At 48.8% G+C, this 131,420-nt stretch overlaps 20 protein-coding genes across 39 annotated transcripts; 11 read left to right on the top strand and 9 right to left on the bottom strand.

The window, feature by feature from the left end:
- Positions 1–22,556: 22,556 nt before the first annotated feature.
- Positions 22,557–25,984, top strand: LOC117651882 (sodium/hydrogen exchanger 9B2-like). The gene is made up of 10 exons (XM_034396422.1): positions 22,557–22,710; positions 22,821–22,914; positions 23,008–23,313; positions 23,509–23,691; positions 23,810–23,985; positions 24,058–24,164; positions 24,428–24,592; positions 24,678–24,821; positions 24,917–25,021; positions 25,230–25,984. Exons 1-10 carry the CDS (start codon positions 22,677–22,679, stop codon positions 25,533–25,535), a joined length of 1,620 nt encoding a protein of 539 aa, XP_034252313.1. The 5' UTR covers positions 22,557–22,676; the 3' UTR covers positions 25,536–25,984.
- On the bottom strand, positions 25,675–53,450 carry LOC117651884 (mediator of RNA polymerase II transcription subunit 13). The gene is made up of 27 exons (XM_034396424.1): positions 53,246–53,450; positions 44,614–44,950; positions 40,242–40,326; positions 39,932–40,161; positions 39,673–39,843; positions 39,475–39,582; positions 39,153–39,360; positions 38,007–38,117; positions 36,842–37,221; positions 36,655–36,796; positions 36,204–36,387; positions 35,612–35,698; positions 34,659–34,787; positions 33,634–33,885; positions 33,368–33,540; positions 32,794–33,271; positions 32,424–32,714; positions 31,980–32,352; positions 31,662–31,885; positions 31,416–31,580; positions 30,940–31,344; positions 30,668–30,850; positions 30,202–30,562; positions 29,838–30,115; positions 29,490–29,747; positions 29,144–29,406; positions 25,675–29,068 (listed from the first exon to the last, which is right to left on the bottom strand). Exons 1-27 carry the CDS (start codon positions 53,312–53,314, stop codon positions 28,936–28,938), a joined length of 6,078 nt encoding a protein of 2,025 aa, XP_034252315.1. The 5' UTR covers positions 53,315–53,450; the 3' UTR covers positions 25,675–28,935.
- LOC117651883 (39S ribosomal protein L50, mitochondrial) lies at positions 53,446–55,152 on the top strand. The gene is given in 6 exon segments (XM_034396423.1): positions 53,446–53,599; positions 53,998–54,086; positions 54,178–54,380; positions 54,549–54,668; positions 54,845–54,907; positions 54,910–55,152. Coding segments are annotated over 6 exon segments (639 nt in total). The 5' UTR covers positions 53,446–53,524; the 3' UTR covers positions 54,999–55,152.
- A 348-nt stretch (positions 55,153–55,500) lies between these two features.
- LOC117651881 (NFX1-type zinc finger-containing protein 1-like) lies at positions 55,501–59,219 on the top strand. Its single transcript, XM_034396421.1, has 8 exons — positions 55,501–55,746; positions 55,840–56,014; positions 56,248–57,606; positions 57,692–57,775; positions 57,859–58,130; positions 58,252–58,395; positions 58,476–58,647; positions 58,730–59,219. The coding sequence occupies exons 3-8, from the start codon at positions 56,280–56,282 to the stop codon at positions 58,918–58,920; spliced, it is 2,190 nt and encodes a 729-aa protein (XP_034252312.1). The 5' UTR covers positions 55,501–55,746; positions 55,840–56,014; positions 56,248–56,279; the 3' UTR covers positions 58,921–59,219.
- On the bottom strand, positions 58,882–69,660 carry LOC117651880 (protein KIAA0100). 2 transcript variants are annotated; one of them, XM_034396419.1, is made up of 32 exons: positions 69,526–69,660; positions 69,111–69,237; positions 68,814–69,020; positions 68,431–68,718; positions 67,999–68,347; positions 67,786–67,904; positions 67,474–67,653; positions 67,160–67,364; positions 66,795–67,071; positions 66,561–66,712; positions 66,336–66,472; positions 66,092–66,251; positions 65,867–66,010; positions 65,602–65,788; positions 65,320–65,488; positions 65,110–65,232; positions 64,238–65,021; positions 63,956–64,149; positions 63,750–63,877; positions 63,450–63,670; positions 63,210–63,352; positions 62,893–63,099; positions 62,681–62,809; positions 62,353–62,554; positions 62,037–62,246; positions 61,065–61,941; positions 60,824–60,971; positions 60,647–60,740; positions 60,329–60,558; positions 60,029–60,241; positions 59,848–59,949; positions 58,882–59,754 (listed from the first exon to the last, which is right to left on the bottom strand). In XM_034396419.1, exons 1-32 carry the CDS (start codon positions 69,582–69,584, stop codon positions 59,704–59,706), a joined length of 6,816 nt encoding a protein of 2,271 aa, XP_034252310.1. In that variant the 5' UTR covers positions 69,585–69,660; the 3' UTR covers positions 58,882–59,703. The 2 variants fall into 2 exon arrangements, with proteins under 2 accessions (XP_034252310.1, XP_034252311.1); XM_034396420.1 differs by lacking the exon at positions 67,474–67,653.
- Positions 69,661–69,771: 111 nt separating this feature from the next.
- LOC117651570 (dol-P-Glc:Glc(2)Man(9)GlcNAc(2)-PP-Dol alpha-1,2-glucosyltransferase) lies at positions 69,772–71,988 on the top strand. Its single transcript, XM_034395700.1, has 5 exons — positions 69,772–70,167; positions 70,249–70,440; positions 70,534–70,702; positions 70,792–70,940; positions 71,025–71,988. The coding sequence occupies exons 1-5, from the start codon at positions 69,856–69,858 to the stop codon at positions 71,760–71,762; spliced, it is 1,560 nt and encodes a 519-aa protein (XP_034251591.1). The 5' UTR covers positions 69,772–69,855; the 3' UTR covers positions 71,763–71,988.
- LOC117651569 (serine/threonine-protein kinase fused) lies at positions 71,853–75,397 on the bottom strand. Its single transcript, XM_034395699.1, has 11 exons — positions 75,111–75,397; positions 74,894–75,007; positions 74,659–74,804; positions 74,394–74,573; positions 74,044–74,297; positions 73,866–73,962; positions 73,077–73,776; positions 72,872–73,000; positions 72,544–72,784; positions 72,281–72,468; positions 71,853–72,168 (listed from the first exon to the last, which is right to left on the bottom strand). The coding sequence occupies exons 1-11, from the start codon at positions 75,219–75,221 to the stop codon at positions 72,097–72,099; spliced, it is 2,232 nt and encodes a 743-aa protein (XP_034251590.1). The 5' UTR covers positions 75,222–75,397; the 3' UTR covers positions 71,853–72,096.
- A 96-nt stretch (positions 75,398–75,493) lies between these two features.
- Positions 75,494–83,797, top strand: LOC117651568 (lethal(3)malignant brain tumor-like protein 3). 10 transcript variants are annotated; one of them, XM_034395692.1, is made up of 18 exons: positions 75,920–76,057; positions 76,457–76,562; positions 77,625–77,832; positions 77,915–78,530; positions 78,642–79,055; positions 79,124–79,494; positions 79,574–80,098; positions 80,183–80,351; positions 80,426–80,697; positions 80,793–80,960; positions 81,049–81,250; positions 81,343–81,563; positions 81,661–81,889; positions 81,978–82,289; positions 82,375–82,576; positions 82,654–82,737; positions 82,885–83,176; positions 83,280–83,797. In XM_034395692.1, the coding sequence occupies exons 3-18, from the start codon at positions 77,626–77,628 to the stop codon at positions 83,403–83,405; spliced, it is 4,410 nt and encodes a 1,469-aa protein (XP_034251583.1). In that variant the 5' UTR covers positions 75,920–76,057; positions 76,457–76,562; position 77,625; the 3' UTR covers positions 83,406–83,797. The 10 variants fall into 10 exon arrangements, with proteins under 10 accessions (XP_034251584.1, XP_034251583.1, XP_034251585.1 ...); XM_034395694.1 differs by having other exon boundaries at positions 76,457–76,660; XM_034395693.1 differs by lacking the exons at positions 75,920–76,057; positions 76,457–76,562 and adding an exon at positions 75,494–75,641.
- A 2,345-nt stretch (positions 83,798–86,142) lies between these two features.
- LOC117651768 (DNA ligase 1) lies at positions 86,143–91,110 on the top strand. Of its 4 annotated transcripts, none has more exons than XM_034396097.1 (17): positions 86,143–86,281; positions 86,511–86,576; positions 86,836–86,949; positions 87,042–87,178; positions 87,261–87,875; positions 87,951–88,143; positions 88,236–88,408; positions 88,491–88,714; positions 88,791–88,919; positions 89,007–89,146; positions 89,231–89,432; positions 89,522–89,734; positions 89,812–90,028; positions 90,118–90,353; positions 90,427–90,624; positions 90,717–90,809; positions 90,892–91,110. In XM_034396097.1, the coding sequence occupies exons 1-17, from the start codon at positions 86,262–86,264 to the stop codon at positions 90,970–90,972; spliced, it is 3,051 nt and encodes a 1,016-aa protein (XP_034251988.1). In that variant the 5' UTR covers positions 86,143–86,261; the 3' UTR covers positions 90,973–91,110. The 4 variants fall into 4 exon arrangements, with proteins under 4 accessions (XP_034251988.1, XP_034251987.1, XP_034251985.1 ...); XM_034396096.1 differs by having other exon boundaries at positions 87,039–87,178; XM_034396094.1 differs by having other exon boundaries at positions 86,833–86,949.
- Positions 91,111–91,169: 59 nt separating this feature from the next.
- On the bottom strand, positions 91,170–95,301 carry LOC117651769. Its single transcript, XM_034396098.1, is given in 10 exon segments — positions 91,170–91,859; positions 91,932–92,066; positions 92,108–92,246; positions 92,315–92,652; positions 92,729–93,196; positions 93,270–93,569; positions 93,671–94,169; positions 94,243–94,667; positions 94,753–94,901; positions 95,161–95,301. Coding segments are annotated over 9 exon segments (3,045 nt in total). The 5' UTR covers positions 94,828–94,901; positions 95,161–95,301; the 3' UTR covers positions 91,170–91,193.
- On the bottom strand, positions 94,997–96,169 carry LOC117651777 (frataxin homolog, mitochondrial). The gene is made up of 3 exons (XM_034396114.1): positions 95,877–96,169; positions 95,659–95,779; positions 94,997–95,579 (listed from the first exon to the last, which is right to left on the bottom strand). Exons 1-3 carry the CDS (start codon positions 96,053–96,055, stop codon positions 95,334–95,336), a joined length of 546 nt encoding a protein of 181 aa, XP_034252005.1. The 5' UTR covers positions 96,056–96,169; the 3' UTR covers positions 94,997–95,333.
- Positions 96,170–96,342: 173 nt separating this feature from the next.
- Positions 96,343–99,881, top strand: LOC117651775 (endoplasmic reticulum-Golgi intermediate compartment protein 3). 2 transcript variants are annotated; one of them, XM_034396111.1, is made up of 11 exons: positions 96,343–96,503; positions 96,748–96,906; positions 97,014–97,130; positions 97,216–97,268; positions 97,340–97,401; positions 97,515–97,680; positions 97,763–97,820; positions 97,896–98,024; positions 99,234–99,340; positions 99,417–99,511; positions 99,596–99,881. In XM_034396111.1, exons 1-11 carry the CDS (start codon positions 96,407–96,409, stop codon positions 99,729–99,731), a joined length of 1,179 nt encoding a protein of 392 aa, XP_034252002.1. In that variant the 5' UTR covers positions 96,343–96,406; the 3' UTR covers positions 99,732–99,881. The 2 variants fall into 2 exon arrangements, with proteins under 2 accessions (XP_034252002.1, XP_034252003.1); XM_034396112.1 differs by lacking the exon at positions 96,343–96,503 and adding an exon at positions 96,541–96,619.
- On the bottom strand, positions 97,851–98,996 carry LOC117651779 (reactive oxygen species modulator 1). 2 transcript variants are annotated; one of them, XM_034396118.1, is made up of 3 exons: positions 98,750–98,968; positions 98,378–98,527; positions 97,851–98,262 (listed from the first exon to the last, which is right to left on the bottom strand). In XM_034396118.1, the coding sequence occupies exons 2-3, from the start codon at positions 98,509–98,511 to the stop codon at positions 98,154–98,156; spliced, it is 243 nt and encodes an 80-aa protein (XP_034252009.1). In that variant the 5' UTR covers positions 98,512–98,527; positions 98,750–98,968; the 3' UTR covers positions 97,851–98,153. The 2 variants fall into 2 exon arrangements, with proteins under 2 accessions (XP_034252009.1, XP_034252008.1); XM_034396117.1 differs by having other exon boundaries at positions 97,853–98,262; positions 98,849–98,996.
- On the bottom strand, positions 99,757–101,931 carry LOC117651774 (transcription termination factor 3, mitochondrial). The gene is made up of 6 exons (XM_034396108.1): positions 101,342–101,931; positions 100,923–101,268; positions 100,634–100,816; positions 100,423–100,555; positions 100,263–100,350; positions 99,757–100,188 (listed from the first exon to the last, which is right to left on the bottom strand). Exons 1-6 carry the CDS (start codon positions 101,757–101,759, stop codon positions 99,911–99,913), a joined length of 1,446 nt encoding a protein of 481 aa, XP_034251999.1. The 5' UTR covers positions 101,760–101,931; the 3' UTR covers positions 99,757–99,910.
- Positions 101,932–102,122: 191 nt separating this feature from the next.
- LOC117651771 (protein phosphatase 1H) lies at positions 102,123–106,949 on the top strand. Its single transcript, XM_034396100.1, has 8 exons — positions 102,123–102,499; positions 102,653–102,842; positions 102,936–103,112; positions 103,214–103,411; positions 103,487–103,669; positions 103,738–103,845; positions 103,925–104,088; positions 104,204–106,949. The coding sequence occupies exons 1-8, from the start codon at positions 102,264–102,266 to the stop codon at positions 104,769–104,771; spliced, it is 1,824 nt and encodes a 607-aa protein (XP_034251991.1). The 5' UTR covers positions 102,123–102,263; the 3' UTR covers positions 104,772–106,949.
- Positions 106,950–107,481: 532 nt separating this feature from the next.
- Positions 107,482–110,658, top strand: LOC117651770 (transcription initiation factor TFIID subunit 5). The gene is made up of 11 exons (XM_034396099.1): positions 107,482–107,541; positions 107,773–107,961; positions 108,042–108,244; positions 108,342–108,538; positions 108,617–108,812; positions 108,893–109,012; positions 109,121–109,266; positions 109,359–109,496; positions 109,565–109,758; positions 109,854–109,967; positions 110,049–110,658. Exons 1-11 carry the CDS (start codon positions 107,482–107,484, stop codon positions 110,442–110,444), a joined length of 1,953 nt encoding a protein of 650 aa, XP_034251990.1. The 3' UTR covers positions 110,445–110,658.
- On the bottom strand, positions 110,640–111,680 carry LOC117651778 (protein C10). Its single transcript, XM_034396116.1, has 3 exons — positions 111,504–111,680; positions 111,101–111,277; positions 110,640–111,006 (listed from the first exon to the last, which is right to left on the bottom strand). Exons 1-3 carry the CDS (start codon positions 111,541–111,543, stop codon positions 110,879–110,881), a joined length of 345 nt encoding a protein of 114 aa, XP_034252007.1. The 5' UTR covers positions 111,544–111,680; the 3' UTR covers positions 110,640–110,878.
- Positions 111,681–111,734: 54 nt separating this feature from the next.
- LOC117651776 (E3 ubiquitin-protein ligase RNF170-like) lies at positions 111,735–113,801 on the top strand. The gene is made up of 6 exons (XM_034396113.1): positions 111,735–112,055; positions 112,201–112,298; positions 112,387–112,479; positions 112,568–112,641; positions 112,718–112,837; positions 112,935–113,801. The coding sequence occupies exons 1-6, from the start codon at positions 111,934–111,936 to the stop codon at positions 113,226–113,228; spliced, it is 801 nt and encodes a 266-aa protein (XP_034252004.1). The 5' UTR covers positions 111,735–111,933; the 3' UTR covers positions 113,229–113,801.
- Positions 113,800–116,980, bottom strand: LOC117651772 (guanine nucleotide exchange C9orf72-like). Its single transcript, XM_034396101.1, has 7 exons — positions 116,786–116,980; positions 115,326–116,374; positions 114,985–115,233; positions 114,766–114,870; positions 114,521–114,687; positions 114,260–114,421; positions 113,800–114,175 (listed from the first exon to the last, which is right to left on the bottom strand). The coding sequence occupies exons 2-7, from the start codon at positions 116,172–116,174 to the stop codon at positions 114,007–114,009; spliced, it is 1,701 nt and encodes a 566-aa protein (XP_034251992.1). The 5' UTR covers positions 116,175–116,374; positions 116,786–116,980; the 3' UTR covers positions 113,800–114,006.
- Positions 116,981–117,250: 270 nt separating this feature from the next.
- LOC117651773 (solute carrier family 41 member 1-like) lies at positions 117,251–121,503 on the top strand. Of its 5 annotated transcripts, none has more exons than XM_034396102.1 (11): positions 117,251–117,476; positions 118,084–118,113; positions 118,663–118,849; positions 118,923–119,090; positions 119,182–119,361; positions 119,440–119,584; positions 119,665–119,811; positions 119,906–120,053; positions 120,146–120,354; positions 120,437–120,585; positions 120,663–121,503. In XM_034396102.1, exons 3-11 carry the CDS (start codon positions 118,679–118,681, stop codon positions 120,846–120,848), a joined length of 1,503 nt encoding a protein of 500 aa, XP_034251993.1. In that variant the 5' UTR covers positions 117,251–117,476; positions 118,084–118,113; positions 118,663–118,678; the 3' UTR covers positions 120,849–121,503. The 5 variants fall into 5 exon arrangements, with proteins under 5 accessions (XP_034251993.1, XP_034251994.1, XP_034251997.1 ...); XM_034396105.1 differs by having other exon boundaries at positions 117,269–117,408; XM_034396103.1 differs by lacking the exon at positions 118,084–118,113.
- The last annotated feature ends 9,917 nt before the right edge of the window (positions 121,504–131,420 follow it).

Genomic DNA, 131,420 nt, shown 5'->3' with positions numbered 1-131,420 from the left:
GACGAAGCCAGGCAGGCAGGCAGGCAGCCAGCCAGGCAGCCTCGGCCCGCCCTTAATTAGCGGGGAATTAGCGCGGAATCCTGTCGGATCAAGCAGCACCAGCGAGGCGCTCCAACCACTACAACCCGGCGGGGCGGGGCGCGGTGGGGCGGGGCGGGGCGCGGCGGGGCAGACAGAGCTGGTGGTGTAGCAGGCTTCTAGTTAATGAGGGTAACTCGAGGACAATGAACGGGCGAAAGAGAGAGAGAGGGGGCGGGGCGAGGCGAGGCTCCCGGGCCATCTTCAGTGATTGAACCCTGTCAAAAGTGATTGCAACGTGCGACAAGCTGAATCCTCGTCGCCTCCACCGTAAGCCCTGGCCGAGCCCTGGCCGAGGGGACGGGCGGCTGGAGTGGGGAAGCTCGGGGAAAGACCAGGGAAATGAATACAAGCCGGCTGGACCGTGAAAGGACGGGGCTGGAGAGCGAATTGCTGCTCCAGCGTTTATTGGTGCAGCCATCTTCCAGCTGTTTTCGACTTGGACCACATTGCTCTTGCCCTCTGGGACGACGACCTGTGGGTGTCAAAAAAGAAATCCGCTTCGGCGGGTTGGCCTCGGCACTGGAGCGATGGCGTATTTGATCCATCAATCCAGACCATCCGGTGTGTGGTTGCGGGTGGTGCCTCCTTGATTCGTCGGGGAGGCGATGATAAGTCCTTTGAAGCTGGCCTAAAACGCTGTATGTTCGGTACGGGAGCGCCGGACAGTGGGGGTACCATGGGGTACACAACCAACCCTACGAAAACAAGAAGCTCCCACCAAACCTCTTCTCTGTCTGAGTCTCTCTCTGTCTCTCTGTCGTCTCACTCTACGTCCCGCCCCTCAAAGAGCTTCGTACTGGGTGCTCTCACCCTACTGCCTGAGCTTTGGGGTCCTACTGGGTCCCCCGGCGAACGCTTGGGTCGCTGACGGGATTAACCCCAGGTACCTGATAGCACCGGTTCCCATCCCGAACACCGAAGTAAAGCAGGAGGCCTCCCCATTAAGACTGGGGAGGGGGTGTAGAGTTCAAATTTTTTCTTTTCCCTTTCAAATTTTTCGGTTAGTACTCGTTTGGTTTCCTTATACGGGGTAGTATGCGGAATCTGTGAATGGTCGCACTTCGGATGGTCGCACTTCGGACCCACACTTGCCGACACTTGCAGGCATCCAGGCATAATCATCTGGAGTATAACAGAGTCCACGGGAACATGGACGCGCAAACCAACCGCCTCGACGGCGAAGGTAATCCACTGAATGAACCAGCACGGCCGGTCCGCGGTAAGTACATTTGCTTTGGGACCGACAACAGATTCGCAACCCTTCTGTCCCCACCCTCCTCGCATTGGCGGCGTCGGCGGCCTCGCGCGGCCTTCCAGTGGGCCCGTCCACCACCAGACTGATTCCGAGAGTCGTTCTGCCTCTCTCGCACTCGTACAGCGTCCCCTTTTGGTGCGAGGGGGACAGAGCGACGAGGACGACTCTCGGTCTGCAGCGCAGGCTAGCGCAGGCTCCAATCCAGCTCATGGTCCGCTCGTTCGCTATGCCGGGTAAGCTGATTTGCGACAAGGAAAAGGGGCAGATTGTCCGGCACGCCGTGAGGCCGTGACCGCTGGCAGGACCAGGCCGGGGCCAGGCCGGGGCCAGGCCGGGGCCGCCACTGGAAGGGCTCTTTACCGCCTTCCCGGTCCAGCCTGATGCGCTGTAAATAATGCAGGCAGAGCTGTCAGCACCTGGCCAGAGGGACGGCCTTGGGCAAGGCCTTGGGGCCGCCACACATGCCGCACCACGCAAATTCAACAGGGCGCTCTCGCTTCACGCGTAGCGTTCGGAGGAGACAAGGGGGATCCTGTAGGCGATGCATAACCCATGGCCAGCTTGGCCACTAGCTTGGCCAGCTTTTAACGAGTCATGAAAGGGCCTGGCCAGTGTGCTGACCGGGGAGGCGCCAGCGAGGAGACGGCCCCGGAAAAGAATCTCTCTACGGCCTCTCTGTGTGTAGACCGACTTTCGAAATCATCCAACTACTGCTGTTGCAAATTTTTTATTTCTCCAAATTTAACCACTTGTGTATTCTTGTTTCCTTTTTCCGCGAACCGAACTGCCGCCAGAGGGCGGGGACAGGGGGCGGAGCCGCACCTCGGCGACGTCCTCGAGGGCTTCGTCCTCGTCGTCAAGAATTCACCAACGTCCTTATTTATACAGGTCTCTTGTCTCCGGCACGCGACGCCGGGACGCCGCGACGCACCGCCAAGCACGACATGCGTGGCTCGGACGGACGGACGGACAGACAGACACACAGACAGACACACAGACACACAGATAGATTGGCCCGGCAGTGGCGATGGAGATTACGCGGATTCTTGTTCCTTGTAATTGATTGGGAATGGGAAACTCAACTCCGGTTCGGGGGCTCGGGGCAGAGGCAGGGGTCGGACGACGGCCGGCCGCTCGGACGAGGGCTGCATGAGGAATCGCACACGCACACACACACTCACACACACTCGCAGGGTCCTCAAGCTATCCGCCACATCCGCGCTAACCACAGGCAGATAAACCGTCCGATTGGCGCTGCGGGCGTGGCGGTGGCGGCGTGGCCCGGATGAGCGCGGCACGTGAGCTGCGTGTCTGCGAGGCCCGCCACACTGGAAGCCCCTGGCGGCGGGGAACACTTTTGGCCGCCAAAATAACGTTCCCCGTCAAGTGGCCGAGGGGCGGGGGCCCGCGGGCTGAAGGAGTCGCCCCGTCGTGGTTCCGTCTCTGTCGCACTCGCGGGGCGTACGGCACGCCGTGCACGGGGTGCGAGAGAGACAGGGACAGGCCTTCTGGAATCGGTCTCTGGCACGGCGGGCCGCGGTTCGCGGCGGTTCGCCTCCAACCTGCACATGCTCAACAAGGGCTTTTGGCAGGCTGGGCCGGGGCGGGCTGGGCTTGGCACGGCTCCTCACGACGTGGAGCGCAGCGTGCCGCGCACGTTCGGGAAGGTGGCACCGAGAGTCTCGCTGGGATTCACAGAGTGGCAGGGAGAGCCGAGACCGCCGAGTGGAAGTCGATAATCCAGCGGCTGGCAGCGAAAGAAGCTCGAGAGAACGCGCAAAAATAAGACACCAACACCACGTGACTTGTTGCTTCTTCAGGAATATGCTCACCGTGAATTTTTTTTTGACGGTGCATTCAACAACGTCAAACGTGGCGTGTACGCGAACACACCGCGAGATGTAAAACTCGCCTTCCCCGGCCATAACCCCTCCGAGTCGCCACGCTCCGCCCCGCCGGGCTTCCCTGCGGCCTTGCGGGGGCTTGGCGGGCGGGCGGGCGTGGCGGGGCTTCCCCGCGTTAGGCCCGAATGACACGACATGCATGTTTGATGACCAGCCCCTCAATGCGTTGCCATGCTCGACGCGATTCAAACTTGCCGCCGCAAGACAAGGGGAAGGGGTTCTCCAAGTGCCCCGCACTGGGCACGGTATGGAGAAGAGACTCCAACAGTGGCCAACAGTTTCCCACGCCTCCGTTTTCAAGTGGACGCACTGGAGTTAAACATTGATTCGGACGTGCGGAGCTGACGACAAAAACTTGAAAGAAAAACAGACTCGAGCGCGCGAAATTAAAAGCCACTCCTATGGCGGCCGCTTGAGACAACCTCGACGTGCGCGCCGTGATGGATCGCAGCGTTTCGCTTTCCTTTTATTATTCACTTCCTTTTAAAAATCACTCCGGGAGAGTGTTCCACACACACACACACAGGTGCGATAATCCCGTCGGCCTGTCAGTCCTTCCGGTCGTTCCGCTGCAATCACGGGGGAGATGATGTTTCCGGAGAGGCCGCGGCCGACGTGGCCGTGGCAATGCGGACGCGTGGAGTGAATTCGACAATATCTCTCCCCAGCCTCGAAAGCGTTCGACTTTGGTGTGGTGGACTGGCGTCTGGATCGGCGTGGACCTCATGGAGTGGCACTGCGGACAGACACTCGCAGGCTCAGTTTGACTGTCTGTCTGTCTCTGCGTACTTTGCGCGGCAAGCACATTTTGAAGCGTAAAGGGGGAGGGGAGGGGGAGAGCCCCGAGGGGGATTACAAGCACAATGCTACCCCTGTGCTGTTGTCTCCCCAAACGCCATATAAACATGGAAACAAAAACAAACACGCATCACGGGGCAAAAAAAAAAGAAAAGTATTTTTTTAAAATCTGAGCAGTTTTTATTTTTGTTCTTCCAGCCCTCTCCAGCGGCCACTGCTCGTGAAAAATAAAATAAATGATAAACTGACCATTGGACACTTCCGCTGTCCGCAGGGCACCGACCAACCCACCGAGCACCATCTACCTCCGCTCAAAAAAACGCAAAAAAAAAAAAAACTGAAGTAAACCGGCAATTATGATAAAATTTCCATTTGTTGAACCCTGCACAGCCAGTCCATCAGTAAGTATCCCTTTCCTCGAAAGAGGGGCCAGAGTGTAATAAGTGAAGGCATCATGTCTCTGGCTTGAGACCCACCCCTCCTCGATATGACTTGTACAGTCACAGTAGTCCTTCCCTTTCGTTAGTGTCAGCACCGGCGTTGTTTCAAACATTAATTAAAAACGCAAATAACGTTACGGCGGTCAGAGACCGCGAAAATAAAGACCCGAGAAATCCATAAAGCAATACACACGCGCACACACACACACACGGCGGAATGGAGCGAAGTCATTGTCCGAACGTCGAACAAAAGCTCTTCAATTATCGTCAGAATAATTGTGGCGAGATTCCGGCCGCGGTCAGCGCGAATACAATACACCGCAGGGGCCGAGGAATGCACGAAAGGCCAGCCAGGGCGCGCCAGGGCAAGCCGGGCCGAGGCCAAGCTAGGCCAGGTGTTGCCTGACCGCCTGCCTGCCTGCCTGCCGGGGTCCGTCAACGGTCCAGAACACGGATAAGGTATTTGCGCAGGGTTCGGCCAGGCCACCCCATTTCACGCATTCTTCCACAGCAGAATGTTCGCCCCGGCACGCGAGGGTCCAAAAACGGAACGCAGTTTATGACGGACTGACATGTGAGTGGGAATGTAAACAGATCGCACAGCCAGTCTACCTGGGGGCACTCTGTGGGGCTTGCACCGATACACCGTTACAACGCGAGTGCTACCGGCAGTGTGGCCGTCGAGGCAGTGGGGTAGCACAGGCAGTGCCTCATCCTCACTGCGGTCAGGCTCATCAGCTTCACCCTGCCCGCGGCCGAACCTGGGTCCTCGCCAGTCCAGTGCGCGGAGGGAATTTACATTGACATTTCGGCGCGTGGTGACAACACGTTGGAGACTACACACACACACACCCTCAGCACACACACAGACACTCACACACACACATCCATAGAGAGGGTCAGAGGGCGCAGCTCAGGCGCTTCGTTCATTAACATAGGGGACGAAGGAAAAGGGCAATGGATGTTTGTGGCTTTCGCGGCAGGGAGAGGGGCAAGCAAGGGCGGTGAAGAAGGGAGACAAAGCAGGGGAAAATGGAAAGTTGAAGAATACTGTGTCAAAATATACTTTGAGGCATTCAAAGAGTTGTTGGGGTCGAAAATGCTGTAGGGAACCAGTGCGAAATTTAAACTTAAAAGGCGTCCCTTTTCGGCACCCTGGCCGAAATGGCCGAGACGACGGTCGAGCCTTGTCGGCATGCCCACTGTAATGGATTGAGTGGATCATCGATCAGCGGAGCTGCGAGAGGCGACAGAAGGGCGGGACCACCGCCTGGCTGCCTGCCTGGCTGCCTGCCTGGCGGGGCAGGACGTCGCTTAATTAGAATGGAATTAGGAACGTTAGACTCGACTTTGACTACGAGAAGGGGTATGTCCTTGTGTCAGTGTCGGGGCGGGCGGGCATGCGGGCCCAGAGTGGTCTGTTTGGCTCCTGGGAATATTGGCCACTTCTCTTCATTCGAATCCCCAGCCCACCCCTTGCGGACCGGGCCACCAGCAGCAGCGACCAGCCCAGGGGCGGGCGGCCCAGGCGGCCCCAGCGGCCCACCTGCTTCAAGCAGCTCCAGGTGCTCCGGGTTGCCACTTTGATGTGGACAAGCACACACATCAGGGAGGCCGATATGTTGGCCGCGCCGTGGCGCCGTGGCCTTCACCAAGGGGCACCAGGGCCCCGCCAGGGGCACTAAGTAGGCACAAGCCTCGGCCCAAGCCCTTCTGCCAAGGGCCGTCGAGCCGAGGGCGCCGAGGGCCCGGAAAGGGGCCCTTAGCAAGTCTTTCCATACATGCCACGACTAAACGCACGTTCGGGCTACCTTCGGCGGGCCTGCCTCCAGCCAGGCGGGCAGCCGGGCAGGCCGCAGGTGGCGTGGGCTACTCGGCCGCGACTGTGCGTCGTCGGGCCGTGCGTGGTCATGCCTGGTCACGCGGCGGGGCCCAAGGCCGAGAGGCCAAGGTGGAGCACGCCGCCGACGAAGCCAGGCAGGCAGGCAGGCAGCCAGCCAGGCAGCCTCGGCCCGCCCTTAATTAGCGGGGAATTAGCGCGGAATCCTGTCGGATCAAGCAGCACCAGCGAGGCGCTCCAACCACTACAACCCGGCGGGGCGGGGCGCGGTGGGGCGGGGCGGGGCGCGGCGGGGCAGACAGAGCTGGTGGTGTAGCAGGCTTCTAGTTAATGAGGGTAACTCGAGGACAATGAACGGGCGAAAGAGAGAGAGAGGGGGCGGGGCGAGGCGAGGCTCCCGGGCCATCTTCAGTGATTGAACCCTGTCAAAAGTGATTGCAACGTGCGACAAGCTGAATCCTCGTCGCCTCCACCGTAAGCCCTGGCCGAGCCCTGGCCGAGGGGACGGGCGGCTGGAGTGGGGAAGCTCGGGGAAAGACCAGGGAAATGAATACAAGCCGGCTGGACCGTGAAAGGACGGGGCTGGAGAGCGAATTGCTGCTCCAGCGTTTATTGGTGCAGCCATCTTCCAGCTGTTTTCGACTTGGACCACATTGCTCTTGCCCTCTGGGACGACGACCTAGGACGACCCAGTGCCTCCATGGGGCGTTTTTGCCAGCCCCTGTTTGCGCACCTGCGGGTCAGGGGTGTCAGGTAACACGGCCAGAGTGTGGCGACCGGCCGGCAGGGTGCAGCACTGCCCAGACTTGCCTATGAGAAAGTAAGGCGAATTTGATGAGAAATTCGACTCGGAGGGAAGTGACGTGTCAAGGGTGTGGCCGTGTAACAAGTGAGTGAGCAGCAGAACGAGTAAAGCGCAATACTGAGATGGGTGAGTGCACACACATGGGAATACTATTTCGATCAATTAGGCAACAGCGCTTGGGTACTGGATAGGTCACGCTGATAGCGCGACAAATGAATACCCTGGATTCATTCCAGTTAGTTTCCTTCAGTGCCCTTGTTGGCACTAAGGCGACGACCTCAGCCACCTTCCTGAACCAGGATAGACAACCTCGAGAGTCTTTACAAGATAACACCGTTGTCCTGCCGGCCACATCTCCCCTTGTCCGAGGGTCCCAGGGGTGGTGGTGGACGCGGTGCGGGGCGGGGTGTCCTAGCCTTCCTGGGTGTTTATGTACATGTGCCGGACATCCGAACAGCGGGGCGGCGGGGAGGCGGGGAGGCGGGGGCCTCTGGGATGGTCCAGCCGGTCCAGCCGGCCTGCTGGCTGCATCATTGATGTATTCAATTACCCGGATGATACTCGGCCTGCAGGGGCTCCTCTTAAAAACAGCCGTAAAGTTGCCCCTCCCCTGCTGCAGCAGTGCTGCGCCGCCGCGCCCGCCTGCGCCCCTGTGTCGTCTGCAGAGGGAGGTCAGTCACACTCACACTGCAGGTGCACCCACCAATCGGCTCGGGTTGTGACTTATTTACCTCGGCGATACAGCCAACACGCACGGCATGCTTGCCACGCAACCAGCCAACCGATTCGCGAGATCTGCCTGATGCACTCCAAGGACCGCGCGGTCTACTACGGTGGAGGCACAGCGGACACACCTTGAGGGCAAGGGGGCTGGGGCCTTGGGGGGTTGGTGTGGTCCTCTTTCAATCAACCCTTTGGTTTACACCCAGGCCGTTCGTCCTATAGCGGTCCATCGAAAGGACCTCTCTACTCTCTCTACTCTCTCTCTCTCTCTCTCTCTCTCTCTCTCTCTCTCTCTCTCTCTCTCTCTCTCTCTCTCTCTCTCTCTCGCTCACCGTGCCCCCAAATTTGAGCCGGCCAGCCTTTTTTGCCGAATGAATCGGAAGGCAAGCCGCCGACCGCGCGAGTGCCCCTTTGCCCCTACACCGTAAAGGAATTGAATGAAAGCGGCTCGTCAATTTTTCACGTTCAATCAAGAAACGAATCGCTTTGCGGGATGAGGTCGTGAGGTCGAGACGAGGCCCCGGCGTGGGTTTGCCTCCCCCTTCCACCCCACCTTGCTGCTACCCCTCGCCGGGCCGGGTATTGAAGCACGATGCGGGACGGCTACGCGTTCGTCGGGCTTTGCAGGCTTTGGTGAGAGTGCGTGTTTTCGAACGGTGGGAATCCTTCCTAGGATTCGTTGTACCGCTGTGACTGTGTCGTCATCCCGTGTCACATGCTTTGAGCGGCCCGTGTGGCGCGTCTCCGTGGGCCTCCTTTGCCCCTGCCGCCTGCCGCTTGCTGCGCGCGCCGGCTGCTCCCCGCGCCCCTCCGAGGAGAGCGTGCCTGTTGTTACTGCTGCCACCGCGCTATAGATAATGAATTAATTAACTTAACTAGTTAATTAACTCGGCATGACTGCGCGTGCGAAAGCAGCGTGGCGGGGGAGCGGGCGTGCGTGGGCGCGCGCGTGTGTGTGTGTGTGTGTGTGTGTGTGTGTGTGTGTGTGTGTGTGTGTGTGTGTGTGTGTGTGTGATATCAACCCTCCGCCGCCACGGCCCGCCACGCCTCACCGGGCCATACGTTATTCCCTTTGCCAGGGTGCCTTGGGCCCTGCGCTGCCCTGCCCTGCCTGCCTTTTCTAAACACCGCGACGACTAGCCCGGCCCGCCCGCGTCGCCAATTCGACTGGCAACCCCTTCCTCCCCCCCCCCCCCCTCCCCCTCCCCTCCGTGAGTGCCACGCTCCGCTTAGCGGCACCGCAAGCACGCGCAGTGGCACACCGCGTGGGGGATTCGCGCTGTTAGGCCCTATTACTGCAAACCTTTTTTCTCGCTCCCCGGTTTGGTTTGGGTTTGGGTTTGGGGAAAGCCTCACACGCTGACTCGTGCTTGCCTCGGTCATGTTTTAGAAGACGGGTGGAGGGAAATAACCGCAGGTCGGATTTTTCGGGACTTGACGGAGCCCCGCCACGAGCACGTCACGAAGCGCTTCGCGAAGGCGAGCACGCCCCGCTCCTTGTGCCCCACCAGCAGACTGGGCGTCGTCGCTCTGTCCCTCTCGCACTCACGGGGCGTTCCGTACAGGTGCGAGAGGGACACAGCGACGAAAACGACTCTCAGTCTGCACAGCAGCCCCCCCGTACCGCGGCGCCCCGCGCCCTCAGCAATGATTGGAGTGCTTCGCGTCACGTTGCGTTGCGTTGCCGCGTGGCGTGGCGCTGGGTCCGGGGCAAGTTTGATGTTTCATCAAACCCGCTGTACGCCAGACTGCGGTACGTCGGACCCCAGTCGGGCCACGGCCACGGCCACGGCCGGGCATGCCATAGCTCACGCAAGTCCCGATAAGCTGTCCTCGCGCTATCTCCGTCGCTCCCATCGGAGCGCGCCGCCCCGGGCCGCCCCCGCCCGGTGTGGGACGGAGACGGCGGCGAAGCAGGCCGTGATAGGCGACCCTGGCAGGCCGTGCCGTGCCCTGCCACACACTGATGCCAACTCCAGCACTTCCCGGCCGCGTGGGGCTAATCAAAGTTGTTCTTCGCGCCATTAACGTTGCATGACATTGGTCCACGGGGCGGTATCAATGAACCACTACCCTCCGACCCGGCAGCCCCGGCAGCCCAGCCGTCTGCTGCAGGGAGCCCGCCTAGAGGCCGCGCGGGCTCAAAACGCGTCCAGAATTTTGGCCGCCCCCACCGATCTTCTGGCCCACTGTGCGTCGGGGAGCTCATGGAAAGCGCCCTGGTCCTGACGGTCCTGACGGGCTCAAGGCGCCGCTCAATGTTGCATGTCGACCGACACTGCACCGGGCGTGTGGGCTGCACACACACACACACACGCACGCACGCCGGAGGAAAGTTTATTCGACCGTCAAGACAAGAAGGGGCCCGGCACGCAGCATCCAGCAAGCCACGCGGCGCCACGCGGCCCCACGCCACGTCAGGCACGAAAGAAGAGTTTTACGTCTGCTAAACAATTGAACGGCATGGGGGAGCCTGTCAGAGCGAAAACAAAACGAGACTGGAAAAAAAAAACTGGCGGCGTGGGCCACAACCCCCATACCACCGTGACCGACCACCCGACTGTGTAACTTCGTCGGTTTCCCGCGGAACCGCGGTCACAACCACTGGGTTCAATTAGACTGGTCACCATTATTCACTGCCAGTGACCACTCTTTTTCGAGTGTTGGGATGAACAGGTGCTTCCACATCTCCACAGCCAGGTTCCTCGCCGTTTTTTCGACATGAATGAGCCGCACTTCTCTGGGACGGGCGGGTCCCTTAACGCCCCTCGCATTGGCCGGCCATCCGATAAGGACGAGGAGGTCTGCCGCACCGTATCGGGGACATCGGGACTTGGGCGACACGGGATCAGGATCGGGGCCGCCAGCAGCACACCGCTCTGTCTCCCTCGCACTCGTGCGGCGTCCCGTGTGGGTGCGAGAGAGACAGAGTGACCGCAGGATGAGGTGGTAATGGGCGACTCTGGGGCGCCGCCAAGGCGCTGCCAAGGAAGGCAGTGGCTGAGCCAGCAGTGGCGCAGCCAATAGTCGCGCCAACGTGTCCACGAGAGGAGGGATGACAATCACCCGTCCGCGAGGACAAGTAGGCCGGGATTTCGAACCTCGGAGGCAAAAAAAAATGGCTGACGTTAACACTGTCTTCCGAACATTCAGCCATTGTCCTCCTTCGCAACGAAAAAATCACGAACTATATTCGTTGAAAGTGTCTCTTGGAGAGCCCCAGGAAAGTGGCATTGGTTTCCAAACGACTCCCTTGAAAGCCAAGGCGTCCCTGTGTACGTTTTCCGCAGGGTTGCCCCGAAAACAACGTTTCGCCGGGCTGACGAGCAACGCGTTCTCATCCGCGCAAGTACTTCGCGGAGCCAGTCAAGTCGTCAAGTCCAGGCGAGCCTGGCGGGCCCAGAGACCTGAACGCAGCCCCTGCAAAGGTCCTGCCTGGTCCTGCCTGGTCCAGCAGTGGCGCGGCGAGCGCGGTGGCCGGAATACCTCCGGCAACACGGTCAGATCTACGATTTACTTGCGTCCGTCATCGCCAGGCACTGGAATGCCGAGCTGTTGCGAGTGCGCGGGGCGGGGCGGGGCGGGGCGGGGCGGGGCGGGGCGGGGCGGGCGGGCGGGGCGGGGCGGGCGAGATGCGAGTGGAACTGTAGGGGGCTTAAGAGAGGAATGCCCCAGGCGCTGTGGGGTCGGGTCTCGCGCGCCGGAGTTTCTATGACCGGCGTCCCTGGCGTCCGTCCCTCCCCCTCCCCCTCCCCCTCCCCCTCCCCCTCCCCTCCCCCTCCAGGCCTTCCGCCTCAACGCCAGCCTACAAGAGCGAAATAGCCTCTCTTCGGCTAAACGGTAGGTGCGTACTGCGTTCCGAGATATTGTTGGACAAGTTGGGGCCACGACGGCCAGAGGCCTCGCCAGAGGCTCGACTAGGCTGACAATGGGAGCGGGACGGGCCCGGGGCGGCGAGGCATACTGAGGCATACGTGGCAGGGCCTGCCTGTCTGTTTCATTCACGCATTCAGTTCGATTCGGCTCACCCCACGCCGTGGCATTGCCGCCCGACCGCCCCACGGGACCGCAGGGAGGGCGCTTTGGACTGGGAACCAACCGGAATCAACTCAAACACGCTTCGATATTCACTCCGCTGGTGGTCAAGGTGCATCCTTTTCGTTCTGCCCATCGAGGAAGCATTGAGTTGTCTTGAGCTGCAAGCCAACCAAGACGCCCGAGGCAAAGCAAAAGTGGAGCGTTTTGAGAAACTTGCAGAGTTCATTAATTTAGGAGGCTGAACGCACTAGGAACTGAAGCTTCAGGACGCGTGAGTCCCTCAATCGCCTCCAAACGGCCGCCTCCACTTTACCGACTCGTCCCCGTCCTGCGCCTCCCCCTATCGTCCGGTTGATCCGAGTTGATCCCGACCTCGGCTTCTCCTCGCGAGAGGTGGCGAGTCGACTGACCCCAACTGACCCACGCCGATGCCGCCCGCGTTCCGCCCACACCTCACCGGGGGGGGGGGGGGGGGGGGGGCCGCGTCCGGAAAGTCAGGCGGAAGGCTGACTGCTCTGCTCATCGAATAACGAGGCCTCCCGTTATTTCGCGTCTTCTTAATTAATAGTGTGGGCCGCGCCCAACTTTAAATTGGATCTCGTTAGCTGGCGCGATAGTTTGCCGGTGGAGTGTGAGGAGTGAGCGCCCGGTCTCTCCACCCTGTAGTGCACAGTGTAGTGCACCGCGTGGCCGCCAGCAGCGCCGCTTGCACAAAAGTGCACAATGGACCGAAACTCTAGACGCGTTTTGAGCTCCAGAGTCGCTAAATGGGACTCGAACCGGACGTGTGACCCCACCAATGGATTGCTCTCCGAACGAGGAATCCATCGGTGGGGTCACACGCTCGGTTCGAGTCCTGTTTAGCGACTCTGGAGCTCAAAACGCGTCTAGAGTTTCGGTCCACCTGCGTCGGTCTTCTGTCCTGTCCGCTGTCCGAGCCAGTGGTAAACCCGATGCCGTTAAAACGTCGCCTTCGCCCGAAGAGTTTTCCGCGCGATGTCGCTGCATTTTTCCGCGTCTCAAGTGCACACCACGCCGCGAGTCGTTATACCGGCATGAATACACAACTCGCGCCTCGAACGGCCCGCCCCGCCCCGCCCCGCCCCGCCCCGCCCCGTCACTCCCTCTCCAGTCCTTGCTCCCCATCTGAAACCGCGCGCCGACAGACAACGAAACCAGTTAGGAATGCACAAGGGCAGGCCCTGCGCAGGACTGGGGCGGGGCGGGGACGGCTACGGGTCGCCGAGGTGCCCAAGGGATGACATACTTCGCTGCAGTGAACGATGCGCCCCGAGCGGGGCTACTCACCAAACGCATTGGCGGACATGTTTTAAAACGAAGAGCGATTTTGTTGCTTTGATGCCGAGAGTCGTTTTGGCCGCGCTGTCACTGTCGCACCTATACGGGCCGCTCCATGAGAGCGAGAGAGACAGAGCGACGAGGACGACGCTCGGAGTGAGCCTGGCGGTGAGCGACGCAGACGGTGGCGCGGGGTGGCGCGGAGCGCGGGGCGCGGAGCCAGGTACACGACGCACAAAGCTAGGTCGCCACGCGAAACCCTTGAGATCCGATCCTTCTGGTCGGACGAGACTGACTGTTCCACAATAGCGTGATTAGAACGGGGCACAATGAGAAGCCAGGACTCGAGCCAGGAGGGACCGGGCCGGGTTGCCTAAACACAGGGGAAGCGAGGCTGCCAACTTGTTAGGCGCCAAGTCAAGTCGGAATTTCAGAAAACGTGGAAGAAGGGGAAACACTTGCGCTAAAATATTACCGAATAATTATCACCACCTTTTCGTCGCAGCCGCTCGTAAGAAAAAAATAAATCTCCCTACTGATGAAGGGTGATTCCGCGCCAAACACACGGTGACAGTAACTTCCCCGACGGGCCGCGGGCGGTCGGCGCGGCGCAGTTGGGCGCAGTCCGGGCACCGATAAACGACCCCCTCCCCTCCCCTCCCCTCCCCTCCCCCCTCGATGCCCGCGGTGGGCCCTGCACCAAAGCGGATTGTTTGAGGCAGTGTACACCTTACAACTGCAAACTAATTAGTTCCTCGAGTCCTTGCGTGGGACTTCGCGTAGCGCGGCGGGGCGGGGCGCGGCGTGGCGTGGCTCTAATTAGGTGCCGCGTGCATAAAGGGTCAAGTATTCATGTTAATCAAAGACAAAGAAGGAATTTCCGGGCATTGCCTGACTCGGCGGCTCGGCTCGCCACGGCCAGTCCGGAGCGGTGATTCGCAGGCGGCGCGCGGCCACATCTCCGGACGCGTTTTGAGCTCCGGAGTCGCTAAATGGGACTCGAACCGAACGTGTGACCCCACCAATGGATCGCTCTCCGAACGAGGAGTCCATTGGTGGGGTCACACGCTCGGTTCGAGTCCTGTTGAGCGACTCCGGAGGTCAAAACGCGTCTAGAGTTGTGGCCACTGTGCGGCGCGGCTGCGAGCCCTTAATGGTAATGGTAATGCGGGTAGCGCCTGCGAGGCGGGCCGGCCCGTTGAACACCAGTGTGCTGCGGTACAGCGTGGCTCGCCGCTGCAGGCGCTAGCTTGGCGACCAGGCAGGCAGGCAGGCGCTCCGGGCGGCACGGCACGGCACGGCACGGCACTGCGCTGTGCTGCGCGCTGCCGTGCTGGTTGGTGCAGACGACACGTTTTCCGGCGCCGAGCCGAAAGTCTGCCGAGTCCCAAGTGGCTCCGTTTGTGAGGTGTTTTCCATCCCGACTCTACGGCGCTCCTCTCGCGAGGCCGCACAGGGCGTCGCTCTGTCTCTCTCGCACCCTTGCGGCCTGTGGCACGCCCGATGGGAGCGAGAGAGACAGAGTCCCAGTCGGGTGGGGGCCCCACAGTGGGCCCCACCGTGGGGCTCTGCGCGAGTCAGTCGATGCATGGAGTGTTCCTCGCTTCCAAAGAGTAATCTGAAGTAAAGCCCGCTTAGCATTGTGTGAGGCAGCCCGGCGGCCCGGCGGCACGGCGAGGCTAGTTTGAGTTCACTAGGGGATTACAGCACCGACGGGCAAACCGGGAATATCCCCTTAGTGGCCCCGCCCGCCCCGCCCCGCCCCGCCCCGCCCCGCCCCGCCCCGCCCCGCCCCGCCCCGCCCCGCCTTTGGTTGTGTGCCTGCGGGGCCGGCGGGGCCTGCGGCTGTGCGGAGGAACTGGAACCGTCGTCGCTGAGGCGCGCCGTGGCGGCACACTGCATGGACGGACGGACAATCGGCTGACTGTTAGCCGGGGGCTGCCCGGGGCCGGCGAGCCGTACTGGTGCACTGTATAGCGCTCGACCGCGAGACCACGACGGGTTCCGGCTCCACTGTCTCGCCTGGAGAAGGAGGGCGTAAGCCTTGGCGCAAGCCCGCGAGCCCCGCGAGGCGAGAAAAAAATAACGAGCCTCCGGTGTTTGAACCCGGGGCCGACGGGCGGCGCGAATCATCTCGGCTGAAATGCTGCTCATCAAAACGGTTCTCGCTCACGCCGCTCTCGCCCCCGTCCGTCTTGGCCTCGGCGGCGGCAACTCAACCCTTGCTTTCACCCACTCCCCGAGGCTGCCTGCCTGCTTGCCCCCACCCTAATCTCACCCATCCAGCAAGTATTTCTAATTAGCAGCATCGGTCTGGCGAGGCCACCCGATCGCAATACCTCTCATATCTGTAATTTAATTAAACAGAACAGTGGACGGCAGCACGGCCGGCCCGCCCCGCCCCGGTGAATTGTTAATGTGACATGGCTTGTGAAGAAACGGGGAGGTGGACGGGCGGGGCGGGCCGCGGACAAGTAGACGTTTTTCGATAACGGCTGCACGTGGGGTAGCGTGGCCGAGGGCGCTGACGCGTCGATTCGTATGTCGAAGGTCGAAGGTTCGAATCCCAGACAGTAGTCGGTCTATTTTGTCCGATTTTGTTTACATTACTGATACTTAATAGCGAGTTGCATCCTCTCCTCCCCATCAGCACGCAGTGGGCCAGAAGACCGGTAGAAGCGGCCAAAATCCCGGACGCGTTTTGAGCTTCGGAGTCGCTAAATAGGACTCGAACCGAGCGTGTGACCCCACCAATGGATTCCTAGTGCGGAGAGCAATCCATTGGTGGGGTCACACGTTCGATTCGAGTCCTGTTTAGCGACTCTGGAGCTCAAAACGCGTCTAGAATTTTGGCCGCCCGCACCGGTCTTCTGGCCCACTGTGCGGAGCAAGGGCAAGACCCGCAAGACAGTGTCAATATGCTGGCCGCACATTATTACCCGCGCCTTTCTGGCCAGCCGAATGGCAATGGCGCGGCTTTTGAATAAAATATCAGCTTGGCCGTGTCACGTCGATATTACGCCACGCCACGCCACGCCGCGCCGAGATGGCTTATCTAACGGGCCGAGCGCCCATCGCCCATCAAACTTCCCCGGACACGCGTTACACCGCTCAAGCACGGCAATCGGCAAAACAAAACAACACAAAAAAGGGCCGCACAAAATCCGCTGACAGTTGTTACGTTCCATTGGCCGCCATTTGCCCAGCCGTGCCGATCTGCCGATGAAATGGCGCGCGTTGCAGAGCGACAAAGGCCACCCCACTCGAAAACAAAAATCGGCAAAACGAAAAAAGGGCCGAACAAAACGGCTCACGTGAAGAGGGGGGGGGGCTCGCCCTTGGCCAGGCTTCGCTTTGAGTGCCTCTCTCCCGGAGTGCCACACATGCTGGCCAGAAGAATCCACATTTGATGCTGACCGTCAAAATCATTGAATCATTGCCAGTCAGCAATCGTTTACCTGAGGGGGTTGACCGGGGTGGGTCAGTTGACCTACCTCTCAGTTCATCATCACCACCATGGAGCTACCCATGCTTCTACTCTAGAAATACTTAATAAGTCGGTCAGGCAAGAGAAGGCAAATTTTATTTTCGCGTTGCCCTCCGCGCTGTTTGACGTCCAGTAATAAGGACCCGGACTGCAGATCTCGTGGGAACCGACCATTCGGCGTCCAATTATAAACCCCGAACGTCCCTAACGTCCCTAAACGTCCCTAACCCGCTCAGCACGCCACGCGCACGCCACGCCACTGTGAACTGCCCGGCCGGCCGCGACACGCAGCCACGCACAACGCACGGCAATGGGTCCCCAGAGGAGTGAGTCATTTATGTTTATCAAATATTTACCGGCCGGTCGTTTGACGCATGGCGCGGTGCCCACGGCAGCCCTGGCAGTGCCATGGCAGTGCCATGACACCATTAGGCCGCGCCCCATGTCGCCTAACTGATGAACGCAGGCATGAGGGGACCTTTTGTTGTGTTTTTATTTTCATCGTCATCATCGTTTTCATCCTCTTCGTCGAATTTTTCGTCAGCTTTCATCGTTTTCATCTTTTTTATGTGTTTGAGACTCTGCGGCCGGCGTAGTCCACTGTGACTGGTAGGCACTCGAGGCCGAGTCCGAGCCGGCGATGCCCCGCAGGTGGTGCCCCCAGTGCCCCAGCTTCCCTCGAGTCGGGTCCGCGCTCCGCGTCACCGGGGCCGGAATGATGCACACGCATGTCGCTCGAGCATGACGCCCTCCTCGGCGTCCTCGGCGTCCTCGGGGTCCTCGAAGGGCCTCCGCGGGGCACGGGGGCGGGGCGTGAGGGCGTCTTGGTCCCGGACGCGGGGGCGGCGGGGGCTGGTGCGGGGGCCGGCGCGGGGGTGGGGGCCGGGTGGGTGGGGCGCCGGGCTTGCGCTGGCTTGCGCCCGGGCGGCGATTGGCTGCGGCTCGCCCCGCCCAGAGGGACGGCCAATGAGCGGCCGGCAAGCCTCGGCAGCCTCGGCAGCCTCGTCTCCGCTTCTTTTATTGCCGCGATTAGCCGCCACGGCAAACCGCCACATGAGGAGCTGCCTCTGCCCGCACCGCGGAGCACCGCGGAGCCTACACCGTCAGCGGGCCCACCCCGCTACCGGTCAAGACCGCCCGCAGCCACGTGGGCGCGCTCCACTCGACGAATGGAATGCACAGTGGTCCAGAGGACCGGCCAAAATCCCGGACGCGTTTTGAGCTCCAGAGTCGCTAAATGGGACTGGAATCTCACGTGTGACCCCACCAATGGATTGCTCTCCGAACGAGGAATCCATTGGTGGGGTCACACGCTCGGTTCGAGTTCTATTTAGCGACTTCCTGACCGAAATTTGGGCCAAATTGGTCATGATTATGACCGTTTGATTGGCAGTGCAGCCACCAGCCACACGTCTGAGGCCGGGCCCGCCGGCCGGGCCCCTCCGAGACGCGCCGCTCCAAACCGCTTCCGGTTCCGGTTCGGCTGGACCGGAAGTGGCCGGCACGGTCCGGAAGGTGCCGGAAGGCGTGGCACCGCACCGTAAAGCGATCAGACCCAGAGGACGTGCAAGTCTGCCATGTGTGTGTACATGTGTGTGTGTGTGTGCCGCCCACGCCATCCGCAGGACCGCTTAGTGCTCTGCTAAGCGTTGCGGTCGTGTCACATTGTCACAAAGTCGCCCATAATAGTATTAAAACAATTTTTGAAAAATTTTAAGTTTTCCTAGGGTTCCTGCACTGACCCCGTCAGCTCTTTGGTTGGCCTGCTAGACGCCCCCCCCCCCTCCACCGCAAATCGCAGTGCTGTCTATCTCTTCCAGCCGGCTTGCTCCACGCCCCTTTCAATCTGGCCCGCCTGCCCAGCATTCCAAACGGTGCCCGCGCCGTCGCTCCGTCTCTCTCGCACTCGTGGGGCGCGCCGCATAAGTGCGAGAGAGACAGAGCGACGCGAACGACTCTCGGAATCAGTCCGCAGCCGTCCTCGGCGATGACACTTCCCCTCCCCTTCCGTGTACAGTGTACTGGATCCGCGGCTCCGAGGCCGCGAGGGGAGCGGGTCGAGTCGCCCTGCCCTCGCCAGCCAGCGGCCGAAAAAGCCGTAAAAAACGAAAATCAAACGGCGGCTACTGGGATTCGAACCCGCACCTCACTTTGGGGCAGGTGCGGCGCGCGAGGCGGTGCGTCCGGCGGGCCAGGGAGAAGGCTGGCGACGCGGTGGGTCATTTGTCCCGCCGCGATAACATCACTGATCCCACACCAGATCAAGCACCACCTAATCCCGGTGGCTCGCGCGCCGTCCGCGGCGGGGCTTGGCGGGGCCTCCACCTTCGGGGCCGTCAAGGCCTTCGAGGCCGTCAAGGCCGTCGGGGGGATCCGCAAAGCCCCGGGCCGCGGGCCTCGGACACTGAGTGGCCGAGGACGTCCCAGAGAGCGAGGCCGTGCAGGCCGTCTGTGATACCGCGATGCCGATAAGGAGAACGCGTCCTCGGCGTTCATTTATATTCCACATGCTGATGCCGCATCGACCCCCTCCCTACCCCCTCCCGGACCGCCATCAAATCGCCATCAAAGTCGAACCGAATCAAGCGCGCCACGCGACACCCGCCGTCCGCTATCCGATTGGGTCGCGAGCTCCGAAAAAAAATAATCGGAGGGAAAGGTCCTGCAGGCAGAGAAAAGTTACGGTGTGCACACGCAGATGGCGCTGTAGTCCAACTTGGCGCGTTTCGAGTGGATGCGACGACGGGGCGCCTGGCGGGCAGGCAGTCCCGCACGCAGCGCTGCTCGACGGGACGGCCTACCCGGCACGGCGCTCTCAGAGCCCGGCGGCCAGCGGTGAGGGCTACCCTGAGAAAGGGGGCCGAAAAAAAACCAGAGTCGCAGGAGAGTGAGTGAGATGGGATGCGGGGCGCAGGCGGAGAGTGAGGCGAGGCGAGGCTGCCTTGCCACGGCCTTGCCACGGCCTTGCCATGCCGGACACGCGTGGCCGTGGCGGCCCGGGCTGCCGGGACCCAGGCAGGCCCAGGAAAGCGAGCCGAGCGTTAAACAGACCCACATTCGCTCTGGCCAAACCCGCCTCTGGCCCAACCCGTCTCTGGCTGCCTCCGGCCCCGCAGGAGTCCAGCCAGTCCAGCAGGGCCGCCAGAGAGGACCGCGCCGGGCGGACCGGGACGGGGTGAGAGGTGAAGGGCAGAGCGGCGTGGTTAAATAGCGGGAAGCGGCCCTCACAAAAATTTTAAAAAAATCACAGGGAAAATGTCCGAGCTGTCGTTTTTCGGGGTGACCCACTGTAAAATTTTGTGTACAATGATTGTGTGAATGTGCAAGAATGTGCAAGATTTCTGGTGTTTTTGCCACACGTGTTGCCTACTGACAGGCGTTTTTGCCACCCAAATGTGGAATGTGGTCAAATGTTGTATGATGAATGTGGGAAGCTGTTCCCCCACTCGGTCCGGCTTTCCCGCGAGATGCGTGAGCGGAAGGGGGTGGGAATCGAAGCCTCGAAGCCCCCCGGCCGCGGCCAGCCACGACCCCTGACAGTAATGCGGTCTCCGATCGACTCTGCGGGGCGACTCTGCGAGGCGCCGCTAAGTTTTTCCGTCGTCTTCAAATTGGCCCCATCAGTCGCGGGCTAACGCGGCATCAACGTCACGCCGAAAACGCCCCCCCCCCTCCCCTCCCTCCCTCCTCCCCCTCCGCCGCAGCCCCGCCCCGACATCGCCAAAGCTGCAGCAATCTTCCCCTCGGCGCGGTCTCTGTCTCTCTCTTTTTTTTTTTTTTTTGCCCTTCCAGCCACAGGGCTGCCCCTCTTCCCCCAATCTGCTTGTCATTCTAAACGTCGCGCTGAAACGATGTACTAATCTACGGCTGGGATCCCGGATTTCCGATTCTACTGGTGACCGCTAAGAGGGCGTGCCCTTTCCCCTCCCCTTTCCCCTTTCCCTTTGCAACCGTCGGCACACAGTCCAACCGTGGCTTTCAATTTCCTTTGTTTAACAGCAGCCTGGAACTGACCAAAACACGAACCGGCAACTTTCGATTTGGAACACCAAAAAAAAAGTGAAATGGCCGATACTAGACAACGAGCGGCGCTGTATTCCACTCGAAATAAAAATTAAAAAGCGATCCCGTCGAGGACCCCGTCAGTTAGACACTCACGCTCAAGTCAGTGCGGTCGTGGACGTGGAGTATCGACGGGTCAATGTTACCGTTGATTAGTGCACACAGCAGGAGCCTCCCGCGCGGGAACTCGTCCCGGCGATACTCCTCGCTTGAGTAGCTCGCCGAATCGCGGAGTATCGACGATGTCTCCCTTCTCCTGCACTGATAACACGGACGCGTGGATGACCACCCACGCACTGCCACGCACGCGGCACGCTCCGCCCTTATCGCATTTTGCTTTTTTCTTCTTTTTTCCCTTTTTCTTCTTTTTTTTTATCGGAGCCGCTTTAATGCGCGCGGCCAATCCCGGACTTGGAACGCCCCGCCCCGCCCCGCCCCGCCCCGCCCCGCCCTAACGGTGTCGTCGAGGCGAGGCCCGGGGAAGCCAAAGCCGTGACCGATTCTGCTGACCACAGGACACGCCCACTAGTATGCCGCTCTGGCCAGCTCGCCAATGTTTTTTTTTTTTTTTTTTTTTTTTTTTTAAACAATGGCAAATTGTAACCACGGTCCAGACAACGCGGCCCAATTGACAGGCTCGGCCTAGAGCGAGTCGGAGTGTGTCTGAACAATTGGATTGGGCAACACGAGGCCACACTGTTAATTTTCTTTTGTTTTCATTTTATTTTTTTATTTTTTTTCATTTTTTTTTTCGCAGTGCCCCTTCCGACGCCAACCGGGTCCAGCCAGTTACAGATAGGCCGGGTGGAACCGCGGATTAAAGTAACCTGCGGAGACGTCGTAACAATGCCGCGGGACAATGTGGGCACGCTATCTGCGGTGACAAATTCTAATCTCACTCTCGAGCGCTCTCTGTCGCACTCGCGCGCGGGCACGCGCGCATGCACATCGGGATGGACTGTCCTTGCACGTTCAATCAGTAACGTGTTGTCACAGTGCTTTGAGCACCATTGAGGCGATGACACAGACACACCAACAGATTTCCCAGCTCGAGTAAAGAACATGGACCCCCGGACTCGAATTTTTTTTTTCAATCGAGCTTATTTTTGCGGGTGTAGCGCCTAGTATACTGTAGGGAGCGACAGGCGGCATCCAGCTTGACGCTCCGCTCGCCCCGCGCTTCGCTCCGTCTCTGTCGCACTCGCTGATTAGACTGCGAGCGACGCGACGCGACGCGAGACGTGCAGACAATCGGGCGGCCTGCCCGCCTGCCGAAGACTGCCGAAGACGAAGACGGACGAAGTCGGAAGACGACGCGACATCGGCGTAATTAGAGCCAGGCGCAGCTGGTTGACACTGGCAGTGCCGTCTTTGGCTGTCTCTCTCTCCCCGCGGCTAGTCATCGCCGAACAGTGCCGAACAGCGACGCCGACGCCAGCGGTCCAGTCACAGAGGAACCGACGTCGCGTCCACGCATCCACCCGTTCGCCCTCCGCTTAGTGAATCCGCCGCGAACCGCCGTCGAGTCGAACAAGGCCGTCGCCGTCGCAGTTCGCCAGCACGCTCCAAGAGCACGAGACGACCGCCATCGCCGAGGGCCACGTCGACGTCGCCAACCCAGCCAGATCCACCCCGGTCCTGATCCAGGACCGACAACCCATCCCGCTCTGAAGTCTCTTATGGAGTTGAGGTTGACCCGGAGACCTAGCGCGTCCCCCCGCCATGACCGGCGACGCTACCCCCGCCGCCCCCGCCCCCGAGAGGGCCCCCGGGGGGGCAGGGCCGGCCCTGCGCCTCCCGTTCGGCCTCCTCGGAAGGGGGCGCAGGGGCAGCCCCCTGGGAGCGGGCGTGGCGGGCAGGGCGGGCCCTCCGGGGAGAGGGTCCTCGGGGAACGCCCCAGCCTCCGGCACGGCCTCCGGCACGGCCTCCTACACGGCCTCCAGCATGCCCAGCGTCCGGTTTGAGTACACTCCCCCAGGTGAGCCACATGGAGAACGGCTTACACAGGGCGCTCCAAACCACTGCCGCCACTGCCGGTACTGGGGAGAAAACGGGACCGAAAATGCAAGCGTTTTGAGCGTGTTCCAGACGCAGAGCGTGCCAACCCATCGCGGTGGCGATGTCCCTCCTGGCTGAGGTGCCCTCGCTGCCCCTGCTTCGCCCGACTGCTCGGCGTCCTGCAGTGAGCATCGCGAAGCATCGCGAAAACAGCTTTGTCCTGTCTACCGGTGTTTGACAGAGGACCACGCACTCCAACGACATTGTCGGCCCGCAGGGACTGCGCGGACGGCTTCGGGGCCTGGCCGTCGGGGAGGTGGGTGTCCTCCGTGCTGTGCCCCGCCGTGCTGCTGCTGCAGCTGTGGGCGCTGGCCTACTGCTTCCTGGGCGCGCAGGCCAACGTCGACGGCCAGCTCTTCCACCTGGTGGGCATGTTCGTGTGCGCCAAGCTGGCCGGCTGGATGGTGCGCCGCCTCGCGGACATCCCCGCCCTGGTCGGCATGCTCATCATCGGCGTGGCCGTCAAGAACACCGGGGCCCTGGAGCTCGACGTCGAGTACCTGGACCTGATCGCCAACCTGCGGTGAGCAGCCGCGGGGGTTGTTCACGATGGCCAGGTGCTCGTAGTTTGCCCGACCTGCTTCTTTTGTCCGACCTGGCCAAAATGCACCTGCCCGTGAGGCGGCTGAAAATTTTGAGTGACCTTGTTTTGTTGTACGACCTCCGTTTTGGGCGATCCGTTTTTAAGAAAATTTGAGCGAGCCTCGTCCCGTTCCAGCAAGGTGGCCCTGGCCATCATCATGCTGCAGGCGGGGCTGGGGCTGGACCCCGCCGCCCTGCGCTCCCTGTCGCTGCTCGTGATGGGCCTGGCCCTGGTGCCCGCCATCGTGGAGGTGGGCGCCATCGTCGTCCTCAGCTACCTGCTGCTGGACTTGCCCTGGCTGTGGGGGCTGCTGCTGGGGTGAGTGAGTTCGGGCACCGCAAGCTCCTAACCCCCAACTTGGCTGACGTGGGTTCGATACCCGGCGCCGGATCTGCCGGAACGCCGATGCATCATTTTGTGTTAATTTATTTAACAGGCTGGTGCTGGCCGCGGTGGCGCCCTCCGTCGTCATGCCCTGCTTCGTGCAGCTCCGCGCGCAGAGGCTGGGCGTGGACAAGGGCATCGACACCCTGGTCATCGCGGCGGCCTCCTTCGATGACGTCATAGCGATATCTCTGTACGGCCTGGTGCATGGCCTTATTTTCAGTGAAGGTGGGAATTGGATTTAAATTTCGAAGTTGACTCGGCGTTTTCGCTTCTGTCTCACTAAACGTGCGTGCCTAGGTTCGTCCGTCGAGGAGATCGTGCAGCACCCCCTCGGCTTGGTGTTCGGCATCCTGTACGGCGTGGTGCTCGGGAAGGCTCTTCAGCTGGTGCCCATGCGGGACGCGGTAAGGCCAGCGCAGCCAGGGACCACGCCGGCAACTCTCCAAAACTCTAGACGCGTTTTGAGCTCCAGAGTCGCTGAACAGGTCTCGGACCGAGCGTGTGACCGTGACCCCACTGATGACTTCCTGGTTCGGAGAGCAATCCGTGGGGTCACACGTTCGGTTCGAGTCCCATTTAGCGACCCTGGCGCTCAAAACCCGTCCTGGATTTTGACCGCCTGCACCGGTCTTCTGGCCCACTGTGCACACCTCTCGTCCGCCCGCAGAAGCACTTGCCGCTGTGGCGGTTCGTGCTGGTGCTGTGCGGCGGGCTGGTGGTCATGTTCGGCAGCGACGCCCTGGGCTTCCACGAGGCGGGCTCGGTGGGCTGCATCACCACGGCCCTGATCGCGGCGGCGGGCTGGCGCACCAGGGAGTGCCCCCTGGCTGTGGTGAGTGTACACTGTACAGGCCGATGTTGCCGACGGATTGCCTACTTCGCCTCCCTCACACCCCGCCCCGCTTTCCCGTCCGCAGCGCCAGGTGGAGCAGATGTTCGAGATGCTGTGGTTCGTGTTCGAGCCGATCATGTTCAGCTTGATCGGGGCGGACATCAACACCACGGTGCTGGACGGCGGCATGGTGGGGCTCGCGGTCGGCTGCATCCTCATATCCTTACTGGTACTGTATTCTCGGCCCCGTTTCCAACCCGCTGTGACTTTCGTTTCGGCCCCAGTGCAGTGTGTGCATTGCGTGCATGATCTGTCTGTCGCCAGTTCCGCACCATTTCCACGTGGGTGCTGCTGCTCGCCGGGAAGAGGTTCAACTGGAAGGAGCGACTGTTCGTGGCCATGGCGTGGCTTCCCAAAGCGGACGTTCAGGTGCGTTTGCTCTCTGGTTGAGTCTGTCTGCGTCTTTTGCCCCATGTACTTCGTGATGCCGTACTTCCCCTGTATACCCGGAAATGCTGCTCTTGAGCCCTACCCTCGCCTTCCCACCCAAGGCCACCCAAGGCCATCCAAGGCCACCCAAGGTCTCCGCGTGGCTCCCCGAGCTTATGGTTCAAGGTCGGTGTGACACGGTTTGCAGGCCGCCCTGGGGCCGCTGGCCCTGGACACCGCCCGGCACATGGCGGAGGCGCGGGCGGCGGGGGCGGCGGGCAGCAGCGACGGCCTGGAGGACGTGGACCGCGCCAACACCGTGCTCCTCGTGGCCGTCCTGTCCATCCTCCTGACGGCGCCCGCCGGCTCGGCCATCATAGCCACCCTGAGCCGCCGCCTCCTCACCCCCGCCCCCGCCCCGGACAGCGCCACTGGCGGCGACGTCGACCCGGAGCGAGGGGGCGGCTTCATCCGCGAGACACCGGCATCGAATGGGCCGAGTGACCGCTTCTGAGATCGTGTGTTTTGTGTTACGTTCTTCCCACCCCGCACCCCTTGCCAATCTGGGGTGGTTTCTGGATCACTCACTGTTGCTCAATGTGATTTTTTTTTTCTCAAAAAGGGGCTAGGGCAAAAAATAACTCGTCTGGCAATTGAATACTTAACATTTTTATTTTGTTCTTGAGGATTGTAAAAATATTTACATTCATCATAATTAAGTGGTGAGAAATGCATTATAAAGACTTGGCAAAGGAAAACAGACCATCACCCTGAGGCCAAGTTCCTCCCAAACGGCTGACAGAATGAAGAAATAACAGCCACCAAGCTTACAGTAACATGACTTTTCTTCAGAAACTACATTGATAGTAATATTTAGTTAAGTCACTGTCAGTGTTAAAAGAAACATAAAAAAAAATAAAAAAAATCTTTAAACTGTAATAAAGTATTGACTCCAAAACCTCACTAGAATGTATTGTAAGAACCAGTACAGGTCTTTCATTTACAAAATTGTACAGACTGTACACAAGATAGGGATAAAATGTAACAGCGCACACATCAATCTTTGTACACACTCAGTCCAACTGTACACAGCTTTGCAGTTTGTACTATTTTCATTTATTACATTCTGCATTATATAATAATCTATAGCTCTATGTAAATATGTATACTGTTTTAAATTATAATAGGCGCTATATACACATGTCATAATTACAAGAATCCCAATCCCTAAAATTGTTAAAAATAAAAAACAACAAAAATGATTTAATCAGTGTCTAACATATTTTAAAAGATACAGTATGTACGTCTACACTGGTAGAATGGTACTAGAGAGTAAGTTAGGAGTGGACATGGGTCGGTTGGTTCATTAAACAATTAAAAACAATGATAGGTACACCAATTCATAAGTTAAAACACATTGTCTCATTAATACCATCTTCACATATGTGCTTACACACACACTTACAAACACACACACACACAGACAAAAATGTCTTCCTTCAATGGTCACTTTAAAGTGCAACCCAACGATTCTGAAACCAAACCTCAGACATCTCAAACCAAACAAGAAAAAAAAAGGGAAGACAGCAATTAAATTAAAACAAAAGAGAAAAAGGATCTAGGTCAACAGATTCAAATAATAGCTAGATTCAAACAAATTAAAACTGATGGTCATTTTCAAAAAATTGGCTTTTCATGAGATGATAAGAGGTTTGGGTTGGAGCATTTGATTACAATTCAACTTGCACATTGAGCTGGAAACTTTTCACACACTCACATTCCATAATATTAATAAAAGTAATAATAAATAAACACAACTTTTAAAATCACATTTGGTAAAGTGGTATGACTGAAAGCATAAGCAAATGGAGGCTACCCAGAAAGTCAACTCCTATCCTGTATCCAGCACCATTTACCAAAATTTGTCACACCTAGAAAAATAAATTCCACTTATCCTAAGCTGTGAACAGGAGCTCACAACCATAGTTCATTGCTACAACCCGTCACACATTGGAGGTCATGTGAGGGAGCATAGACCATCGATCATCCCAGTAGGGATAACCATCCAATGTGCTGGGAAACAGGATACTAGTTCATTATCCACACAGTTTCGACTTAAAGCAGTACAGTGGAGATCCAACACCCTCTACCTCAAATACTGTATCACAAATTGGATCAATCTGAATACTGCATTGTACACTTACTGGAAGTTCATTCAAGTAGTTAGAAGATTACATGATTTTACCATTAACTTTGACATTAGGCAGCAAGTTCGTATGTTTGAAATGAATGCCTGAGCTAGTGGTTTTGATCAGCTCAACAGCTCAAGACTATCTGCAAGGAAGACATCTCCACAGCACCACAGCAAAGCAAAGTGCCAAAATTAGGCACTAGTCCCACCCCTTTAACCCGAATACAAATTGACCTTCAATAATTTTGATAAATGCTGCCTATATCAGTTTACGCAGAAGTCACAAGAGTGCTCCAAATAAATTAAACTTAACATGCTCCAACAGAGATAAATTTAATTGTTTAAGTATTGAAAATTTCATAACAAGGCAAATGGTCTTACACAACATGGATAGATAGATTTCAGTCATTTCTACAATTTAAGCAGCTGCCAAACACATAATTGTACTCAACTATTACGATTCTCTAGGCTGAACACAGTGATAAGATAATATCTCCATTTGTAGAAATATGAAATAAACATTGTATAAGAAGACGATACCTCACTTCAAGAGTGTGTGTGGAAAAATTGAACTATATTTTGTTTGATAACAAATGCCATCATCTAGGCTCAATCAATAACATTTCCTAATAAAACTGAGATGGTTCACACTTTAGTACGGCAAAACCTCAGTACAAGAATGTTCACCTAAAATTTGTCACCTGAGGAAAGCACACAGCAGATTTAACATGAAAAAATATTTTGCTTTAGAAATGTCAAAAGCAAAAAATACAAAGCTCCACTCATTCCAAACTAAGTACTTGTGTGTCAAAAACAGCCTACTAAATTTTAAAATGTTACTATGTTAAAATTTAGGCTGTGCATAACCTGGAAGGTTGTTTGTTAATCCTCTCTAATATGTCTACAATTATTAATTTAATAGTAAAAAGAGAAAGAAAGAGAAGAGGAGAAGGCAGCTCAAAATAAAATTTCACACCTGCATATACTGGCAGGGGTTAAGTTCATGAGACCATCAACAAAATAAAAGTTAAATAGCACGTTTGCATACAAATAATGAGAAATTAGCTACAAATCTAAAATTCATTCACTCAAGCTTTAAATAAGCGAAGATAAGACAAAAGGCACAGTGACTTGAAAGATCCTGCGGATTCACAACATTGCCCTCAAAAAATGGGTAAAACCACAAACTACTAAAAACCATTGTAAACTTGTAAAAGATTTTCATCATCATTAAAAGTTCTAAAAAAACGGGACTTGTCCAAGCTGATGATATACATACTACTAGCATACATACATTCAATTAAACATACATAACTGAAATATACACAATAGATAGATATAGATATATTTGTATGTATATATACCTAAATATATAAATAATTACATAATTTATGGTTTCAATTTACTAAAGGAATAACACTACCACATTTCATTGATCAATTGGTAGCACGATTTTTTTCTGATCAACTATCAGAAAAGAAGCATACTGGCACCTGGATACGACACTCCAATATTTAAAAACATGAAACAAACTAGAACTCACAAATCTTTAGGATTGGACATCTAATGCTGATTCAGCCACTCCTTAACTTCTCTAGACATAGACTTAATACCATATGTATTAACACATTACAGAAACAGATATTGGGCCTTATCCACATTTTCAAATCACAGCTAAAATTTGGTGAGGGATTATAATTGATTGCTAATCACTTAGTTTGGGTCAAACAAGTGATGATGTCATATGATAAAGTTGCATTAACACCTGCATGTGAACTGGGAGGCATGACAAACGGTCATGGGAGTTGGAGTCCAAACCAAGCCACGAAAGAGAATTGTAGCCCTCCAAGACATATCTACAAAGGAAAGAAACATTGTAAATAATGTGAAAATAATTTAAGGAATAACCAACAGTGGAAACCAAGGCATACCTCAGGACATCTGTTGTGTACTGGGAGTCCAAGGGATGCAGACTGACTTGGGTCTGCTGGTTGCTTAACAAATCATCTGAACCATGTTGGCTTGAATTCAGGTGAAGCGCATTCTTCAAGAAGCAGGGGCAGACATTCTCTAGATGTGGGCAGGACGCCCAGAACCATGATGGCATTGGTCCAGTCGGGGCAGTTGAAACCAAGTAGCCCAAGGCCAAAGGCTGCTGAAGAACATTACCAACCTCCTCTTGGGGCTCCCCTCCCTGTAAACCAAGCACCAAAACTAATGTAATCACATGTTTCAAAAAAAAACTTGTCATAAAAAGCAAGATGCCTCTACACCTACCCTGGCTGGGGTGTGGCATGGGTATGGACTTCCAGATGCATCAGGTGTTGGACTGCTGGGGTTCATTCCACTTGGAGAGTCTCTGCGAGGTGAATTGCCAGGGCTATGCACACCTGCTCCGTTGTCCTGCCAATTGAATATGTCAAAGCCACCCAGATCGTCAATGCCCTCTGGCATATCGTCTTCTCCAATGAAGAGCACATCACCCAACTCTCCTGGACCATTGATGTGTTGCTCTTGAAATGCTGTCTGTGATGACTGAAACATGGAAGAAAATTCAGTAAGTACAAAACAAAAAAAAATTAAGTAAGCCATAAGCATACTTAAAATTCAAGCCACTTGAAGTACCTGTGTTGTTGCTGATGTGGGAAAGACCAAAATGTGTGTGCAAGTGACATCCTGAGGAGTTGATAGTTGGCAGTTGACAGAGGTTTGGCTAAACCGTTCATCCGGAGTAAATTGGTCAGGCATAAGTCTCAGAGCTGAGTCAGGCTCTAAGGAAACCAAACATGCACTAAGGATGCCTGGTAAACTACCAGCCTGCATTAAATTACACTGGCCACAAATTTCTTTGAGATGTTTAGAAGCCTTCACTAGAGCCTTACGGCTAAGCAGGCCACTCCAACCTGCACAAATAAAAAAAAAAATTATTGGAAACTGAGAAGCTAACAAGCAGCTGTCACATAAAGACAGGATAGCTGAAGACCATCACCTTTCAGTTCACCATGACCAATGCGTCCAATTCGACCAACAACAAGACGCCATGGCTTCACACTTTGAGACATCACTCCTAATGTGAAGTCCATCAGCTTCTGCAATCCCATACGTCTCGCAGATGCCTTTTTCCGTCGGGAGCGGTTGGGGATGTGGATATTTATAACTGCTGTGTCCAGTATGGCTCCACGCTCGTCCGTCGCAGAAGCCAACAACCAGCGCTGATCCTCTGACAGGCAATAGCTGAGGTAGAGGACACAGCATTCCTCTGATGCCTCAACAGGATCTGACTTCTCTTTCACTGGTGCTAATACGAAAGGAGGCGAATACAGCCGGTATGGTGCACGGTTCTTCTCCTGCTGACAAGTTAAACGGTAAATCTCACATTCATCCATCACACACGACATCACTATAACATTAACCATTCACATATTTTTATTGCCTACATGGGTGAGATAACTTACGTCATTGTTCTTCAGGAAGAGGTCTCCAGTGGCGGCAGGCCCAAATCCAGTGAGGGCCTTCACGTTCGAAGTGTGTTGCATTACACGGCGACACTGAGAATACACCGAGAGAGCAACACTGCGCATGTAGTCACTCTTTGCACAAGACTTGCTTTGCTCAACTATACTCTCCAGAGAAACAACCTGAAAGAACAACAATTGTTATTATAATTATTGCACTGTAAATTTAAGTTATCTTTGATTGGAAAGAGCAACTGGCTTTATTACAATACCTGAACGGCCATATTGTTGCGAAGGTTTTCAGGCAGAGCTTGGACCACAGAGGAGAAGCACTTGAGAAGTCCAATACATGCCAACCGTTCGACTTCGGAACTTTCCGAGCCAACTGAGAAGGGCTCCACCAGGTAAATGACCACAGCTGGGGGTTCTCTCTCTTCATCGTCAATGTGGTTTGTGTCTTGTGAGCTGCCAATACCCGCCAGCGGGTCTCGACTATTATCCCCATCATGGTCACTTTTTGGTGTATTAGGACCCTTGTCCTCTCCACTTGGAGGAGGCATGGGAGGAGGAATAGGTCTTTCAACAGGTTTAATTTGTGGTCCGTCTGAAGGAGATTCTAATAGTGTTTTATCAAACGCCATTGTCCTCAGAAGAGGAACTAAATGATGTTGACAAACCTAAAAAGAGACTTGTTAATTAAAATCAAAACCCAATGAGCTTTAATAGCAGAAAAGGCACAAGAACTCACTTGAGCATAAAGCCGCAACATGTTTGAAGTTGGTGAATCTCCAAGCATAGAAAACCAATCATCAATTTTTTCCTTGGCTAATTTCATTGCAGCTCCACTTCCCACACGTAGTATTCCATCTCTCAAAATTTTGGAAATTGGACAGTGTCTACCTAGTCTACATACCTGAAAACGATTGAAAATACATTTGAAAAGAGCTCATACTGGTGAAAAATCTTAAAACAATCTTAAATTTAGAGAACTTACTTCATAAACAGTACTTAGTTCCTTAAAAAAGACTTTCGCTCTGTTAATGACAAAATCATTGTCAGGAGCAACAACAATGTAAGCCACATCACGAGCATAGGAATAGGGCTCCAGAAGGAGTTTCTCCCAATAGTGCAATGCGTAGGGAGATAACGATAACCAGTCCTTCTCGTAGCCCACCATCATAGACGGTACAGGTTGAGGCTCACACCTATCCTCAGTGCCTGAAGAAAAGAAGTGTGATATTAGCACCTCTACAAACACACACACAGCAACAAACTCTGAATGAACGATTGAAAAACAGCTGAGAGAACATACCCCTTCCTGCTAGTCTGTGGAACTGCCTCCAAGTGAGGGGTCCCGACACAGTGTAAGGGGCCTCCCACAGCCTGGTGGTGCACTTCTTCTGCACTGCCTCTTGAAGCTGCGGCTGCAGGGACTTCATCACCCGCACGATGTCTTGACTGCAGTCTGGTCCGGACGCGCGAAGGAAGGGCCACCGGTGCATGCAGGGCACGCGTGCGGCGGACACCATCAGGCCTTGCTCCATGGCCACCCAGCTAGCCTCATTGCTGTCTCCTAATTCCAGTGCATCCACCGTCAGGAGTGAAGTGGCAGAAGCACATTTCTGAGCTGCTTTAGTGAGAGCACTTGCAGGGCTTCGCACAATGACGCCGCACTGTTCTTTCATCTGCAGGGAAAATTTCTTTTAGCATTCATTCATTGAATAAAATGAGGAAATTGTAAAGAAATGACCCTTACCAAGCTGAGTACATCAATAGGTCTAACTGTGTCATTCATATCATTGGATAATCCAGAAATCAGTGTCATAATATCAAGAGCTTGAATTCCATTCCGCACATTGGGTTCATCTGCTAGACCAGTAATTTCAAATTCGTCTTCATAAAAAAGACCAGATCTGTGAGACAGCTTTCGGTTGACAACAGCAGAAAATCCACAGGTGCATCTGGTGGAATCCTCTTCATTCAAGGGATGAGGTCCGTACGGGGCAAGATATATTCCAGCATCAGCACCCCGAATAGTACCTACCACCTGCAAATGCACATCAAGTGTCAGAAAACAATGTAACATGAATACATCAGGCCAACCTTGCAACACTCAAAACATTTACCTTGGGGTCAACGTTACACACACACAGAGTGCAACTGTCAAAGTTGTGATCGCGGAAAATATTTAGTGCTGTGTCACTGAGGAGTATGTTCATTAAAAGTGAATTCACTTCAGTATTGCAGACTGCTTTAGGGTGGTACGATGAGACGGAAGTCATTGAAGCAGCTGGACTGTAGGGCGGTGGAGGCCCCACAGGGGCTGGTGGAGCTGGAGGTGGACACACTGGAGTGGCTCGGTGAGACTGGAGCACACTTGGGGACTGGGGGAAGTGAGTTGCAGGGGAAATGGGAGACTGGCCAGGCCTGTGCGGCATTGGGGACATTCCCGGACGATGAGGAGTCATGGGGTTTTGCGGAGTGAGAGGAGTCGTTGGACCTTGTTGAATCGGAGTGGGAGGCTGGGAGGGACGATGAGAATGAGGCACTGGGGGATGATGAGGGTGAGTTTGCTGGTTATTTGCAGAGGATATTTGGTGATGACTGGAACGCAAATAAAAACAAACAAACATAAATATTCTGTACAATATTTAGACTATTGACTCTAGCAGTTTTTCCAAAAGCAGTTTCATGACTCACCTGGCTGCTGCTTTTTCCTGGACTGGTGGATACAACCAGGAAGGTTTGTAAGAACAATTTCCTGGCAGCTGTAAAGCTGGCAAGTGTTGACTTGGAAGGTCTCTTAGTGGAGCATATTTGGAAGAGCCGACGAACTTGTACAATGTTGGTGGTCGGAACACAAAGGACCAGTCCTGAGATGAAAGAGAAGCCAAGATTGTAATAACACAGATAATCTGCAATTAAGGATTGCTATACAATTTAATATTTGGGAGAATGAGGCTTACATCAATAACCTCCTCTTGTGGACTTCCCATGTTAGGGTAAATTTCTTGCTTAAAGCGAGTCAGAGGCAACTCTGAATATCCACACTGATCAATGTCAGTTTGACCACCACAGGGGGAGGCAGCAGGATTATGTTCCAATGATGGAGGAGTAGGGAACATTTGAGAAAGTTCTTCAGGCCGCAAGATACGTGTGCCACGCATGTTGCATGAGTTGTCTTCATGCTTGGAACCTGGTGGTGTATGCACCGGCATCTGGACAGGAAAAATATAGCATGTTAAACCCACAATACATATAAGCAGAGCTGAGAAATAAAAATATTCAAGTTATGAAATGAACAAGCTTTGGTAAACATCTATCAAATTATTTTAAAAATATTAATTCTGATAAGAAATATACTTGCAGACCTCAAATATCTCTCTTTAATTGATTATCTATAGTTAAAACTGGCTTATAAGTAGTTTCTCCCGCCCGCAGACTTCCTGTAAACTTGGCTTCCATTGCTTCCTATTAGTTGAAAGGAAAAGCTATGCAATTACCAACAAGCCCCTCTAATAAAAACCCACAAAAAGGCATCGCCAAATACTTTTAAACACACACAGCAAATGAACTAGATTAAAGAATTACAGTACATAAACTCCCATGTGAAACAACTAATACTAACTGCAATTGCCAGGAAGAGACACCATAAAAACCTGAGGCATGCTAGAGCTTTCGGATTAACAACTGTTGATCCTTATAACATTGGCTACAAACTTACCCACATCAGAGTATTAACTAAAGATTATATCAAGGAAAGAGTAAGAAAGAATCTGAAGGTGAAAAATTGTGTGGTAGGTGTTAGCAGCTCCTGTTAAGCCTGATATCCCTCAATGACTGGAAGGTCTGACTTCAACATTGTGTTACACTAATTTGCTTTCAGAGTTAATTGACATGAGGTGCATTAAAGTGGACATTTTTTCCAAAGCTTCACCACTTTATATCAAACATTGTTTAGACAATAAACATCTCTGCAAAAGATGCTTACCGTTTCATCACTTGATGCATCGGAGTTGTCAAAAATCTGCTCGAGGTCACGATAGGAGGCTTGGAGGCCTTCACTGGTGAAAAGGCTACCAGATAAACTTTTCCCCGCATTGTCCGGTCGGTCCTCCTCCTGAGAGCACAATACATACATTTTCCCACTATGACTAAGACCATTTCAGACAGGTAAATATTTTCCAATAAGAGATGGGGACGAAACAACAGCTAACACAACACTATACAAGCAGTTCCTGACATTTTCTCTTTCTAGAATATAATTAAAAGCATTAATCACAAATTGCACTTTACCAGTATAAAAGAATTACTCCAGGATAAATGTACAAACATGCAGGTGTATAGGATAGGAAAGGTGAACAAAGCTGTAGCATGATAAGAAATATTGCCACTAGTAATGCACTGAACCATATAGAGAAAATGCTTTTTACCGGACATAATAATAGAAAATTTCCTTATAACGGGCTAGGAATACATATATATATACAATTGAAAATTTTTAAATTGCTTCTCAATGAATAAGATATTGTTGGGAAAAAAAAGTAGGTCTGGCCATGCTTGCAGAAAGTTGTCATGTCAACTATTGCACATACTATACAGATAACAAGTGACCAAAGCTTTAAGTTCCAAATACAACCAATTGAAAATGACTGTTGCATATACGGCCTTCCCTCGAATTTCCCTCTGAGAAACCCAACACCGAAAATGTAAAAACCTGGTTAAGTGTTAGACACAGTTATTGACAAAGAATTGTTAAGATAAAATACATCCAGGGGTTACTTTTTCCAAGAAATAGTCAGAATGTACTGAAATGGTTTTAAACACCAGGAGGGTTTTGATGGAACATTGACCAGAAATATATCACATGATTTTGAGTCATGTTCTGTGTTTAAGTCCGAGTACACAGACTTTGGTGCGAGCGAGAAAGTAACCAAAACGCACCTTCTCGCCATTATTTTGGCGTTTGAAGCCTTCCTTGGCTCCAGATGTATTGTGTTCCTCGTCAAACTCGTATGGGTCACTTTCACACTGCAACAGTCGTAAGATGTATGTGGGCCATTAAAGTATGTTTGGACCCCTACTTTAACCTTGATACGGCGTTTGTGAGGTAGTTGGTTGTTGTGGTAACATTGCATGCAAACACAGACATAATAAAGCAGCAACTTTTCAACAATCAACTAAACTACAATCAGTCAGCCAACAAAATACAAGCAAATTACACACAAAAGAGTAAAGAAGGGAACAGTTCTAATGATACTGGTGAAATGAAAACAAATATGTTAAGATAAAATCTTGGCATGCAGAGTTCAAATAATTCATAGGTTCATTGATAAATGAACACACTTTTGACTAAGATAGTAATATTGGTTGAATAATTTGTTTCAAAACGCGTTTACATCCGTATAATGAAAAGACAACACCATAAGAAGGAAGGGGAATAAATAAATATCGAAACCAGAGAGGCAAGTATTCCTCATAAAACAAATCTAAAACTACTCGAAAGGAAACTTCATGTGAGGCACAATCCACTTACCATTGGTTCCTGTTTAACATCAGCCTTGACAAACGCAGGGGCCGCTGGGGATCCTGGAAGGCCATTTACAGGAGGGGAGGCAGCTGGAGTTTGGACCGGTGGGTAAATATCTGCTGAGTTTGACGATTTGGGGGGCTTCTGTTCAATGTCAGATGGCTTAAACTTCTTCACTGGATAGTTTAACCTGCAAAACACACGTTCCATGAAAATTTGGCAATGAAGAAAAAGACAAGACAAAAAAAGGCAGGTGTGCTTGATTTACACCTAGTTTGACTGTCCCATTTCAACTTATTTGTAGTTGCCCAATAAACTTGCAGGCAACTTAGAGGTTTGACAGACCTCGGGAAATGAAAGTAATGTTGCGAGGAAAAGATTGCAATATCAAACGACTCCTTGAATCACACCTTTGAGCCTCGCCTGGTCAACTCAACGCAAGCAGACTGTCACTCACCACACGTCTAGTTGGGAGTAGTCGTACAGCTGGTCCGAGAGTCCCTCGTCGTCGTGCATCAGGTGCTCGTGCTCCTTGGCCACGAGCACGGGCCTCTTGAGCGTCATGGGCTGGTGCTCGGCCGGGGGCTGCGACGGCGCGGCTCCACCCCCGCCGCCGCCCCCGCCTCCGCTCCCGCCGCCGCCACTGCCGCCCGTGGTGGGCGGCGCGCTGGGCGGGCCGCCAGTCATGCCGGGGTTCTCGACGCTGGACACGGAGGCAGCCTGGTACGGCGAGTACACCTGGTTGGACACGGACGACACCGACTTGGGGCCGTGCGAGTCGACGGGGGTGTGCGCCGGGGTGCCGGGGCCGGGCGCGGGCGGCGGCGTGGCGGGGATGGAGTGCTGCGGGGCCGGCGTGCTGGACGACGGCTGCGGCGACAGTGTGGGCATGGTGGGCTCGGCGGGGGGCACGGACGCCGGCTGCACCGAGTTGGGGTTGGGCAGCGGGCTGGGCGCCGCGGACTGCGGGGACCTCTCCGGCATGGGCGTCGTGTGCCCGGCTTGACCACCGCACGGCATCCGGCTGCAAAAACGGCAGAGCAGAGAGTCGGTCAGAGGGGCTGCCATTGTCGGCGGGCCCGGGGGCGGCCCAGGGGCTACCCCGGGGCTCAGGCCGGCTGTTACGTCAACATCAAGCGACAGCAATTTTTCCCTTCCGTGTCCTTCCAGGCATCCAGAGTCACCACACCACTACATTAAGGCTTTGGAACGAAGCACAAGTCGTCTTGACCATGGGCACAATAGGCTGTTACCTCCCAGAAAGAGTGCAGACAAGCATAGTTAGTAGTGGGCACATTTACAACACCAAGCATGATGTTAATACCCTTGACGCACTCTCAAAAGTTATTTCACTATTACTTCATTTTTAAGTTTAAGGTATAACACAGAAGGTAAACTTATAGACAATAAAAATAATATGTCACATAATATGAGCATGATTTATCAAGTTCCTTATTCAGAACATATCCAAGTACGCATCACAAACACAAAACATTAAATCATGCAGATGTGTGCAAAATGCCTTACAGCAAAAAGAATCCCGTGCATAGACAAAAGAAAATTGATGAAATACGAATTTAATTCATTCAACAACCCTCATTCCTTTTTCATCAGAAATTCCCTCCAGCCAAAAACTTCCTCTCAATAAAAAAAAATTGCCACATTTTCTTTTGCACAGGACCTGGCTTACGCTAAGGGCTGTGCTCAACGAAACCTGCCATTCCAGTATTGTTAGTGGTTCATGCAAGGTATGCGGAGTGGGGCGGAGTGGGGCTGAGTGGGGCGGATTGCAGATTGTGCGGTACAAACCTGGCAGGCTTGGCAGGCTTGGCAGGCTGATTGTGCCGCGGGGGCGCCCGTTGATGGAACGGAATCAGAGCCCTGGGGCCGGGGCCCCCTTTGCCCTCAACTTGTCTACACCTGCAAGGCGGCAAACCACTACTATCAAGCTGCCGCCAGTTTTGCCTACATTCAACTCGTGATCACCACCTGTTCAGTAGCCATCCACAACAAACGTGCCCCTCCACAATTTTATTTTAAAGATTAAGAGCAGTTATTTCTTTTAATGATCCAAGTAGGAGCATTCCAGTAGAAGAAAACGAAAGACAATGAGGACGGAGCTTCTTTGTGGATGGCATTTTGTCATGTTGTTGAACAGAAGAGCTCACTCCCTGACTACTCAAATCAGTCGCTGTGCCATTTTTCAAACTCAACCAAACACATAAACATAATTTGTTTTCAGAAATTTTCCGAAACACATGTAATGAGAACCATGTAATGAGAAGAATGTGCATTTTTGTAAAAACAAATCCACAAAGTGCAATAACACACATACACACAAAGAAAAAAATATGAAAAATAAAAATGTGCACAAAATAGAGTGAAAACAAATACTAGCTGGAAGGTTTCAAAATTAATTTGCTGCTCCCTGATAAAGTGCAGCATAATTGTAGTAGACAACAATGTTTGGTTAAATTTGAAATAAGAATTGATTGCACAGTAAGGAAACATAAACAACACATAGGAGCAGCAACAATAAAACATTGACAATAGAGACTCAAAAGATTATCAGATTTGAATGAAAATTTGAAACGGGAGAGAAACAATCTAAATTTATCCGAAGTATTAGCAAAAGTCTAGTTATGCTATTTCATGCTGAACTCGTTCAAAACAAAGCTGAAGACTGCCTTTAAAAATGCGTTTACAAAGCATGTATTTTTATGCAACAGCAAGCTCAAGGGAGTATCTGACGAATCTTGTTGCATGCTTCTGCATTTTAAAGAGCACTTAATTTTGGAATAAATATAAGTGAATCATGCATACAAAGAATCTACCTTTGTAATTACTCAAGACCAAAAGCCACTGTCAATAAAAATCTTTTCAGTGTGTACGAGATCCTTAATGTTAATGAAGAACACAAAAGGATGTCAAATAGCAAACAGATAAGATACATACTTGGAGCAGGAGCAAAGTAATTTTCTTGTTGGGTCGACAAAGTCCCAATGGCCTGGAGGTGCATCAGATGGGTCGGAAGGTGGCGATAACATACTCTCTTGCCAAGTTATTTCTGCAAGATTCATAGGAGATGGAGGCTCTTGCTTGATCCATGAACTAGCAGATGACTGTTGCCGCAAACAGGGTGACTCTACTGGTGGAATGGGATCTATAAGAGGAACAGGTCACATAAACATTAATAAGAGAGCCTCATAAATATAACAACAGTTTCAAAATAAGGTGACTGATAGTAAAGCTGTGATAAGTAGATGCGAGGACATACTTGGTTCATCTGCAGGCAGACCAGCTGCCTTTTGTGCTGCATTGCCGGGAGTTTCATCCATATCAGTCACCAGTACATAACATGAAGGATATCTCATCTTAACTCCACCTAGACAAAAATAAATAACAATGACATGTTAGAGAAGAGGATTAAATGATTAGTTGGAGCAAGTATGCAAGTTGTTCCATTAGTACTTACCCACTATTACTTCAACAGCCTGTGGTGCGGTAGAGTCATCACAATTACTATTTCTGCTATCTATAGGGTAAAATTGTTTCCAGTCTTCTAGCAGGCGGGATGTTCTCTGATCAACGGATTTGTATGACTGACCAGTCAGAGAGCCCGCCAGACCAAATGGAGCTAAAATTACTGTGAAAAGAAAGGAAAAACATGAAAATCCCCAGTAAATAGATCATAATTGCGAAATTCATCACAAACATAAGTCTATCCAACAAACCTGGAACACCGGCCTGGGAAGATTGGGCTTGCTGGAGGACTTGAGATGAGAGAGTGCGAACAGGAGGGTGTTGCCGAACATCGACACTTGCACACACTGTACTCTCCCCATGAACGAAGAATGAGAATAGGAAGGAAAGATGAGGGCTTTTTCCTTGTACTTCTTCTGTTCCTTCGTAAGGAAGAACAAACCAACGCCCTAAGCGGATAAGATCCCGAGAGAGAAGACATCTGGAAAGTAAATAAACATTAAAGCAACTCATTTAACTTCAAAGTTTTAACAACCACACCGGTAGTAGATTGCTATTTACCTTTCAATTAAGTTATGGAGGGCTTTAAAAAGTAATGATCTGCATTCGTAGGAAAGACCACTTTCCCATGACCCCTGCTCACTCTCTGCAAGAAAAAACATAACAACATTATTAATTAACTGTGGGAAATTTGTTCAAGTAGAGAGCTGCATGGCTCCATCAAGAGTAAAGACGAATCAGAATTTTTAAGTAACGCAGGCGAGAGTTCTTTTTTTTCCGTAACAGAGGAGAGTGCTCCTTGTGGCAGTAGAACCCAAGTCACCCTCTCCACCTGTTGACCCGAGCCATTTACTACTACAGTAGTTTGCCACCCAAGACGGCCGCCAAATCCCGCACAGCGTTTCGCCGCCGTCTCTCACGCACCCAGGCGGAGCGTCCCAGGAGTGCGAGAGAGACGGATCACTCGGCCGCTCAGCGCCCGGCCGCCGCGAGATACCGTCCCGGACGCACGCCCGGCCGCCGGGTTGCCCGCCACACGGCGCCGAGCCGGCCGCGTCGACAACTCTCCTCCCTTGTCCAATCCCGTCCGACCCGACCAAATCGGATCCCCTTCGAAGTGCATCGCCAGAGCTTTAGGCAGGCATAGCATAGCCTGCGGCCGCATCGTGGGGTCCTCGCCTTGGAGCAGCTCGAGTCAAGAGGGTGACATGTGCGGAGGGGGAGGGGAGGGTCGTGCGCGTCACACACAATCGATTCGCGCAAAGGCAGAGTGTGGTGCGGCGCGGCCCTTGCGCCCCCTCGCCTCGCAAAAAAACACACGCGGGGCGGGGCGGGGCGGAGGGGCGTGCCGATAGAGGGCGCTGCCGAGTCACGTGGCCGCGGGGGCCGCGGGGGCGCGCGGAGCGGCGGGGTGGCCTGCGGCCTGCGGTCTGTGGCCTGCGGGGCCGTGCTAGCCGTGACTATTTCAGCGTCGATCGCATCGCCTCCAAGGCGGCGAGACTGTTCGGCGAGACGGACAAGAGAGCGCGCCCCTTCGACGCTTCGCCCCGCCGACGGTACCGGGGCACCCCCGCTGTCGGCGGGGCGGGGGCCGCACGTGGATGTGCAGCGGACCCCTTCCACCCCTCCCCCGGGCAGCCAAGCGGATGTGGAGCCCCACTCGACAAACGGCGTAGAAGCGCCGAGCCAAACCAACTGGCCAACGTGTTGCCAGCGGAACGCAGAACGCAGCCGGCCCCGCGCGGCCCCGCGCCGTGGGCCCTTGCGATGGGTCGATATGCTTGCCATGGGCTCTACGGCGAGGAACGCGAGGACCACTGGGCACGGCTAGCGCCCCCGCTAGCGCCCCGCTAGCGCCCCCGCTCCTCCCGCCGCCCTGCACCGGACAGGACAGAGGGAGGCTGAGACCTTGGGGGCGCCGAGGAGGGCGCCGAAGAGGGCGCCCCGCCCCCCGCCCCTACGCGACCGGGACCCGCGAAGGCTTGCTCACTTCATCAGCAGCCACGCCGAGGAGCCGCCTGCCCCGAGATCGCCGTCCCTCTCGCCCCAAAAGGTGCAACAGAGACAGAGCGACCAACACCAGCCTTCGCAGACAAACGTCGCACGCCCCCACCCCACGCCCCTCTCACCGCGACTTATAGGCAACCTGTGGTGGGCGGTGTGATTCCCTGATTGCCGCCGGCCCCACTCGCCGGCCGGGGCCCAGCCGAGCGTGAGCGCAGTGCGCAGTGCAGGCACCGCCACTCCGGGCTGCAACTGCACCGCACGCCCATTTGGGTTGCCTTCGCCGCCTTGGCCAGCGCGGCAGAGAGCGCGGCAGAGAGCGCGGCGCACCGGCGGGCCGCGGGACGAGGGGTCCGCGCCGTTCCACTGCCCTAGATATCCTCCGGCCGGCCCCCCCCCCCCTTTCCTCTTTCCTCTTTCCACCTTTCCCCTCGCGGCAACGACCGCCTACCCGGTTACCCCCGGGCTAGGCCAGCAGGAAGGGGCTGGCCGGCGGACGGGGACGCTAGCGAGCGGGCGCGACGCACAGAACCCAAAGGGCGCGCATCCCGCCAGTCCGGTCGCGCTGGTCGCCGGGCAGAAGGTAGAGGCGTAACGATCGGCGCCTTGCTCGCCTTGCGCACTTTGCGCGGTGCGGTGCGCCAGGGCGGCAGGGCGGCCAGGGCCACGCGCCGCTTCGGCCGCTCCTCACGGGGTTGGTTTGTTCGGTCTCGCGGATAACGATCGAGCCGGTGCTGCCGTGCCTGCCGCCGCGCACGGGCCAGGGCGGTCGGGGTGGCCGGGGCCGCGCAGGGCCGGGCAGGGGGTAGCGGTTAGGCCCCGGAGGGCTCGGCCGGCTCGCAAGGCTCGGGGCCCTTCAGCCCTTCAGGCAGAGGGTGCCGAGCGTGCCGCGCAGGGCCGCGCAGGGCCCGGCAGGGCTGGATGGGCAAACAGGGGTATTGATTCCGCCCGCTTGACTGCGACACCCGCGCACCGCCACGCCCACGCCCACGCCCCGCCCCGCCCGTCACGGACACCAGCCCTTTCCCTCCCCCCACCGCTGCAAGGTCGCGCCAACCCGAGGGCCGAGGGGCTTGCAGGGCTCACGCGGCAGCCGCGCAGCCGAACAGAGAAGAATAAATTTATCGAGGGCGCTGCACCGTTAAGCCCAGCAACAATAAGCACCTGCTCCAGTTGAAGCCTGGCGACAAAAAATAATTCCAACAATGTCCATAGGCTTTGAATTGGATTAGACTCTTGTGTTGTTGAATGTGTGATTCTAATTCGTTGGCCCAATCGCTGATATCGTTTTCGACTCGGCTCGGCAGCACGCCGCCACGCCGGCCGGCGGCTCTGTCTGCCAGACCGCCGCCGCGCTTTGACTTTGCCGCGCTTTTGCCGCGGCCAAGGCAGGCCAAGGTGGAGGGGGGACACGCCCCCCTCCCCGCCCCCCGCGGGGCCCGCGGGGCGCATGCGCACTTGGGCCCCAGCGAGGCAGCATACGGCGTAGCGGCACGCAGCGCGGTGTAGCCGCGGCGTAGCGGCGTAGCCACGGCCCAGCAAGAGGCCCGGGCCCCGGGCGCGCGACAAGGACGGAAGACACAACACGACACGCTAGAGTCCGCGCTCCGCTCCGCGCCGACCGCCACCGCCGCGACCGCCGCGCCGTCGGCACCGTGCCGCGCGGCGTTGCCAGCTCGGCGCTGTCCTGGCGGCGTGGCGCGGCGTGGCGGCATACCGCACCGGCACCCCGTCCGCCCGCCCCGCCTCCCCCCTGGCCCGACCCCGCCCCCACACACGCCGCCGCCTAGCCAGCCGCCGCCGCCGGCCGGGGAGGTCCGCGATGTCCGTGGCGGTGCTGCTCGCGGTGCCGCGGTACCGCGGAGGCGAGGGGGGCGGGGCCGCGCCTGGGCTGCGCGCTGCGCGCCGCGCGGCCAAGGATAACAACGGGACAGACGCCTCTCCGTGGAGCCGCTAGAGTGCGCTAGGCGCGTCGCCGCCCGTCCAGGGAGTCCACGGCCCAGCCCTCGCGGCCCGCTCAAGCAAAGCCGGGCCGGGCCGCGCTCCTCCAGTCGCGAATAATGATTGGCGGTGCAGTCAAGTGCATCGCGGGCCGGCTAGGCCGGATGAGCGCGGCTAAGCGCGGCGGCGGGGTCAACAACTCCAAACTTCGATCATTTTGATCGAGTTTCAATCCTCGGGCGAGCGTACACCGAATATTCAGAGTAGTTGACCGCGCCGCGGTGTGCAGCACCCGATGATGCTGGGCGACGAGTCGAGCGGCGGCGCATCAAAGCAAAGTCGGCCTGCCTGGCCGGCGGGACGGAGGACGGAGGGGGCCCAGCCGGCTGGCTGTAGAGGCCCGCACGCACGTACGTATGCGGACGTGAACGTCCCGCCGCCGCTCAAGTCTGGCCGATGACCAGACCAGCCGGCAGGCGCAGCCCGGAGCGCGGCATCGCCATGGGCAGCCATGGGCACCGCGCGGCGCGGAGGCGCGGGTAGGGGTGAACGTACGGAGCAGGGCGAGCAGGGCGAGCAGGGCGGCCCGGCTCGGCACGGCCCTCCCGACCGACCGGAGGAGAGGCAAGGAGAGCGTGGCGTCGACGGCTCGGCGTCGGCCCGTTAGAGGGGCTCAGTGCCCTAGGCCCTAGGGACTCCGCGCTCTCCTCGGCGGGTTGCAGTCCCTGTCACGGCCGTGGGGCCTTCGGCCAAGCCTTCGGCAGGGGCGCGAGAGAGACGCCGTCGCTTGCTCTCTCCCTTGGCCCAATGTGCGGCGTCCTGGCGGCGTCGCGGACACGACCCCCGCTTCCCGAGGCCGACGCCGCCGACACCGCGGAGCACGTTCGGCCAGGTCGTCGCCCCCATGGCCGCGGTGCCGCGGTCAGTCGCCGGCCGGGCCCGCAAGACCGTCGAGGGCCACTTCGTGACTCGGCTAGACTGGACTCACCTGTGGAGAGCAGCTCGGGGGAGACGAGGCTGGTGAGGTCGGGCTCCTCGCCGTACCAGAAGATCCACAGCTCCTTGGCGGCGTGCAGGGCGAGGGGCGGGTGCACCACGACCTGGGGCGCCACGGGCGGCGGCGGCGCCCCGAGCGGCGCGTCCAGCAGCGCCGAGTCGTCCGGGGGCGGCGGCCGGCGGCCCACGCGCCGCCACACGCACAGGATGTCGGCGTGCAGGCATCGCGAGAAGCTCAGCAACACGGGGTCCAGCACCACCTCCCCGGCGGGGGCGGCGGGGCCCTCGGGCCACACCAACTTACGCCATTTTATGCCGCATAGGTCCGTCTGCAACAAGCAGGGCAACAATCAACAAATGGAACAAGACCGCCTCCGAGCAGAAGCGCTTCCCGCTCACTTTCACCGTGACGCACATCCCATCACCGCCCTCACTGGCGCACAACGGCAAGCTCGATCAATTGCGGCGCGAGCGAGCTAATCTTCCCCGATCTTTTATTATCTCTAGAGTGAGTGGAGCTCGCCATGTGCGCTCCAGCTATATTTCGCCCCGGCCCTATCCCAGGGTATCGCGGTACAGTAGCCTCGTCCTCCACGGCCCTAGGGTCCCCGCTTGTCGCTCGGCCCTTCAGGCCCTTGGGGCCCTTGGGGCCGATCGGTGCTATTTCGGGCCCTGCTTCGAGGCACGCCACGGCGTGCGGCCGATGCGGCGCTCGGTGCGGCGCTCGGTGCGCGCAACGCCGCAGCACCACTCACTCCATTTCCGGGATTCTCCGAGGGCACGGGGGCCTACACTGTGACACTACACGCGTAAGGCCCGCGAGGCCACCCCTCCACCGGAAAGACGAAAAAGGAAAACAACGAGGAAGGCAGGCCTGGCGTGGCCTGGCAGGCCGACTGCACTGCAATGTGGCCGTGACAGCACGTGCGTAGTGCAGGTGTGCATCCTTACAAGGAGGAGGGGGGGACGCGTGCCGCGCGCCACACCAAACCGCAAAACGTACAAGCACCGCAAAAAAGGAAAGAGACGCCGAAGGACAACCAAGTGCACCCTTTCCCAATAAGTACCATCGCCTCATTCATTCACTGTCATCCATTCATTCGTTCATTCATTTATTCATTCATCCATTCGCTGGGCCAGCTACGTAGTTCTCTGGGATTACGACGAGCGGCGTACCCCACACTGTAAGGCGAAGACAGATTCGAGACTCGCGTCTCCGCCTGGGGCTTTGCGATGTCAACAAAGCGAGGATGGCGCCTCGCTCGGGGCGCGTGCTTGTGCAGTGCTGTGTGCCCAACCCCGCGGTTAGCGCGCCACCACGCCTGTTACGGTGTGCCGGTGCCGGTGCACCGGTGGACCAATTTAGCCAAATGAGGCACACCGCCACCTCCCCGGCGGCACGGCGGCGGCGTCTAGGTCCTCGCACAACATTGGCGCTGGCAGCGTTGCCGCGCCGGCGGTCCCCGCGGTCCCGTGCGCGTGACGTCACTGATAAGCGTCATCGCGGCGAAGCGTGCAGCGTCCTCACGTGGAGGCTCGCGGGGAGGGAAGGGCAGTCTCTCTCTGTCGCACTCATGGCGCGCCCCGTGCGGGTGCGAGAGAGACAGAGCAGCCGCCAACATCGCCAGCATCCGGACGGCCGGCCGGCCCCTCGGCGGCGCAGTTTCGCCTCCACTGTGCAACCGGAGCCATTTCGCAGCCGCGGCCGCTTCAGCTCGGCGGCTTGCAGGCCTTGCGGGCGGCTCGGCAGGCTGGGCTCGCCACGGCCCGGCCGATGCGATACGGCTAGGCGCTGCCGCTGCGCTGCGCCGCGGTGCCGCCGTCACAACACCCCAACCCTACCGCGGCGCGGCACGGCGCGGCACGGCCCATTCATGGAGCCGCGCAACAGGTGCCCAGGCTTCCCCCTCCACGCCCACCGCGCGGCACCGCGGCCCGCCGCCGCCGCTACCCGCCGCCCCCGCGATCCAGAACATTCCGGTCCCGGTCCGCGGCGAGGGGTGGGCGGGGTGGGCCTCCAGAGCCTGGCAGCCTGGCCTGGTGGGCCACCCGGGTGGCTGCGGCCCTCGGCGGGGAGGACAGGAGGGCCAGGTCGCCGGGTGGGTGGTGGCGGTGGGGCGCGGTGGGGCGGCCCCGCACCGTGAGGCGCCGCCTGCACCCCGTTCGACGCAGCGTCACCCATTCATCCAAATTTGACAAAAAGCGTCGCGCCATTCATTTCGACGTGCCCAAGTCCACGCGGCGCCGCCGTGCCGCTACCCCGCGCCCAAACGCGCCGCGGCCTGGCTGCGGCTGGCTGGGGCCCCAAGGTTGTAAACACACGGCGGGTGCCACTCGCCCAGTATTTTCGTTCCGCAAGAGACACGGGCCGCGCTGCCGCCGCGGCGTGCTGTGAGCGCTGTGAGCTACGCGAGCTGCGAGAGAGGGGAGAGGAGGTGGCTCGCATGGCTCTATGAGGCCCCCGCCAATCTCTCCTCTACTGTACCCATTTCGCAAGTCCCCGCTTTTCTCCTATCCCCGCGGCCCGCCGTGCCGCCACGCCGCCAGGGCCGTAGCGTACCGCTGTGGGTCGCGGCGAGGCGAGGCACGACGGGGTGAGGGCGGGGCGGGGCGGGGCGGGGTCGCGAGGCGTAGCGAGGATCGATCCCTCTCCCTCCCCGGCGAGCCATCCCGAGCGTCCTTGCAGCCCTCTCCTTATTGGCGGCGTTCAAACCACGTTGTTGCGCGGTGCCGCCGTGCCCGGGCCGTGCCCAGGCCGTGCCCAGGCCGTGCCCCACACGGCGCGGCGGTGCTGCCATCCCGGCCGGGCAAAGCGCTAAGCGCGGCGGAGCGGCGGCGCGGCCGCGGGGTGGAAAGGAAACCGGGAAGAACGGTACCAAACGCGGCGCCGTGCCGCCGCCTGCCGCCGCCTGCCGCCGCCACGGCACCGCGGCGCTGCGCACTTTGAGGCGCAGTGCTTTTCGCCGGGCCGTGCCGTGCCGCTCCGCGCCGCCGCGGCCCTCAAGGCCCTGCAGAACCGGCGGCGCGTCGATACAGCCAGCGATGGGGCGGCAAGAGTGGGCAAGAGCAACCCCTCCCCCTCTCCTCCCACCTTCACGCGACCCGCACGTGCCGGTCGGGCGCCACCACAATGTAACCACTACGCACAACATGACACGCCTCGCTAGACATCGCGCGAGGCGTACAGTTTGTAGTGCGCGGCGCACTAAAGACGTCTGTATTTGGACTGGTTGCGACGACTTTCTGCAAGGAAAACGGGCAGGGGGCGCCACTGCGAGTCTTCCAGCGGCATGGCGGCGCCGAGCACCGCCAAGGCCTTCCCACCACGCTCCGCTCCTCGCCGTGCCTGGCCGTGCCTAGAAAGCGTTGCGCGGAGACGGCCAGGCACGGCGAGGCGGCGCGCGGATCCGCCCGCCATGCCCGCCATCCCTCGCAACGCCAAGACGGACAGCCGGGTGGTGGGGGGCAAGTGCGTCAGCGGGCACACGACCCACCCTCGCGCCCCGCGCCCCGCCCTCCGCGCCGGCGGGGTGTGGGACTGGGGAATCGAACCGACCGCGCCGACCAGTGCGTCGTCGCGGAGGACCCTCCTCCGACACGGCCTGCATCATCATCACACTGGACGAAACGGTCCAACCGACCAAGCAGCGGCAAAACAACGGCCCGCCGGCGAGGTGTCGGAGACCGGCAGGATAACGCCGGACCGCCAGTTCGCAGCCGCCAACAAGGAGGCCGTCGACACCCTCGCAGCACCCTTCCAGTAGGGCCGTTGTATCGACCCCCAGCCGCCCTAGCGGCCCTAGCGGCCCTACCCCCTCCCTCCAGGCGCGGCCAGGCGCGGCCCACACCGCGGCGCCGGCCGGGAGGGAAGGGAGACGCGCCCAGCGAGGCCCTCGCCTCGCCCGCCTCGCCCGTCAACCTGATAACCAGGCGGGAGCACAGCGCCATGCCGGGAGAGGGGGCTGGCCTGCCTGGGCCCTGCGATCAATGCCGCGGCCTGCGCACGTGCCAGTGTGCCAGCCAGAGGGACTTCCCTGCGGCCCAAACCCCGTCGCCCACTCGGCCACCGGGGCCAAGCCCAAGCCTGGCCGGGCCTGGCCTCCACTTCCGCCGTCGCCGAGGGTCAACGCCCCAACCGGGGCCCAACGCCCCGAGCGAAGTGAGCGAGCCGCGAGTGCGCTGCCGGGCCATGCCGGGCCGCCACACTACGAATCGGGTGCAGGCGTACCCCGGCCCACTAGAGCCACCGGGCCACCCAAACCGGCGTCGGGGACCGTCACTAAGAACGCTTCCGGCTCACATTCCCACACCGCTCGCTCCATCGGCCGCGTGCTTTGCGACGGCCCCTGGCCGAGACTGGGCCGAGACACCGTCGAGACAATGACAACATTATCAGTGCCCGGAGGTGGCGGCCAATCACAAACGCAGGGGGCGGCGGGGGCCCCAACCTATGACAATCTCCCCGAGCGGCGCGCGCCGTGCCGCCGGTGCCGCCACTGTTGCCGGCTCGTTGCCGTGGACACCGTGGACACCGAGGGCCGCCGCCAGCCGCCAGGCACCGCCAGGTAGGGGTGTCGCCGACACTGCCGCCGTCGCGGAGGGCGGCTGCTTCGGCTGCTTGCTTCCCACGACTCGTTATCGGCGAGGTGAGGTGCGAAGCATGCGAAGCGGCCGGGGGGCGTCGACCCCGTCCCACCGGCCGGCCTCACGTCACCGCCTGCGCGCCGCCGCGCCGCCAGGTTCGGGTTGCGTCGCGCTGTCGCGCCGCGTCGTGCTGGTCGTTTCGCACTAATGACCCAGTGCACCGATAGCGCACTGCGGCGGGGCAGGCCGACGCATCCCGCCAAGGAGTGACATAACGCATTTAGGTCACTGTTAATGTGGCGGCGGAGTGACCCACTTCGGCCACTAGGCCGCGCTGCCGCGCTCCGCGCCGCCGACGGCCGACGGGGGACTCGCTACCAAAACAAACCGAACAGACAGACGGACGGATGGACCGCGAGCGGGCGGACCGACGACGGGGAGGCAGATTCGCAGTCAATGCCAGAGGCGCTGCTGCAGCCTGCAGCAGCATTCAATTAACCAAACGGACCGGCAACGTTGCGCCGCTCGCGCCGCTCTGGGTCGGCCCGGCTTGAGTGGCTTGGGGTAGGGTTGACAGTTTTCGACGACGGAAACCTAGAAAAGGGGGGGGCACACCGCGGCGCGCAGCCTCAGCCTCACAGTGCACCGACAGTGCACGCACGCCCCGTGAGGCCGCGAGGAGCAAGGTTATCGGCAGAGGCGGTGACACTGCAGCTCACCGAGCGCCTCACCCACACACACGGACTCACCTCCACACATGCACACGCGCTCCATCTCAACCTTGAATGTGATAGGCTCGCGGACGGAAATAGCGGCGGCTGCACGGCCGGGGCATCGGGCCCAGCAGCCCGCCCGGCCACGCCGAGGCAGCGCGCTGCACAGTGGGCCAGAAGGCCGGTGGAGGCGGCCAAAATTCTAGAAGTGTTTCGAGCTCCAGAGTCGCCAAACGTGACTCGACCCGTACGTGTGACCCCACCAATGGATTGCTCTCCGAACGAGGAATCCATTGGTGGGGTCACGCGTTCGGTTCGAGTCCTGTTTAGCGGCTACTTGAGCGGCCGCCTCATGGTGCTCGCGCAGCTCCCGCCGAGCGACAACCCCTTCCAATGCCTTGCGCTGGACCCGTCCGTCGCCGTGCCTTCGCCGAGAGCCCTGGACCCGGTCCAGCCGGTGCGCGCTGGCCGGCCCGGCCCGGCCAAGCCCGGCCCGACCGGATCCGATCGCGTCCTTCCTGAAGGCGACCTTGCCCCCGAACCACTCGCTCCACTCCAGCGCCTTTCCCAACGCCACCGGGACCACGGCGTCGTCGGCCTGCACGTCGGCGACGTCGGCGCGGGGACCACAGGTGGTTTGACACGTGCAAGGCGTGCACGGCGGTCCCTTCATTTCTGTCTCAATGGCGTCACCTGTTGAATGGCCGAATGGCCGCACTAATCGCTCGCCTCCACTCACTCATCCATTTTTCGTCGTCGGGGAAAGCCGGGACGGGACGGCCGGGCCGCCTCAGCCCGCTTCGGCCGTGACGGCAGCGCAGCACGCTCATTCCGAGAGTCGCCGTCGTCGCCCTGTCTCTCTCGCACTCGTGGGGCGTCCCGTACACGTGCGAGAGAGGCAGACGCAGGTCAGGCGCCATCCGGGCGAGCCCCATTTGGGGCTTCTTTTCCAGCCCGGGGCAAATTTAACGTTTGGCGTTCCCCAAGAGGCAGGGCGACGGAAGAATACGCATTCGTGACCGCTCTGCTCGTCCTGCTGGCCGTGTAGCGCGGGCGGCCTTATCAAGGGCTGCGACAGGAGAGCATCGGTCAAGCAGCTCGCTGCGGCCGCCGCGGCCCGGTTCCCGGACGAGGGGCGAGGGGGCGGGGCGGGGGGCGGGGCGCGGGGGCGGGGCGCGGGGGCGGGGCGAGGGGGCGGGCGGGGGCGCGGGGGCGGGCGTGGCTCCCAGGCAGGCAAAGGAGTCAAGGAGCCGCCGTGCCGCGGGGCCCACCCTCTCATCTAAGCACGCCGAGAGAGTAGCGAAGAGCGAAGCGGAGCACCGAGACGAGAGAGACAGAGAGACCGGGAATGCGCGAACGGAGAAGCGGCAACACGGCGGCATGGGTTCGGTCAGGGCTCGGGACAGCAGGCAGGCAGCAGGCAGGCCAGGCCGTGCCCCCGCCGCACCGCGCACCGCTGCTGCTCCACCAGCCGCCAGCACCGCGACGTCGAGCCGGCCCGGCTAGCCCGGCAAAGCCAGGCAAAGCCCGGCCCGGCCCGGGCGGCTGATGCTGCTGCTGCTGCTGCAGCGCGGCTCGGCCGCTGGGTGGCGTAGCCGCGGCCGCGTAGCCGTGGCGTAGCGTACGGCGTACGGCGTCAGCCTCAGCCACCGCCGCTGCAGCCCGCTCGACCCGTCCCGTCCCGTCCCGACCACACGGCCCTCCGCGCCGAGGTGCCGCCGTGCCGCTGCCGGAGCCCAGCCGGCTCAAGTGCAGTCTCGCCCCTCTCTCTCTCTCTCTCTCTCGCACTGCAGGCCCACAGGCAGCCCGTTAGGCCAGAGAGAGAGAGAGAGAGAGGGACAGCCACTTATTACGTCGGCGTGGCGCTATGCAAGCTGCACCCCCCGCAGCTACACCACAACCCTCCCCTGGGCCCCAAGCCGAAAATTTGACACTTGAAAAGTCAGTTTGACAGGGAGCACAACCACAGGGAGGGAAACTTTAAGTCGCAGGGGTGGAAATGGAAACTTGGGGGATGAATGGAGTGTTCACTTGCTCGGCAGATCAACAAAATGAGTCCCATGAAGCACTGCGCACACATTTAAGCATCTGTTGCTGGATGCAAACATGTTTATCTGATTAACTGTCAAACTAATGACAACAGTACCAGTCATAAATATATCTATTTTAATTTTTCAGCAAAATTGAGCTGTGCGAAGATTTTTTCTTCCTCAGTAACACAAGCCGTTTAGATTGAAGCACTTGGCGCAACTCTGCACAGTCCGGCATAGTAAATCAACAAGACCAAACACTTAAAAATCACATGGTTCAGATTAATACAAAAAATAAAACAAAGGGAGAATATTCACTTTGTAAAATGGCAACAATACTGGAATGCATAGAAAATTTTCCTCGTAGCCACAAACTATTGGATTACCTAACCTCACATTCAGGAAAGAAAATGGTAAGAAATAAAAACCATAAGTTAGGATCAATCTTTGTTTAACTCCTTAGGCTGGTACAATCAATGAGGAACAGTCACAGACTGCTAAATTAAAAAGCAAGTGAATAACAGTGAGTGTAAACAAATTCACTGCACCTTTCCAACAGCAAAACTCTTGTTTCATAGTTTTGGGACCAAAGTTTATTTGAAATGTAAAAAAGCGAAGGAAGAATTACATCCAAGAGAGACAACAACATAAAAAGATAAACAATACTGTCAAAGTGTACAGCAGTTGACAAGCAGCTCTATTATGAGGATGCTTGACATAGGCCCCTTCCAAACCAAAATATGGCCCCAAGGAGAGACCAACCGGGGAAACTTTCCGAGCCCAGGGATACTTGTAAAAGAGTGAACTGATTCTGATAACCACAGAGATTGAATAACAAGGTTAGGGTTCTCAGCAAGCAATGATCGTGGAGAGCAAGCTGGGGCGGATGACCTTTCAAGGCTCAGCCTGACACCATTTCCACTTCGAGCTTCTACGCCTGCGTTACGCCTGCCAGACATTTGTGTCTCAGACCAAAGCCTCAATAATACGAGGCTCGCCCGTTCAAACAGCGGCTATGCAGCTGACACAGGCTGCGTAGCTAAACTAGAGACTTGGGGCATCGCTCCAGAAGTCTTACGAACCGGGGTGGGCAAAGCGTGACACTTAGGCAGATGAAAGTTTCTCACGGTATAAATACAACACCAAAGAACATTTCACAACCTACGCCCTGCATGTTTCCCCCAGACCAAAGCTAGGGCAGTTTATTTTTCAGCAAAATGTAGATAAGTTGACAGAAATTTCGTGGTTAAGATTTGACTTAGATTCTTAGGCCTATAGATGATTGAAATCAACTTACCAGAGCAAAGAAATTTGTGTGGCAATCCTCCAAACTAGCTCCGTTTGTTTGATGGTTGGGATGTGTCATGGCTTCGCCATTTTCTTAAAAATGTTTTTAACCACTAACCACACAATTTAAGTAACAATATCCACACGAAACCCGCCGTATTTCGGGACCATAAAGGACGAATTTCACCTTTCAATGGCGACTGTAAAATGGCGGATACGACAACAAGCGCAGGAGGCTCCTTGGCACTGATTGGCTCTCGTTGGTCACGTGAAACAGGAGAAAAGCAAGATGGCCGCGCTCGTGAAACGAGAACCGCTGCTGCGGGAATTTTATTTAGCATTTGCAGGCGGAAATGTTGCCAAGGTTTGTTGTTCTCACATCTGAGTATGTTCTGATTTATATGCTGTACGATTGGCCGTCAGTTACCACCATTGTCTTGCCCTCCCGACTGAAAATTTGGTAGAAAATAAGCATATTGTGTAGTCACAGCCTTCTGTGAAGGCACGGTTTGTATTTTCGTGGACCTTTTAACCTCAAAATTCTTGAAATTATTGCATCAATTTGGAGAAAAGGGAGGACACCGACACCCTCAGGACTCTGCTCTGTTTTTTCTTGTTATCAAAGTTCACTTTTATGTCTCCTGTCCATATCACTTTGACTCGTAAAATGGGCTCTATCATATAAAAATTTAACTGTAAAGTTATTGGCTCTAGTTGTGATATTCTGCTACTTACCTATCCATTTTATTTCTCCTTTCTCAGTATTCAGCTCTACCTCCTAAGAAGAAACCACCACAGCCAAAGCCGGGACCACTGATTCACCACAACAAACAGAAATTGGAAACAAGGGGGTAATTGACTTCATTTGTAAACTTGCTTTTGATGTCGAAAAACTGGTTTTGTGCCTAGGAGCACTGCTGAAACCCCATTTTTTTGTTGCAGGTACTTACGTCCGTTAAAGGCATACACTCCACCAGAAAATGTTGAGGAACAACTCAATAGTATCCTTGCAACTCATGCTAAAAACCTTTCATTTGAGTCAAAAATTGAAGAGCCATTGCTTCGATTTAAGATTTTAGAAGCATGTTTTCAGTCATTCCAACATGCAGTTCCCAACTCTCAACTTCATAATATGAACAGTGTTGGTAAGTCACAAACTCTGGCCCAGACAGCGTTGTTATTTTAATTTCTGTATTCTTATATGACTCTTGCGTCGACTGAAGTTTGGTAGTTTTTTGATAGTTTGTAGCCACACACCAAGAGTTTTGCTGCTTTTAAAATGAGTTTTTCCATTAATTTTTTTTTTATTGTAGGTGATATTCTTGAATTTTATCAAACTCCAGTTGATAAGTTAACTCCCCTTGAGCACCTCAAATCTTCAAATCTTCCCCCAAATCTACACATCCAACTTGAGGCCAAGAGATTTGACCCAGGTAAGCCCAAATTTCTGCGAGCTATCAGATATACCTATTGTTCAAGCTTTGTTCATGTATTTTACCTACATGCCAGTGTATTTCTGTAGGCAAGATTAAAAATTTTGACCATTCCTCTCATAATTTGGTTAATGATATCATCGTCTAAATAATGATGTTGCAAATTTATTTTTCAGATGATAAAGATTCAGTCCATGGTGGTATAAGTGCTTTCCCTCAGAGTCCTACCTTTATTTCAAATTTAGATGCGAAAAGAAATACAAGCCAATACAAGCACAAAATTGGACCAAAGACTGGAGAGAGAAGGCCCTTGGCTACATTAGGTGGTAGAATTTTTCTTTAGTTCTTAAGCGTAGATTTCTGAAGGACCTACGTGTATGTTGTTGATAATGTTTGCGTATCATGATTCTTGTACCTTATTGAACAAGATTCTTGCATCAATAATTTGTACACTTAAAATAAATGCTGTTTGATTTACCTTCAAGTGTTTACACTTTTCTTCCCCAAATCTGAAACAATACATACAAGATGAACATAGATTGTTGCTGGTATTATCATTAAAATAAGAAACTTCGGTTAGTTTCTTCCTTGAAACCTAGCTTTCATGGTTTCAAACCAGCCGCCAAAAGAATGCTGAAATGTAATCGATACCAGTTTCACCAACATTGTTTTACAGGGATGAAAAAAAAATACTCTTGTCATTTTAGATTGTGCGCTCTGTTCAAAAGCAAGGGAGAGAAATTTGACAAACTAAGTTCTGCAGACATAATTTTTTATTATGACTGTGACCACGTTTAATTATAAACTATAAGGACCTCTGGACAGGTTGCCGAGCGTGTGTGTCGTCTGTCTTTCTGTTTATGAAGTAAACAATGTCCTGCTCTTGCACGTTTTCAAGCTGACAGTCGATTGACCCGGTTGTATGAAATGGAGTTTATATTCCATTGACAAATCAGTTCCAGTTCTTTCATTTATTCCTGTCGTTGTGATATAAATTTGGATGATGAAACTTGTGTAACAAGATAGTCAAACCTCACGGATGGATTCCTTAGTTCTGTCTCCACGTTCTTCTCAAATGGTTTGCAAATTGGTTACGTAAAAGACGTTTTAACGAAAAAGCATTGGTTTGTATCGTTCTCACAGTTCCTTACGTCTTCCTTCTCTTTTCTAGCCTAGCTTTCATCTGTTAAATTGTTCAGAATGGAGGAGATCCTTATTGGCAATGAATAGCACCATAACCCCACTTGGAAAATTTATAGGAAGTCATGCTAATTTCATGAAAATCGATCCTTGCATTCTTCTTTAAGTATCCAGCAAACCGTACCAAAAAGAAACTTTTACACGATGTAAGTACAACTGATGTGACAAGCCTTTACAATAATGAGTTCTGATAACTTGAATAAAATTTTAATTACATCATAGGATGTAAGCCCATTCACTCAACCATTGATTTAGCATTGCAATATTCCGAATTTTTGTGTGTTTATGTATACTCTATGGTGAATTTCTTACTAATGGAAAACATTGCTTTATGTCTAGGTTCCTAATTTTGTATTGTTTCACTTTTTGTCTTTTCCAGCTCATACACCACCAGCATACAACAGCCTTACCATGGATTTTCGATTGCTACCAACTGTGCAGGAAATTTTAAATTCCACGAGCCCAGATTTGTTTCCCAATATTATTAAAGGGGAGTATCCTGATGTGGATACCTATTTGGACATCCACTATACTCTTCAACGTGAAGATTTCATCCGACCCATCAGAGAAGGCCTTGCTGCTTACAGAAAGACTCCTGACAATGGAAAGAACTCCAACAGTTTAAGGATTTTCCACAATGTGCAGTTTTCTAAAATAGCCAGAATCAGTCACGAATTGGGCATTGATGTCCTGTTTAACACAGATGACTGTATTGATGAAGATTGGGAAAATTCAAAAAGATTCATGCGAGGCTCACTCTTAATATTCACCAAAGATGATTTCAAATCTGTGATTATGGGTACAGTTCTTCAGCATAATCCGGCTCAGCTCAGGAGAGGTTGTGTCACAGTGCAACTGAATGATGTTAGCCATTGTTCTTTGGAAAAAAGTGTACACAAGTACACTATGGTTGAACCAGACACTTACTTTTTGCCTTACAGTCAAGTAATGAAAGTATTACTGAGTCTTGATGAAAGGTCTTTCCCATTCCGTAGTGAAATAATCTATGCTTATAAGGGAGGCTATGAGCTGGAGTACATAGACCCGTCTACACGTTTTGAATTGCCATGGGGTGCTTTTGCACCTGCTATGGAGATTGATAGGCACCTCTCAGCTCGAGATATGTGTTTGAATGAATCACAATTTAAGGCTCTAACTGCAGCTCTCACAAACCGTTTAGTTCTCGTCCAAGGTCCTCCTGGAACTGGAAAAACTCATGTTGGAACTAAAATTGTGGAAATCCTCCTGCTTAATTCCAAAATTTGGAATAAGAATAATGAGACACCACTGCTAGTAGTATGTGCTACCAATCATACTCTGGATCAATTTTTGGAGAGGCTTCTACCATTGACAGATAGAGTAGTACGGGTTGGTGACCAATCTAAAAGCGAAAAGCTCGTTCCATACAACTTGAACACCATCCTGCGAAATGAAGAGGATCGTCAAAACCAGCCTGCTGCAATGAGAATTTCCTACAAAACAATGATGCAACAGTGGAACATTGTTGAGAAGTACCAGCAAGTCAGAGACAAAGTGGGGCCATCACTCGTTGAAAAGACCAAGTGGGAACAAGAAACACTTGCTCAAGAAAAGGATTACTATGACAGAGTTCAAGCATTCAAGGAGGTGCAACAAGAAAAAGGCCTTCAGAAGCTGCAGGAAGCGCTCATTGTTGGTATGACAACAACTTGTGCTGCTCAAATGAATTCAGTACTACAGAAACTGCGTTCGCCTATTGGTAAGTCCACTACCTGTCATGACATGTATGATTTTTTAATGTAACCTTCAGTAACGTGGTCTTTGCAATTGTCTGGTTCTTGCAGTGGTTGTGGAGGAAGCTGCTGAAGTCCTTGAAGCTCATATCATTGCTTCTCTTACACAGTATTGTAAACATCTGATTCTTATCGGTATGTCAAGTAGCATCAGCTCTTCTGTTTATTTATTTTTAATTAGGAGTTTTTCTAACTGCCTTATTGCTTTGTATTTTCAGGAGATCATCAGCAACTTCGCCCGTCGACAGCTCACCCATACCTTTCGGAAAAATGTCACCTGGAAGTGTCTTTATTTGAAAGGCTTGTGAACAATGGTGTTCCTTATCAAACTCTGAAAACGCAACATCGCATGCGTCCGGACATTGCTTGTCTGCTTACTCCAGTGTTCTACAGTGTACTTGAAAACCACCCTTGCACACTCAACCGGGAGCATATTAGAGGGATGAGAAAGAACATGTTTTTCATGTCTCACTCTTTTCATGAGAAGGAGGTAATTAGTTTTGTCCTCATCTTTGTATTGTGTGTGGTTTCAGAGCTCAAAATTATTCACAGTATTTTTAAGTTTTTCTCAATGGTTACACGCTTTAATATCTTTTTTTATCTTATCACAGCACAAGGCAACTCATGGATACTCAAACATGTTCGAAGCTACATTCATCATTGCTCTCTGTCAACACCTTCTGAAGCAAGGGTACAGGGCTTCAGATATTGTGATCCTATCCATGTACATCCAGCAAGTGAGGCTTTTGAAACAGGTATGTTTTAACAGACAGATATCTAATTTTATTGCTTAAAAATTGATAATTGTGCATATATTGACTTGTTTGATTCACAGCTGCAGTCAAAAGAAAGGGAGCTGAGTTCCTTAGCCATTACTTCGGTTGACAATTTCCAAGGACAGGAAAGTCCCATTGTTCTCCTTTCTCTTGTGCGCAACAACAAGGGCACTATTGGGTTTCTTCGTACATCAAATCGCACGTGTGTTGCACTATCAAGAGCACGAAATGGTGAGCACCCTAATATACAATCTTTCAATGTTCTTTCAAAAAATTATTTAAGTACTAATTTAATTTTAATAATATCTTCTAGGTCTATATATATTTGGAAACATTGATCTGTTGGCATCTCAGAGCCCAGTCTGGGAAAAATTGAAAGAAGTTCTCAACAAGCAGGGTGCAGTTGGACCAGGTTTGCCTGTTGTATGCTCAAATCACTTGACTTCAAACGTTGCTGATTTGCGCCATGTTGGAAACTTGTCATCATGTCCAAATTGCTCTTAGATTTTAGTTTTACTAGGTGGATATTTCCACGATTCAACAGAACTTTTCTTTCGAGAACCAACATTGTTTTAATTATGTTTGTTTTTACTTGTGTATATTGTTTCCAGTCCACAATCACACTATTAAAGGCATGAATTACTTATATGCCCAAGTGTCATATGGAGAAAATTGTTTATTTCATAGAAATTATAATGAACTGTAGCATCTCTGCATATTTGTTGTTGCATGCTTCACTTTAGTCAATGATGTAAAATTTCAAAGATTGTACGCACTAAATTAATAAATTATTCAAACATTAATTATTAAAGCAATGTTTATTCAAATACATATACCCTAATATTTAAATACTTGGGTCTTAAACGTCACTTTCTAGACTTTCCTTATGATTGTCAGAAAGTTAAAACCAACAAACCCAGAATTTTTATCACAGAATAATCATTACCTCACACATTGACACACCTCTCGCACTCAAAAACAAAAATGTAACTAAAATCATTGCAACAAATACTGATCCCATACTTGTAAAAATATTGGTAACTTCTGGAAGTCTACAGATACAAATAGAATCTTTTAAAAACAATGTGTTCAGTTTTTCCCCCTAATCAAACTATCTTCCTTTTTTTTTCAAAGAAAAGCAAAACACAAACAACATCTCATAATGATTCAAGCTTTAAAAAAGGGGGTAGATTTACCCCTGAAGTCATCTTAAACATGTACATAACAACAAAGGTACAGCAAAACATATTGCTCACAGATTTTCAAACCTCCTTCAATCACTTTGGACTACTTGGGAAATTTAAAAACACCTTTCTTTAAACTTTTGCTTTCGCCAGGCTGTAAATACCAAAAGAAAAGACGTAATTAAAAATATGTTCCCTTGCTTAAAACACATGACATTTTGACAAAGGAGTAGTTGATAATGCTTACCATGAGCTTGGCACCCAAAAGCATCCGTGCCTTGTCTTCTTCTTGCGGCGAAGGGGAGTCATCAGCAACTGCCTTCATTTTAAGTAACTTATGTTTGATTGCCTGAAATTTCAAAGATTGATAAAGTTTCCATCCAGAAAGATATGATAATAGAACTCAATTCTTGGTTTATTATGCAAACCTGAGAAACAATTGCCCTTCGACATTCAGATTTCATAGCTAGTAACAGATCAAGCCAAGTCCATGTAACATTGTGATATTCCATCATTCTTATGAGCAAGTTTAAATCCCTGACGTTTGATAAGCTCTTTTCCTTGTTGCCCTTGTAGCTAACTCGAACCGGAACCTCAGGAATCTTGATGTAGATAAATAATTTATTTTTTTCTGCTCTCTCCTAAATTATGAGAGAAAGGAAAACATAAGTAAAAATCCATAAACACTACCCTGATGTGATAACTTTCTTGTTCCTAAGAACACCTACTTTCATTTTTTCAACATCATCTTTATGCTCTATAGGGACATAAAAATTGGAGTCTTTCATTTTTTTCTGTTTAGAACTCCCAGAGATTCTTGAACTAGATGAAGCTCTCCCAAGACTTCTTGTATCAGCTTCAATATCCCCCATGTCAACTTGATCACCTTCAATATTGTCAGGGTCTCTTTCAGGAAAGCAGAACTTAAGCATTAAATTAAAGAATTTTTTTGTAAGTCCTGCAGAAAAAGAAAACTTTGGTATTTTAGAAAGAAACAGCAAGACAAAGATCATAATGTGACAAATACATCATCAAATAAACCATACCAATAGTAATTGGAACAACATTAATTTCAAAATGTTCCATGATTGATATGCCAGCAACTGGAGCTTTCTCACGACAAAATACTCTCAGAGCTCTCTGTATATAGAATGGGGAAAAAAGAAAAGAAAAATAAGCAAAAGATTTCCACAGTGAAAAGCATGTAGATGTACATTTCCTACCTTCCGATCAACAGGCATAATATTAGGACTTTCTGTTGGCACTAAAACTTCCTTATAGGCCTCATTGGGAAGCAGGTTCTCAACACTAATGTATCCTAATTCAAGCAAATGCTCGACAGAATCATCACTTTTTGAATGTTTGGTGTACCTTAATTTAAAAATATTGAGAATCAAACACGTGAGTACGATTAATAGGAAGTTTCAGAGTAAAGAATCAACACTTGTAGATACAAATACTCACAAGAAGTTGCTGAGGATGAGGTCAGCTATTCCAAGTTGACCATCACTATCAGTTAGTTGCCATTTAGCATGCTTAAAACTAATTTCAGAAGCTCTGACAACTGTAATAGGTTTGTCATTTCTCGATGTGGCAACTTTCTGAGTGGTTGACAGTTGTCGCTCCTTGTAACATGACAACATCATATCAAGTTCTTCACTTTCAGCAGACAAGTGCTCTTTGCACTCATTTACTGCATCTTCAAGATCTTCCATTTGCGCAAGCAGACTTGGTTCATCTGGCTCTTCTGCGAGAGCCCGTTGCAGTAGATAGGTTTCCTTTTCCAGACGACGGAGTTTTGAAACCAGACTTCTTACATAGTTTTGTAGTTGTTGAATAGGTTTACGCTCATCCTCTTGGCGACTCAATAATTGCAGCTGGAATCGTAATCGTTGAAGCCGATCTAATCTTTCCTTGCGATGAGGCTCAACATACAACAAAAGATTGTTTATAATATCCAAAAGCATTGCGTATTGCAGTGAATTTGTGCTGACATTCAGATCGTGGTGCATCAATGTAAATGCATCAACCGCCCTCTCTCTTCTCTCCCAGGGAGCCCCTTCATCTAATGGTAAAGGTGGTACCTGAGCTTCCCCTAGAGTACTCGGATCAATACTACTATCTCCATACCCAACATAGAAAAACTCGCAGTTGCAGCGAGAGACAATTCTTTGTAGTTGAATGGCTGGGTTCTCACCCGTACTACTTCCTCCAACAGTTTCACTGACCACTCCACCAACAGACTGGCCACTTCCAACTAAATGGGGCAGGTCAGGTAAGTCTGCTATTACCTTAGAATCTTTTTCTTGAATATTTTCCACAGAAAGCCACATTATATTTTCTGTAGTAAAAAATGTCAGGAAATAAATCACTTGAAGCATGCTCAAAATTTTGGTATATTACAAATAAAAAAATATCAAAGCTATAGTTACTTACCATCAATGTTATAATTTTCGCCAGCACTTACAGTTGCATAATACTGCATACATTCCAAAGATCCAACCCATGTAGTTTTGGATACAAGGGTGTGGTCTTTCCAAGCAGGTCTATGGATTCTTTGAAGAACTTCAGCTTTGGCAGCACTTATAATGACATATCCCTTTGTTTCACATCCCTTTAGCAGAACTTGACTGTTCACCAATGCAACTATAAAAATCAAAATAGCAATCAAACATCAAGAATTGTTTGCTTTACTTAAACTGAGAGACAGAAAAAAATCTGCGTTGATAGTCAGAACCACCAAACTACATACTCAGCCACTTTTTGTGCACCACATCATCTTCTTGACAGGCAGCAACACCTTGCAAATTCTGGTCTCGAGTTTGTGTGGAGAGATCATCACTGAAGACAACCGACTTTTTGTCAGCTTCAGCAATTAGTTGTTGAAGCATGCTAGCAGCATGCCCAGATTGGATTTTAGTCATTGGTGAGGGAGTAGCTTGCATACCAGCAGCCTGTTAAAAGAATGTAAAAAAAATAATTTTGGAATAACATGACAAGCTTAAGTCTGACTTAATTGTCACTAGGTGTTCTGTTCCAGAGGAGATATTTGATGGCCAACATAAAAATTGAATTCTTACCTGAAGACTAGGATTAGAAGGTGGTGTGAGCTGCCCATCAGTTGGGCGGGTTCGTGTTTTCAATGGAGTTGTTGTGTTTTCTGATCTGAAGCCTTTCAGAGCTTCAGTTGACAAGTTCTTCTTTAATTGCTGCAAAAATTGAATGATATGCATATAATGTTGATCCATTCAAAGACAAGGTAGGTGAGCAGAGCATTTTAGTTTCATCTTACCTTGGTTTTGACAACGGTGTCAAATAGGGCAAACGCCACATCCCGATTACTCTTGGTCCACGCACCCTTCAGTCCATGTACCACCAGCCTATGAGTTGGTGTGTCAACTGGGCGTTCGTTGTGAGGTATCACAGCTTCACGTCCATATGACACCTTGGAGACACTTAAAAAGTAACACTTTTCGACTGGCTGGCGATGTAGGATGTGCTGCAAGAATAACAGTTGTAAGCCATCTACATGCACATCAACATTAAATGAAACTAAGACCACAAGTTGTTAACTGTACATCGATTGAACTCAAGAGAGACAACATTTACCTCTTTGCTCTCATCCCCCAATAAAGCACTCTTAAGCCAAGTTTCAGCATCATTTGATTCACAATTCATGTACATAACTGCCCATTCTGATCTTGGGCGGTGTTTAAGGCCATCATCCACAGGAACCATAGATAATGTATGCTCTGTCGGGACAGAGAGGCATCTTGTTATCATCATGTTGCTCACATGATGTAATCAAAACTACTGCTATTTTTATCTAAGCCAAAGCACAACACTGACCTGAGCTACAGGTAACCCTGCCCCCAAATACTTCAAACCCACGCTGCATAGACGATGACATCCAATAGGATATGTGGAACCGATGAAGGACTAATGATAAGTGCACTTTACGATAATGCCTGCTAAGTTGCTTTTTCTTTGGACGACTGTTTTTGAATAATGCTCCTCGACGAGTAGGCCTTGTCACTCCTGACAGAATTAATTTTAAGCTTTCAAACCACCTGAAAAGGGGATTACACAATTTCAGATTGATGTTTTTGAAAAATTGAAACAAGATACCAACATACCAACACATTTTACCTCAGAGTGCTGCCATATAGCAGTATAGTAGGGTCCAGCTTTGAAGGCCCATTAGGACTTTGCTTGGTCTCCATAGAGATGCTCACGTTGAGGTTTTGGGAGCGAAAAGCTCTGTATGAGTCATGTTCCTACAGTAGGAATCAACGCTAGAGTAATGATAAATAATGAAAAGTAATAGTGAAGATTAAATTGATCTGACGCTCTACCTGGTTACTTGAGTACTCTGGTAATTTATCAGGGGCACAGGGCATGACAGAATGATGATCATTGGGATCTGCTAAACAGACCCAGCCCAGTTTCACTGTCATTCTCAAATCAGGTAAGAAAAGAAGGCGGCAGTCGTCATACTTTGATGCAGTCCGCACATATACATTGAGAGACCCTTTGAAGACAACTTTTGCTAATTAACATAAGAAAAGCAATGCATTAAAAATTCAGAAATAAGAAGAGTTGTCAAGTGTTGGTCAAGAAGAATAGTGGGTGCCCACCATTGGTCCAATCTAGGGCAACGTCTCTCCATGTCAGCTCCATTTCTTCTGTTGTGTTGTAAGGGTCCAGTGAGGCATGCAGAAGCACAGTCAATGTTCTGGTCACCATAGTTAGTCTGCCATGAAAAAGAAGTCTCATTTTGTCCCAGAATGGGAGGGTTGGGCTAGGATCCAAGGAGGGAGGGGAAATTTGACCAAAGCTGAGATTGCATTGGGCAATGACTGGTTCCCAACATGGTCCAAATGCATAACTAAATGTCTCCACATCACAATTAAAATCGTGATAGAATTTTAGTGACGTCATGCTGCGGTCTACTTCGACTTTACCCCATGGATCACCCAAATCAATTGATACTCCTCGCTTAGCACGCTTAGGTGCTACTTGTTCAGCTCCCACCAATCTGCCCCAAATGCTTAGCTCCTGTATAAGCAAAAGAGGTTGAGGGAAATCTCGGAGCTGAAATTGCCACTCTTTGCAACTTGCAGACACAGATCGGCACCACAAAGTTGAGAATTCAAGGCCATCTTCAGGCCATGGGCTATCTGGATCAATTTCAGTCATGTTCTCGACTACGTTTTCTGCACCATGAATAGAAGGATCAGCCAGGGCCATGATCTCTACATCTGTCATTAACCAGGCAAAGAGCCTAGTACGAGGTGGGGTCTGATTCATTTGTTTCGACCGTTGGACATATATCTCAGCATTCTTCATGCTCAAAGATGTGTACAGTTCATCAACTTTTCCAGCGGGCATTAGGAGATGTTCTTTACATAACTCTTGAACCTTTAATGAGATAAGAACAAGTTTTTAAAAAATATAGGATCTTGGTGATTTTACAGGGATTTAAAAAAAAACCATAATAATTAATTACCTTGGCATCAAGCATTTTTTGACGCTTCAAGCTTTCTTTATACTCGTCCTCTAGCAGTTCAAAATTATCACGGAGCTTTACTTCAAAAGGATCATCACTCATCTCGAACAAAAACTCTTTGACCTGAAAATTGATACACACATTATTAACAACAACAGGCAAAATCACACAACATGGTACAAAGTTGCAAAGACAAACTATGCCATATACCTTGATGACCATGTCAGCTGGCAAAGGACTTTTGGATGTGAAATCTGACTTTTGCCTATGGTGAATCAACTTCAACCACTTAACAATGCTGACTAGCTCTTTACGCACTGCTTCTGCAAAGTTGTGCTCATAGGGGAAAATTGCTCGAAATGATGATATAGTTGTTGACCTACACAACATATTTTTCAAGAATTACTCTAAAGCCTTCTCCTGGTTACACAACACATAATAAACCACATCAGGAAACAAGACATTTTAATAGGAAATTGAGTCAAACCCCACCATGTCTTGTTCCACTCAAGGGTGAAACCTTCCGTATTTTGCCTTTCAAGACGGACATCTTCTAGGTCCAGAATCATCTCCATGAGGAAATTGTCAATGTGGAAAATATTTTGATCATCTACAGCTATGAGAATAGTGTTGGCTGAATAACCACTAGTTTCACTTCCAATACGCAGAGAAATGTCACCTGGAAAGAAAGACATTGGTTGACATGAAGATTCCTGAGCATCGCAAACTACTTAACACAAAGTATCATTTAGCTCACCAGTTGTCACAAGCATGTTGTGGTTCTCAGAAAGATCTATGCCTAACTTCAGTTGCCCAGGAGCAGTTATTTTCACCTCATCCAAGACATTCCAAAAACCTTTGTTTAAATTCCCTTCCTCAGATGGGGCAGAGTGCTTCTTGTCTATACCATAAAAAAATAAATAAATGTACCATCTACCAAACAAGTGACACTCATGTATAAGAAAAAATAATCAAAACTCACACAAAATCTGCGAGAAAAACTGAACCAGATCCTGTCCCAAAGCAAGCAACCTTAGATGAAGATTAGTACTCCATGTAGCAAAGATCTCTTCCAGCAGTTGAAGTTCCACTACTTTATTTTGGTATTGGACTCTAGCTTGTTGAATATGAGCATAGGCAGCCTGGGACCACAAAAAACAGTATTGTAGAAATAAAAGAAAGTAGCCTTAGTACAAACAAAACCTATTGTACTTGTAAGTACCAACCTTCACTTCTTCCGACTTCAAGCAAATGAATGGAACTCCAGAAGGTGTAAGAGAGACAGCTTTGCAGCCTTCCACTGACATATTAGACTTAGACCCCTTCTCAATCATTATGGAATCCAAACGAAGCATAACACCCACTAACAAACAATAAAAGAAATTATGTCATTTTTCAATGAGAGTATAGTATAGTTCAGGAAAAATAGAAATAAATTATTCCTTTGTTACCTTGAGGATCTTTGATAAAAAACAAGTTAGAATTTGTAATCTTTGCATTAAGAGAGCAAGAGTTTATCCATGACAGTAACTGAGAGTTGGACTTTTGATGGCGATTTACTTTAGGAGCTCTGTCTTTGGAGTCTTTATAATCCCCATAGCACCTGCACCAGATAAAATTGTTGACTTATTACAACCAGATTAAATTCAGCCACGAATAAAAATGCTTTGTTGGGCTATACATACTTGACAGCATGGATAAGAAATGCAGCCAACTTGGGGCTCCACTCGCCACACAACATGTTCAACATTCCATCTAACTTATGAGGGTGCAAAACACCTGCTCGCCCTCGGACATTCAAAAGCATAACGCCAAGGAAAAGTGGGGTTCCCCATACATGACTCCGCCTTCTCTGATAAATATCAACATCAGTATCATCACGCAACAAACCAAGGCGGCACCATAGGGCCTCAACCAATAATTCACCAGACCAGTCTTCCATAGACTGAGCGGAAGTATGACCTACAACCAATTTGGAACTATTAATAAAAAACAATCCTTAATCAAATTTAGAAAGAAGAATTTGTTGAGGATGTGAGTGAAAACTGACCTTGTAATGTGAAAACCTGATCAAGACCAAGGCGAATGTGATTACAACCGATGCAGGCACTGCCCTCTGAACTAGACATGCGCAAATGGGTTGACACATCAAACAGTTCCACACTGCCTGACACTTTACAGCCACTCAAAATTTCATGCATCCAGTTACGACTAGGGTATTTGTGAGAATGATCTCTTGCTTCAACTTCCATATCCTTAAAAAAATTTGAAAAAATAAAAATAGAACATTGGTAGCAAACATCGGTACAGCATCAATGACAGGGTTGACCCTTGAAACTTTAAATACATAAGTTGTTTCCTCACCTTCGAATAAGAACTACTATGCGTTTGTGAGTCATGAGATGAGGGGAAGGAACGTGAGGAGTGCAAGGAACGAGAAGTGCGAAGAAAATTCGTTGACACCCAAGAGTGCACAGCCCGGTGGTTGTAAGTGCCTGACAGCGTATTTAATCGAAGATTTACCTTCAATAACTTCCCCTCCAGCTAGTTCAATAACAAGAAGTTCAAAGTTATTATAAAGTGAAAGCTGAAGCTACAAGAGTATATACACTGTGAAATAAAAATTAAATTTGAAGCAAAGTCCAAGGTCATGCAGCAAGAATCAAGAGAACTTACACCTGCTTTTAAAGTCATTCTTTGTAATAAGAAAACTTTCTCTCTCTCATCACGAACGTCCAGATCATTTAATTGCAGTCCTACAGATACCTCTGGAACTACTGATTCACCATGTATTCCTAATTAAGAGAATAATAATGATTATTATTAAATTTTACACTTTTTTGTGGAGAAGAGTCAAAACAGTACAAAACTTATTTTCACTGATTTTACCTGCTAATTTTAAGACAAAGCTGGTATGAATTTCCAAACTGTGAAGAGAGGCGCGAAACTCGGTGCTACTGGCAGCTCTCATGCCGGTCAGATGGGAATTTTCCACTTTGAGACTCATATCTTTTGGGATAAGAGGGGAGAGGCTGGATAATATCATAGCTGGGCTGTACAGTTGGGTCTGAGACACCAATACTGAATCACTAGAACCTTTCCTCTCTTTGCCACTTTTAGAATCTTTTTGGGCCCCCATTCCAGTCCTATACCCCTCTTGCTTCCTTCTTTCAGCAGCAAAGGTGTAAAGGCCATCATTTATCACAGCTTTTAAATGTTCTAAGGACACATGAAGTTTCTAAAATGAAGGAGAAAACAGAGCTAATATCAAGACTTACTTAGCATCTTCAGAGACACATACTCTTAAGCAAGAAAATTTACCTCAACTGATAAGGACCCTTGGGCAGCCATCATTGCTTCAAGAGAAACACCAAATGACAATTCTCCAAGACAAGTTTGGGTCTGGGGTTTATTGCGGTCTGCTGTAGATGCATGCCTGAGTAGTTTGGCTGAAGCATTAGCAAGCACCACATTTACTAAGAGTGATCGGGCACTATGGACCACACTACCATCTAAGTGGACTTCAGCTGCTGTCGCATGAACTAACCACTCAGGCGACTGCTGATGCAACAGCATTGCATTCAAGTTCGTTATGTGAACTGCCATGAACTGTAAGTAAAAGATTTACTCAGGTATATTACTAGGCATCACAACAGTAGCAAAGAAATATGTAGGCAAAGTAAGGATTAATAAATATGTCAAACCTGGGCAAACGTAATTATGGAGGGTGGTATCTTCTTGTTCCGAAAATCAATATGAGACCAATCATCAGGTAAATGACGGGATGACTTGGCACCATCCGAGCTGTTTCCCACATCTTTGTTGATACGAACATCTCGTAACACAACAGCTAGTAATTTAGTCACTTCACTGCTGAAAAAATTGCTGCGGAAACCTACTTCTTCTATGTGCTGCAAGATACCGTCACAAATTTAGTATTGAAAGAAACAAATTAAAGGGACAATTTATTTCATACAGAGCTTTTAAAATGGCTGACTTACCACAGAAAATTCATTCTTCTTGATGTGGACATCTTGAAGTCGGAAGTAGAGAAAAGAGATTTTCCCTATGTGAACCTCTACATGAAAACGTTGCTTACAAAGCCAAGCAAGTAATTTTGGTAAGAGTCTGCGAAAGAAAGAGGAATTAATGGCAATGACAAACATACTTAAAAATTGAGTAAAACAACAGTACAATCGTCAGGGGAGGCAATCAAATTTAATGCTATAATCAATCATAAAAAGGCATCTCAACTACTTTTTTCACACATTCTGATTTTTTTGTTATTTTTTCACAGGAAATGACTGAAAGCAATGTAACAACAAAATCAAAACAAATGTCCAAAACAAACTTAACCAAGTAATTAGAGTCCTTGGATAAGAATATTAAGTCGAATCAGTTCCTAACAACACTTACGATGAAACAAAGTAGTATATGGTAATGCAGACCACACAAAACACCCCTAGCCCAGCCATTCATGCTGTTAAATAAAATAAATCCCGAAAATTTAAGGTTCAAGGTGTTGTCTCAAAAACCAACAACAAAAACAACAATAACATCAAATATTTGTCATACCCTTAGCCTCAGCTCCTGTCTCTCCATTCGGATATGAATATATTTTTCCGAGTAGAAGAAAGAAAGATTGCAGTTGACTGTTTCTGTTTTTTCTTTTGTTGATGTGTCTTTGTGGCGTCTGCTTCGCCGCTTCTGCTGCGACACTTGCCAAGGTTTTGTTTACTTTAGTTCATGTCTTCAAGCGTAAACAGCGTTCGAAGGAGTTCGAAGCGGCGTTCTTCAATGGCGTCCTCTCGATCCCTGTTGAGACCAGCAAGGGGATTCAACTTGGCGAAATTGGCAGTAACTTTCAAGCAGGAGTGTTGGTTGATACCCGGCTTGTCAATGTGGCTGCTCGCTACTTTTCTCGCTGTCAGCAGTATCTATCTGGGCTTGACATATGCTACTTTCGAATATATGTTTAAAGCCCAGCCAGGCCCCTATCTGGACGAAGTGTTTCACATCCCCCAGGCTCAGCGATATTGCAATGGAAGCTTCTCTGAGGTATCTTGTCCACCCCACTCGCTTATCCATCTGCGAATATAAAACCAGAAATTTCAATGTTGTTTTAAATTTTGTTTTCAGTGGGATCCAAAAATAACAACTCTCCCTGGCCTGTACTTTTTGTCAGTTGGAATGTTGAAGCCAGTGTCATGGTTTCTATCAAACCCTCAATTCTGTTCATCCGTATATGCCTTGCGTTGCATCAATATGCTATTGAGTACAGGATTGCTCTATGTAGTGTATAGTCTTTTACGACAAATACATGATTTTAAAGTGAGTACTGTTGCTAGTATATATAATCTACACTCTGAAGATACTACTTAATACAATACAATGAAATTCTTATTATTTTTTTCCCGTTCTCAGGATGAGTTGGAGGTTGCACAAGGCATTTTAACTGCTGTTAATATTTGTATATTTCCTGTGTTATATTTTTTTAACTTCTTATATTACACAGACGTCATGTCAACTTTTCTAGTTTTATTTGCATACTTATTATGCCTTCAAGAGCGCCATGTTTTGTCAGCAGTGACTGGTAAGATACGTTGAAATATTGTTGGAAGCCTGAGTAATATTTTGGGTTTCTGGTCAGATGGCATACTACTTCCACCTTTATTTTCCTAGGTTCCTTAGCCGTTTGTGTACGTCAAACCAATATTGTGTGGGTAATGTTTTTTGGGCTGCTTAGTTTAGCAGAAACTTTAAAACAAAATGCTTATATCAGCAAAAAGAAGTTCACACTTCCTGTTGTAAGAAGTTACAAGTATCTGGAGGTGAGTATTACCCGCCAAAACTTTTAATGGGTGAGTTGGATCTAGACTTCTTCCATGACTAAAACATTTTATAATCTGTTCCAGCTGCTGTGGTTTAGCAGTTGTCGAGTTGCATTGGCTAACAGCGCGGCATGCAAGACTCTTGCTGTTTCGATGTTACGCAATTTGACTGGTTACATATTTGTTGGTGCAGCATTTATTATATTTGTTGTGTGGAATGGTAGTATAGTTGTAGGTGACAAACAGGCCCATCAAGCATCGATTCACCTGACTCAACTTTTGTACTTTTCTGCCTTTTTTCTCTTTTTTATGTTTCCTGTAGCAGCGCCTTATGTTTTCACACTTCATGTGACACTTCGCCAGCGGGTGGTTCCTGTTCTCATTGGTATGGTTATCATTTTTACCATCGTCCATTTCAACACTGTTGCTCATCCTTACTTACTTGCTGACAATCGACATTACACCTTCTACATTTGGAGGCGTATAATTGACCGTGCTTGGTGGTCTCGTTATATGGTCACACCGTTTTACATGTTAGGGTGTCTTTTAATTGGAAGTATTCTGAAGCGCACAGATTTTGTGTTTCAAATAGGGTTTATATTTTGCCTCATAGCCAGCATAGTTCCTCAATCTTTACTTGAATTCCGATACTTTATTATTCCGTACGTGTTACTACGACTCTGTGTCACAAAGCTTGAGATCTGGCAACTTTTTTCAGAGATGGGCTTGTATGGACTTGTGAATGTGTCAACCATTATGATATACTCTCTCAAAACCATAAAGTGGCCCAATATGGAGGAACCACAACGGTTCCTTTGGTAAATCCAATATTTGAGACTGATTTTGTTTATTCTATAAAGTTATTATTTTAGTTATAGGAAAGCTCAATGAGAAAACTGTAAGATGTTTTAATTTTTTTTTAATTTTTTTATTTTATTGGAGGTACTGTATGTTTAAAAATTGTAATGTATCCTACACTGGCTAAAAATCTTACAAAATATCACAAATTTTATGCCAATGGCCACAATACAAAAAGGCAAAGATAAAATTGACAGTCTTTTACCCTCATTACTCTTACAGTGAGTAAATGTGTCTCCTACAGTCTAAATCGCAAGAGAAGAATCACAGGTATAGAAGTTGAGATCCCTGACAGCCATCATCTTTTAGGGCGACTTTGTGCTTCATAAAATACCAAGCACTTCAATTTGCTGACAGCTTCCTCTGCTGCCTGAAACAGTTGATATGTAGTTTAGTGGACAACAAAATATAACAACAGAATTTCCCAAAACAAATTTCACATATTGAAATTAATCTTATAATTAAGAAATGATAATGCCGACCTTGCTTACAAGATCACTTGAGTCATTAAGTAGGCTCTCTAGGGCAGAGCGGAGGCCTGGTGACCAGGCGTTCTGTAAAGCACGACATGAGCACTTTCCAAGTTGTCTTAAAAGATGGCAGCATCTCGAACGCAGCAGTGGGCAAGTCTTGTTTTTTAAGATGCTACTAAGGCCTTTTCCTTTCTCTCCTAAAAAAAACAAAACATGATTAACACATGCTGCTCTTCATACATTTTCCTCGCAACATCATTGATCATTCTTACCTTCAACAGAACCAAGAGCAATTTGTTCAACAATTAGAGCACTTTCAGGTAATACTCTTAAAATATGGGCTAGAATTGCCAGTAGATCAGCTACAATACGTGCTTTTCTGCGCCCTAAAAGCAACAGCTGTCGTAGAAGAGCTACACAATTAAATATGGCTACAGCATCACAGAACTGGGTTAAGAAATCAATAGATAGATGTGTTAAGTGGCACAGCAACAGATAGATGCATTCAATTGCCTGATTGAGTAGAAATAGGAATCGATTAGTTTCACTTCTCACAGGAATAATAATAATGATAAAAATACATTATTAAAAAATACTTACTTGAAGTTCATCAGCACCTAGATCAGAGTCAGTTTCTTCTACATCAGGCTTGTTGTCTGTCATTTTGTGTTGAGTCAGTAAATTGGATGCATAAACAAGATTTGGAACAACCTTAACAACAAGATAAACCTGAAAATGACAAAACAAAACCATTTGAATAAGGCGAGCACCTAATAATGAGAATAGTAGTACTTCCGACACTTACTTCCTTTATCCGTGTAAGTGCGTCATCATTTACACCATTCACAACAAAGGGCAAGGAGAGCAAGCATGCCACATACTCAACAACTTTGCTAGATGCATGAGGGTTACGCAGGTGCGACACTAACATAGCAATAAAATTTTCCTGCTTCATCATATCTACCTCTCCATCCATGACTTCTTCCATAGTTTTTTGAAGAAAAACCAACCACTCCTCACACTCAATAGGTTGGGGGTTGTCGTCTGATATCCAACTAAGAAAAGTCTGTCCATCAAACTTGTCAGTCTTGGTAGTTGATAGATTGGAGTGCTCAACCTGACTGGTGGGTACAGGTGACAAGTGTTCAATAGTGTTTTTATCTTTATCTCCAACATTATCTGAATCTAATGTAGGAACGATTTCACTGTTTCTATCTGACTTGTGATCAAAAGTTTGAACACCAGCCTCAGCCTTCAACAAAGTAACACCAGGGAAAGCAAGTTTTTTTTCTGGAGTATTTTGCATAGGAATAACAGCATCATTCTGTGTCTTGTGCCCAACTGCATACATCATAGGACAAGTTCCATTGTTTCCTAAGGTTTGATTTTCAGCACATTCAGGACTAGCCATGCAGACCCTTGTTTTTGGATGTGATTGCAGTTCCTGTAGAACTTTATGCTTATTTTCTTGTTGCTCTAAATATTTTGCAGACTCAGCATAACTCCTAATAAAAGAACAAAGAGTGGCCATGAAATTCAACAAAGCAAGCTAGTACACATTGAGAGGGATCTAACATTGAGAGGAAGAACAAACCTCGGCTTTCCTGCTAGATGGCAAATCAAGTCTTTTTTTTGTTTTTCTTTTGCCAATGCCTGGGAAGCTGTCAGAGGGTGAGTAAGAGGCACAACCACTGCAATATTAAGGATTACATGATATAGGACATATCTTAAAACCCTCCACTAATACTTTTTTAAAACATTAGAACAAATACCTGCAGCATTGGAAGGAACATTTCCCAAATTAATTTTGGAAAAATCCACAAAGGGATGGTGAAGAAGATCTGGCCAAGACAAGCGCTTAGAAGGGTCCTTCTCCAGCAATCCCCGTAAAAATGACAGGCAATCAGGGGACACAGACATAGGCCACTTAATTTCTCCTTGTATCAAGTTTACTAAGCGCAAAAGGGCATTAGTGTAAAAGGGGGGAGATCCAACAAGACATTCGTACACTATGCAACCAAGGGACCTGTTAAAAAAATTCAAAAGGAGGCTTATTACTGCTGTGGATTAATCTTTGATTTTTTTTTTTAACTTTTTACATTTTTTTCTAGTCTGCACTCACCAAAGATCTGCACTATGATCATATGGGCATCCGTCAATGATTTCTGGAGCCATGTACAATGGTGTACCCTTGATAGACACTAAAACATATGTGTCAATACTCATGCTCCTTGCAAAACCAAAATCACACAGTTTTGCAGTGCCATTAGCTTCAACAAGAATATTTTGAGGCTTCAAATCTCTAAAGGATGGGCACAAAGGGACTTAATTTGAATCCAAAAGAAAAATTTAATAAAAGCAATCAAAAATAAAATTGAGCCGCATACCTATGCAAGACACGGTGATAATGCAAATAGTACAAGGCTGAAAGCAAATCACAGACAACGGACTTCACACTTTCTTCAGAGAGTTGTCCTTTTTCTTTTAATTTCAGCGAGAGGTCTTGAGGAGCAAATTCAGTAACAACAATAATCTACGGATGACAAATAAGAGAAATAACCGTCAGAAAACTGCATCAATATCCTCTTAAAATAAGATAGAAAACATTTAAAAAATTCATACGTCATGATCCGTTTCAAATGAATCTAGCATGCGGATGATATTGGGATGACATAATGTGCGCTGGATTTCAAACTCCTGTCGTAAATTCTGGATGTCCTTTTGATTTTTTTTGTGCTGAAAGTAAGAGGGTTGAGATTATTTATCTAATATATTTTACAAACCTCCTTTAAAAAGTGCACTTGAAAATTATTTTTCTAAGTAATATTTGTCAACATACCTTGGTAATAACTTTCAGAGCTACAACTTGGTCAGAGTTTTTGGAGCAAGCTTGGTACACAGTTCCATAGGAACCCTGTCCAATGGTCCTAATAACCGTATATTTATCCATAATTGAAGTTCATTGAAATTTAGAGCTGACAGTGTGATAAGGTCCCGATGAAGGTTTTCCCAAGATGATACATGCTACGTGACAGTAGTGTCTAAAGCATAGCTAGTTCATGTGAAGAGGTTTTGATTTGTTTCCAAAGTTACTTGAGAGGTTATGTTTACTAAATGCGTGGTGAGGTTGGCAACACAGTAAGCTACCAGGCTGGCAAAAAGTGCCTTCGAAATTCGAGGATTGAGGGTTGGTGAGTGACGGCCCGTCGCTGCATATCGTGAAGATCCAGTACAGCTTTTGAGCGGAGAGTCCTTGAGGACGTCCCAACAGCGATAGTTTTTCTCAATTATGTGAGAGGGGTGCTCAGAGTGCTCTTTTCACTGTTTATTGGGTTAAATAACGCGTGTGGTTCAGATCAAAGTGGGCAAGGTAAGAGTCAAGGAATTTCCGATTCAGTCCGTAGGAAACTACTCTTCTTGATAAAATGTATCATGTTTCCTCCCACAGCATCTCATGTCCTTTTATTTTCTGAATAGCGTGACACGGCTCGTCGAGGTACAACTTTTGGTTGATGCAAGACCTTATGTTCTTGTTTTAGTCACGTTTGCATCCTTGTCCAAGTCTCACGCTTCTGCGATGTGATTGGTCCATTCGGGGTGGTGGGGGCTTGGTGGGCTGAGCTTAATTTTGCGCATGCGCAGTGAGGTATCGCAAGCGACAGCGTTTTTGAGTGCATTGTGTCGTTGTTTTGAAGGTTTTAAGAGAGTAATTTCTTGTTTTTGTGCTGTTACACTGTCATGAAGACTGAAGAAACTTGAAGGGCAATTTTCCGAGGATTCAAAAAAGTAAGACACATGTCTGAGTTCTAGTACGGTTGTCGCGGACATCGAAGAAAGGTGCGGCTACATCTGGGTTATTTTCAGGCGATTCTCGCGCTAATCTTTGCCGTGTCGCAGCGTTACACACTTGTTCGACACTCTATTTTTGACGAAGGCCAGCCACCCCTGTGGCTACATTTCGTGTCATTTGATTCCTCAGGTCGTGCAAATTCTTTCTAGCCTTTAGTTGATTCTCTAGAAATTAGAGTCCGTTTTTCTACATTAGAACGGTTTAAATTTCGGCGGACGGGTCTCGTCTAGTCGCATGGACCCCCTTTCGTTTGCGAACAGAGGCGCTTCTCAGGCGGCATGATTTTTCAAGGAAACTGGTTTCGTGTTGATCCAGGGAAGTTGCTTCTTTTGCAGGGCGCAACGTACGTGGTGTCGCTATCGCCGACGGATCAACAGTCGCCTTTTCCTCAACAGCTGATGCGATTGACTGGCAGCACTGACGGCGTTAAGAAAAATTAAGGTCCGTCTCTCTTCACTCGTCCTTCTCTTTGCCTCTCCCGGCGCCCCGCGACTGCGGGGAACGCTAGCGAGTCCTTCACGCTGTTCTCCGACTGCATGGTACGCCCCTGGAGCTTTCTTTTCGTCACCCTGGCGGGGAGGCTCTCCGTGGTGTCGTTTTTCGTTTTTCCCGCACGAACGTCGTCGCCGACCAACGACTCGGACCGCAAGGTTGGCAACACGAGCGCTACTTTGAAAAGAGCCTAGCCGCGGACTGCACGCCGCTAAGCTGCCTACACTATTTTCGTCCCGATTGGGGGTCGTAAGCTTAGCGATTGTGTGTCAGTGTTGGACAGGGGCCGGTCCTGGACTCGTGGAGTGTCTGAACGAGCATTGCAGGTCGTGTCTCGCGTCTCCTTGCGCAGCACGCGGAGTGGCGAGTGGCCTGCGAGTGGCGCCCGATCGGCGTGACGTCACGCACTGCCTTCGTCTTCTTGAAGGCTAGGTTCCACACCCAGGGTAAATTTTGCATCTCCGGTGTGGTGCGTGCCCTCGGCTCGGCGTTCGAAACGTTCGAAATTGAAGAAATGCAGGTGGAACAGACAGGTGACAGGCTGAAGCAAAACTAGAGCCGACGGGGGGTGCGGTCTGATGGCTGGTTCTTGTAAGCTGTCCTCTGCTGCTCGCGTAGGGTAGCGTAGGGGGATCCAGTGTGTTGGTGCATGAGCTGGTACTCAGTCGGTCGTGTGCCTGACAAGGGGGCACCGTGTTTGAACTGATCGACTTGCGGAGATAATAGCAAAAGACAATGGCCAGTTCACTCTGATTTCTGGAGCACAACCAACTGTTTGGCAGTCTCTTCTATTTCTCTGATGAGGACCTTGACATTTAGTTTCTAAGTCCATATTCTTGTTCTGTAACAATAAAGGGGTGAAAGGTTGCTGCAGTTCACATTTTTATTTGGAAAAATGTCTTTGTTGCTTTATTTATGCATTTTAAAATTTCATTCCAGTGCACCATTCTTTGAACATTTTTGTTTTTCTATTACAATTTTTAAAAAAAATTTCTATTGTTTAAATTTCAGGATGAATGCCTCACCACACCATCTGTCCCAAAACGAGGCAAATTCTGTACCCAGAGAAATAATCGGGACATTTCAGTCTCCAAATGGTCAAATAGTGAGGCCAGTCTTGTCAAGAGGGCCTGTTGCAGTATCCTCTCCTGTTACTAGTTCAACTGCAGCAAATGGGAGGGTTCTCCCAGTGGTCTATTTAAAAATGCAGCAAAGAGAGGTACTTTTTCTGATCCATTGTTTTTTAGGAGCAGTTTTTGGTGTAAGTTACTAATCATTCCATCTCTAATCTTATTTTTCAGCAAGTTGTACCAGTTGTCAGTAGATCTGGCAATTTAATATCAACAATTGGTCCCAAAATTTCTACTGCTCCAAGTGGAAACATAACAACATCATTATCAGGAAATCAATCAAGTTTTGTGATTCAAGGACCAATTCGAGCTGTTTCTCAACCATCAGGAAATCAGCCTACTCAACCACACATAATTACACTCCCCAAAGTGCCTAACACGTCATTGGCACTGTCCAATCAGCAATTGATTGCTCTTCAAAGTCTTGGTCCAGCTAACCAAGGTGGCCCTGTCCAACAGCAGCAATATGTTACGATTCAAGCACCAATTGTGTCAAAAACCCAGCAGAACACTGGTGCACTGAATACGTCTCAGGGTCAACCTCAGTACGTGACGATACGTACTCCTGTGCTCAACCCTTCTGCAGGCGCAACAAGCTCTGCTGCCCAAAGCCAGTATGTGACTATTCAAGCTCCCGTTATGCAAGGGAGTGGTCAAAACACGCAAACTCAGACATTTATACCAGTATCCTCAGTTGGACAGTCTCCTGTTGGGTCTGTGAAGTCCCCTATAACCTACCAAGTTGTTAAATCAAGTGGTAAAACAGGAGAACAGCTTGTTTATCCAGGTATGAAATGCTGATGTCTTTCTTTTATTTCTGCTTAAATGTCAAAAGACATTTTAAAAAAAAAATTATGTGTTAATGTTTTGTGTTTCTTCCCCTTTTTCTTTTTTTCAGTTTCTGTTGCAAACATCATGCCATCTCAACCGAAGATGGTTTTCACTCCTGTGACAATGATGCCAAAGGTTTCTGTCGTATCTGCTGGCAGTACCTCAAGCTCTGAAATTATAAGCAACTCAAGCAACATTAGTGGTTTGAAGTTGAGCACTAGTAGTGGGCAGTTCTCAACAAAGCTGTTAAACACCTCTGCTGTGAACCTTTTGCAAGGAAAATCACTGCAAACTCTTTCTCTCCGAAAGGAAGGAATAATTTTGAATAATGCTGAGGTTTCGCCAAGTCAGTCAAAAGTTCTTTCCTTGCCTATGGGGATGTCTGTATCAAATACATCTTCTACAGTTTCCCCAACTCAAGGTTTTATTAACTTGACCATAGCCAATGGCCACATACAACAGAGTAACAAGCCCTTTACAGGTAAAATTTTAAACTATATGGCATTATTTTTTCATTATATGGATCTAATGATATTCTCTCTCCATCAGCTGCTAAAGTTTTGCAAGAAAGCCCAAGAACATTTGGGGACAAAAAGCAAACTGAATTGAATTCAGAAAATTCTTGGAATGCTGACACCTCAGAATCCTCATTGGTCATAAAAAATCAAGGAGGAAAAGACAGTGTCTCTCAGAAAAATCCTATCTCTGAAAATGAAGTTATTGACATCAAAAGCATCCTTCTGTCTGGAGGTTCTTTTAAAACCAACGAGGCTGGTGCTCTCCAACCCAATACTGCAGAGGCCACTAATGTGGCCAGCACTGAAACTGAAGGAACCGGGCCTTCAGATAATAAACAAGATGGAGGTGAAGAGGCTCAAACACCATCATCCCCCATCAATCTTTTCTGTGAGGGAGAAGAGGTGAGTTTTGTTCTTCCTTGTTTAAGATTTGTTTTGTGCAATGTCCAGCTGTGTATTAACTCCAAATCTCAAATTCCAGCTTGCTCACTCTCCACCTAATGAACCACCTCAGCCTAAGTATACTATAACAATGTCTGACAATCCAGATGATGACATTAAAATTCAGTTGGTGGACACTGAAGGGCCTAATAAAAGTAAAGAGCCAACTACTCCTCAACCAGATGACAGACCATCTGTCAATCCTCTCACTGGAAAACCATTCCTTAAGAAGAGTTCTCCTAAACTTCTCTCAAAAGCAAGTTCAACTTTAAAAGGGCAGTCACTCTTGCGGAATCCAGCTGCTACTCAAAGCACAGTGTCACCAAAGGCATCGAAACCAACCAACAAGGTTGGAGTGAAATCAATTTTAAAACCACAGTCAGGCAAGAAAACAGAGATAAAGCAAGAACCCTCAGAAGGTGATGACAATTCTCAAACTGATGTGAAGGACTGTCCTGATGGTTCAAACTCCCCCTTAACATCCTCTTCATATGAGGACTTTGATGCTATGGCTGCCTTGGAATGGAAAAATGGAGTTGGTCTTCTGCCTGGCAGTTCCTTAAAGGTAAAATATTTCATCAAGCTACTTACTTTTTTCACCTTTTGAAGTAGAGGTTCTTAGACCTTAATATATTTTTCTTTGTTTCAGTTTCGGATGAATGAGTTTGGAATTATGGAAATGGTTAGTGATGATGATGCAGTGAAGAAAGGAACTGATAAAGACACAAATTCTGACAGTGAGGGTTTAATGATTGATGAAGGAAGCAACAGTAGTGTTGAAGCGAAGCCATGTGTAGAAAACACTGAGAAGAAAAAAGGTTTTTATAAGATTTTCATCACCTAGCTTATTTTTTTCTGTGTTATATTTCTTACCCACTGATCTCCTGTGCAGAGTCCAAATCTGATGATGTTTATTGCTGCGAGACATGCAACGTCTATGGTTTGGCATCGGAATTCCTCAATGAGCGGTTTTGTACACAAGCATGTTCTGCTGCTTTTACTGTGAAAAAAGCCTGGCAATATAGACGAGAACAAGACTTGCGGGCCTTGCGGCTTAGGAGAAAGAAACGGCGTCTAGAGCAGCAAAGATTGGCCCGTGAAAAGGCAGAACAAGAAAGTCAAGAAAATGAGGATGTAAAGTCGGCTCCTCAACTTGTGTCTAAAGTAGGTGAAATCATGTCAAATCTCTGCACTCTGCCTTTATTCAAACTTCTATCAAAGTTTATGTGAAAAATTAATTCTTGACCATTTCTTTGAAGCTTGCCAAAAAATTCAAATCTGTGACTGCTGAAAGTATGTCTGATGGTGAAGACAGTGTGGATGATCCATCATACCTGGAATCTCCAATGCCATTGTCTTCCTCACCAAGTTTCAATGCCTCTGATAAAATTGGCAGCTCTGATGTTGCTCATGATGAAAATGGAAAGGTGGGGAACCTCACTGGCTTTAATATATTGATTGGTCGATCTGTTTCACCATTTGTTATTGATTTATTGTATTACTTTGTTTTTACAGAAACTTTCCAAGAATAAACAGGCAGCCAATTTTACTTGGTTTAAATATCTCGATATGGTTAAAGCCAAGGCAGCCCCTTCAAAACTTTTCAAAGACCCCTTTCCTTTTGGTAAAAATGGTTTCAAAGTTGGAATGAAGCTGGAGGGTATAGATCCTGATCATCCATCATTGTTCTGTGTTCTTACTGTTGCTGAAGTGAAAGGTATGAGATTACCATCTCATTCATCTCTCTTAGTTGAATATTTCTTTGTCAGAATGTTATTTGAAAGTCTTGATTCTTTCAATTTTTATCAGGTCATCGTCTCCGGTTACATTTTGATGGATATGCTGAAAATTATGACTTTTGGGTGAATTCCGATTCACCTGAGATATTCCAACCCGGTTGGTGTGAAAAGAACATGCGCAAACTCACACCTCCCAGAGGTTACAATAATTTCAATTGGAATTCGTACCTCAAAGTCTGCAAAGCAACTGCTGCACCTAGACTATTGTTCCACAACAAAGGCTCTGCTAATGTAAGTTGCTTGCAGTTTCATTATTTCTATTTTGTATTTCTGATTCTATTAATTATAATTTTATTTTTTAACCTTGTTTTTTGTGTTGAAAAATTAGGTTGTTTGCCCCAATGGGTTTAGAATAGGAATGAAATTAGAAGCAGTTGATCGGAAGAACTCATCATTGGTGTGTGTTGCATCAATTGCCGATCTTGTTGATGGTCGCTGCCTCATTCACTTTGATTCGTGGGATGAAATGTATGATTATTGGGCTGATCCATCTTCACCCTACATTCATCCTATTGGTTGGTGTGATGAGCATGGAGTTACTTTAACTCCTCCAAATCGTAAGTACTAAACTTTGTTTATTGAACGTTGTTTCCTTGGATCTACATTCTTTTGCAACGTTTACTAATCTCATTGTACCTTTGACAGAGTACAAAGATCCAAGCTCCTTTTATTGGGACAGGTATCTTAAGGAAACCAAAACATCCCCTGCACCACCGAGGGCCTTCAAACAACGACAGCCCAGTGGTTTTCGCCGTGGAATGCGTCTTGAAGCTGTTGACAAACGTGTCCCTCACCTTATTCGAGTTGCCACTGTTGATGATGTTCAAGACCACCAAATTCGAATCCGATTTGATGGCTGGCCAGATGAATATAGTTACTGGGTCGATGATGATAGCCCTGATATTCATCCTGCTGGATGGTGTCTTGAAACCAAACATCCTCTTGAACCGCCTCCAAGTATGTCCTTTTTAAAAAATTGACTCAGTTATTACAAAGCACTTTATGCCCTTAGTTCTTTTCAAATATTTGTTCTTGTTTTTAGGTGAAGAAGACATGAAAGTTCTTGCCAGATGTGGTGTTCCTGGATGCAAGGGAGAGGGGCACGTTAAGGGTTCTAAGTATACTAGCCATATAACAGCTCAGAACTGTCCATACTCTCAAGAGAATCTGTTGAAAGATGGACACTTACCTGATAGGTTGACAAGCGGCAATGATAGTGTGTCTTTGGAAGAATCACCTACATCGTAAGTGTCAAAGAAAGTAACTAGTTGGAACTGTTTGTATCTCAGATTTTTGTCTATTGATTGATCTTATGATGCAGGTCACATTCAGACAAGATTGATCAGAAACCCCCGCCAAAGTGGAAGCGGCTTTTGCAAGATGCTGATGAGCTTGACATTAAAAGGTAAGTTCCTTTTTGAGGTGCATCTCTTGGTCATTGACATGTTGACTATGTGCCATCTTGTAGTTTTATGCTATTGGTGGAGACTGTACAACCTATTGTTTTCCTTCTGTTAGACTGATTCTTATAAATAATTTTGTTAAATTTTAGGGCAAGATTGTCAGATGATGATGATGACGTTTTTCGGAAGAAACCATCCCTTATTGCAAGCATGCAACAAAAATTGCAATCTGAACTGGAACGTTCAGTTATTGACCCTGGTTATCAAATAGAAACTGGCCCAGGGCGGCCAGCTCTTTGGGCCAAACATTCTTATCCATTGCATTCATCGCCAATGGTGAGGGACGCAGTAAACCCTCAGGCATGGACTATTGAGGATGTCCTAGAATTTTTGTCATCAGTACCTTGCCTTGAAGAATATGGCAAAACTTTTAAAGAGCAGGTTAGTAAAACATATATGTTGCTTGAATAATTCATTTTCAGCATCAATAATCTAATGCTGTGAGTTATGTTCTTCTATTAAAACGTTTCTTCTTTTTCTTTAGGATATTGATGGTGAAGCGTTACTAATGCTTACCCAAAATGAACTTGTAAGCAATATGAAATTAAAGTTAGGCCATGCAATAAGATTGTACAATTGCATAGTTATCTTAAGGCAGAAGTGTTTCTGAAATATTCACCTTTATGTTTTGTTAAATTGATGCCAGTTTTTGGTGCCAAATAGTTATTGTTACCATGTGACCAGTATTTGTACATTTGTTGTAAATTTTTCCTGTAAAATCATTGTAAATAATGTTATTCTGTAGTCTCCTACCTGACAATTTTCTTTATAATTTTTCTTCACACATAGTGCTAAGAACATGATTTAATGTATAATTTGGATTACTATTTATAAACATATATATATTTATGTTCCTTAGAAGGAATTTTTGAAATAGTCATAAGCTCTTTATGATATGATTGATAAGGATGATATAAATTTCTGCTCAAATGATCTAGAACTGTTGATACATTTAAGTACTGAACCTGGAATAAAAAATCATTAAGTTGCTTGTAATAACTACTCCTGAAGTCTCATTTTTCTTTCAACCCGTGAGTTCTTTGAGTCTGAATATTCTTTCACTGAAATGAACACGAAACACGACACGCAATCATCTTGAAATTTCGCGGGAGGAAGTGACACCCAGCTACACTAGCGCCCTCTGCAAACCGCGCCAAGAAACCGCCAAGGAAGCGACGTGCTATACTCGTCCCAGCGTAACCTTTCCAAATCACTCCGCCAGTAGCCAGAGAACAGAAAATAGTCCCGCAGGTAATAGGATTTTTAAAAACCAATAATCAATTCTAGACCGTTGCGATCGTAATAAATCGTATAAGTAAACAACGTTGAAAAAATACGAACAATCTCAGACGTAATCACTAAGCATTCCGGGTTCTGCATTTCCGCGGGCAGACGACGCGCCGGTCCGAGCCCCTCAAAACACCGGTCTCTCGGACCCTCTTTTTGCACTAAGATTGAGTGACTGAAAGAGATATCATAATGACAGCTTGCATTTCTCTAAACCTAAGACGTTGTTGTATGCCCAGCTGGCCCTTGTCTTTCGAAATTGTGCCTTATTATTCAGAAATTTTGATTTGAGTGCACAAGGCTGGCTTCTCCTCTAGACCGAGCTCCCAACTTTTTAGATTATCTTTGAGCAAGTGAAAGAGATTCAATAATAACTGCTTATATCAGTGAAAGCCCCACACATTTTTGTCTGCCGGAATCGCCTTTATTTTGCGAAACTTTGCCTTCTTGTTTAGATATCCCGGATTGTGTGCGCGAGGGCGGCTTCTCCTCCCGACCGAGCTCCCGACTTTTTAGATTATCTTTGAGCAACTCAAAGAGATTCAATATTAACTGCTTATATCAGTGAAAGCCCCACACATTTTTGTCTGCCGGAATCGCCTTTATTTTTAGAATCAATACTTATTTCCTGAGGATTGTGAAATAAAATGCGCCGATTTGGGGAAAAGACGGACGAGGGGCTACTTTCGGAAAGGTTACGCTGGGACGAGTATAGCAGCGTCGGCCGCTCCCCCGCCCCTCCTCCCCCCCGTCGTGCTCCTTCCTCTAGACCGGAAGGGGCTTCGGTTTTGGTCGGAGTGGGGGAACCTCCGAGACCCGGAAACAGCGAGGATGCGGGGTGAGGAGGGGCTTAGAGGCCTCCAGTGGGGGAGAAACGCGGACTCTGTCGCCTTCATCTGACCGAGAGGTCCTCTCATACTCGTGACTTCCGGCCCCGCGGGGAGGCGGGGGGAGAAGGGGGAGCAGCAGACGCTGTCCTCCCTAACCTCACTTTCCGTCGGTTTTGTCGCACTGTAGCATGCTAAACCTAATTTCGCATGCTTATGAGTGTTTTAGAGCTTTGATAAGTCGGCCGAATCATATCGTACAAAAGTGGTGCATAATCAATTCTGATTTCAAATAATATGATAGCCTTAAGTCGCGGGGTCGGGGGGGCCCTGTGGAAGAGGGGGAGGAAGGGTGGGGGCCTTGGCCCGGGGCCGGAAACGACTAGTATGAGGGATTACACGTAGCATTTCTGGTCCCCGCGTTTCTCCCACTCTGGAGGCCTCTAGAGGGGCTGGGTTGGGGGGGGGGGCCCGCATGCCGCCTTAGCGCGTTTCCCCCACCCCATTTTCCGGGCCGGGTGGCTCAAACGGCCAGCCGTGCGTCCCGAAAGGCTCATCCAGGGGGCCCGGTCTAGCAGGAGGACGCGAGGGGGGGGAGGGGGGCGGGGGAGCGGCCGACGCTGCTAGCACGTCGCTTCCCCAAAGGGGGGGTTCGAGAACTCCACCCGGGGGGAAGGTGGAAAGTGGGGGTAGAGGGGACGCGGAGGAAGGCAGGGGGAAACCCCGATTTTTCCGAACGGCTGTGGGGGGAAACCCCTGATGTCGTCTGCTATGTTAAGGTTAGGTAGACTTACTGTTGCTGCCGTTTGACAAAAGATGAATTTTTTAAAACCTTCAATCATAGGTTGCCCCCACTATTTAATCGAAATTTGAGAGGAAAAGTTTCAAAACCCAAATTGAATATCAAACACAAAATTTTAAAATTTCTCTTCTCGGCACTTGTACAGCCGGAAAATCTGATAAAAGGGGGTTCTAAAGTTCTTGCCCGTTATCGTACAGCTTTTATAACTGTGATGAGATAAATTTAAAACCAAACGATGGTTATGCAAAATGGCCTACTTTCAAAAACTCGCGCCAACCACTCGCGTCCCCCGGGGCACCCACCCCGTCGAGCAAGGTGATCGGGGGGCCCCGGAGGACCACCCGAGGACGTTTTTCGGACGCCCCACCCGAACCTCCCCCAGGGCCCCCCAAGAGTTTTTGGAAGGGGTGGGGGGGGGCCAGAGGGGCCCCCGGGGGGGTTTTTCGAACCACCCAAGGCGAAGCGAAGGCGGGAAACTGCAGCAGATGTTCGAGGAGCTCGTCTTCAACATCAACACTGATTATTGAGAATTTAATTCGAATCAAAAATCATGTCCCAAAAATCGATTACGTGAGTACATAAGTTGCTTGTTTTTCCACTTTTCAATCACTCGTTTCAGTCAGTATTTGAAACTGTTGAGTAGCGCTTTTTGTGCCTCCAACAGATCAAAAAATAACCTAAAATAGAAACGAAATATTCTGCGTCGAAGAGTGAAAGTTTGCATTTACTTTTGTTTGATTACTTAAGATTGGAGTTGGATCGGCAGTTTGAGTTTGTGCTTCTTTTTCTTTCGTTGTAGGTCATTCTTCACGCGACAGCCACTGCAGAAAAAGGAAAATATTATCCAACCTGACAATGAGAAGTGGTAGGTCTTTTGACTCTTTATCTCCATATTCATCTTAGTTTCTTGGTGTGTGGACTATGTTACTTGTCACAAGAAACACATCACATCTTAGATTTTTGACGAAAAATTTGAGAATTCATCCGAAAGTGTCCATTTATAATGCCACTCAAAAGCCAGTGTGCCATTTTCCCTGGCTACAAAACCGTATGGCTGTTGCCAATACTTTGGAATCTACAGACCTTGCCTCACAAGTTAAAATTTTGTCCATGACCTTCAGCAGCAAAGCTGGTAGCGGTGCATCAGGAAAGAGCTTATCTGACACCGAGGAGTCCCCTGTGAAAGGGAATAAACGCAGGAGGAAGCGAGCAATAAGTGACAGTGATGACGACTCAAGGTAAATTATCTCCATCTGATAAAGTTTTTCATAGTGTTGTGTTCCTAGTTGATTTTAATGGATTTGATAATTTTACTTCTTTTTTCTAGCAGTACTAGTGAGACAGCAAAGGCAGCATCAGAGTCAGTAAAAGATGAAGTGAAAGATACTGATACCACTTCAAAGTCTCCCAGCTCTTCAACTAGTAAATCTGGTTCACCTAGCAGGAAAGTTATGAAAAAAATAACAGGTATGCATTTTCAACCCTTTTTTTATTTTTTCAAGTATATTGAATTGCAGTCAAAACAAATGGTTTTAAATATTTTTTCCAGCTCCTGTTACAAAGGACCCCAATATAGATCGGACAAAACTTCATCCTGCTATAGCCAAGATACTGAAAAGCGCGAATGATTCTGATGCTACTGATAATGATAAGCCATCGAGTTCTGATATAGCCATGGAATGTGAAGAAAACACTAGTGACTTTACTTTGAAAATGGAAGTGTCTGACTCGGAAGATCCACCTGCTGATAAACCGCAAGCTGCAAAGAAATCAGAAGAGGCACCTGCTATCAAGTTGGAAGCCGAAAAAAATCCTGTAGATGCCTCCTCTCCTGATGCTAAAGTACCGTACTCACCCAAAACTACAGTGAAACCAGAAACACTGAGTAGTCCTGTAAAAGCGAAAACTCCTACTAATAAGGAGAAAATCGAAACTCCTAAAAGATCAGGAAAAGCTAAAACTCCTAAAGGCTCTGAAAAGGAGAAAACGCCGAAGGGTACCAGGAGAGCGAAAACTCCCAAGAGTGGGGATAAAAAGAAAACGCCCAAAAGTTCCAAAGATATTGAGAAGAAAACGTCTGAAGTTTCCAAGGAAGCCACAAGTGATATTTTGAATGAGAAGTCCTCTCCTAAGACATCTAAAGCAACAGTGCACAGTTTCTTTTGTATGTAATTAGGATTTTCTGCTTTGTTTCTTTTATTGTCTCGTCCCTCATTACCTTTTTTTTTTTTAAATCCAGCCAAAAGTAACAAAAACGAAAGCACCAGTAAGGCATCTACTAAACCTGCTGAGTCAGAAAAGAAAGCTGAAGACAAGAAACCTAATTCTTCTGTACTCTCAAGTAAAAGTTCTGGTCCTGAATCTGAGTACAATCCTGCCATTGGCACATCTTACCATCCAGTTGATGATGCTTGCTGGAAACATGGTGAAAAGTAGGCTTATATTTCAGTACCTTACTTTCTTTAGGACAATTTTCTTTATATTCATGTAATCTTACTGTTTTCTTTCATTTCAAAAATAACAGGATTCCTTACATGGCTTTAGCCAAAACTATGGAGGCAATTGAAAGTGTCAGCGCACGACTTAAAATAATTGAAATTTTGGCCAACTTCTTTCGGTCTGTGATTGTTTTGTCACCTGAAGAGCTCTTGCCATCTGTTTACCTCTGTCTGAACAAACTTGCACCTGCCTATGAAGGTAATTCTGTTGATAATTTTGTTGTTGTTAAATAATTTTTGAGCATCTAGATGAAATAATTTTCTCTTGTTTGCATTTGCAGGTATTGAATTGGGAATAGCTGATCAATTTTTAATGAAAGCTATTGCACAAACAACTGGAAGGACACTTAATCAGATCAAGCTAGATGCTCAGGAAACTGGTGATCTTGGAATTGTTGCTGAGCGGAGCAAGAGTAATCAACGAATGATGTTCCAGCCTGCCAAATTAACTGTCAAGGGAGTATTTGATAAATTGAAGGATATGGCAACTATGTCTGGAAAGGAGGTACTTAAATTATGAACAGTTTGTTGAGAAACATTATTTATATTGTTAAATTCAATAACTTAAATTTGTCTTTCAGTCTCAAAGCAAGAAAGTTGATAAGGTGCAAGCCATGTTTGTAGCCTGTCGCCAAGTTGAAGCTCGCTTCTTAATCCGATCTCTTGCTGGAAAACTCCGTATTGGGCTTGCTGAGCAGTCTGTGCTACAGGTAATAATACCCTACCTAAGGGAACTCTAAAATTGTTTTTAATGCTTTCTTTACTTACCTGTGTTGTCTCTTTAATCTTTCTCATAGGCCTTAGCGCAAGCCTGCACCATGACACCCCCCGGCCAAAGCTTTCCTCCAGAAACCATTAATGCATGCAAGGGCATGAGCACAGAAAGTTTTAAGGCAGCAGTGAATGATCAAGCCCTAATTTTGAAGACAACATATTGGTACATTACTTCTGTTTTTGCTTTCTGTGTGAAAGAAAATCATTTATCATGTGTGACTAACTGGCAGTTTGTCTTACCTTTTAGTGAGTGTCCAAACTACGATAAAATTATTCCTGTACTGCTGGAAGGTGGCATTGCCAGCCTACCTGAACACTGCCACTTAACCCCTGGCATACCCCTCCAACCTATGCTGGCTCACCCCACCAAGGGTGTGCAGGAAGTTTTAACCAGATTTGATGGTCTCAAATTTACATGCGAGTGGAAATATGATGGTGAAAGGGCTCAGGTATGTTGCTTTCAATGTGCCTATAACACTGCTTTCTGACTTGTTGTCGTGTTTCTTTATTAACTTATTATAATTATTATACTTTCCAGATTCACATGGATGAAAATGGAAAAGTTTCAATTTACAGCCGTAATCAAGAGAATAATACTTCTAAATATCCAGATATTATATCAAGATTAGGTACTAAAAAATGTCTAGGTGACAATGTTAAATCCTTTGTGATGGATTCTGAGGCAGTGGCTTATGATAAGGAGAAGGGTCAAATATTACCTTTCCAAATTCTTAGCACTCGGAAACGAAAGGTATGTGTGACTTTTTCCATTAAGTTTTCTTGTTGATTGGATGGGAATTGTTTGAAAGTCTCCACTTTTTCCATTAGGATGCAAATGAAGAGGATATCAAAGTTCATGTGTGTGTCTTTATGTTTGATTTACTGTATTTGAATGGTGAGCCATTAGTGAAAAAGCCCCTTCAAGAACGAAGAAAACTGTTACGAGAAAACTTCAAGGAAGTTGGAGAAGAATTCCGCTTTGCATCTAGTGTAGATGTTACGACAATGGAGGAGGTTCAAGAGTATTTAGAAGAATCAGTCAAAGGTAGCCATAGCATTTTCTTTTCTGTAAATGAATGACTCGTGAAATTTTAGAAAAAAAGATTAATTGGTAATTAAATCTTCTCTGATCAGGCAACTGCGAGGGTTTGATGGTGAAGACGTTGGAGGAAGAGGCAACCTATGAGATTGCAAAGCGATCTCGTAATTGGCTTAAGCTCAAGAAAGATTACCTCGAAGGTTGTGGTGATACTTTAGACGTTGTTGTCATTGGAGGTTACATAGGACGTGGCAAGCGCACTGGAACCTATGGTGGATTTCTTCTTGCTTGCTATGACTCTGAAAATGAAGAGTATCAAAGTATCTGCAAAGTAGGTTTTGCATAAATCATGCAGACTGTAATTATTACCAACTATTTGCTAATCACCATCCCATTATTTATAGATTGGAACAGGTTTCAGTGATGAATCTCTAGCAGAACATGCTGAATTCTTCAAACAGCACGTCATACCAAAACCACGCCCATACTACCGGTATGACAGTAACCATGAACCTGACCATTGGTTTGATGCTGTTCAAGTCTGGGAGATAAAATGTGCTGATCTCTCTCTTTCACCAGCACACAGAGCTGCCCTTGGCATAGTAAGATTCCACTTAAATTTTTATCACATTCTATTTTTTTATTCTTTGAAGTGCAAAGTGATACAAATATGTCATTTGTTTGATTAAAATAGGTGGACCCTGTTAAGGGCATATCTCTTAGATTTCCTCGTTTCTTAAGAGTGAGAGATGACAAATCTGTGGAAAATGCGACTTCTGCCAGACAAGTATGCGAGAGTTTTAATTTTCTTTCTAGTGGTCGCCTTGTTTCCAACTTAATTAAATTTATCATCAATTGTGTGATTTCAGGTTGCAGACTTGTACCTGAATCAAGATCAGATTAAGAACCAGTCAAATTCTAAAGAAGTTGATGAAGAAGATTTCTACTAAGTTATGCCCAGAAGGCCCTGAACCTACAGATACCTTACTTTTCAACCCAATGAATTTTTAAAAACGAATTGCTTTACTCCCATGTGCCTTAGGACACTTAAGTAAATAATTTATTAAATATGTTTTATCATAACACTACAAGTATCTCATTACTATGATACATACTCCTAAGAATCAACTCAAAAGAGTGTGTTTAAGTAATCGGTGGTCCCAAATATATGTTACTCCTTCTGGCTTCTATCTTTATTTTTTGATGATTTGGATGAATGTTCTTTGCTGGACTTTCTTGCAGAAGTAGAAGCAGGCTCTGTATTTGACACAGAAGTTTTCTTCAAACTACTATCTGATGGGATGCGGGGTGTTACAGGATCAGGTCCATCTTTTTGAACATTTTCTAGCTCTGATTTCATTTTTTCTTCCTTATTGTTTTCTTTGTGTTCTGTTACTGTCTTACTGTAAGGAACCGAAACTGGCTGCTCTTTGTTTGTTTCCGAATGACTGGATTGGTCTTCTGGCTTTGTGTCAGGTTGACCCTTTGCTTCTGCATTGGTTGTGTTTGATTCATTGTTTTCTGCTTTTTTTCTAGAAGTGCTTTGCTTTTGATCCGACTTTTGTTGGGAAACTGTTGACTTGTTATTCCTGTTTACAAATTCTTCAGTACTGGGTGTTTGTGTTGGGGCAGAAGAAGAATCAGCATCCTCATGCATGAACATCTCTGTCATTTTCTCAACCACTATAGCATCATGCTGACTTAAAAGTGCAGGGTCAGTTTTATAGTCAGAAAATTCTGACCGTTTTTGGAGTTGCTTCCAAACCTTTTCACGAGTAAGTCCCAAGGGCGATTGGAGCAAAGTGGACCAGTCTGGAGACCAAGTGCCCGCTAAGTACTGGAAGAGTGAGCAGGAAGTTAGAGCAGTTGAAGAAACAAACAAAATTATAATGAATAAGCTGAAAGTTACCTGATCAAACTGTCTATTTCCTATGTGAAACATGGTGTGCAGGAGTGGTCGGGAAGGCACCACCAAGTAATCGCCTGCCCGACCGATAGCAGACAACGTCCAGGGAGCGTTCTCATGCATGTACTTATACATGACCTGGAACAGTACGCCATGCATTTCCACCCAGCGCCCAAGACGTTGGAAGTCATAAGAGGGACCTACCGTACCTTCAACGCTTGCCGACCATCGTTGGTAAGCAGTATTTTGGAAACGAGCAGCTCTGCTGTGGGCAGAGATTCCTCCACTGCGCGCCAGTCCCACGTCTCGTCCTCCGTGCTGCAATGCAATGAGGGCCATAGAAGGAGGAGGAGGAGGTAGGTCGGCACGGGGGCGTTTGTACTCACTATTCCTGCACGGCTCGCAGGAACTCCTGGACGCACGGCCGCAGCGTGTCGTCCTCGTCGATGCGGCAGAGGGCCTCGGCCAGCTTGCCGGCCGCGGCCGCCGCGTGCGCGCCGTGCCCGAGGCCGTGGCCGTGGCCGGAGCCGTAGCGCGTCAGGGCCTCGTACAGGCCGGCCAGCGCCACCTGCAGCAGGGGGGACCCGCCCACCGGGTGCACGTCGGCGGGCAGCAGGTCCCCGATGGCCGCGGCCGTGGAGCCGAGCCAGGGCGGCAAGCACGGCGCCAGCTGGGTGAGGCACGTCAGCGCCAGCGGCACCAGGTCGCGCGCTAGGGCGCCGGCCTGCCACACAGAGCCACTGGGGTAAACAGGACTGCCTCAAGCTTCTGTCCTCCCCCCAAGAAAGCCCTCCCCTCACCTGCACGGAGGCGATGGCGGTGGCGACGGTGGCCTGCAGCAGGGGCTGCAGCGGCGTGATGAAGGCGTCCATCCAGGGCGGCCGCTGCAAGTTCCACACTTGGCGGCGGTCGAAGGCGCCCGCCCAGGCGCAGTGCGGGTCGCAGGCCAGCACCTCGAGGGCGGGCAGCAGCGAGGCCGACAGCGCCTTGGTGCCGCCCACGCACGCGATGGTGTGCACCAGGGCCTTCTCCACCTGCGCCGCGCCCACCGTGGTGCACGCCGTGGTCCCTGCCGGGGTGGAGGCCGGCGCAGAGGGGCAGTCGCCGCGGCAGAGGAACCGTCCGCAGCCCGGCTCCGAGTCCGCGGCGGACGCAGAGGAGGCCGAGGGAAGTCCCGAGGTCGTCGTCGAGGCCGAGTCTCCGCCCTCGCGCAGGATGAGCCGTCGCAGCAGCAGTTTGGCCACGCGGCAGTCGCGCATCATGAGCACCTGCACGAGTAGGTCGGGGCCCCGGGTTCGAATACTGACGCTTGAAATACTTACTTGAGTTTGCTGGAGTTACCCGCAGCAGCAGGGCCCACGAAGGCTGCGGCTGGGCCAGCAGCACGGCCAGCTCCAGGGAGATGGCGGCGCCGTCGTCCAGGTCGAGGTACGAGCGGGGCCGGGTCTTCGCCGGCAGGTACTGTGGCGACACCAGCTGGACCCACGGCGCGGGCCCCGTGCCTGCGGCGGCAGCCCCGCCCTGGTCGCACAGGCCCTTCCTCATGGCGCGGAGCAGCGCGTCGAGGGGGCAGCCGCGCAGCAGGAGCGTGGTCAGCAGCACGTGGCACTTGGCGTGCACGTCGCGCATGATCTTGGAGCGCTGGACAAGGCCAGGCCGGCAAGGCACAGCCCGCGGACTTGAGCTTGGGAACAGCGTCAAGTGTCGGCAACGCAGACTTGAGGCTGCGGCCTGCGGCTTACCTGAGAAAAGCCCACCAGCTCCGCCGCGTCCGCGCACACGGACACCGCCAGCTCGCGCGTGCAGAGCAGCATGTTGACGAGGTCGGTGACGAGGAGGGACGCCCGCGCCGCGCTGGGCTCCGCGGCGACGTAGCGTGCCACCAAGATGGTGAGGGACTCGTTGAGCATGCCGGCGAACACGCGTTGCGCCGTCCGCGGCGGCACCGTGTTCCACAGGTCTGTCCGCGTCCCTGTAGCAGCACAACGGCGTGGAGGAGGCTGGTGTGACGCGGGGCTTGCTCCTGGGACGGGGCGCGCACCTTGCATGTACAGCCACCACATCTGCACCGTGACGGATCCGCGCTCCCCCTCGAAGAAGGGGCGCGGGTCCTCCCAGTGTAGCGAGTCTGCGTCCTGCAGGACGTACAGGGACAGCAGCCGGCAGTGCAGATCCAGCAGTCGCTCCGCCAGCGCCTCGGCCATTGAATGGAACTGCTTCTGGCTCGCGTGCAGCGACAGGCTGCCAAGCATCCCGACATTCAAATGAGGCTGAGTCAATTTGCGCATTGCCTCCAACGTGGTGTAATACGCACCCTTCCTCTCGAGCCTTGACCAGCAGCTGGTGGTAGCACCACAGGCAGGACCTAAGCAGGGCTGCCGCACCCAAAGTGGCAGCCAGGACGGTCAAGTCTGCGTGGTCCAAAGCCTCCTGGGACAGCGAATGCAGGTGCTCGAGGATTTGCTCTCCCGATTCTGCAGTGAGCTTCACAAATTCCTTTGGGGCACTAGTCTTTGCTACTCCCCCACAGCCTCGTTCCAGTGATGGGTCAGAAGCAGCAACTTCTTGACCTCCAGAATCCTTCTCCAACAGACCTGAAGGCTTACGAAATGCAGCTTGATATTCTTCTTCCCACCAGAGCACCAGCTTGTAAGCCGCAAATGATGCGTAGTGTGGAAAGTCAAGTAGGCCACCGACTATACCAGAGCATAGGGTCTCGTGTAGAACTGTCTGATGTGCCTGGTTACATTATGATATACACAGTGGTGAGTCAACATGTTGTTTTAAAAAATAATATTTTCTGGAGGTTTACTACCAGCCTTACCTGGTAGTATGCCATATCTCGTTGCAATAATATCCTCACTCTGTCCATTAAATTACCTTCTTCCATTACCTCCATGATTGTTTATTTAAGTTAGTTACCTCTATTTGAAATAATATTTATTCTTGAATTATATTTTTTGCCTTAATCTCCTGCAAGAAACAAAGATTCTTTTAACATAGAGGGTGATTAAGGAAGTGGTGCATGAACAGATATGGATGCATGGGTGGAGAAAAAACTACTCAAGTGTGCTCATGTGCAAGTGTATTTGATGCTAAAATATCAATTTTGACATTTTCTACTCCATTGTTACTATCACATTTACACAATTAAAAGCTGGGTACAACATGTGAAAATTAAAAACATAATTGTTGACACAACTAAGTACATAGTGTGGTTCATATGACTCACCACTAACAACTATTACAATGACTGGTGAGTCCGTTTCCTGGAAAAACTAGCATAAAAATATTGAATTATAAAACTTGGTACAATCACTACAAGAAAACATGTAGAACCATAATGATGATATTTACAAAAACACAAACAAATAATTCTTAGAAAAAAAAGGTCATTATTTTGCCCTACTTTTTGCCACTATGACTGCATTGTTTAAAGTCTATATCTTTCTTGACAATAATAGAAATTTCTTTACTCAAAAGTTCATGAAGACTAACGCCATCATGTCGATAGATCCATGAACCCTCTATATAGTCATATCGTTTAGGTCCACTTGTAGGGGACGAGAGCCAGATTTGCTCATTTGGAGACTGGCGGTTGATTACATAGGTTCCATGCGGATCACCAAATTGTACGGTCAGCACCCCATCCTGTTAAAAGGAATAGCACATGTAACTGGAGTTAGTTTATCACAAACATCGCAACCAGAGGTACTGTAATGATTCTTACACTGTAGTTAACATCAGCTCCTGAAAGCACATCTGTACTTTCAATTAGTTCTTCAAAGTGGTCTGTGAGGGAATCTAATGTTTCACTACATACTTCTTCAAAGACAGCCTTGTTGGGAAAACTGAACAGAAAGAGTTGTATGACATTAGAAAATTAAATTTCCAAGGAACAGATTAAAAATTTTATTTAGTATGGTATGGTTTAGTTATCGAACTTACCAGGGCGACTGCGCGAAAGTCCGGTTAGAAAGATATGTTGAGGTGTTGGAGGCTTCTGCAGGAGCCTCTAACCTCTTACTCAAGGTAAACAGCGAATTCCTGCCAAAATGCCTCGCCGACAAGTATGAGACTAGCCGTACCGATCGAACGCTATGTAAATTAACCAACTTGCGAAGCATGACAAGAAGACACGAAGGATCTGGGTCAATTTTTCTGCTCAAAACATGAACTTCGCAAAGTTTGATCTTTCAACAACTTCCCTTGGCAACAAAGCAGTATACGCACCTTTCAAAACCTGAAACGTGATGCAGCTTAAACAGAATTAAACAGCTTATAACTGCTTTAGAAGACGAAAAGTGAAAAAGAAAAGACAAATTTGGAGGTGTTTTTTTAAAATTATATAGTGATTCTGAGCGGCCAATACTAAAATTATATTGTTGTGGTATTAATTAGGTTGGTAACAAAAATGTAATAGATTTTTCATAGTTCGTCTGCCGTTCATTCATAAACAAAACCAAACTTGACAGAAAATGAATTTATTTAAGAATCTCGATAGTTTACGTCGGTTTGACTCATTCTCAAAAACGATAGAAGATTTCAGAGTAAAAACTTCTGGAGGTGGCCTAGGTATGGTGTAATTTTGCTCCTAAGTCAAAGTGACAGCGGCACTTTGGTTATGTTCAATGACAACACGACAATTCGGCAGCACAATACTATTCAAGAATACCACAAACTATTATTATGTGATCAATCGATTGATTCATCTGAACTTACATTTTTTCATCCTGTATCATGGTCTTGTGTGCAAGCATTTTTTGGCTCATTGTAATGTAAAACATTAAGGTAACAGAATGCTCCATTGCTTTTCCAGTCACTTTATTAAGTATTTGGTGCATGGTGGTGCTGTTCTATGCCGAAGTGAAGGACTACATGACCCCGGGTATAACGGAAGATTTATTTGTTGACACCTCCAGAGGACCTAAATTGCGTATCAATTTGGACATTGTGATGCCCACAATATCATGTTCATGTAAGTATTTTACTACGTATTGCCAATTTTCAGCATGCTCGTTTCTTGCAAACAGTTGCAGCATTTTGCGTCTCACAATGGAGTGATCATTTGTTTTACTGTTGCAGTTTTATCTTTAGATGCCATGGACACTGCGGGCGAACACCACCTTCACATTGATCATAATGTGTACAAGAGGCGTTTGGATTTACTCGGCCAGCCATTGGAGGAGCCACAGAAAGAGGGTATTGACGGTGTATTCATAACTACCAAGCAAAAATGTATGGAAATTCTACTGTGTAATTGTTCAATGACTGTCTTGAATTTCAGACTTAACTACCAGTACTTCTCTGAAAGCCACCACTGAAAAAGCGAATGTTACGGTATGTATGCAATAGTTTATTTCTAATCTTTGCGTTTTGGGATTACTGAAATTTGTCTTGTATTGTTTCAGGGGTTGGCAACTTTGAATGAGACATGTGGTAGTTGCTATGGAGCGCCTAAAGAAGTCATCAAGTGAGTCTCAAATTGCTTAGAGCAGCTCATGTAGAATTTTTTGTTATTTGGTGTATGGTGACGTAGGTCTGTGACCATTCTCTGGAATTTAACTAATTACTTGTGTCTTTTAGGTGCTGTAACACCTGTGAAGATGTAAGAGAAGCATACAGAATCATGCAGTGGAGGTTTCCAGACCCAGACGATATTGAGCAGTGTAAGAATGACCAATCAAATCTCATGGCAAAGGGAGCTTTCAAAGAAGGCTGTCAAATTTATGGCTACCTTGAAGTAAACAGGGTGAGTAGAGACATATATTTCCAGGGCACTAGTATGTGAATGCATTAGGATTTTTAATTATGTATTTCTTGTGTGTTTCAAGGTGGGAGGAAGCTTTCACATTGCTCCTGGAAGGAGCTATTTGATTGATCATGTTCATGGTAAGACATTAAATAGTGGCTGGAGTATTATATATTTTACTGACCAATATTCTTTAATCGCTTTTGATTTGACAGTGCACGATGTGCAGCCATTTTCAGCATCCTCCTTCAATACAACACATACTATCCGACATCTCTCATTTGGCCTTAATATTCAGGGCAAAACTAATCCCATCGATGGCATTTATGTAGTTACTCCAGATGGTAAGTAAAAGCATGAAAATATCTAATTAAATTAAATAAATCATCTTTATAATATTTAAATGAAAACAAATTTGTAATTCTAATTTAACTTTGGAAATTCACAGTATACATAACATACATTAAATTTGTCTAGCATCTGATGCCAGTTCCAATAGCCATGAATGTTCCAAAAGTGCCGCCTGCTTGTAGCATAGCTTTTCCTGCACTGTTGACCAATTCTCGCCCTCGCATACCGTATCTGTAGACAATGAAAAATCGTAACAATGAGTAAAGAGGACATTCTATTCAACTTTTTAAAAGTAAATTGTGACAATCAAAGGACAACCACCCCTTGATGTTGTGCGTTTACCAACCTTAAGGCGGAAAAGCCTCCGAAAATTGCTCCTGATGCCATTCCTACACAGAAGCCAATCATGGCTCCCATCTTCATTCGGTCGAAACAGGACGGGCCTTGTTGGCCGTACATGTTTCCTGGTACTGCAGGCATTGTTTGTGGGATTGTTCTGGAGAGCAGATTGCATATTGATTATACGTCTGAGTTAGACTAGTGCTAAGCTGATGAGGGAACTTGGGTACTTGGTTTAGAGTAGAGAACCATGTACATAACAAAATCTGACTGACAGTTCATTCGGGTTTAACAATAGACTGGATTGAATTTTCAGCTCTTTCCTTTCAAAGGAAAGGAAAATTTTTGTTTAAAGGGACTTTTATTATGGCAACTTAACCTCCAATAGCCGGCTCAGTCACCATTGATTAGCGACTGAGACTCGCAAGATGCAATGTTGCCTTGCGAATCAACACCTCTATTAGCTTTAAATACTAGCCTGTGTTATCAGTTCTTCAAAGGATTCTTTCAATAGTGTCAAACACGATTAACGATCGGTGAACTTTGATTGCTTTCTGGTTGGTTACTCGTGGGGGGTGGTCATATCTTATTCACCAGATTAGCCAACTGTAAGATTTGGACAAGCTGACTTCCTCCTCTAGTCCACCTCTCTAATCCTAGACCTTAACGTCAGTTTCAGTTCCAAAATTTGATGCAGTTTTCTCTCTTTCTGCATTTTGAAGTACCTCATGCATTTATGAAAAGTCTTGGTGACGCTGTAAACAGTTAAGACTTACAGCGCTTATCGCGGAAGGTTTCCCACCCCTGTCAATCTTAACGAGGGAACGTTTGAAAGTGCTACATAGTTTTCTGAAATTTTCCAGGTGCTACCATGTTTCAGTATTACATCAAAATTGTTCCTACCACTTATGTCCGGAAAGATGGTAGCGTCCTACAAACTAACCAGTTTTCAGTTACCAAGCACAGAAAGGTAAATTAAATTTTTTATGTCATGGAGTGGGCTGACTTTTTTGAAGAAAGACATTGATTGTAAGAATTAATTGCAGGTGGTCACTATGGGGCATGGGGAATCTGGGATGCCTGGTGTGTTTTTCAATTACGAACTGTCACCTATGATGGTGAAATACACAGAGAAGGAAAAGTAAGTACTGATTACCTTGAAGTTGCTGTTAGAAGTAATTTGTGGTCCATTCTACGAAAAATAAGCATTTTCTTATTGTTTCAGACCCCTAGGTCATTTTCTCGTAAATCTTTGTGCAATTATTGGTGGTATTTACACAGTGGCAAGTATTATTGATGGAATCTTATACCATTCTCTTAGAGCTATTCAGCAAAAGATAGAGATTGGGAAGCTTAGTTAAATTTCCATGTAATAAGAACAACAAATTTATGCAGTATAAATCTATATTTTATAACACAATGTATTACAATGTATTCAGCTCTGTAAATCATGAAAGTTTTCACTCATTGATCAGATGAAAAGTCGAATAAATAAGTCATCAATCTAAACATAAACGTAAAAACAATGTTGTTACACAATTTATGAATATTTCAAAAATGTTTCATAGTCATTAAATGTGCACTTGGCAGCTTGTACACAAAACTCTTCTATGGTTCCTTTAAATAACCAATCAGGTGAAGTATAAAGTGGATCAGCACAGTCAAAAATATCACGTTTCAAAAATTTAAGGAACTCGTACCGTGGTTTTATGCGACTAACCCTGCATAATAGAATACCAGCATGCTTGACTAGCTGAGTATGACTTAAACCTATTTGGTTGTGGCAATAATTGAATGCCTCTCTGACAGTGTCTGGTTCTGTAATGGAACAAAAAGGGTAACGTGCATTCCACACATACAATACCAATCATCACAACTGAAAAGTGACTCACTTGTGTAGCAGCTTCCTCTTTTCATTAGTAGCTCTTTGCGTTCCCAGTGGTTAAAGCCTAATTCGCGGTCCATCAGTTTCACTGAGTCCTGGAAAAGAAAATCTACTGGTTTGAAACCGTCTATTCATCTTAATATTCATTCAAATAAAAATCTACATACCACAACTACAGCCCATGCCTTGTTTCCGAAGGACACCATTTTAGGAGAACTGCAGACGACCTCTCGAATTTCACTTCCTTTAAGTTGGAAGGCTTTCTGAATAAAACCCAGTCGTGAATCTAATTCCTTTGTCCTAGAAAGGAAGAAAGTAGGTGGCCACAAGCTTTGAAAACGGGTTGGGCAAATAATATTGATGACCAATAAAACTTACGGAAGTGTTAGCCAATTAGGTGCCCGATTAAGAATTTTGCTTATCTCTTCTTTGGTAAATTGTTTGGCTTCCAAGTAATTAATCCGCACTTGAATATCATCTTTATCAGTCCAGATTAAAGGTGTGTTGACTGTAAAAAACGTTCCTAAATTTTGAGGATCAATTCCAACATCCACAAGAAACCTGAAATGATTAACATTTTTACGAAGGGTACAGCTGTTGAATAAAAAACCAAAGAAAACTGTATTTGACAAATGTTTATTTTCAATCCAACATTTTTAGCCCTTACTGTATTTGTGGTTTTAATTGGGCTTCCCAGTCCAGTTGAAGTAGCCTTTCAAGATCTCCGTGTCGCTTTACTATCTTGGAAAAATCCACTCCTAGTTTGACCAGCTGTTTTATTTTCTTACTACGATTGGCCAGTTCATGTAGAGGCATAGGACCTGTGGCTGGAGTTGGAACAACTGCACGTGCCCATGCAGCAATTGCTTCCTCCATCCTGGGATCAAGCATTATATCTTCTCCTGGCTGATTTGATTGGTTTTCTATCAAATGGCTTTCCCTCTCTACGGTGCCAGAAAGCTCATCTGAACCAGACGCCGTGAGAAAAAGTCGTCTTGCCTGTGTGGTATCACCTAAACTCATAATAATAAGCACAAGTCTAAATAAAGGTGTTTTTTTGAAATTAGAGTGTCACAGAACACATACCAGCTATCATAATTGTCTTTTGAAGTGGGGGAATGTATGGAACAGCTTCAATATCTTCGTATTCTTCCGCTTCGTCTTCATTTTCTGCTTCTTTAACGATGTCTTCCCACTCCGAAGTGATTGGAGGGGCTTTAGGTAGAGGAGTGTTTATCTCGGCTGAAGGGTCTATACGGTTTTTATGCAATGTTTTGTTATTGTCTTGATCAACAAGGTCATCAATGAAATCCAGGTCTTCGACTGATAGAGGAGGAGCTTCTGGCAAATCGTCATTCCCAATAATTCCATTTCTGAAAATTTGGGACAGTGACCGACATGGCCATTTTTGGACTGAGAAGGATGTCGAATTTCGCAAGGTTCCATTGATATTGGCCTTTAAGGCTAAGCCACACACTCTCCCCAACATTACTGCTCTTAACATGACTGTTTAACAGTGATCGAAACGGGCGATAGGAAAGAGACAGATTATCGAGGTTTATGGACTATGACACTAACAATTTGTTCCTTAACAGACAGCTTTCATTCACAACCACAAAGAAAACATCGTACACATAAGGACCTTAAGGTTATGTTGGACTTCGGCTCTTCTGCTGTTCACAGCCTTCTGCTGGTCGACCTCATCCAAAAGTAAAATTGATTCCTCGCTCTCTCAGAATGAATTTGATTCAAGGTGATTTGCTTGTGAGGATAACCAAAGTTTACAATCCTAGCATTGTTCAAAGTTCTAGACAGTAATGGCTTGAAAAAGTCACAAATTTTTGGGCTTTAAGGTTGTTGCAACTGGCTTCTGACGTTCCAGTTTAGAAGGCAGTGTAAAGTTTGACAACTGGGCTAAAAGGGTTATGGTTGTTGTTTGTTTTTAAGCTGATACCCCTCAAAGATGGGGGTATTTTGCTTATCTTAGTCGTGATTCCAAACCGTAACTATGTTCAACAAAGTTAGGAGTGCTTTGTACAACGTTGTCGGTGGTGTGGAAGCGCTGCCGGCTGTCGCGGAGGGGGAGGATCAGAGCAGATTACGGGTCCCCAAGTTCCCATACGCGAGGCCCCATTTCCTGCTGTTTCAACAAGATGAGGTCCAAGTGTCTGCCGATCATCAAATCAGACCCATAATTGTGCCTCGAGACATCACCAAAGTGCCATGGCAGAGCGGATACGCTGAGTGAGTTCTTCAGCACTGGCTCTATTGTTTGTCTGGCTAGTCCTTGCTCACAAAAACTATCCCTTTCACTGTAGAATTTATGTTGAGGAAATCTCTATCTCTCTCCCTCTTTCTCCTTAAGTCTTATTTTCCTTCTGGGACTTTTTTGCACAGAACGGTGAATGCAGGGAAGTCAGAATGGAACGAAGACCAAGCCTGTGTGCAGCAGAGATTGTTGGTGCGAGAATCTGAGAAGCACATTCCTGGAGCAGGGATGCCATATACGTACTTTGCACTCTTTGATGGACATGCTGGATATGGAGCTGCTGTTGCTGCTGCTAATCAACTTCACAACGTTGTTCATGTGAGCCACCTGTCATCGTGACCTAGTTTGAGATACCTTACCAATGTTCCCCTAACATGATTTGTTTATTTTAATTTAAATTTTTGTTTTCAGAAAAAGTTGATGGAAGTCATCGATCACATTCTACCCCCTCTTGAACTTGGAAATACTGGAGCTCATGGCCACATTGAATCCTCAACACCTCGGGGAATGGCTATGTGGTATCCAGAAAAACCACTTCCTGCAGATGTTTTCATCAGTGGAGCTCTAGAGCTAGCTTTCAATGAAATGGTGTGCATCTTGCTTAAATTCAATTTTTTTTCTGTCTATCTAATATTTTTCTGGGTTTTTCGCTATTTGTCTCTTTCTCATACTGTGTCACCTTTATTCAGGATGCTCTAATTGGTGAGGACAAAAGGAAGTACATCATGAAAGGTGGTTGCACGGCAGTTGTGTCCCTTTTCATTGCGGGCAAAGTCTTCGTTGCAAATGCTGGGGATTCTAGGGCTGTTCGATGTTCTTTGAGCAAGCCCTATCCAATGTCAAACGACTTTACACCCAGTACAGAACGGCGCAGGTTGCAGCAATTGGTAAGACGCAACTTTCATTCCTGATATAAAGAAATGGAAATTTGTAATATTTATCAATTTATTGCTGTTTTACAGGCTGCTCACAAACCAGAACTTTTATCAAACAACTTCACTCACTTAGAGTATAATCCTCGCCCTGGGCGAGCTTTAATGGGCCGAAAAATTCTTTACCGTGATGTATTTATGACTGGGTGGGCTTACAAAATATGCAGCCCAGAAGATCTACGCACTCCAGTAGTAACAGGCGAAGGGAAAAGAGTAAGTTACATCGTATTTTCATCTTATTTATTGGCTTGTACTATGTCTTATTCTCTTTTCTCCCTCAGAGTCGTCTCCTAGCCACTATTGGTGTGACCAGGGGACTTGGAGATCATGAGCTTAGATCTATCATCCACAACACACCTATTAAACCATTCCTCTCTTCCCAAGCTGAGGTTTGTTTATCAAAATCACAGTGTGCTTTTTCCTTCAATTTCCCAATTTATATTTTAAACCACCTTGGTTTTCCCTCAGGTAAAACTTTATAATATTGAAGCCCACAACATACATGATACAGATGTTCTGGTCATGGGCACAGATGGCTTGTGGGATGTCACAAATAATGAAAAGACAGCAGAAATAGTCCAGAATTCACTCACAAACTTCCCATTTGGTGACCAAGAAAATTCTAAATACAGGTAACATTGAAATTGTGCATCCTAGTTTTATATTGTAAAGTCCTAAAGTACTTCATTAATATAATTGTTTTAGTTTCAAGTTTTGGATTTATTGTGGTATTCTTGATTTCTTTAGGTTCACATCTGCTGCTCAGGATTTGGTCATGCACTCAAGAGGAAAACCAGAGGGTCACAACTGGCAGACCTCAGATGGTGCACCAGGCACTATTGATGACATTTCTGTTTTTGTCATCCCTCTTGCTGCTTACAAAAGGGAGTGGGAAGCGTGGAAACAGCAGAATGAAAAACTGCGCCAGAGCAAAGCTTCGGACCAGATCTCTAGCAAATCTGCCCAGACTGCACAATCGTCCACCAACAGGTACCCTGCATCAGCTAATTTATCCAACATGGATGGCTGGTTTCCTAGCTTAGATGGTAAAACTCCAACTACTCATCAAAATGGAGGAACTCCTGCCAATGTGCCTGTTGAAGTTGGTGTCCCCCACTTAAATGTCTCTGACTTGCCTCTTGCTGAGATTAGCCTTGAAGCTGAGGAAGTTATGGCACCTGAAGACACACCCAGTAGAAATGTTGAGACTATTGATTCTGAAGAAGGTCTCACTCCTACTATTGGTAGTTCCATTCCAGAAAATGGAGATAAGGATAACACAGACCCCTCTTCAACAAACTACTGCGAGCGATAAACGTATGAAGTAAACTTATTTAGTAAAATGTTTGATTGTCCACTTGAACTGACTTTATACTATCCAACATTTACATTTTTTGCACAAATTGCATCCTAAGAGGGTGTCAAAATCATTTTTAAATATTTTTTTTTTTCATTATGTCAAGTGATTTGTTTTTGTTTGTTACAAAATGTAAAATTGTACTATTGAATGGGATTGTAGAACATGTGTATTATGTGGTGTAATACTTTTCAAAGGCTGTGCGCTAAAGCTTTTTTCCTTACAAATGTTTTTGTTTTTCTAGAGTGCAGGCTGACAATTTCTTAAAGTTTTTAATTTGGTCTAATACACAGACTAAGTTGGTTATAGTGAAGGGCAGTGTAGCAAAATTCCCTCTAATCATCCCACAGGCGTGTTTACCCAGACTGGGAAAAAGGAGGGGGTCATGTCACACCTTTTGCCTTTTAACAGGCAGATTGTGCGACAAAGTGCCCACCCGTCAGGTGTGTGAAAAGTGGGGAGTCAAGACCCCCTGCCCCCTTTTTTTTCCGCTCCCCAGGTACATGTCTGTTATCCCAAAATTAATCTAAGCTGAACTCCTGCTAGTTACAAACCAAGTTTGAATTTCCAGGTAATTTGCTATAACCGTCTTTGATACGTAGTCGCTTTAATACATGTTTGGACATGCAGAAGGGCCCATGCTGCTTTGTATTACTAGTAAATGTATTCCCTATTAGTATATATTTAACTTCTGTGGCTTATGTTGAATTTGTTGAGTTGTTTTTGTCAGGCATTGTAATTACATTGTACACTGTAGTGTATTTTCCTCTAGTCTTATGCATCAAGGAAATATATTAATTCATGCTGCTCTATGGTAACCTTCCCTTTGAATTGAAATTTGGTTCAAAGAAAAAAACTTTTTTAAAGTATGTAAAAAAATTCTCTCATAATGACACGCTTCTTTAATAAGAAAGAATCACTTAAATAAACTCTGTTTCCGATGGTTCAGTGATTTGTCATCTTTCAAATTTTTCTTCTTGTCTATGAAACGTATGCTCAACCATGCTATGATCGCTCAATTACCCAGACAGGGTAATAAAATTGTCCTATAAATATTCTTACTTGTATTCCTTGTAGAAAAATTATTCCATCAAAAATTTTACAAGCTTTATGCTGTAGATTTGGGTGTTATCTGAAGAATTTTATTTGTTGACATGCTGTAACTAGATACATTTCACTGAATATTTTTTGGGTCTAACAACTGATGCAATTTCATTATTGTCAATGAATCAGGAGTATTCACAATATGCATAGAATCTCCTATTTTAGCTTTGGAGTAAGTCAATGTTATGCCAACAAGTATGTATTTCCAGTTTTGGCTGACATATTTATAAAAGATGTGGTCTTGTTGTATGTGATTGAACTGTGGCGCATGAGGGTGTAACTTAGGTATGTAGCATTCCAAAATCTGGAAAACTTCATGACTTTTCATTAAAAATTCCAACTAAAGAACCATTGTTACATTGATCCTTCTGTTCATATTTTTATATATTGTACAATGTCCACTGCTTAGTTTTGTGATCTATAGTATATTTTTGTTATCCTGGTTTTTTACTCATGAAGACATGTAGCTATCTATGTATATATGAAATGTTTTATAGGCGTTTCTTTTCTTTTTTTTTTATTGAGAAGCCAGTGATGATACTACTACTAGGTAGTGATTTTTAACTGTAATTTACTGTACAAGCAATTAGCATGTTGGTCAAGTTCATTCCGAAATGTGGGAAAACAGAAATACATTGCTTCATTGCATCCATTGACTGTTTTGTCCTGTTTGTAGAGTTTCTTGTCACTTAAGCATTTTTTAAACATGTTATTGGAACCCCTTTTTGGCTTGACATTCCAGATAGTTATCAGTATTACCTGCTGTTATAAAATTGCTTTCTGCTGTTTTCCATTCTGCCAAAGATCAACAAGTTCATTTTCATAACTTGACAAAATGCTTTTATTTCCTATGTGATGTATTTTAATAATAATTGTTCTTTAAGTATATTATTTGTTTGGGATAACAGAAGTATATTTTGTATAGTATTCAAATGGTTGGAATTTTGGAGATAGGAACGTTGTAGATTAGCCCCACCGCTCATCCTGTTCAGTGGCTTTGTTTGAGTAATAAAAGTGATGTGATGTACTTACTCTTTGATAGTTTCAGTTCTGTTTTGCAAGGGTCCCTAGGTTTTCCCCATTCCCCACACTTTCAACAAAAGAAAGATATGAAAGCTTCGAATGAAGAACAGCAGTTATGATCAAAACTGGGATCCAACCTAACCAACAAGGGCCATATTCGCCGTTTCTTGCGAGCAGTGTCCTGACTTAAATAAGGAGGCAATCGATTAAAGCAAACTGTTTTCCAAGACCTGCAAGAGACTACATTCAAAATTTGAAGCTTATCTCGACTAGTCAATTCCTCATCCCGCTTTAGAATCTGAACCGCAATGTTGTTACTGCAGTATGAGACACTCAGCATTACACTCAAAATTGTTGTTTACGGCTTGTTGTTTGCGGTTCGGTTGTTTGTTGCCGCTTGGTTTGTTTATTTTTGTGAGGTGTATTCCTCACTAAGAGCCATTTATAGCTGTCCAGAGAAACTCGCCATGTTTCTTAATTCACCATTTGACAAAAGCTTGTAAGTCGCAACTTTGCGAGTGCCGAGTCCCCTACTATCAACATGGGTGACAAAAATACCCTGTTGGCTGTGTTACAATATCTGGAGAAACACAATTTGAAGGTAATTTTCCAACTTCAATTTATTTGCTACTTCTTCAACAAATGCAGATATGGACTTCATTCTCAAATCTCTAACTATCTTATACATTTCATTCTTCGAAAGGTGCCATTTTGAGGTTAACTATCTCGCCTAATTTTGTTATTATGGCTGGTGTTTAAGTAGTGCCTATGTAAAATTTAAAAGCTAGACTTTCTTTTAGGTTTTTGTATACTTAATCAATATTTCTTTCAGGGAACCTCTGATCTTCTCCGCAAGGAAGCAAATCTTGGAGAAGAAACTTCAAGTTTACAATGTCCTCAGTCCGATTCCGATGTAAGCAGCATGCTTGCTGCTTACAAGAGTGAGGGAGACCCTGAAAAGTATGAGGAAGCATATGCAGACTTGAAACGTTTTGTTGAGGGTGCGCTTGACATCTACAAGGTGATTCAATGATTAAATTATGACAATTTCCTGTTTGCTCCACTGTTTACTTTATCTTATGCTCTTTTTGTCTTTTTCAGTATGAGCTTGGCATGATTCTTTATCCAGTACTTGTGCACATGTACCTAGAACTTTTGTTCAATGACCATGAGGATCAAGCAAAACGCCTTATGGAAAAATTTGGACCTGACCAGGAGGAGTACTTTCAAGAAGACTTAAAAAAGCTTTCGCATGTATGCAAAAAAGATCATTTAAAAGGCAATGAACTGACTGATACCTTCAAGTAAGTCAGCTAAAAAATTATGATCTTCTGAAACGAGTAATGTTTGTAACTGAACTTATTCATATATTTTCTTTTTCTTCTTACTTTTTGTGTTTAGATCAAATGAATTTATTATTCGCATGTCTCGTGACACACTTAGTATTCTCAAACGACACCTATCGGAGAAAAAACATAGTGTAGTGCAAAACATTATCCAAGAGCATTTGTATTTGGACATGTATGAAGGTGTAGCTCGTAACAAACAACAAATTGATGCAACCTCAGGTGCAATGATTGGAGAGGCATCTAGGGCAGGTACTTAAGGCATTTCTTATCTTCTTGTCACCTTTCGTAGTAGTTTCCTGTTCTATAAATGTGCACTTCCCTTGACAGATAACAAAGCAAGAGTCTACTATGGCCTTCTGAAAGAACCTGATGTATCAAATGCTGCCATTGAGGAAGAAGAAGATGATGAAGAGGGTGGAGACAAACCTAAGAAGAAGAAATCTAAGAAAGACCACCTTTATCCCAAAAAATCTAAATCTGATCCCAATGCTCCTCCTGTTGATCGCATGCCACTTCCAGAATTGTTGGTCTTTTTTCTTTTCAAATTTTTATTTCTATCTAGAAAAGATCACAGTAACTATGTATTTTTTTTTTTATTTACAGAAAAGAGGCAGAGCTAAGAGAAAAGGCCAAAGCTCTAAGGGATGGTTCAAAGAGAGTTAATTTGGGTCCTGATACCCTACCATCAATATGTTGCTACACTCTTTTGAATGCAAACCATAGGTAAAAACCAATCCTTTTCTCCACATAAAGCTTTCTTAATTTTATCCATTGTTAAATATAAGTGATAAAATTTGACTTTTGTCTCATATTACGTGTTTGTGTTTACAGTGTGACCTGTGCAGAAATATCTGAAGACTCAAGTTTATTAGCTGTTGGTTTTAATGATTCTTTCATTAAAGTTTGGAGCCTCGTTCCTCAAAAACTTAGGAGCATGAAGTCAGCTGATCAGTTGCAAGATATTGATCGTGAAGCAGGTATGCCCTAATGCATTTTCAAAAATAAAAATTGACCCTATTATTTTTTACTGTGGCATATAATCAATGTGGTCACATCACTTTTTCAACAGATGACGTTCTGGCGCGTATGATGGACGACCGATCATCAGAAGCTTGTCGAACGCTCTTAGGGCACAGTGGTCCAGTTTATCGTGTAGCGTTCAGTCCCGATCGACAGCTTTTGCTGTCTTGCTCCGAAGACTCCTCAAGTAAGTCACATTCACAAGAAAACAAGTGTGATATGCATGCGAAGCTAATTTTCATTTTTGACTTCCAGTTCGCTTATGGTCTTTGCTCACATGGTCCTGTGTTGTTTGCTATAAGGGTCATACCTACCCAGTTTGGGATGTTAGGTTTGCCCAGCACGGTTACTATTTTGCCACTGGTGGTCATGATAAAACAGCTCGTTTGTGGGCCACAGACCAACATCAGCCTTTGAGGATATTTGCTGGACATTATTCAGATGTTGATGTAAGTCTTCATCTACCTCTATAATTTTCTCTTGTGTCTTTTTCCATTTTTCACATCCACATTACTGTATCTAATTAAATCTTATGCTATTACAGTGCGTACAATTTCATCCCAATTCCAATTACCTGGCCTCAGGCTCCAGTGACCGAACTGTTCGGTTGTGGGACTGTGTTACTGGCTGCCAGGTTCGGCTGATGACTGGACACAAGGTGAGTCGGATGATTTGCTGATTTTATCTCAATTTTATGTCCATTTTCTCATTCAATATGAATTTTTCTTTTCTCCATTAGGGACATGTTTTATGCCTTTGCTTTTCTGTGGAGGGTCGTTTCCTAGCATCTGCAGGAGCTGACTCAAGAATATTGTTGTGGGACCTTGCTCACGGTCACCTACTAGCAGAACTGTGTAGCCACACAGCTTCAATATTATCTCTTGCTTTCAGCCGGGAAGGAAGCATTTTAGTGTCAGGTTCTACAGATTGCACGGTCAAAGTTTGGGACTTCACTAAATTAGCAGAGACAATGGCACTCGAAGATGTCAATATATCTCACAATCCTGATATAAAGAAAGACAGTGATACTTTCCTTCTACGGTCCTATGCCACTAAGAATTCTCCCATTCTTAATCTACATTTTACTCGTCGCAATCTTCTTCTAGCTGTTGGATTGTTTGACTCTCAAAGTTAGCTATGAATTATTAAGTTTTTTTGCCCTTGCATGGAAATGTTTATTTATAAGCATTCAATCAACTTAGTAAAAAAGTGTAGTCAGTCTGCACAAGATTTATTATATTATTGATTTTTAAAAAATCGAGCTACCTTATGTGTGTATTTGTGTGAGTATGAGTGTATATAGGGGGCAGATGAGTAAAATTCCTTTCAATAAAGGTAAATTTCAAATATTTTAATTGTTTAAGTTATTGCATCAATCCACCCATAGGTAGTAGATGTCACATTGTCTCAACATCAAGATTAAAATTATGAAACATAACACAAAAATTAAATGGAAAGAGCTAAAAGAGTAAATGCAACATGAAGTGTTACAGTATTTAAGAGCTAAATACATGTATGAAAACTTTACTTCTACAGCAACACAAAACAAAATTTAAAAAAAAAAAGAAATTAAAGAGATGCCCCTGAACTTGATGGTATTTCTGGAAGGAAATGGGCTCGCACTCTGCTGTGGAGCAGAGCTATTTCCGAATCCTCTTGTTCTAAATTTCGAATTAATTGCGTAAATTGAATGATGCCTGAAAATTGAAAGACAGTGGTGTGAGTGGGTTGCAATGCTATTCAAGAACAAGTCTCAGTTATAATCAATGGTCTAATTTACAAAGTACCTACCATGTCGTCCTTCTGAGAAACCATAATCCTTTATCACATCCATTTGCAGCATCATAACAATCGGAAAAACATATTGCATACGTTTGGTCATATCATTGCCAGCATTATCTCTGGCTTCTTTAATCTTGGAGGCATTTTCTGATTGTTCTATAGCCTTCAGAATTCCATTTAACGCAGCTAGAAGAGAATCGTAAAAATTGCGTAGGGTACATGTACCTTTCTGATATGAGATTTTATAGTAGAAATCCCGAACGAGAATCAAAATTGCTCTATAAAGAACAATGGCGAGGTATAAATTGTGTCGGTATGAGGTGTATAATTCAGAGTTGGAAAAAAGGAAAGGGAAAGGGGTTATGAGGTAGCTTTTTAAGAAATTGAATGAAAAGTGTTGACTTTCCCGTACCTCGAGCCGTTTCTCTGGAGAACATGTTTCTTTCGGCCATAACGTACGATTCACCAAGGACTTTGGCGTTCCAAAACGATCTTTGGCGACAATCACCATGCGTAGATGACAGACAGCAGACAGAGTGGACTACGGCAGGACGATGAACCACGAATCAAAAATAAACATGAGCGTTTCGACTAATTTCTCATGAGGGACCCAGGGGCGGGGGCGAGGAAGGGTGAGGCGGAGGGAGTTCCTGGGAGCGGGGGGCGGAAGGGAGAGAACATTTCTTCATGATTCGGCGAATGTCATCAAACCGCGAGGTTACCTGCTTCTTCCACCAGGGAAGGAAACAAAGGTGACGAAAGAGGGCCGATGAACTTCGAATGGGGAGTAATTCCCTTTCTTAGGCATGTTTTAACGACAAAGGTGACGTGTAAAGTTCAAAATGCAATACTTCAAAGGTATTGGCAATGAAGTCATTTTGGCTCTCGTGGCTCCTACTTTTATATTTTTGATCTTAGTGGCCAAGTTCTTGTTTGAACAGTTTACTCAACCTAATACCAACAGGTAAGGTTCGTTTTGAAACATTACACTTGTTATTTTTTTCAAGTTTTAAATGTCAACATTGTTCTTGTTATTCTCTGTGCCAATTCTGTGATATGACAATTATCTACACTTAGTGAAACCAAAATTATTACATTTCAATTTGCAGCAATGGAGATATGTCAACATCCCGAAGAAATTGGACCGATTGGCTCCCTGCTTGGCTGTACCAGCCGGATACTGAAAGTCCTAGCGAAAGTCCTAACAGTATGAATTTTATAAAGGAAATTATGTGTGAACTCTAAACTACATCATGATTTCTTTCATGCCATGTCGTTGTGACTTCTCGTTACAGGAAATCGGACTCATTTTAATACAGATACGTGTTCAATCTGCATTGGTCAGTTTAAGTTCCCATTAGAAACAAATTGTGGCCACCTTTTCTGTGGTAGGGATCATTATCAAAGCCAAACATCTGAAAATCCATTGCTGTTTAATGAAGGTCCTGATTTTGCCTTTTTTCCATCTTCTCCTAGGCCCATGCATATCTGCTCTGACAAGTCATCAATTTGCATTACGTGCTGTACGATGTCCACTGTGCCGACAGTCTGTAAGTCTTTCTGATCAAAGGGCATGTTAAGTCGCTTTGTGTGAAATTTTCAGAAGACATGGTTTTGTTTGTACAGGTCTCTATATTTTATGAATGCTTCTCAGAGGAAGAACTGCATACTGAATCTGAAGAGCGAAACTCAATTAGAGAAATGGTTCAGTATTATAATCGTAGATTTTCAGGACAGCATTCTTCTGTAAGTTGTTCTAGTGCATTGTTCTTTAGAGACTGATGTCAGAAGCATAGACTCATTGGTAATTTTTACTTCTCTAATTTTTTTCTATTTTTTACAGCTCTGGTCTCATCTTCGTGACTTTCCTACAACAGTACGTCATATGTGGCGAGAAATTTTGCGATCTGATGGAGACACTGCTCACACAATATTCCGTTTGCGAATCGCTCTCTTCTTTGCGGCAGCTGTCATGTACTTGGCTTCACCTCTCGACTTGGTCCCTGAGGCTGCCTTTGGTGCACTTGGGCTTTTGGATGATGTTATGGTGGTTGTTCTCCTTGCAATTTACCTCAGTATCTTGTACCGACGATTAGTTGTGAGCAGGGGACAGGGGATGAATCACGTTCTCACTTGAATATCATTTGAGTAATGTGGACTTGTCATGGAAATGTGTATTGGTTTGGGATCAACATTTTGTAGTTATTTGCCTAGTCATTATGTGATGAGAACTTTGTTTTTCAAAGAGTTAAAAAGCATATTTCAGTTTGCCAAGCAACATGATTCGTATTCGAATGAGTCCATTGGGGTCACTTCCTCATAGGTTTTCCTTTCTTGTTACACCCTACTATAGCGTTTGATTTTTAGCTTATGACCTTCATTGTTTTAAGCACCTCCTTCAGTTCTGTGAAAGCTGTAACTTATGTAGTGAATGTTTTAGAATAGCTTAAAGACTTTGTGATGTATTTATTAATCATATGAAAAAGAGATTTTTTTTTTCCAACTCTAATTAATAGAATGTTTCTTTTAACTTTGTGAGACTGATGTAATATTTTTAAATGTATGCTACCACATGTTAGGAGTCCAACAAAATTATGTATGGTATGTAAAATCTAGGTCAAGAATTCACCCTCTTGCTTCAAGGTAGATAACCTTTCCTTTCTGAATAACATGTGCAATAAAAATAACAGAAATAAATTAGTCAGATCTGGTTGCAAAATTTAAACTAATAATTGTCTTATAAAATTAACTTTATTTATCACAGACAGATCATCAAAAAATACTCAACAGTTTTGAATTAGGTAAGGAATACAGATTCTCCAAGTATTAAATATTTTAAAAGGCAAATAAACACAGACATAGAACTTTACAAGAAAGACTTAAGGAAAAGCCAAGATCAAACTTCAAATGATCTCTCATCGCAATGAACCCTCCATAACAAGGCGATAAGCACCAGGTCTTATTTTATCTGCATGCGCTAGAACCATTCGGAATGTAGCATCATCGATGTGAAGAGTTGAACACAAGTGGCGGATGGTAGGATTGTCGGTAATGTTCTTGGGCCTATCTGTTAATGGTGGAACACTGTCATACCAAAGAAGCCAACATTATTAGAACTATTCTTTAGTTGGATAGTGCTTCTAAGCCAAAGAGGCAAATGGTACATACCCATTCCAATGGATGACACTTAGTAGAGTCAAAGCCAGTTTGTGCAGCTGCTGCATAAATATTGACACAACTCCAGCCCATTGATGAGGAGGCAACTGCTTCAAGTCACGTACTAATCCACGAACCAAGCTGGATTCTTCCTTGAAAACTATCATTACACTCCTGGTGTGCAGATGAATATAACAATTAATAAGTACAGTAATTTACAATCAAAATAAAAACATGACACAAAGTTTATATTTCATAAGAAATGAACCTTACTCAGACTGATCCCCTTTGCTCTGGTGTTGGTGAAGGGGCAAGCCTTGACGAATTGCTCCAGCGATCCCTGCACTCTTACTGAGGTCCACCCAAGTAACAGGCAGGGGATTGTCAAGGAGTTCTTCGGTACTTAAATCACGGCATCCAAATTCATCCAAAAGCAGGCCCTGAAATGCAAATTGTGCAAGTTAATGCCTAACACAGCAGTTTCTCTCTTATTAGTACTGAATTGTACAAAGATTTACCTGAAGGTAAAGTCCAATCTGAAAGGTGTAGCGTTGACCAGAGCGAACAAGTCTTGAGCAGCAACGAGCCTCCTCATCCATGAATAAAGCAAGGAAAGATATCATCTGAAGAAAGAAAAGATAAACAATTGAAAATAACAAAAATAGTGAAGACCTTAAGTCATAAGGTATCCAAAAATATAAACAAGGAAATGACAAGATATTGATGGAAGCACTTACAGAGTTTATGTCGGTTGTGTTGTTTCCCATCACAATAGTGCAGCCAGAGGTCTGCAGGTGGGATGTGACAGCACGCTCAACAATTGGATTTCCTAGTGTGCTTGCAGAGAGATACGACTGCAGTGCACACAGCTCTCCTAAACCATTTACTTGTAGTGAAATAAGCATGTTACACATTTCCACCATCCAAGAATCAACCATAGAGCTTGGAGGTATTTCAACACCTTCCAGTCCTTGAACATCAGAAACCTAAAACAGGACAAGAGTCACAAATGTTAATACACATACCATAAATTGTTTTTAAAAATGTTGCAAATGCAAACAAGTAATATTTCACCCACCGAAAGCAAAAAGTCAGACAATCTCACAGAGAGTCTTTCAAGCCAATGCTGACAAAGTTTTCGAAGTGGCAACAATTTTGAATAATTGCTGTACTTGACAAGCACTGCCAGAGAATACGGAGATGACCCACTTAGAGGAACATGAAACATTAATGACTGAGCCACCATATCCAAATCTGGTACGACGAACATTGCACTTGTGTTCTCCTCTGGTGTCGAGCTACCAGTCACACATGTGTAGTTAACTGTATGACTAGTAACATACTTGATAGCTTTCATGAGCAAAATTTTGTTGACTTTTGATGACATTTGGTGTGGGCACGAAAATTGACAGGCTGCTTTAACACTTCGAGGGGAAGTGAATTTCATAACTTCCATGTCAGAGGAACCCTCACTTTCATTGACATTTTCAGGCAGCCAAGCCCGTATTGTCCTTGGGCCCATAATGTCATCCCATCGAGATAATACCATTGCAGAAATAATAGAGTCATCATCATTCGGCAGCACATGAGAACAGATGGATATGCAATGCAGGTCAATGCTTGGATAGTCATTATCAGCTGAGTATGTGTCACTGAAGTCAGAATTTTCTTCATTTGGTTCTGGTGACATCCTTAATACTTCATACTTAGATGCAGATTCTGCTGGTAGAGGGTTTACTTTGATCAAATGCTTTACTTCATCTTGCACTGTACTTGCTATGTTGGCACTCATGGCTACAGAACGAATCATTGGCGGTGACAAATCACCCTTTCTCTTATCAGATACAGCTTTACCAACAATCTCACAAGGTTTGTGACAGTTGGTTTCATCCATAATTGACGAACTATGATTAGATACGGTGAACATAGTTCAAATCTATCATAAATTACCACCGAGATGAAATTCCTAATACACATTCCATATTTTTACAGTAAATGATGTCGTTCATAGTAGGAGAGATATTGGACCATCTCTTTCATATGGAGGCAATGCATAAAGCATATGCATTTCGTTAGTCTGAAACTAACTGTAGTGGAATGGAATTTTGTGTGAGTGTGATGTGCATCCTGTGTAGGACAAAGAAAGAAGCATTAGATAATTTTTTCTCCTATTTGGAGAAGAATAATATGGCCTGATCATAGTTTGGGTAATGGCCCAAATTCTATAGACTTTCTACAAGGCGTTTCCTCCTTCCCCCATAACATTGATTTGTTGAATTTGTTTGACATATGACAGAATACAGTGACAGGAAACGAGAGCAAAGCAGAAGAGGATGGGGGTGACATACAAAACAGATCTTAGATCAAGTAAATGAGGGAGACAATTCGAGACAATACGAGAGGTGGAAATACTTTAAGTTATGCTCCATTACAGAGGATAGAGTTTATTCAACAAACAAATGTCATCAATCGAAACCTGCAAGTGCAGTCAGATTGTCAGGTTATGTTTAGGAATCTACGAAAAGTTTTAGGACATACCTTTCACGTTCATTTCAAACACAGTTACTAATGCAGGGTTTTGTGCAAAGCTGATCTTGAAAGAGTGAAAATGGAATACTTCATGGTCAACGTAAAAATAATAAAAACTAAAACAAAGAAGGGGCTGATGTGATGTTGTAGTTTGAAGAGATTGGGACCGGAAACCCCCCACAGTTCAAAAAAAATACTGCGAATATACCTCTTTCGGTTGTCGTGCCTTTAACTGTTTGGATGCTTATTGGCACTTCCGGAACTGACCAGCCTAGCAAACAGCCGTTCTAGGGAATTCCGCGTACGATTGGCAATTTACCATGGGAACAGCACGGCACAGTTTTGCTGTATATTAAACGCATTGCATTGAAATACATTCCAGATGTCTGTCTAATTCACTGCAGGGCTTCTATTTCTATCGTCTTCACGAGTTTTCAGTGCAAATTCTTTTTTTGGGGGTTGGCAACGTTTCACTCGAAAAGTGGCCAACAGAACGTTTTGTACAGGAACCACGAGAAACATAACCTGGGATTGGGATTTGTGTTCAGTGTCAAATTTGACACGTCGAAACCGGTTAATTTTCCTGACTATGCGTTAGAGCTCAACGAGTCCTTTTGTTCAGAACAGTTTCCGTATGTAATGCTGTTACAATGATGTACACCTTTGCTTTGGACAGGTCATGATCACTAATCATAACAAAGTAAGTCTAACTTAAAATTTTTCTCTCCTTATTTTTCAAAACTGTCCCTTAAATCGAAGTGTACGGTGTAAGCGGTGGAATGGAATGGCTTTTAGTTCTATTCGCACTTTGAACTCTAGATTTTGAGTATTATAAGTAATTGTCGCACCTCTATTGGTTTTGAACTCGGTTCTTCTTGGTTTTTACTGTAGCGTTGGAGTTGTAAATAAATGATGAAAGGTACTGATATTTTTAAAAAAATTCAGAATGTAGTTCATGAACTTTCCATTGTTTCTCTTACTCATTCATTGTGCACCTTTTGCTGAAGCCCTTGATATTCTAGTGAATTTCACCCAGCAGTGACTTGCTTTAATTCAATGTCAAATTTTACTTGATCGATTTTTCAGTGTGCTGTGTACTGAAGTTTTATCTTCTTCAACTGAATAACTTTTCTTGACATTTTGTTTGGAAGTAATGCTTTAGTTGCTTGACATGGTATTTTGCCAAATTTATCATTGAATAGCATTGCATGATACCGGCTTTTTTAAAATAGCCTCTGTATAAAGTTGGTTGGAAAATTTTATTTTCATTGATTTAAACTAATACGCTTTGCACAAATTTCTTTCAGCATGCTTTAGAGGTGTTGGTTGTAATGGAGGTAAGTACCTTGCCGTTGCCGTGCCCCTCTCTATAAGCTCTATCCTACTCTATAAGCATTATCTTGGTATCTTAACAATATGTCAGAAATTTTTTGACATTTATTTTATACTTTTTTTTGGTCATATGATGAAGGAATTAATATCTTTGAATGCTTAGCCAGGGGCCTGCCCAGTCTCTAGCTGAGCTATTTATAGTGCTGGCATAGTGCCCTGCTGGTAATGGCCAGGATTTTATGATGAGGCCATTGTTGAGGCAGCTTGTTTAAAAGGGACCTTTTATTTATCACGTGTTTTCATTTACTTTGGAAAGAGTAAGACAGTGGTCTCTGAGATTTTACGTTTAATTATTAGTTAATTTATTTATTATGGTAGATGTGTCATTGGGCTTGCATTTTCTTAACATTTTATGATCTAATCCATGTAACCTCATTCCAATTTTAATAGTTGACAATTAATTATCTGTTTTTGCTTTTTGTCAGGGCTTTTAAGAGCTGAGGAGAATTGATCCTACTCCCATTGTTCCTAATTCTAACTTGTGTCTTCTGTAGGAGCTGAATTTGAAGAATGGCTGGGAGACCCTCCCCCGGTAACAGGAAGAGTGGACGACGTAGAAGAAAACACAAAGCAAGGATGTCAAATAAAGGTGATGGAGAAGAAGAGGGTGAGGAGGAGGAAGGAGAACAGCTTTATACCATGGATGATGATGACACTGTTCAACTGGTGGTGAATTCAGAGGTGCTCATTGAATTTTATTGATTTATGTAATTTTTATTGAATGTTTACTGAATGTTTACTGAATGTTTTCTAGCATCCTTCAAGGAAAAAAATCAAGAGGAAAAAGCTGCAGATGCCAAATAGTATTGAGGAGGACTCTGTTGCAGAGAATGTCTGGCTAACAACCATTCAAGTTTTTGTACCCTTTCTCGTTGCCGGGCTGGGTATGGTTGGAGCTGGTTTGGTTCTAGATGTTGTGCAGGTACTTCATTATCTCACTTTTTTTTTGGCATTCCCTTGGTTATCTTTGCATTGTGTGTTTATTGTCCAAAACATGTATTTCTGATCTGCAGCATTGGGATGTATTCCGAGTTGTGACTGAAGTTTTTATATTAGTACCTGCTTTATTGGGCCTCAAGGGAAACCTTGAAATGACTTTGGCATCACGTTTGTCAACCCAAGCAAATTTAGGCATTATGGATAGTCGCAAAGAGCAGTGGAAACTGATAGCTGGCAATATGGCTCTTATTCAGGTGAGTACTTTTAATAAATTTACAAACTCTAATTAAGTCTTCAATCACTAATTACAACATCCATTTTCTTTCATTCAGTGTCAAGCCATTGTAGTTGGGTCTCTAGCTGCCATTGCTGCTGTTGTAATGGGCTGGATACCGAATGGAGAGTTTGAATTTGACCATGCATTGCTGCTTTGTGCTAGCTCCATGCTAACTGCTTCCCTTGCCAGCTTTGTTCTTGGTAAGTTTCAACCCCCTGGAAATATTTATAAAGTATTTATTGGCATAGCTAATTATTTGTTGACTGAATGTCTTTGCCAGGTATGATTATGGTGGCTGTGATTTTGTTTTCTCGCTGGGTGAACATAAACCCAGATAATGTTGCCACTCCAATTGCTGCAAGTTTGGGTGATCTGACTACTTTAGCCCTGTTATCATGGATTGCATCTATGTTATTTGAAGCCATAGGTAATACCAAAGACTGTTTGTATTATTTTATTAGATAGCTGAGTGAATAGGGTTTGTCTGAATATGATGAGATGAATTATGTATGCTATGCTAGGTCAAAACCATTGGTTGGCACCCGCCATAATCCTGGGATGCCTTTTTCTTACACCATTGTGGGGCTATATTGCTGCCTCTAACCATTACACCAAAGAAGTTCTGGACAGCGGTTGGACTCCAGTCATATCGTCCATGGTTATAAGTAGGTAAGTTTGATTGGAATGGCATCATAAATGTACTCTTTGCTTTACTTTTGTGTTGATTATTATTTGAAACCTGCTTCCTTTTTTTTTTTCAGTGCTGGAGGTTTAATTCTGGATTTTACTGTGAGTAATTTCAAAGGAATAGCAGTATTCCAACCAGTGATCAATGGTGTTGGAGGAAATCTGGTTGCTGTTCAAGCATCTCGCATTTCAACATCTTTACATCAAAGAGGACATCCCGGTTATTTTCCTCCTGGAACACCTGCCCTGTGTCTCAGTCCATTTGCTGCCTTCTGTGGTTCAGGTTTGTTTTTCATGCTGTATTTATGTCTTAAAATTGTTGCTTTGTTGCCCTTTCAATTTACATTGTGTTAACTCCCTTGTAGGTAGCCATTCAAGAACCGCAAGAGTACTTCTTGGTATGGTCATCCCTGGACATCTTATATTCTCCTACACTATCAGCTATTTACATGCTGGACATACTTCCTTCACAGCGATTTTTATGCTAATCTATCTTGCAGCTGCAGTTCTTCAGGTGAGTTAATGCACTATGCCCCCTGAGATTATAATTGCTGTTTTGTCACAATTTAATTTAACTTTTTTTTTCCTCAGGTGATACTTCTTTTGTACATTGCACATGTGATGACTCTTTGGATGTGGAAAGAAGGAATTGATCCAGACAATTCTGCCATACCTTACTTAACAGCTATTGGTGACCTCTTAGGAACTGGCCTGCTGGCTTTGGCCTTCCAGTTACTGTATTTGATTGGTGATAGAGACAGTGATGTGGGTGACTGAGAGCATTGCTCGTTTAGAGACTGAATCAGAGCCTGTGATGAGTTTTGTGGGGTTGTTTCCAAGTGTGCCTCCGATGTATTTATGCATCTTAATACTTAATGTTTTATGTGTTGATAATGTTAAATGTGCCAGTAAGTGCAGCTACTGCACCATTGTTTTTAATATAAAAAGCACATTGTGTTCCATAGAGGCCATGATACTTTTTAATCAATTGTTCTTTACCCTCATTTAATGTTCCTAGAAAAATTGGTATCATCAAATTTTCCTTGAAGTGGGACAATCCCATCTTATTCTTTCAAGTGAAACTCTGTACCATACTTTATGCCAAATCAAATTTTGCTTTTCCTTCATTCTTTTGAGTAGAAGAGGATTAAGGGTAAAGAATGACTGCCTAATGTTAAGTACCAATTTCTTTGGTATCCTTGTTATTCTTGTTTTCTTTTTTAATGGGTGCTTAGTGTGTTTTCACACTCCCCTCTGCTATGTTTTGAATAATGAAATGTTTTAATATTTCTCCTACAGAGTGACTGTTTGAATTTTAGAAACCCTTACCTGCTTTAAGAGGAACTTTTTCTGTACTTGATTATCTGAGTTGCAGTGTTTTAAGTTTTGTTTTTATTGTTATAATTTCAATAAAAAGTGTATAAAATTTAAATTTGTATTTGACTGATGAGACCTTATCCCTGAGCCTCCAGAACTCAAAACGACCTACTCTTTGGCGGGTGCGCTGTACCTCAGGCAGAGAGACGTAGCTAGTACCTTAGTCTCCGGTATATCAGGCACAGAGTCGGACTGGCCCCCAAAAGGCCCCAGCGGATAAGACCGCAAAAGGCCCCCGATCATCATTATGATTTTACCCAACTTTGTGAGGCTACTGCTCCCAAACTAGTTGCGGTCAATAGCCTTCCCGATACAGGGTATGAAAGAGTAGGGCGGCCTTTTACGGCTACTAGATTGGACACAGTGGCCGCCCAAAGTCAGCAAAATCAGCAAATTTCCGAAATTCGACCACTTTTTGACCAACTTTGGTCCCAAAATCGTTGCGGTCAAAGGCGAAATCGTTGTGGTCAACGTCTTCCCGATACAGGGCACGAAAGAGTAGGGTCTTAAGAATACTAGGGCGTCGAGGGCGGCCTTTTACGGCTGCTAGATTGGACACAGTGGCCGCCCAAAGTCAGCAAAATCAGCAAATTTCAGAGATTCGACCACTTTTTGATCAACTTTGGGCCCAAAATCGTTGCGGTCAAAGGCGAAATCGTTGTGGTCAACGTCTTCCCGATACAGGGCACGAAAGAGTAGGGTCTTAAGAATACTAGGACGTCGAGGGAGGCCTTTACGGCAGCTAGATTGGACACAGTGGCCGACCAAAGTCAGCAAAATCAGCAAATTTCCGAGATTCGACCACTTTTTGATCAACTTTGGTCCCAAAATCGTTGCGGTCAAAGGCGAAATCGTTGTGGTCAACGTCTTCCCGATACAGGGCACGAAAGAGTAGGGTCTTAAGAATACTAGGACGTCGAGGGAGGCCTTTACGGCAACTAGATAGGACACAGTGGCCGCCCAAAGTCAGCAAAATCAGCAAATTTCCGAAATTCGACCACTTTTTGACCAACTTTGGTCCCAAAATCGTTGCGCGGTCACAGGCGAAATCGTTGTGGTCAACGTCTTCCCGATACAGGGCACGAAAGAGTAGGGTCTTAAGAATACTAGGGCGTCGAGGGCGGCCTTTTACGGCTGCTAGATTGGACACAGTGGCCGCCCAAAGTCAGCAAAATCAGCAAATTTCCGAGATTCGACCACTTTTTGATCAACTTTGGGCCCAAAATCGTTGCGGTCAAAGGCGAAATCGTTGTGGTCAACGTCTTCCCGATACAGGGCACGAAAGAGTAGGGTCTTAAGAATACTAGGACGTCGAGGGAGGCCTTTACGGCAACTAGATTGGACACAGTGGCCGCCCCAATTCAGCGAAAACTGCTACTTTCGGAGATTCAATCACTTTTTGCTCAACTTTGTGACGTTACTGGTCCAAATCCGAAGGCCCCGGCAGATTTTTCTGCCAGTCCGAGCCTGATCAGGCCGAGGCACAGTGTGCAGTGTCCGCCCGAGGGGTAGGCAACCCATCCAACGCCTCCTTGGTCCTAGTTCGGGGAGTCCTGCCAACAGATGGCGCCGCGGTCTAGAGGCACCAAAGGCACCTGCCGACAAGGCTCGCGGTGCGGTGGCTTCTTCGAGGTGCGACGGCACGGTGTGGTGGGGGCAGTGGGGGTCGTCCCGCAGTGGGGGTGGGGGCCGCGAGCCGCGGCGGCCGCGAACGCGATCCGGTTCAGCTTCAGCCGCGCCGCCCCGCCGCCAGCCGCCCAGTACGCTTCCAGCAGCGCAGGGCGCCGGGCCGTTCCGCATTTCCGTGGCACTTGGCTGCGTGCTGTTAGCGAGTTCGCGAACGACATATCGCGTGTGTCTGTGTGTGGGTGCGTGCGCCTAGTGCGCCATGTCGGTGCGGTGCTGTACGTGATGGTGCGGCGCGGGAAGGCCGGGGGGGCCGGCACCATGACGTTGCGCGAAGAGGGTGCAGAGGATACGGGCGGCAGTGCCTAAGTGGAGTGCTATGTGAATTTGTGAGTGGTTGCGTGTGTGTGTTAGTGAGGATTAGTGTCGGATACCTGTGCGGCGCGCTGCACTGCGCTGCACTGCGCTGCATTCTCGCACGGCCAGTGAGGCCAGTGCACCCAGCCACGCTTGCCGCCTTGCCGCATGACATCCGTGCGGGGCTCCCTCCGCCGCAGCAGGCGGCCGGGGCTGCCGGGGTCCACGTCGTTGGCGTCGCTGACGTCGCCCCAGGGCCGCCCCTCGCTGAGCTCCCTGGGGTCGCTCAGCTCCCTGGGGAGCGGCGCGGACGACAGCTTCCACGGCGTCCTGGACTCTCTGATGGGCGAGGGCCACAGGATGCAGCCCAAGTACGCCCTCGAGGACTACATCTACGAGGTGCAGGCGCGCGACAGGATGGCCCACGAGCACCTGCAGCACCCGCACCGGGAGAGCGCGGCCGCGCCCGGCGCCGCGGACGGCGACGACGTGTACGCGCAGCTCCAGCAGAAGGAGAAGGACCTGATCCTGGCCGCCGAGCTGGGCAAGGCCCTCCTGGAGAAGAACGAGGAGCTGAGTCGCCAGAACGAGCGCATCGCGGAGGAGTTCTCGCAGAAACTTGAGGTGGGTCCCTTTTCCCTTTTCGCCTCGCGAAGCATCGCGCTGTCGCACTGTCGATCAATTCGTCATTTGAATTCCCTCTGCCGCGCACTGCCGGGCCCGAGCACCGCTTTTCTCTTCTCCTGGCCTCTGGCCCGCGCTAGCCTGCGCCTGGCGGCCTGGCGCTACGCAGGACAGGTGAGCCTAAGTGACAGTGTTGCCTGCCAGCTCTGCCAGGCGGGCCCTCCCTGCCTCCCATTGTCTTTGTGCGCGGAGAGAGAAGGAAAGAGGTTTCGTCCCGTCACCGCGCGAACCGGTGCGTGACTGCGTGACCCCCTCGCCGGACTCACCGGCGGGCTGGGCCTGGCGGGGCCGCTCCAGGAGTGGTTTGGCCAAGACTAAGACACGGGGACGGCGGCGCTGGCGCTTCGGCCGTGGTCCAGGACCCTTGGACGCACGCGGTGCGCGGAGCGACCGCGCGGTGCGGTGCGGTTCAGTCCGCCGGGATGGGTACTGGGCGCAGTGCAGCGCAGTGTTGCCAGCTCGGCGCATGCGGTTCTCCTTCCAAAACCTGCAGGGGCTCCTGCTCCTCAGGTGTGGAAACGATTGAACGTCGCGGACTGCTCGCGTTGCCCCACGGCCCCCCGCTGAAGTGCGAGAGGGCGGCCGTCGGGGTCAACCCGTGTCGTGCCGCGCCATCTGATTGGTGGTCTCAATGACCTGGATCTGGATGATCTGGATCGGCCGCGATGACCAATTAGGGCCCAGACAGACGGCGGCCCCTCCCCCGCCCCGCTGTGGTCACTCTTTGTCTACCGGGGTACCGCCAGGGGGGCCTAGGTTGTCTGCGATCCCGACTGCAGACTGATTACGAGACGCTCTGTCCCCCACTCGCGTAAGTGCGAGAAAGACCGAGCGACGAAACCGACTCTCGGAATCAGTCTGCTGTCTGCTGGAGGCCAGAGTCGTGTCTAAGAAACTGGGCCCCAGTGTAGCTGCCCCCACACCCAGCCCGCCGAGTGTAGCGAGGCGGCGAGTGTCTCACTCAAAGCACGCTTTGCCGCGGCTGCCGGGCTGCCTGTCTACCGCACTGTAATACGTCAGAGCAGAGATAGAAGCCCATTCACCGGGCGAGCCGACCGCAGATGCCGGACGTGGCGCTCCACGCACATGTCGCTGATGAATCGATTGTAATCTTCGATATCTCGATCATCGCGCCTGATTGTGGCGCGGCACGGCCACACACTTCTTGGTTGCAGGCGTACACAGTAGTCAGTCATTCCGTGTAGACAAACTGAAGCAACACGTGGGTTTCCCTTTCTCTCCAAGGCATAAAATTAGAAATTTTGACAGCAGCAAAAACGGGGTGCGGTACGCCTCGCGGTGCGCGGTGTCGGTGTGGCCGTACAGTAGGGTCCGCCTTGACGACGGCATCCTGGTCCTGCTGGTCCTGTGCCGTCCCGGCCGTCCCGGATCGGGGGCCGAGCTTCGATGAGTCATCTAGACTCGGCGTCACCGTCCGGCCCGTGCTCATTGCCATTCGGTGTCGGGCGGGGCGGGGCGGGGCGGGGCCCGGTTCACCTCGCTGCCGGTCCTGCCGGCCGCTGCAGCACTGAGGCAAGCAGGAAGGCGTCTGGGTCTAGAGGCTCTAGAGGGACTTAAACTACATCTGCCTGCGGGGGATCGTGACCGATCGTGACCGGCCGGGCCGCGCTGTTCGCTGCACAGCCTGCACAGCTCACGGCTCCCATTTTGCGGCGTTTCAAAAGTTGGCCGACGTGTGCGGCGCGGTGGCGCTGGCGCCTATTCAACTTCGCCGTCGTCATCGTCGTCGTCATCGTGGTGGTCGCGGTGCTGCCTGCAGCAAGGCCTGCAGCGCGGAGCCTTCGGGGATAACCTGGCCGCGGTGTTACGACCACTTCCGTAATCACGTGTACAAATCACGCCGAATCATGCCACTTTGACCCCCACCCACCCGCGCTGCAGTCCCGCTGTCCTGCCGGCTGCAGTCCCCGGGGCCCCAGGGAAATGGCCCCTCTTTGGGGCCTCCGGTCCCCGCCGTCCGCGCCGTCCGCGTCGTCCGCCCGGCCAGCACGTCCACCGGGACGCTCCTCCGGTGTGAGGGCAATTTGGACTTCCCCGGCGGGCGGCGTCCGGGCGGTCCGGGCGGCCGGATGACGCGCTGCTTCGGGGCGAGCTTGTGCGCCGTGGCCCTGCCGCCCTGCCCCGCCCTGCCCCTCCGTGTCGTCGTGGCGGAGGGAAAACGCCGCGTCAGTGCCGCTGCCCCACGCTGCCTGGTGCCCTCCGCGGCCATGCCCTGCGCCCTGCTCTGCCTGCAGGCTGATTGTGTGCGTTGTGATGTGGTGATGATTAGGCCTGCCCTTGTGGGTGCATAAAAAGGGCGGGCCGTCTGCTGCAGCCACTCGGTAGACAACAGCTGATTTCATGGGGGCGGAAGTGGTCGAAATGCCCACCCCTCCCACTTCCCCTTCCGACCCTCCCGCCCGACCGACCCCCCACGACGACGGCGTCCTTGGCCGCGGGCCGGCCGCCCTGTCAGTCAGGCTCTCCCTTTCCTTCACCCCCCTGGGACCCCCTCGAGGGACCCTCTGCAGGACCCTCGGACCCCCGCGACCGAACCGGACCGAACCCCTGGGCCGAGCCCCTGGGCCGAGCCGCGGCCTTGGCTGCTGTTATTGCCAAAAGCACGAACCGATGTGGTGGAGGCGGCGGCGGCAGGTGGAGACCCCAGGCGGGTTTTGAGTTTGAACGGTTGCAGGCAGTGATACAGTGTACCCGCCCTTGCCTCGCCACCCCCGCGGCCCACGGCCCACGCGCCACTGCGCAGGAAGGCGTGTACCGCGGCCTCCACGGCCTCGACGCTTTATCAGCGCGGACACCTGTGCCGTGCGCGGTGCCGTGCGGGAACTACCACGGGCACCGCCAGGTTAGGGTACCCTCAGAAAACCACTCCCATATTCGGACAGCAGCACCTTTGGGGGGGTTTTCACTGAGTGTGCGGCTCGGCTGGTGCACTGTGTGCCTGGCTGCAGGTACTGCACGTGAGTGCGCGTTAAGCCCAGCAGATTGTTGCCGTTGTTGTGTCGGCCCGGTCGCCAAGCGACGATCGATTAGCCGGTCGTTGGCGGGGTGGGGCGGGGCGGGCACGCACGCGACGGCCGCGAGGGCGCCGTGGAAAAACTGGGCTGGGGTGCGCGGGGGCGGGCAGGGCGGGCGTGCCCCGACCCTCGGCCCTCGGCGTGGCGCCGGTGGCTGAAGGACGCCGCCCTGGCTGGCCTGCCCCCGTTCGGTGGTTGACGTGGAGGCCGTGGAGGTCAGCCAACGACCCCGGCCGCTCCGCGCTGCTCCGCGCTGCTCCTCCCCTCGACCTCGGCCTCGTCGGCGAGGAACCGGAAGGCCGCCGGATTCCTCCGGGCCTTCGGCATGCCGTCGTCCACGCCGTCGTCCACGCCGTCGGCGCGAAGCGCTTTCTCCTCTCCGGAGTCCTCCAGGAGCTTTGGAAGCAGAGCGAGCAGAGCTTGAAGCGGGCCAGGGCCCCGCCAGGCCCGCCAGGCCCGCCAGGCCTGCAGGGCTCGGTTCCTCGGTTCGCTCCGGTACGGCGACGACGCTTGCCGCTCCGGCAATCCTCGTCGCGGCGCTTGCCTCGGCTTGCGTAACCCGCGCGGCCAGGCCCGGCCCGGCCCGGCCACGCTCGCGTTCCAGGTTCCAGCGACGCCAGCCACGCCAGCGACTCGCTGCGTTCCGTCTCGATGCTGTGGGGGCGTCGCGACGCCGCTACCGCCACCGCCACCACGCCCTTGCCCCAATACAGGGCGGCTTGCAGGCCTTGCAGCCGCGGTTGCAGCACCGCCCCGCCCCGCCCCGCCCCGCTGCGGTCAGCCCAGGAAGCCAGAGCCCAAAGCCGCGCGCCGTTTGGTTTGGCGGGCGGGGCGGCCGCGGCCAGCCTTCGGCCCCTTCGGCTCCCTCGGACAAACGTTTCAAAAGGCAAACATGGGGCACGGCCCGCACGGCCTGCACGGCCAGCACGCCGATGAAGACGCAATCCGCTAGCGTGGCGCGGCGCGGCCCCCGCTTGGTGGCCCTCGGCGGCGGCCTCGCTCCCGGAGTCCCGGAGCCGTGGCGGCGTCATGTGTGGCCGCGCCCGCCCTGCGTGTGTGTGTGTGGGTGCGAGATTGTGTGGTCCAACGACCTCTTCGGCTCGCGGTGCGCGGCTCACGGTGCACCTGCCGCACGGCGCACAGCATGCCGCTCCTCGTCCTGGCCACGTGGCCGCGTGGCCGCGCTCTGCCAATGCTACTCGGACGTGGCGCAATGCCTGTCCGGAATAGCAGACGGCGCGCCGGGAAAGGGCGGGGCGGGTATCACGGACAGGCTATGCGAAGAACGGAGTATCAGAAGAAAACATCTGCGCCAGGACAAACAATCCGAAGAGATTTGCAGCAGAGGAGAACCGACTTTAGAGGTGCAATGCTGCACGTCGGGCAGAGCAAAACCAATAACCAACTCCAACTCCCCTCCACTAGTATCCCTTCGGCCCTTGGTCCCCGGAATAATGGATTCCGATTCGCGTGCATAACGCCGCAGCCCTGTGCATAATCGCACTGTGTGTTTTGTTTTTTGTTTCCGAATCGCGGAGTGTTTCTTTCTCGCCGGTTCATGCCGGTGCAATGCTCGTCGATTTGTTCCGAGGCGGGCCGCGTTTACCGCGGCCGTGCTGTATCTCTCCTCGCCTTTCTAGGCCCAAAAGACGCAACTGCCGCCACCTCACTCACACATTCACACGAATGCATGCCCATGCACTCACCTGTTGGCCTAATGTGTCGGCCGGGCGACAAGCGCGCCAATCAGAGGGGGAAAGTGTGGTGAGTGTGTGGGTGTATGAGTGTGTGTGTGTGTGTGTGTGTGTGTGTGTGTCTGTGTCTGTGTGTGTGTGTGTGGTCCAATAGGCTAGCGAGACACGCCGTTTCTCCACGCAACACCCCCAGCTGACATGCGGAAAGCCGCGCCCTACAATTTGCTACGAGATCAGCAGGGCTCAGGTTTCCGCCGATCTGCTGCGAAAAAAAAGAAGAAGTTTATCCATTTTGCCCGCAACACACGACACCGCTGCTCGGCTCGCGCTTCGCACCGCTTTCGCGCACCTGAGGTGGCCGTCGTCGGCGAGCTGCTCGGGAGTCTAATCCTCCTCGATAAGAAAGTCCCGGCGGTGACAGGGTGCAGAGTGCAAGGTCGGAGAGCAGAGCGAGCAGAGCCGAAAGCCGAGCAAAGCGGTGCCTGCCAATGCCACCGCAAATGCCCCGCAAATGCCCGGCGGTGGCGGTCCTCAGAGGCGCCGCCCTCTTTCTGCACTTCTCTTTGTTGTTGTTGCTTTTTAAAATGCCGCCGCCGGGGCACGACTCGGGTTGGCGTGCGCATCGCGGTGCGCATCATTGTCCCCGTGTGCGCGGTGTGCGCACTTTCCCCGCTGATGCGCTGCTAGCGCTGCCTCGCGCTGTTTGCACAAATGACCACCGTCGCGACGCCGCCGTCGCCGCCGTCGTGGCGGCAGTGTCCTGACGGCCCTGACGGTGCGCGGGGAGGGGCACGGGGTGCATCGGCGGCGCGGTGCGAGGATCACGACGGCGTCCTCCCCGGCGGCGGCCGCGGCGGCACAGTGTAGGCCACTTTACGGGTTACTTTGCATCTTTGCTTCGCCGCCTCGCCGCCTCGCCTCGGAAGCTGCCCTGTCAGTTTCGTTGTTTTGTCCGCCAGTTTGCCGCGCGAGTTTCGGCTCCGGCGCCAAAGTGCAGCTGCAGCTTGGGGGCGATGCTGGGCCGCGCTGGCGAGGAGGGGGGAGGGATGGTAAAAACGCGTAGCCAATTCACCCCGGGTTTTGAACCCGCGCCAAATCGCCGACGCCTCCGAGCGCTGTGCAATGGGCGTTCAGTCCGCTAACCCACTATAGTGTACACGCTACTCGCAAGACTTGGCATGGCGTTTTCGATCGACAGCCTGTTGGACTGGCCGACTTGAATGCTCGCAGTGAAAATGAACAGGCTGTGTGGTGGCCCAATCAAATGGAAGTGTAGTGATTTAGGCGCGGTAACCCACTGCTGCCGCGCTGCCGCCTTGGCTGAGGCGGTCGGCCGGCGCGCTGGCCTCGCGGAAGGTCCTCTGCTGTGAAGTCCGGTTATGTTTCGGGCGCGAAAGTGGCCCGGCGGCACGTACAGGCGCGATGGGGCGTTGCCTTGGGGTGCGAGAGAGACGGCGAGATGCCGGTAATGACCTTGCCGGATATTGGCATCAATGCTATTGATTGGCGTACTGTAGTGGCCGCGCCTGACGCGTGTGTCAACCTCTCAGCCGATCACCTAGTATCGATTTCTCCGCCAGAGCGCGGCCGGCGCGGCACGCCGCGGCACGGCATGGCTTGGCACAGTGCGGTGACGTGCACGCTCGTGGCTCGGGGGCGCTGGGGAGCTTCTACCACACCACCAAAAAATGAAGCGAAATTCTTCGTTCCGTGAAAATGACAAAGAAATCGGATAGTAAACTTCCAGACATTCGGCTTCAAGTCCTCGCGGAAAATGATCGCTGCTCCGCTTCTGGGGGCGTTTTGCGATTTGAGGTTCTCCCAACGCGTCTGGTTGGACGCCTATTTTGGCGGGACGGTCCCGCGAGACCGGAGTCGGGAGCCAATCCGATCCAGAGGGGTCTCGACCCGACGGCCCGACGGCCCCACGACGGGGGAGCTGAGGAGACGTATAAATGCCCTCGTCTCTCACCGCCCCGCCCCGCCCCGCCCCACCCCGCCTTGCCGGTCACTGGGCAGGGACCGTCCCTCTGCAGAGAGCCGGACCGGACCGGACGAGTCCAAGAAACTCAAAACTGTTCGGCCACCGCCTGGCGTAGCCCGCATCGCATCGGAGGGGGAGGGGGCGTCGCGGGGCGTCGGCCGTCCGGGGTGAAGGGCAGGGCCGCCAACTCGGCCCGTCAAAGTGGTCTGACCGGGCCCCGCCGCGCCCCGCCCCGCCCCGCCCCGTTAGACCGGACGAAAACCAAGAAGAAAGGGAAAATGCCTTGCCGCTTTTTCGTCATGTTGGCGGCAAGAATGTCGGAGGATGCCTCCGCGCGGAAGCTAAAGCCATAGCAGGGGACAACCTTTCCCCTATGCCCGCGGCAACTGCAGCAGGACGACGACGACGGCGACTGCGGGAAAACGTGGAAATGATGTTGACGGCGAAAGCCGGGCACGACTCGGGCGTCTTGGCGGGCCTTGGCGTTCGTGTCGTGGAAATTGGGATCGGCGGGCCGACGCGGCATCGAAGAGTGAACCCGATACGGAAAGTGCAGGGCCTGCAGAGCAGTGACTCGACTCCCGGCTGGGCC

Source organism: Thrips palmi, unplaced genomic scaffold (genome assembly GCF_012932325.1).
Source record: "Thrips palmi isolate BJ-2018 unplaced genomic scaffold, TpBJ-2018v1 HiC_scaffold_6, whole genome shotgun sequence".
Taxonomy (NCBI): Eukaryota; Metazoa; Arthropoda; class Insecta; order Thysanoptera; family Thripidae; genus Thrips; species Thrips palmi.
Note: the sequence above shows the minus strand (reverse complement) of the source record. Positions and strands in the feature narration are given on the sequence as shown.

Bases quoted from the DNA above. Each gene is read 5' to 3' on its own strand.
- LOC117651882 (XM_034396422.1), top strand. From the start codon at position 22,677: ATGCCCAGCGTCCGGTTTGAGTACACTCCCCCAG. The intron at 22,915-23,007 runs GTGAGCATCGCG...GTCGGCCCGCAG, and splicing joins CGACTGCTCGGCGTCCTGCA to GGACTGCGCGGACGGCTTCG. The intron at 23,692-23,809 runs GTGAGTGAGTTC...TTTATTTAACAG, and splicing joins CTGTGGGGGCTGCTGCTGGG to GCTGGTGCTGGCCGCGGTGG.
- LOC117651884 (XM_034396424.1), bottom strand. From the start codon at position 53,314: ATGACACATCCCAACCATCAAACAAACGGAGCTAGTTTGGAGGATTGC. The intron at 34,788-35,611 runs GTGCGTTTTGGT...TTGTGCTCTCAG, and splicing joins GCCAAAATAATGGCGAGAAG to GAGGAGGACCGACCGGACAA. The intron at 29,407-29,489 runs GTAGGTGTAGAG...CTTGGTTTACAG, and splicing joins CATGCCACACCCCAGCCAGG to GGAGGGGAGCCCCAAGAGGA.
- LOC117651881 (XM_034396421.1), top strand. From the start codon at position 56,280: ATGGATTTTCGATTGCTACCAACTGTGCAGGAAATTTTAAATTCCACG. The intron at 58,131-58,251 runs GTAATTAGTTTT...ATCTTATCACAG, and splicing joins ACTCTTTTCATGAGAAGGAG to CACAAGGCAACTCATGGATA. The intron at 58,396-58,475 runs GTATGTTTTAAC...TTTGATTCACAG, and splicing joins AAGTGAGGCTTTTGAAACAG to CTGCAGTCAAAAGAAAGGGA.
- LOC117651880 (XM_034396419.1), bottom strand. From the start codon at position 69,584: ATGGCTGGGCTAGGGGTGTTTTGTGTGGTCTGCATTACCATATACTAC. The intron at 63,100-63,209 runs GTAAATGTTGTC...TTATTCTTGCAG, and splicing joins TGGGGGATGAGAGCAAAGAG to CACATCCTACATCGCCAGCC. The intron at 60,741-60,823 runs GTAGGAAATGTA...TTCTATATACAG, and splicing joins TTATGCCTGTTGATCGGAAG to AGAGCTCTGAGAGTATTTTG.
- LOC117651570 (XM_034395700.1), top strand. From the start codon at position 69,856: ATGTCTTCAAGCGTAAACAGCGTTCGAAGGAGTTCGAAGCGGCGTTCT. The intron at 70,168-70,248 runs GTATCTTGTCCA...TTTTGTTTTCAG, and splicing joins GCAATGGAAGCTTCTCTGAG to TGGGATCCAAAAATAACAAC. The intron at 70,703-70,791 runs GTAAGATACGTT...TTATTTTCCTAG, and splicing joins TGTTTTGTCAGCAGTGACTG to GTTCCTTAGCCGTTTGTGTA.
- LOC117651569 (XM_034395699.1), bottom strand. From the start codon at position 75,221: ATGGATAAATATACGGTTATTAGGACCATTGGACAGGGTTCCTATGGA. The intron at 74,574-74,658 runs GTATGCGGCTCA...CCCATCCTTTAG, and splicing joins TATCACCGTGTCTTGCATAG to AGATTTGAAGCCTCAAAATA. The intron at 72,785-72,871 runs GTAAGTATTTTT...CTACTCAATCAG, and splicing joins TAGGTGCTGATGAACTTCAA to GCAATTGAATGCATCTATCT.
- LOC117651568 (XM_034395688.1), top strand. The intron at 79,056-79,123 runs GTAAAATTTTAA...TCTCTCCATCAG, and splicing joins GAGTAACAAGCCCTTTACAG to CTGCTAAAGTTTTGCAAGAA. The intron at 83,177-83,279 runs GTTAGTAAAACA...CTTTTTCTTTAG, and splicing joins GCAAAACTTTTAAAGAGCAG to GATATTGATGGTGAAGCGTT.
- LOC117651768 (XM_034396093.1), top strand. From the start codon at position 86,262: ATGTCCCAAAAATCGATTAC. The intron at 88,715-88,790 runs GTACTTAAATTA...TTTGTCTTTCAG, and splicing joins CAACTATGTCTGGAAAGGAG to TCTCAAAGCAAGAAAGTTGA. The intron at 89,735-89,811 runs GTATGTGTGACT...TTTTTCCATTAG, and splicing joins TTAGCACTCGGAAACGAAAG to GATGCAAATGAAGAGGATAT.
- LOC117651777 (XM_034396114.1), bottom strand. From the start codon at position 96,055: ATGCTTCGCAAGTTGGTTAATTTACATAGCGTTCGATCGGTACGGCTA. The intron at 95,780-95,876 runs GTAAGTTCGATA...CTTTCTGTTCAG, and splicing joins ACTTTCGCGCAGTCGCCCTG to TTTTCCCAACAAGGCTGTCT. The intron at 95,580-95,658 runs GTAAGAATCATT...TCCTTTTAACAG, and splicing joins GAGCTGATGTTAACTACAGT to GATGGGGTGCTGACCGTACA.
- LOC117651775 (XM_034396111.1), top strand. From the start codon at position 96,407: ATGAATTTATTTAAGAATCTCGATAGTTTACGTCGGTTTGACTCATTC. The intron at 97,821-97,895 runs GTAAGACATTAA...TTGATTTGACAG, and splicing joins TTTGATTGATCATGTTCATG to TGCACGATGTGCAGCCATTT. The intron at 99,512-99,595 runs GTAAGTACTGAT...TTATTGTTTCAG, and splicing joins AAATACACAGAGAAGGAAAA to ACCCCTAGGTCATTTTCTCG.
- LOC117651779 (XM_034396117.1), bottom strand. From the start codon at position 98,511: ATGCCTGCAGTACCAGGAAACATGTACGGCCAACAAGGCCCGTCCTGT. The intron at 98,263-98,377 runs GTTGGTAAACGC...CATTGTCTACAG, and splicing joins GGAGGCTTTTCCGCCTTAAG to ATACGGTATGCGAGGGCGAG.
- LOC117651774 (XM_034396108.1), bottom strand. From the start codon at position 101,759: ATGTTAAGAGCAGTAATGTTGGGGAGAGTGTGTGGCTTAGCCTTAAAG. The intron at 100,817-100,922 runs GTAAGGGCTAAA...TAATCATTTCAG, and splicing joins CAATTAAAACCACAAATACA to GTTTCTTGTGGATGTTGGAA. The intron at 100,189-100,262 runs GTGAGTCACTTT...GTTCCATTACAG, and splicing joins AAGAGGAAGCTGCTACACAA to AACCAGACACTGTCAGAGAG.
- LOC117651771 (XM_034396100.1), top strand. From the start codon at position 102,264: ATGTTCAACAAAGTTAGGAGTGCTTTGTACAACGTTGTCGGTGGTGTG. The intron at 103,113-103,213 runs GTGTGCATCTTG...ACCTTTATTCAG, and splicing joins AGCTAGCTTTCAATGAAATG to GATGCTCTAATTGGTGAGGA. The intron at 103,412-103,486 runs GTAAGACGCAAC...GCTGTTTTACAG, and splicing joins GGCGCAGGTTGCAGCAATTG to GCTGCTCACAAACCAGAACT.
- LOC117651770 (XM_034396099.1), top strand. From the start codon at position 107,482: ATGGGTGACAAAAATACCCTGTTGGCTGTGTTACAATATCTGGAGAAA. The intron at 109,013-109,120 runs GTAAAAACCAAT...TTGTGTTTACAG, and splicing joins CTTTTGAATGCAAACCATAG to TGTGACCTGTGCAGAAATAT. The intron at 109,497-109,564 runs GTAAGTCACATT...TTTGACTTCCAG, and splicing joins TTGCTCCGAAGACTCCTCAA to TTCGCTTATGGTCTTTGCTC.
- LOC117651778 (XM_034396116.1), bottom strand. From the start codon at position 111,543: ATGGCCGAAAGAAACATGTTCTCCAGAGAAACGGCTCGAG. The intron at 111,278-111,503 runs GTACGGGAAAGT...ATTCTCTTCTAG, and splicing joins CTCCAGAGAAACGGCTCGAG to CTGCGTTAAATGGAATTCTG. The intron at 111,007-111,100 runs GTAGGTACTTTG...TTCAATTTTCAG, and splicing joins TTTCTCAGAAGGACGACATG to GCATCATTCAATTTACGCAA.
- LOC117651776 (XM_034396113.1), top strand. From the start codon at position 111,934: ATGCAATACTTCAAAGGTATTGGCAATGAAGTCATTTTGGCTCTCGTG. The intron at 112,056-112,200 runs GTAAGGTTCGTT...TTCAATTTGCAG, and splicing joins ACTCAACCTAATACCAACAG to CAATGGAGATATGTCAACAT. The intron at 112,480-112,567 runs GTAGGGATCATT...ATCTTCTCCTAG, and splicing joins TTGTGGCCACCTTTTCTGTG to GCCCATGCATATCTGCTCTG.
- LOC117651772 (XM_034396101.1), bottom strand. From the start codon at position 116,174: ATGTTCACCGTATCTAATCATAGTTCGTCAATTATGGATGAAACCAAC. The intron at 115,234-115,325 runs GTGGGTGAAATA...GTCCTGTTTTAG, and splicing joins TGTCTGACTTTTTGCTTTCG to GTTTCTGATGTTCAAGGACT. The intron at 114,422-114,520 runs GTAAGGTTCATT...TCTGCACACCAG, and splicing joins AGCAAAGGGGATCAGTCTGA to GAGTGTAATGATAGTTTTCA.
- LOC117651773 (XM_034396103.1), top strand. From the start codon at position 118,679: ATGGCTGGGAGACCCTCCCCCGGTAACAGGAAGAGTGGACGACGTAGA. The intron at 119,362-119,439 runs GTGAGTACTTTT...TCTTTCATTCAG, and splicing joins GCAATATGGCTCTTATTCAG to TGTCAAGCCATTGTAGTTGG. The intron at 119,812-119,905 runs GTAATACCAAAG...ATGCTATGCTAG, and splicing joins TATGTTATTTGAAGCCATAG to GTCAAAACCATTGGTTGGCA.